Raw genomic sequence first — 143944 nt, forward strand, 5'->3', positions numbered from 1 at the left:
TTCCCTCCCTGGTGGGAATACCCGTTCCTCTAGCTAGCCCTGATATTTCTGCAGTCAGCCACACTTTTGTCTATCTTCTGAAGCTGCCAGGTCACAGCTGAAGAAAAGGTGATGGCCTGAGATACAAGGTAATTTCAAGTATGCAAGGAAACACCATGAGGCAGGAACTGCTCTTGGTTATTCCCAGAGACCTTGACAGGAAAGAGTGAGCCAAAGGCGAATGGTTCTGCAGGGGATCAGTGTCCCTATAGCTTGGTGTCCCTTTTCTAAAGCTCCCACTTCTTTAATGGTGATTAAAGGTTACTCTTTCCTCAACTTTATGATTAAATATTTTAGAAAAATTAATATGCAAAACTGGAACATACTATAGCTCATTCCTTGGGGGTATATGTAATTACGCAGATATGAACCGAACATAAATTACACGTTTTGCATTTCCACAGAAAAAACATGGACTGAGAGCCAGATTTTCCTTGTTGTTCTAGTAACTAACCACTTTTAAGAATCTGGTCTAAAATATGTCATTTTTTCCCCTAAGCAAAATTTTAAAGCTTCAGTTAAACCAATTTTAATAGAAAATTAATTTATGCTATTTGAAATACTAACTGCAGATAGTTCTGTGCACAATATTTTTTTTCTTGTTGTCAGTTAACTGTTGCAACAGTACACCCCAAGGATTGTGTTCATGTGAGATAACGCTTCTGTCAGTTCATTAACAATTGGTTCATGAAAGAACTTATGAGGTTTGGGTTATCCCAGCATAAACTACAATTTCAAGGAATCTTACTGCTTAATTCTAATCCATTTTTAACCTAGAGATCATTTTCTTGAGCATGAAGTTTTAAATTTTAAAGCCTTACATATTACAAAATACAAAAACACAGCCAAGGCAATTCCAAGTTTATAAAACCATAGAATATCCTGAGTTGGCAGGGAAACTTAAGGACCAGCAAATCTAACTACTGTCCCTGCACAGGACAACCCCAGGAGTCACACCACGTGCCCAAAAGCATTGTTCAAACATTTCCTGAACTTTGTCAGGCTTAATACTGTGATCAGTTCTACTGGAGAGCCTCTTCCGTGCCCAGCCACCCTCTGGGTGAACTTTTTCCTAATATCCAACCTAAACCTCCTGACACAGCTTCCAGGCCATTCCCTTGGGTCCTGTCACTGGTCACCCCAGAGAACAGATCAGTGCCTGCCCTTCCTCTTCCCCTCACGAGGAAGCTGGAACTGCAATGACAGGATGGTCACAGTATTAAAATACCAGCAAGCCTGAGTTTTGTTCTGTCTCACTCACATACATACCAAAAATTGTCTAGAGTCTGAACTAATGTAAAAATGAAAAAATGGCTTTCCTTTAGCTTATTAGTTGTGATTGTTCTAAGTTTCTGAATTAAGACTAATTTTCAAAAAGGTGAAGGGAAAAATCTGCAGAAAAAAAATCCAAACTTAGAGATGTTTAGGGGAGAAAATTTCTTCTATAAAAGGCCATCACTTTGGGTCTCTCAGCATCAGAAATGGCATAAAATGCCATATAATTAATTTGTTAACATATTTTAATTGCTTCTTTTGTACCAATAAACAACATTTGTTCACATTCTATATGTGAGTTGTAGTTTCCATGAACCCTCCTGGATTCAGAGAGTCAGAGGGAAGAGCAACTCTTATCACTGGTAACATAATAGTCACCAATTCAAGATTTATGAATAACATCTTGTCAGTCTAAGCAGGCCCAGAAAGGCAGCTTGCAAAGCCAGGTGAAGAGATGTTTGGGATATTCTACTGAAACCCACTGTGGCACACTGGAAAAGAACATTTCTTTCTTTTTGCATAAATGAGGAAGGCAGAGAAACCGTTTCTACAGTATTGCACTGCCTGCCCAGCAGTTCTAAAGAACAAAGACTTCAGGTACTAAAGGGTATTAATGAGCCTAAAAATATAAAGATTAAAGAAAAGTGAAGCAACCCAAGCCTGTAATTAAACCTTTCCTTGAGCTAGCACAGTGTTTTTTGAAGTGTGAAGAGCTGCAAGAATCAGTGTCTCGGGCAGGTAGGAGGAAGAGCAGTGGCTGCACCAAGGCAGGCAGCAGTGCTGATGAGTGTGGTGGGAGGTGTGGGCACAGCTCCACCACACACCACAGGAGATGGCTGAAGTACTGACACAGCCTGTGAACAAAAGCTTTTTCCTCCTTAGAACATCACTGACTCAGGACAACATGCTCCAGTAAAATTTTTCAGTTCAAGTATAATTTTCCAAATTAATAAGAATCTAGGGTCTAAAATGCCAAGTCCTGCTCAGCTCTGCTGGGGGTTAGAAATACCCGTATGGAGTACTTAGGGAGAGGAATATTCTTTTCACTTTCCCTCTCCTCCATCAGAGATTCAGTAAGCACATGCTCTCCCCTCTGTGACATGAAAAGAGTAGCCTGGCTCTGTGAAGGTCTATTTTGAGTCAGGCTGTGCCAGTTCCCCAGGTGCATTGCACTGGATGATCAATTGTAAATGGTTGTATGAAGCTGAGGTGCCCTGATGCCTCACAGAGCTCTAAGAGCACTCCAGAGGCTTGCTTTCTAGCAGAATAATTAAATTTATCTTCTCAGAAACTATGAGCAAGGATAGACTACAAGAGCAAAGAGAAATAGAGTCACTTTAATCAGTGGCAGGTGGCTTTTAATACTTTCAGTAAGCACAGTTACAAAAATAAGAGTTCAGAGACAGAAACTGGGGAATCACACACAGTCTTTAGAGATGACAGCAAGCAGATAAAAGATCATTCTAGAGAAGATAGAAAAGAGCCATCCAAGTTACCAAAGAGGAGAGATTCTTAAGAATGTGGAGCTCTTCAGTCTTGAGACCAAACCACAATATATCCAAAGAATATGAATGGAAGACATAAGAGACCTGAAGGATAGAAAGTATGCTAAAATAATGATTAAATATTACTATTTATTTTGCTCCTTTCCACCTCATTCAGAAGAAAAAAATTAATGCCTTTTAGGACCACTGCTATTGGTATTGTCTGTTTCACTTCACTGTTTTGCTTATTGTCTGTGGAAAAATTGTCATGCTGTTTCCCCACCCCTGCCATAGGAAATGGGGGGGGGGGGGGGGGGGAGAAGAATAGGGAAATTTTCTCATTTCCCTATTCTGTATATGTTTTATGCAGCAATTGCATCACCAGTATTGCCTATGATGCTAATGAAAGTGAAGGAAAATTATTCTGGGTTCACTGTGGATGTTTGAGATTAGATGGGGAAATTAAGCTTCCTGTAGCATCAACAGAAAGAAATTGGTGCCTTGAAGAAGTCCTTCATCTCCTCTTAAGGTGGGTGTGTGGGGCACAGAGGATAACACCTTTTGAAGGTACCTTTCTACCCCCATGGACTGTAGGGAGCCCAGGCTCAGGCAGTGCTTTTGACAAGACATTTGAGGTTTAGATCCAATTAATGAATTCTCCCTTGATACGGCAAAAGCTTTATTGACTAATGAAAAAATGTAATGAAAAAAAGCCCTGTATACTGTGCCTATATATAGACTTATTACTCATTAGAGGAATATTGGTATGGAAATTTAGATTTTGGAGGACCTTTGGTCCATATAAAAACCTCAGTAGGGACAGAGCCCTGTTGATACACCTGCTAGGGAAAAAATATGCAGGGCCCAGGAAGAAAGATCACTGAACATGGTAGAGAAGAACATTTACCAATTACCCTTGGGAAACTGGCTTGTCAAGACCTTGCTGAAGGGGTCAGTGATGTGTGGGATATGATTGCAGAACCATGGTTTGGCTTATCATACAATGGTGTTTCATTCATTTCCTCTCAGAGAGACCTGGTTTGCCACAGAGGATCTGTTTCTCCAGTGAATTTTCCAAGACTAAAATTCACTGCTGCTTACTGTGAGGGTAGGACTGAGTAACACTGCATGCTTGTGTAGCTACCACACACTGCAGATAAGACTCTCGACTCTGAGATTTGGTCCTCTTAAGGACTGCTCACCCCTCTTGACAAAAATTATAACATTACTGGCCTAAGAAATATAACACAAATTGATAATGATGTGTTTTTCATATTAGCAGATAATAAATACAAACTTTAAACTTTTGGTTTTTTTTGTGTGGAACCTCCAAGTCATTAGATAAAAAAATAAATTAAAGCAGGAGTAGTGAGTTTAAATATAATCAAATGGCAAGGGAGGGGACTTAGCTACTGCATTCTACCTGGAAGTACAGATAAGTACATATTTCTTGTCTGGTCAAGTAGGATTTAAATACAAGAAGATATTTTCTGTAATATCTCCAAGTCAATAAATTAACCATTGTCCTCTGTATTTAGGGTGAATTACCTGGACAAATAGACAAAGTATCCCAAAGACAACAGAAAAATTACAAAGTTGTCAGAATTTTTTATTACTAAAAAAGAAATAATAAATTCTGCAGTAAATGCAAAATAATTCTGAAGAATCTTGTTATATAAATGTATACTGATGGCAGAGTTTTAGCATACAAAGGGTAGACATGGCTTTTGTTTTATTTCTACTTGAAAACACAATACTTCGCCTCTAACCTCCTTAAAATCCTTACAACTTCAAAATAACTTCAGACACAAATATATGAATTTAAAATACATTCATCTACTGCAGAAATTTTCATCTACATATAAACATCTGTATCATTCTATAAGAAAAATTTCCTCATGTAAAATAGGAGTGAGGAGAAGGGAAGAATAAAGTACTTCAGGACTGTGAGCTGCAAACCTTTAGATTTCAAGCACATACATAAGAAATATGTATGTGTAAGTAAAAGAAGAGTAGATATAAAGATAGCATCAAAATCTTATAGTTAAAACTAACCCAACCTATTTCTAGATCTGTACTAAACACAAATCACAAGGGACACATGCTCCCCTTTCAGAATATCAGATGATCCAACCATTATTCCAATCCCAAAGGAGATACCCACAAGATGGCCACTTGCGCTGTGCAACTTATATAAAGCAATATACATTTAGAGCAGACTAGTTCATTACTCATGGTTTTCATTAATAACCTTATTTCCTGACTTTACCTGACATCACTAAAAAAAATTCTGTTTCAGGTACCTGATGCCTGGGCTAGGTAAACTACATATGTTATTATTTTGTTTAAATAAAAGAGGGCAGAAGATAGTTGCCTTTATTTCTGTTTCTGTTTTTCTCAGTCAAAAACTGAGTTTGATGAAATTAGTATATAGAAAATACTGAGTTTAGTATAGCTTAAAAAAGAAGAAAATCTTGAAAATATTCTAGAACAAGCTTTAGCCTTTGAAAAAGAGAGCCATAAATGTCACAACCTTATATAAATCTTAGTGGCATATAAGCTGCTCAAAAATGAAATTTAATAACATATCTTCCTCAGCTGCACATGCCCATGGTAACGATAGATCCTGAAAGGTAGCAGAGGAACAATGCAAGAACTTCAGAAATTCACTGTTTTATCTTTCAGACACAGAAGCTCTTGAGAAAAATTCCAAATTCAGGCTACACTGTTGTTTTAACTCTCAGGCAGACAATAAATTAAGTGTGAGTCTCTGCCCTTCCCAAATGTCAGGCTTAATGGAACCCTTTCCCTGTGGGAAGGCCTTACAATTGCTCTCCTATCGATGCTAATGGGAAACCCTGAAAGGATTTCCTTCTCTCTGAGCAGAGTGTGGAGCCTCTGGGCTTCCACACAGGTCCATGAGTGTGGTTCTTCAACATGGGCTGTGGCTAGCACTAATGAAGGGGGGGCGGGGGGAAGAGAAAACTCGAGGTTTCAAGATGCTTTCCCATAGTTCCTTGTCCATCAATTCTCATCTACTATCCATGAGCTGGCCACTAGAGCTCCAGCTCTGTCTTTGCCTAGCCACAGAGAAATCCAGGGGCTTGTTACACTTCAGAAGAGCTTACATGTAGGGGTAAACTCTACCCCTACATCATTGTCCTCCAGAGTTAAAAAAGGTAAAAGAGAGATACAATTCTCTATATGAAATGGAATAAAATGCATGACCTCCACCTGATACATTCTTCCTGTTATTGGACAGGTTGAAGGACTAACAAGTACACCCCATAAATGTAGGCCTTTTCCTGCTGGAAGACAGGTTCGGAATTTCATGTCCACAATGACTAGAACCAGTATAAACTTACTAAGTTTCATCTTCTCAGAGAAGCATATTTCCCTCCTAATAATCATACAAGAACAAATACTGTTTCTCTAGAGTAGAATACCAGTCTGGGATAAACTAGAACAGTTGGGTTTGGTTTCCTTTTGTAATACGATTTCAGTAGAAAGGATTGGCCATCCTACTAACCCTTTCTTGCTCACTGGATTTCAACCTAGTAGATTGTTGAATGTGAACAGCCAGAACTGTACACAGATGAAATTACTGCAGCAGGAAGCACATTGCTGATATCTAACCTTACGCATATTAAGATTTCAATATTTTTTGACTTTTCCATTTCATAATATTTGTCATAAAGGACAAGAAGTGCAAATAAAAACAAAATGAGAGGCATGGGTCTTTTAGAAGTAATGAAGAAATGATAGAATTACTAGGTTTGATTATTAAAATTTTACAGATTTAAGTATTTTTATTTTTCATAATTTTGCTATCTTTATCTTCCCAGGACACTAAATATGTAAAACGAAATTTTGTCTTCTCTCCCCACACTGGCTAGAAGACTCACTGACTCCATATAGCTTTCTTTTAAAAGTAATTTATAACCATCTAAACTCTGAAACCAGAGGTTTTCTAAACAACAATCATTTCACTGACCACTAGCAAAGCCCAGTGTCACCCTGTGTTCATTTCCAGTTGATTATTTGTCAATTTCCTGGCCTGGTTAAACACAAATCCTCATCTTGGAATACAAAGGCTCCTTGGAATATTACCCAAACCATCAGACAGGTCCTGGGGAATGGAATCGGATAGAGCCTGAGGAGCTAGAGAACAGGAGACACCAATGTACAGATAAATCCCACAAAGCAGAATCCTCTCAACAGCAAAGATATTTTGCACCTCTGTCAGTATTTTTTCATTTCAGTTATTTAATAGTGCACTCTCGTCGCAGTAACCACAAAAGGTATTAGAATTTCTAAGGTTTTTCATGATCAGAGCAACTACTCTTTCCTTAGAAGTGTTAAATTATTACAGCTGTCACTCTACTTTCATGTGCATTGAACTCATCTCTGTAACAGGCATTAATTTTATTCAATATTGAACTCACTGTCATTTCCAGTTCTCATTCCAAAAGGAGGCTGTCAAAGTTATTCAAACTTATTCAAAGTTATCTCAATTACTCGAGATAATAAATCACTGTGTTTAGTCCCAAAGCCACTGAACTGGAAACCACAGAGAATGTGTTGCAGAACTGTCAAACAAAGCTCTGTACATAAAGAAATGTGCTCACCATTCTCTATGCTGCTCCCAACAAACTCTCTCTGCCCTCTGATATTCACAGAACAAAGTTACACTGCTCCTCTGAAACAGAACATCTCTTCCAGTGTATAGGACATGCAGCATTGCACTTGAGCTGCACTTGAGATGTTTAAATGATGCCCTGCTGCTGACTTGCTGTATCACTTTTAGCCATTTTCTCTTTGTGGAATTGAGGTCTCTGCAGTACAAGAGGCTGTGTGGGAGCCAGGGCCACTACAGCCAGTAGAATCCCAAGAACAAGACAGCTAAGCAGACTGAAATGTGACACAAACGACCTCTTCACTCTGATGGCAACTTTGACTTCAACTCCACTGAGTATAATGGGAGCTGTCACACTTCCAGGGAAAGCATGCACGATGTGGAAACCTAAACTTATGGGTCTAAATCTGGAGATGAGTTAGACCTTACTGTCAGATCAACAGGACATATAAATAAGCTAACAAGTTTACTTGGCTGGGATTTGTTATCTACCTGTGAAAATGGATGTATTGATAATTTCCTGACACTCAAGGACAAATATATGAGATAAAACGGAAAAAAAAAAATACTAATAGAAGTGAGGGAGAAAAAGGGCTGTGCAATATCTATGAGGAGCTTATCAAAGAGAATAGAGCTGGGCTTTTCACAATGCTGCATTTTGAGATGTCATGTCTATTCTACTACGGAAATTCAGAATTAATTTTCTGCATTCTTTCTCCACATGGGAAAGGCTTCAGCTGAGCAGCCTTGAAAGTCAAAAGTCCTAGAGTTACCTTCTCCTTTTCCGCTACTTTCTCTTTAAAAAAAAAAAAAAAAAGAAAGAAAGAAAAAAAAAGAAAAAAAGTGTGCTTCCAAGAAAGCACATCTTAGATGTCTTTGGACCTTTTATGTGTCAAAAGCCTGGGATGTTATCCCTGCTGCCAGCACAGAAAAGCAAGGCACCAGGTGGTACACAGTTAGGTTTATTGAAGGACAGATCACATTCTTCCCTGAAAAAGTACAAAGACAAACCATCTGCCCTTTTAAGCAGTGATTTCATATCAGCATTTTAATTTCCACTTGATACTGATCTCCATAAGCATTAAAGCATAACCTTTTTCAGATGCCTGTGTTTACCCACCACAATTTCATTATTAATATAATTTTATTTAATATGGAGCATTTGATGTATGAGTACAACTGGGACAAGTCCTTGTGGCTAATATTCATTTTAGCTATTATGTTGCTGAGGGCTATCTGCAGCTGCATCAAAGACAGTATGAATACACATAACAGTGCTGAGTCCACAGAGCCATGAGAGCATGAGCTGGCTTTTATTCTCTTCTCTTGCATCAGCAGCGTTTCCAAACCATGTTTTAATGAGCTCCAGCATGAGCAAAAACAATTGATTGGATAGTCAGCAAGCCCTCCATCTATATCCTGATTAGGCAGAAGTGGTAGGTAAAGAGCCATATTTTTACTCATATCCTGGGAAAATGTGTAAAAAACAATGTCATATGAGTTCTGCCCTACCAGTTCTACAGTGTTTCATAAAAATCATACTAGTGCATCTTCTCATGCACTTATCTGTCCTTCCCATTTCTGAGGCTGCAGAATCCATACCTGTATTGCTCAACAGATACTTACCCATGTTTCTCTTACTTAGGTGGCATCATACACAAAAGCCTTAATTAAAAATAATTTTTAAAAAGTATCAAAATTACGTATAAAACAAAACATCTGCACAAACCTGAATTTTCTTTTTACAGTTTTCTTAAACATACTTCCCCTCCAGTTCTGGAAGAGGATTGCTAATGACTCACTCTTTCAATATTATATCTATCATAGCTCTCATCACTTCTCATCTTGTTGCCACTAACAATATTTAACAGTCCAACTAAAACTACAAAAGGTTGAAGGTTAAAATAGAAAATACTTCCTTCCAAGCCCCAGTGGTGACTAATTGGTTTTTCTTTCTTTTGGACACCCATAGAAATATTTTCATGTTCATACTCTTACAACTAACATACTGTTTTCTTATACCATATACATTTTTACACCTGCTAATTGTTCAGGAAAAAGACTCAGAATATCTTCAGAAAGCTATGTTGAAATAGATTTACCTTTACAGGTAAGAAAAAGAAAAAAGTCACAGAAGAGCAGAAGGCAACATTCTCAGCTTCAGGACTTCTATTTATCAACCACCCATGCAGAAAGCTTGATTTTCAGATTAAAAGAGCTGAGCCCCTGGATTCCCATTTGTCACAATTACCATGAAAAACTGAAAAGGCTTAACCTGCCCTAGTAGCAACACAATTGAATCCAGGAGATCCTGAGCATGTAAACCATCAACAGCAGACATCTCTGACCCATAGTTTTTATCCAGAGGCATTCCAGGGCAAAACAGTGTTGTACAAGAGTCTGGAAAAAAAGTCATTTAAACCTCCTCTCTTCCTCTGAAGGATCTTTACTCCTAGTAGGGCTGGCATCAAGGCCAAAAGACTTAGAAGGTTTTACTTTGTATCTGGGCTTGGTTTTGTTTTTGGTTTTGTTTGTTTGTTTGTTTGTTTTTCCTTGCTATTATTTCCTCCCCCTCCCTCGCTGCTTTATTCTTCTCCTGGTTGTGTAAGCAGTTTTGAATGCTCTAACTCTCATGAGTAAAGGCTTCTGGAGAAGGGGAGATTACACAGATTATTTATTTAATGAGCATCAGGCTCATCCTCCCCATGTTCTCTCCTTCTAGCTTCACAATCCCTCATTCTTGGCAAGCTCCAAACAACAACCTATCCCTGCACCTCAACTACTGCATGTACTAGCTATCTTTGTTCTTGACCAGATCCCTTCTCTGAACAGATGTCACCAGTCCCAGATGCCTGCTCAGTTATTCTGTTCCCTGTTTCTGTTTTTTGCAGAAGGGAGGCAAACTTAGATCATTCAAACACCAAACCAGAAAACTCTGAGTCACAAACACACAAGTTTTCCTGCTATTTGACACTTTAACATGCTTTTTTGTTCCTCTTACTAGACATCAACTGATATGGCTGTGAGGGATTATTATTACCTTCATTTTTGCTGGCAGAGAAACTAAGGAAATGATGCTTCACATGATTTCTTCAAGCAGGCCTGGAAGTTCTGACACTCCCACCTGCTTCAATGGGAATATAGATTAGCTCAATACTGAGTGCTTTTGAAAACCCTACCCCACATTTCTGCCTCAGAGCAACTCAAAACCTAACTCCCAGGTTCCTTTTAGTCAGTAAACACTGCATCTGTTTCTAGGAAGCTATAAACACAGCATTTTGCAAAACAACTGTGCAAAATCTCTGGAAAGATAGAAAAAAGAAATATAAAAATGAGTAAAGCTACTGCACTTAGGTAATACCAATGTGGACTTTAAGCCATTTCCCATAAAATACATGAAAGGGCAAAAACACATAAACACTGCAGCTGCTGATCTGCTCAACACATCTAATGCAATATGCAGTCTTTTCCAGAAATGGAAATCAATTATGCCTAGAATTATTAATGCAGAGTCAATATGTAAATATGAAGAACTACCAGCCCTGGAGTGAAGAGAATACATGCTTCTCATTGGATTACTGCTGAGACGTTTTTACAGCATTGGTTCCTATGGAAGTTTGAGTAAATGTGTTTGCATAGTAATGTCAAAAAATGAAAAATGAAAAAAAAACATTTTAAGTTACTGCCATAGCCAAGATCAATGGTACAATGTTTAGTAGTGCCAGATGACCAAAAAATTGCAGTATGTGTCCCCCTTATATGTTAGAGCTGGAGCCTGGCACTACTTTGAAAATTCAAAACCTTCACTGAGGTTGCAGACAGCCACATCTCTGCTCTTGGTACTTTATAACACTTCAATTCCTGCAATGCTAATAAGCTTTCCCCTAAATAATGTCAAATGAACATTGCTATGGTTTACAACAACCCATTGCTATATTAGCAGTGCAATCAGAAAAAATAAATTAAAGATGAGTGACTTAGTTAATCATCTTACTGCACTTCAAAATGAGAAGAAGCTGCCCAAAAAACCTTGGACAAGCATTACCACCGATTCTGACAGTTTTAAAGTGCCTAAACAACTTGGGAGTGTAAGTCTCTAAAATTGCAGAAACCCTAGACTTCTTAGTCATTCAGGCACTCCTGAAAACTTTCTCAGGTCCTGGGTCAGTCCATTGAAACCTGTCACAGCCAACATCAAGTTCAACTTTAGCCTCTAATTGTTTCTAATAAAGTTACAGGATGCCATGGATTGGGTTGGTTTCATTTAATCTTCTAGGTTACAAAGATCAAAGCTACCAAATAACATTTTTGTTCATTGTGGTAGCAGATGGCACAAAGGATCAAACAGGCATGAAAATGTTATGAAAACTGCTGTGGAGACATTTTTGTCATCAGTTATGACAGAGATGGCTGTAACAGAATGGAGGCCACAGGTGACAGATCAAACATTGGAGCTCTGTGCAGCACCTCAAAATTAATGGAGTGTGTTAGCATACAGGTGACCAAGAACAAGTTCAAACCTGTCAGAGGCTGTGTGCACTGGTACATACAAAGCAAAAAAAATAGAAAACCCCTCTACACGCCATATCTACACATATGGTAGAGAATTTTACCATTAAATTTCCTACCTCTTTGAACTTCTGAGGATCAAGCCACCAAATTGGAGAAGGCACCAGACTGTATGTCAAATAAAGTTTATTGAAGAAGATATTGCCTTCTGCTTTTGGAAGACTCTGCTTATCCTTTTTTTTTTTTTTTTTTTTTTTTATTCTCCTGGCTTTGATAAGTATTGATGAAACCAAAATAACACTGGTAGATATGATTCACAGTTATGAGAAATATATACTTCTGGCATGTATGGCAGCAAAGCATCATACCTGTGGTTTCAAGGTACAGCAACACAACTGCTGTATCAGCCTTGGGCTCTGCAAAATATCTCCCAAGCTGTGTTGTGTGTCCCAAGGTTCAACACTGTGAAGATTGCTTACTGCTGAGGATTAATTTGCCCCTGGACTGCTTCTCAGTAACCACAGCTCCTAATTTTGTCCAACTGTCAGAAAGAGGTGCATTTTCTCAGCCTTTGAGATCCTGTGTTTGGGTCAGGCACAACTCCTCACCATTTTCCCTCAATGTTTACATACATATTTTGCTGTGAACTTATGAGGGCTAGAAATAATTTATTACCATAAAAATAACACCAAACAAACCCAAGCATAGAAAACTCAGTCCATTTTGTTTACAAGAGGAAAAACCATAGGGTAACTTAACTGCTGCGGTTGAATTTTCACATGAGAAGAAAATGCAGTTAGTGAAGGGCTCTTTAGCCTAGCTGGTGAAAGGAAAATTAAGGGACTTGAAATTAGAGTCAGATATATAGAAGTCAAAAATACAAGGATTCTAGAATCAACAGGGATCTAGCAGCACCCAAACATGGTTAAAGGCATTAGAAAGTCTGATAATTGCTTTTGACCTTAAAAATCAATGCATCTATAAGGATAACATCAGCTAAGGCCTCTGTACACTTTGACTCAATATTGAGCAAAAAACCTCATCACTTTTTGTTGCCAAAGCCTGAGCTTTTTAATTAACCATCTCCCACAACAAGCTTTCTAATTAACCATCTCCCACAAGTATTCTAACACACACTTATTTCAAATTATACACATAGGTTTCTTCTACAGCTGAAGTACAGTTTGAGACTGTTCATACAAAGTAACTTAAACTGTTCACTGGTGAAAAAAATGAAAAGCAGTCTGCTCAGCAGGATCCCACAAAGCATTTATTAAAGACAGAACAAATACAATTAAGACAATGAATTAAGCAAAAGAATAATCATGTTCTCTGAACAAAAAGCCACGATCCTGTTCAGCCCCTGCACAATGGGATCAGCCACAATAAGACTACCCACTCATTTCAGTCCAAGTGTTTACTGATGAGCAGTGGGAGGCTTTTTGTGCTTCCTTGACTTTCTATAGTGCCAAGAGATCTTTCCTTAGGAAAAATTAGGAGCCAAGCTCTTTATCAAAAAATGGAGGATTCTAGGCAGAAAATATCATCATCCCTGGATGCAGAGTATGGCAAAAATATTTGTAAAATATGTTCCTATCCTAAACTCTAATCATGAAATGCAGGCCCCATTTGATGGCTGTGTGAGATTCCATGAAGATTTCACTATCAGAAGATAGGGGCAGTCAATAAGGTTAGAAAAACAAAAATCTAGTGATAGCCTTTAATCTCTATCCATTTATAGATCAAGGGCAGATGTATTCATTACATTCAATACTGTAAAGGGCTTTTTTTTCTTTAGCTTTAATGTTACATTGAATTTTATACCATTACATTTAATGAATTTTTCAGTAATTTCAAGATGAATTACACAAAGAAATTCCTACAATCTCCTTGAGCATCCTTACAGGGATGATCACTCCTGTCACACCATACCAGGAAAACCAGCAAATGTTCTATTATTTTTCAGGCACTTCCAACCAACCTTGTGGAGGCTCTTCCCATTCCAAAGTATCCACAAGTTTCTCCAGATGGAGGAAATAACAAATTTAGATTAATATTGTGTTGTGCTAAAGACAATTCAGTACAGTATTGATACAATATTGACAGCATAGTCTTTATGACACTTTGTTTAATGAGTTTAAGTGTGATGGGTGTTGGGTTTTTTATACCTTTTTTTGTGGTTTTTTTTGTTTTTTTTTTTCTTTAGCTTTAAAAAAAATTGCTTCTCTCTTTACAACACAGCTATGAAAGGTTCTGGAAGTTTCATCTGAAAATACAAAAAAGGATTTTTCCACAGTTAAGTGCAGTCAGCATTTGCTTTAACACAAGTGGGAGTTACAGAGATCAGCAGTTTCCATATAGTAACCGGAGAATGATATTCAACAGCAGAACCCACTCGTACATCACTTACTTACTGCCCAGCTCAGTGATCTGGGAACATGAGCAGTGGTTATGCTATGAGTATCATGATGGCCTGAAGTCCAAGCACTAAAACAAGAAGCCATTTACAGAAAGTTTTGTGAGGTAAAATCTGGCAAACTGCAGCAGAGCTTTCTGCACTGATTACTTGCAGAAAAAAATAGGGCAGTCAGAGCCTGTTTGGTTTCTTTTCACCAGGTGATACAGGACAAGTGGCCAACGAAAGACTAAGAGCCATGTTTAAACTGGATGCAGGGAGATACTTTTAAAACTGGGTGTGCTCTGTTCAATACTAGTGTGTCAGTCCTGCCCCATGGGATATTTTTACGTGCTGGCCCTGGGCCAAGAACCCTGCAGTGTTACCCTGCTGACAAAGGAGCCTCTGCAGGGCCACATCATCCTTCCACTTCATTTGAAAGTTGTGAGCAATCACCAAATGACAAGAAAAGAGAGAGAGGAAGGAGTACAATGTCCAGCTAGCACTGCACAGGCATGTGTGGAAAATTGCATTTGTTCATGGGTGCTCAAGTGCCTACTGAAGACATGCCTTTATGATGCGACACACTCTGCTCTCCCCAGTACCTCTTTCATTCAGAGACATCACCTCCTGAAAGCTGCTACTGTTACCCAGAACAAAACAAAATTTTTTCCTCTAGCCAGCCTCCATGGAGTGTCTCAGGCAGCCCATACCTCTGTGCACATGACGTAGTTCAGCAACTGTCTTAAAATAAATCTGTACAAATACCTGCAAAAGTTCAAAGAGAGTAAGGAACACAGGCTCAGTCACAGCTCAGCAACATAACTGTCCAAGGAGAAAACATTTCCCTTTGACTTAAAAAGCTTCACTGACAAGTTTTTTTATTGAACTGTTAGACATCACTGCAGCACTCAGATGACTGCCCTGAATAGAAGTTTTCCACTGACTCTGACAGTGCAGCTTCTGCCTCCTATTTAACAGGTTAAAGATGAGAGAAAATACACTTTAGAAATGGTGGTAGAAAAAGACAAGCATAAATTTGAATGTGTGAGCAGCTTGTGAAAGTAAAACTCAGTTCAAGCTGGGACAGGACAAGGACAAAATGACCAAGATGAAAAAATGGCATTTAAATACCTGAACTCGGCAACAATTATCATACATAAACACTCTCCATATAGCTAGACTACACTGAAAAAAAAAAAAAGTCCTTGCTCAAATTTTCAATGAACAAGAGAAACACATTCAAACTGAAAAATTATAGCAAATTTTTCCCCTCTTTCCTGCATAAACCATACATGATTTGTAATATTAGAAGCACTTCATCTGCAATATAAGGAGCTACATCAGATTTGTTTCCACAGAACACTTATGTCATGAATATTAGAAAAGCACTTTCCATCATATTTTTATCCTCTCTGAATCAAGCTTTAAGTCAACATCAGTTAGCCTGATTTTTATAGCCAGGAAGAAAAAAAATCGTACATAAAATATTTGATAAACTAGTGCAAAGAGTCAAGCTTCACGTACAAGACTAGAGATGTTCTGAAAAGATAATTTCTTTTCTCTAAGTATCCTTGGATTACCAGATGTGAGAGCTAGGCAGCACAGCTGACAACCTTACATTGCAACTTTGCTAAATCCTGGTTACATTTCACAAAAAAATAATTGAACAAAGCTGTGTTGATGCAGTGATCATGCATGTTGCTGGTCTACATGTAAACCATGTAAAAATGAACCCAAGACCAAACACTTTGTTGGGCTGTGACCCTTTTGGAGAGCACTGGGGTTGGTTTTCCCTTCAAGCCCCAGACCAAGGATGCTGGTGCCCTCTTCTGGTCCTGTCCTTCGGAGACCATCAGGATACGGCGTCCTTCTGGTTCAACAAAAGTCTCAAGGTCTTTTCCTGCGCGGCTGAAGCCAGCTGTGCCTCCTCAGCAAACAGAGGTGACAGTGCCCCAGCACTGGGGCAGGTGTGCTGTTTGTAAGCGTGTGCTGTGCAAATGTGCTTCAGAGTGAACCTGCTTCTGCCACCTCATTGCCGCACTCCATTGTCACATGCAGTGCTGTTCCTCATCTGCACTCTGTTCTGCCGTCCATGTCATTAATGCCCAGATATTTATATCCTCTTTATGAGAGGAACAAAATAACCAAATGGATTATTCTATTCTGAGATACATGTCACTACAGTGTCTGCCTAAACAGGGACGAAGTTTACATTATTCTGCTGTAAGGAGCTCACGTCATCTGTTGAATGCTGCGGGGTCTAGCGCCCTCTCTTACTTTTTCAAGTTATTTACACATCAAAACACAAACAACAGTAAACAAGCAAAAAAGGCAGCTTGGCTGCAGATGGTGGAGGGAGGAGACTGTTTCTTGCCAGAACTCAATGCTTCATCATGAGCCTGGATTTTCAGCACTTGGCTCAGTGAGGCTCTTCTGTGTTCAAATAAAGAAGATCCGAAAAACTGGGACCGAGGACTCCTTTATGGTTTAACTAGGTATTTACTGGTATTAATAGCAGGGACACTTGGTCATTCTAGACACATTGCTAAGACAAAAGAGGGGCAGACTGCAAGCACAAGCTCTGAGCACAGACACCCGCACAGCCTTTTAGCTCACACTGAGTATTTTGTCCTTCTCCAAAAGCACTCTCCAAGACAAATCTACTTAAAAAACTAGCCAGCCCTAAGAATCATGGATACAAGCCAAATGGAGACAGACATTTGGCCAGGAACCAGTCCTTCCTCAGTCCACACTTCTTTTTCAGTACCAGCACAGCCTGACTAGGCAAGCACTGTACAAAACTCCAAGATAGAGCCATCATTTTAGCATCTTCAGAGGGATTAGGGCCAGGACTGCCTGGTCTTTCTTGGTCCATACACAAATTAATTTGATGCAGGTAGGCATGTACTTTAGGATTAACACTATCATGTGTTCAGTGTCTGTCTGTAGGCTGCCATGTAAGTTTGTCGGAAGTTTCTCTTCAATGTTTTAAGGGCTGCCATCTACAGTGACAAACTACAAAGATTGCACATAAGAGCTGTGACTGGCTATATTAGATACTTATCACACAGGTTTACGCCTAAACCACAGCTTCTCTACATCTCTGCAGAGTGCATTGTCCATAAACTTGTTGTCAGGGATGTTCATTATGGACATTTCATCACACAAAGCTTTGTCTTTTTGGCATTTTAAGTAGGTGCAATATAAATGAGCATGCAAAAGAAATTCAGAACATGCCATACAAGATAACTATGAAACAAATCACAGCTAAAAATAAGTATTCAGTGCATTTCTTGTCTTATGCAATGGAAAAATACACGCATCCACTATAAACCCAAGAAACTTCAGAAGAGTCAGCTTGACAGGGCTCTAGAACATCTGAGTAGTAGGGGATGGGTCTGTACTGCCTCTAGTTCGCATCTGCCTAGCACAGTCTGCACAGCTCTTCAGTATAGGAAGATGATCTTGCTCTGAGGAAGCAGGTGCTGGGGAAAATTGCAAGATAAAAAGCTTCAACCCAGGAAGCAATCACTGATGTTGCTGGCTTGCTTTTCATGTTTAAGAGCAGCCTCACAAGCTGCTTCAAGGCTACCAGCTAAAATAAGTACCCACCTCAGTGATCAGAGCCAATTTGAGTCATTTGAAGAACTGAGGACAAGCAGGTATGCACACAGACTAATCACACAGCCAGATTTCCCAGCAAGGCAGACAACCTTCTATTGCTTAACTGTTCTGAACACAATTAAAGCATTCTCTCTAAATACCTAATTACCTTTCAGATATCCTTAACTCACCCTAGAGAAAAGGAAAACAAAGGCAGACCATAGCTTTTAAACTAGTAGTTTCCCATAAAGTATCAAGTTGCACTTATTCCTTTTAATCTTAAGGGAACAGTGGATCCACAATACATCTCCAGCTATAAGGACAGCTTTCTCAAGACACCAGAGATGGCTAAAAAATTGTTAAAAAAAATTGGTTAAAAATGTTAACTACAACACAGAAAACCAGGATCATACAACCAAGTCTCTTGAAAGTCACAGCATGGTAATATGGAAATTGCTAGAATAAGATTAGGAATGTTTGTGTTTGTTGTAATACCAGTGTTAAAGACCTCTTGAACTGAACATCATGGGTCAAAGATAAAATCCTCAAACCTCTCAGTTCCAACCTACTCCAATACTAGTATTGAGTGATCCCTCAAAGCTCCTTGGATGTGCTCAGCCTGCTGTTTCACCAGTAAAATTTTAACTGGGGGAGGATGCTGTGACCTGCATAAAAGTCAATACTCAGCCTTTGAAATACACATGCTGACATTCAACAGACTGACCTTCACAGCGCAGCGAACTGAGCATGATCAGCCTTGGCATTTTCAAAACTGCTACAGTCAAAGTATTTCCTGAACAAACAACAACAACAATAAACCAAAAAAAAAAAAAAAAAACACCACAACAAAAAAACAAAAAAACACAGAAAAAAAAAGTGGCCAGGTCTTCAAGTCACTAAGGATGATGGTCAAGAATTGAAACTGTCTCAGTTTTGACTTTAATACTGATTACCATTTATTTCTTTTCCAGGATATGGCTGTTTCCAAAAGGCCTGCTTATGTTTCAAGCACCACAAAAGGCTGTGAGCTTTATATCTCTTAGTTTTTACATATAGCATAGGCAGTACATCAATGAAAACTTCAAGCTTCCTTTTGGGTTGCTTTCATCTCCCTCTTTATAAATCCATCTTCCCGTATGCCTGATTTTCAGTGCAACCTTTAGTACTCCTACATGTTTTTGCATCTGTATTCAAGTACTTCATCAATTAAAACAGCATCATTTCACCTTCATTACCACTTTATGCCCAACTGCACCATCTTTTATCCCTTTGTCTCAGGTATCATCTGCAGAGAACAGCCTACAAGGAGTAGGCCAGAGTAAAGTGTGATGACTCACATTGAAGGAGAGAGGAGATAGCACTCAGTTTTCACCTTGGAAGAGTCGAGGCTCACTCCTATAACAGCAGTAAGTCTTTTTTTTTTGCTCTGAATAAGACAAATCCAACAAAAGGAAGTGAGATTAGAGAAGGAACTTTCAAAATTACATTATTACAGATCTCAGATGAGATGGTCTCATCTCAGATGAGACCACTTCAAGATGAGTTTCTTGTGTCTCACAAATTAAAATTTAATCCATCTTGCCCAAACTCATTATTAGCACTCATGCTGCAGTATTATGTGATTCTTCATCTCAACTACTTATTTTCTTTTTACCCTTTTTAGCCTTGGACTGAAACAACATTTAAGTCAAAAGCTGATTTGGAAAATAATTGCAAAACAAGAAAGTAGATGAAGCACAGTCTTCACATATCATAGCTTTAAAAAAGCCAAAAAGACCCAGGTACATTTGTATACCAAAGAACTGAAGCTCTGAGAATGTGAAGTGAAACTGCTGCAATTGCCTTACAGTTTTAAGTTAAATTTAACAAAATACAACAGAACAAGTGTGGCTTCTAGAAAGACTCCAGATGTTAAAACACTTGGTAAATTCAGACTCCTACTTTGTTAGATGCACCAAATCTATTGGCCCAGGAACATGAGGCATGACTGTGGTTATAGACTGCTTATAAGAACAAAACTCATCTCTTCCCCATTACTACTGTAGCAAGACCACACAAATCTTTAGTCTCCTGTAACACAAGGAAACATTCCTGCACTTGAGACATTCATTTCTGCTTTGAAAATACCCAACACTACAGTTAGCTGTAGTTCAGTGAGCACTATTACTCACAGGTACAATCTTATTAACCTGGGGTTTCAGAAGATCTTATGTTCAGCCTGAAACACCCAACAAGCTGGTACTCATAAACTGGGAAGACTTAGCAACACTTGCTCAGGACACTCACCACTTCCTTGTGAAACAAGCAACCAAGAGTTGCCTGTTGTAGGTAGGTGCCACTGGCACAGCTTTGCACTGAGACACTCTTTAAAGAAGCTGACTGCAGGCAGGAGTGAAATTCATAGCCCAACTTTAGGACATATGTCCACAAGCCATGAAATTCAGTGCATGGACAAAATCCATGGATTGAGGCCCCCACCACAAAATGAATGCCACAGACACGAGCATGGGATATTTGGTCACTTCTATAATTATCAGTATATATCAAGACAAATTCACTTACCTGATTAAAAAGTGTTCGAAGCAAGAGACCAAGAACTAGACTGAAACAACAGCACAAGACTATGGTAGACTGAAATGGAATACTCCCCTCCCTTAAAGGATGCTTACCTTGACACAAGTGAAGCAGTTATCACCACTACCTCCACTTTGGAGAAATACAAGAGTTTGCATTACTACAAAGATCCACCAGGCTGCACAGGGAGGAATTAAGGAAAAAGAAGTCTTACATACATTGAGGGAATACCAAAGCTAAGAGCCTCATGCACACATATTGGCATAATCAGGTTTTAAAGTTAAAATAAGAGGCTAGCTAGACTTAATATTTCTGCTGAATTGCATACTGGTGTCAAGTGTTAAACCTATTCCTGCTTGGAAACTCAAAATGCACTGTACAGATCATTCTCTTAGGAAGCAGTAAGCCCTGGAAGTTTTAAACTCTTGCAGTACAAGCACACCTCAGACTTACCTTACCATTTAGATGAGTGGATTATAGCTTTCTACATGTTGACCAGTATGACCAATCGATTTTTAAACTACTTTGGACAGGGGTTGTGTTTGAGAGTACAAGGTGGTGTTCTGTTTGGATGTTTGGGGTTTTTTTAAAGCAATACCTAACAAATAACTGACAGTGGGAGACAAAGACTGTGTAGCAGCTCAGGCTAAGTTAGCTAAGAGCTCCCTCCCTTCCCAGGTGATCACCAGTGCTCTAGTGATATGAGAAGTCATCTCGGACAGGTTTGTTATAACAACATTCCACACTATAAAAATTACTCAGGAGCCATCCAGATTAACTCTACTGTTCCAGTACCTCATAGCTTTTAGCATTGCTCTCTAATGCAGTCTGTTCACCAGTGTATGAAAAGTTCCTAAAGCTCCGCCAGCCATAATCTTCCAATTCCCTGCAGAACCATCCCCTATTTTGTCTCCATAAAGGGAAGTCTGACTTTTACCTCAACACTGACGACCTTCTACAAACATGTTCAGAGTTCACAGACCAATTGTATGTGGATGTTCTTGGTCTGATATGCTAAACAAATCAGAGAAAATAGCTTCTGTTCATGCCCAGAGGATCTTTTCTCATTGAAGAAAGAACAAACAGGACTACAGCAAATCACCTGTGCTTACAGGGATGTCAGGTTGTGGCGGTTTAAAAGCTCTGCTTTATCCACTCCAGCCAGCTTATATGTGCTTACAGCTATTTAGTAAAAAACAAATCCCACCCAAAAAAACCAAACCAAACCAAACCAAACCAAACCAAACCAAACCAAACCAACAACAACAAAAAAAAAAAAAGCATTCAAAAATTCATTCCATTCACTGTTACTGCAGGTATTAACTGAAGTCAGAAGATTCACAGAAGTAGAGTGTAATAAAACGTTTATTAAAAGTGCTTTCAGTTATGTTAAGAGCTATAGTCTAATACCTATTTAAAAAAAGGCATCTTATTAAAAAATATTAGCTTAAAAACCATTCTGATCATTGTGATTACAGACAAGTGACCCGCAGTGCTCTATGAAATGTTAGACCACCTTTGTTGATTGGGACACAGTAATCTTCAAGTCCAGGATCCACAGTGTCTAGTGTAGAGGAAGAACTGCTGGGAGCTCCAGAAGAGACACCTGCAGGTACCTGGAATAGAAATGAAGTGACTACAGATATTGGTTTCAGATTTGTCAGCTGAACTATCACCTGATTGTGTAATACATTGGAGAAGAGAAGCATGATCCTGCAACACTGCAGACAAAGCTGTTATCCAATGCATCTGCATACTTATGGATTAATCACTTTTCTGGTCAGAAAAATATTCTCCTCAAGGGGCTGATGGCAGTTTCTGTTTCAGAACTAGAATCTGACAACTATGAGAGAGCCACAGCAGTCACAGCCCAAGCTGGAAAACCAGAGTCATCCTGTACTTACAGCTATCCAAGACACTGGCATACTGGTTACTTACTTTGGGTGCTTATACTTCTGCTTAATAGCTTGCAGCTGGCAATGGGATGCATCAAGGCATGCTTTGTGCACATCAGTCAGGCAAGGCGCAATCTCACTTAATGAATATCCAGTAAATGCAGCAAGTGTTTCTGGCTGGTCGGATGAGAAAAAACAGTGTTATTCCATTGTAGCCAGCAGTCATCTAGAAGATGGGTTTCCCACGGAAGCAGAAACTCTTTTCACTACATCAGAGCTCACTCCAGATTCTTTAAGCATGAAAAATATTCAATTATATTGTTCCATCAGACTCTAGGTCTTCCTTGGTGCCACAAAGTCTGACAAGCTCCTTCTGCTCTAAGCATATATATCCATTATATCTCTTTTGGATCTTACTCTATACTAAAACTATTCCTCCAACATACAGCTGGAAGGTCTACCAAGGCTTGTGGTAAAGCAGCCACAATTACATAGCAGTATAGTCACTCAAGTAGACAGATTCAGTTCTCCCCTTCCTCCCAGAAAGACCCTCAATTGTATCTGGGGGTGTAGTTTTGGACATTTGTGAGGCCTTTGGTACAGTCCTGATATAAGTGAGCAAGACAGTAACACCCCTTCCGTTTCAGAGAAGAGGCATGATATTTCAGGTTTACTTAACAGTAATTTATCACGTAGGCTCATTAACTCAAGAACAACTGCTCATCCTAGGATTTCAGCCTTCAGAACAATATACTTTGTAGCTGCTACTCCTCCTTCTCAGCCCAGTTCTAACAACAACAAAATACTTGAGCTATTTATTAATGCATAATTGTTGTTCTTACCCAGAAAGATCTGTACACTGTATAGTTTGCTAAACAGTAGGCTGCTGCAGCAATTTGTGAAGGAAGGTACTTCAGAAGAGGATCGACTTGAAGGAGACTCAGCTCTGCAAGATACTGAACAAGAAAATCCAAGCTTTTCAAAAAGAATCAATCTAGTTGGTACAATCAGTCCAATACAGCAAGTATTACAGTTTGGCAATGGTCTCAGTATGATGCACAAAAGCATAAACTATGTATTTAGTGAGAAGAATTAGCATTACAGTCCTGTTGATCTTACAGAAGATCCTTTATCATGTTTCAGTGGGGACAGAAAGACCACATTTTGCCAAAGCCTAACCCATCTACTCTAATCTGAAGTTCTGGTTCATCAGATCTGACTTGATTTTACAGGTAGAGACTCAGAAAAGTGAAGTTTCATAAAACTTACAGACACACTCTCCCCATCTGCTAAGGCTCTTGTTTATATAGGTAGACCCCACCTGGACATAAGGGATAAATGGACAGTTCTAAGAAGCACAATACGGGCTCTGTTGGACTAGAGTCATTGTACAATCCTATACCCTTTGCAGAGAAGCAGGTGGTCAGATGTTTTACTGTAATTTTGCTGTTTCTAAGCATGGCTGCCTACTCCAGGCAACTCCTATGCAGCTACGCAGCTATATTCTGTGTCACTGTGGAGCAATACGCAGTAGCACCAAATACAGGCCATACTTGCTATACAGGCACTGTTGGAAAAAACACCAGATTTTTACCACTAAATTGCCTGGTCAGTGAATTATCCCTGACCAGACAAGACAGACCAAACCTAGGATTTCCATGAGGCATCTATTCAAAAATCTCTGCACACAAGCCACCACTATGAAACAAGCACTTTTAGGCCTGTTGCAGAGACAGTTTCATGAAATGCAAGTAGTTCTCCTTTTAAAGATCACTTCTTCCCCCTCAGACCCAGAAGGCAGATAGTCCATACCCTTGCAAAGTTCTCTGTCCTCATACAGATTCCACACCTCTGAATATACTGAAGGAGAAACTGGTTGATGGTTGGGGCTGTTAGGTCAAAACCCAGCACTTTGAGAAGCAAGTGTTCCATTCTTAGCAGCTGCTTCTTTGTGTAGGTATCATCTGTTATATAGACAAATTCATCCACATCTGGTGGGTAGATCTCTTCATACTTCCTGAAAAAGGGATATAGAAGCTACATTTGTCAGCTTTGAAGTTATAGTAAAAGAAATCTTTGTGCTATACCCATATCAGGATGAGAACATGACATTACTAAAACTTGTGGAAAGCTCTAATTTTACTTGTTCCTCCAGGCTAGCTAACAATTTAGTTTCAAACTTGGGCAAATATGCTTAGAGGAACTCCGAGTCATCAGTCTAGACAGACATACACTCATGTTGTTAGCTCTTAACAGCAATTTTTCAGTGGGGAACAGTAATACAGCACACTCCAGACAAACACCCATGCACCCCTAAGCTATACTTCTTACTCTGTGTAGTTAGAGCAGTTAAAGGCTAACTGTACATTGCAACTGAGTCCATTACAGCCTTACAGGCTAGCAGTTTAACACTGTAATGCTGCTGCTTCTGCTCCTGTGTTAATGCTTACAAGTTTTCCCCACTACAGTTCTTCACATTCAACAGTAAATGTTTAATTTTAATAGTACCAAAGGAGCCTATCTTGAGACATCATGAAAAGCAACCTACTAATTCAAATTACACTACAAGACTAAGCCCAAAAATAGGCTTCAGATCACCAAGATTTCAGAAGATGAAACACTTACGCAGCCAGAAGAATTGCTGCTGTTCCTACAAGCTGTAACTTCCCTCGGAGAACAGACATGCAGGAAAGAAACCTGTCCAGGAAGTTCACTGCCAAGTACAAAGTCTCTGTCCGAAGTTTATACTCTTCCCCTACTTCCACCAGCCAGTCTACCAGGATAGCACGCATTCCTGTTGTAATATCTGGCTGCTTCTTCATGTAGAAGGGCTTGGGCCTAAATCTTAGCTGTTTGGAAAGAGTTGAAGAATCAGGATGATCACTCTGAAGAGAACCATGGATGGCTGAGCTGATGAATATTCTTTATACTTACACTAAAAGGAGCAGGGGTTGTCCCACTCTTAATAAATATAAGTACTAACTACAATTGTTGTGCTAGTGGCAATTATTCCCAGCTAGTGGCATCTCTAGAAAGTAGTATTTCTACACTGAAGAGACAGATTGAAACTCTGGTGTTAGCAGGAGAATAGTAAAGCACTTCCTGGACTGTGGACAGCCTTTGCCATCAGTTGAGCCATTCAGAAGGATCTGAAAATGAACCAATCAGATTTTCCCCCTTCTTCCCATCAGGAGACTGCACTTCAGTGCTCTGACACAGGAAGGTAAGAATAAGTACTGCTATAGCCAGAGAGCTATCAGTGAGATCACATCAAACTGCTTTAGCACTTTTTCAGCATTCTTCTCCCATTTGCAAGAAGTCTTCATACCTAACAGTCAAGAGATGCTCCCATCAGGAATTAACAGGGATGCATTAATCCTGAAAGAACTTATTACTGACTATATGCTGCCTTAAGAAATTACTTTTACTATTTCTCTTCTTTGTAGTTCAGTGGCAGCCTTGAATCTTTGCAATATTGCAGCTTACCACAGGTACCTAAAAGCTTCCCATAGCAACTTACTTCAGCCTCTCGGAGGTACTGATGAATGTCTTCTGCATACTCTCCCACAGCCAGAGTTACAACATCTTCCATGTGATCCTCTGGCTGGGATTGGAAGGATGTGTCCACTACCATAGGAGAGCCTAACAGGTAATAGGAAGCAGCAAGACATTTGTATAATTAATCTCTTGACTTTCTCTCGCTAATTTTAGCTCAGAAGTGTTGCCCTTCACAATCCAAGTTAGCTTCTAGTGTTATTTATTGTCACATAATCTACACACTAACTTACAATTCACAACTCATAACCACCCTACATGTGGTTGTGCTAAGGACACCATCTGAGCAGTAACAGGAGTTACCTGAACTCAGATCCAGCAGCCGGTGAATACTGGATGTCATTGCACTGGTATCCAGTTCACAGTGGCTTAATTCCAGCTCTTCAGACACTTGGCAGCTGTAGTTTTCTTTATCTTCTGGGTCATCTCTGTAGATAGCAAAACGTTGCTTTGATACAGCACTGACCATGCAGCTGGGCACTTCGTCTTTTCTAGAGGAGGGGATGATGTTTCCAAAGCCAGAGAAGCGCTTGATAACAGCAGCATCCTGAAGCAGAGCACACAGTAACACTGTGGGAGGGCAACTTACGAGGAAAACAGTGTGTCACGTGTTTGCAAAAAGAAAATCACTTTCTGTGTAACAGACACCAATGACAAAAGTTAATGGGAAAAGCCACCAACTACCTATGATGCTTCTGAAGTTGGTGCCACTTGTTGCTGTCTCGCTGTGACAGACTCCTCACAGAAAAACTTAAGAGTAGCAAAAGTCAGGAAACCAGGGGAGCAGCATCATATTCAGAGCCTCCCACCAAGGACAACGTGGGTGCTGCTCAGTTCCAAGGGGCTAGAAAGTCCAGTCTGCTATACATTCAGCTCTGGCAAGGAGCAGTTGCAAGTGCAGCAAGTTAACAAAAGTGCTCAAGCACTGCCACAGACTTAGGAAGGACTGCACCAGCAAGAAGGCATTTCAAGTAGAGTTTGAGTATTCAAACTGAAGTTTGAATTTTTGAGCTTAAGCATTGCAGCCCTTCAAACCATGTGTGACCAGGCTACAATCCTTCACACCATCTTCTGCTAGTAACACAGCCAAAACCAAGAAGAATTTGTGTACCCATACTTGCTGCTGTTTTAGGTCAGAAGAGTAACATTATCCCTGCCCCACCAGCAGACTCCAGGGGACTCAGGGGACAGAAAGGCAGAAAAACGACATGTCATTGACTTGAACTTCTTGAAGGCTCTGGCACCCTGAACTGAGCACGGCTAGCCACACACCAAGGAGAGCTTTGGGTCAGTGGACAGCCCTTCTTTAAACCACCCCCTACACTGAGGAGGGGAAGCTGTCGAGAAGCATATCCCTTCCTTCCAGGATGAATTATTTACGCAGAGTACTTCCACGGGGAAGCACCCGCAGGTTAGGACTGAGCGGTTACTAGCAGGGTTTCTCGGGAAACTCACGCTTAAGAACTGGAGTCCGAGTCACCTTCTGACCCCGCCACGCCGGGCCTCTGCCGGCAGCCTCGAGGCAGGTGCGTGCACCGCTCATGCCGGCGGCTGCTCGGCCGGGCTCTGCGGGCGGGGGGCGGCAGTGCTGCCGGCCGCGGGGCTCACCTGGCCGCCGGGCCGCCGCTGCTGCCCGTTCTCCGTCAGCACCGCCAGCACGGCCCGGCCGCCGCTGCTGCGCAGGGCGGCGGGGCAGGACTCCCGCCGCCCCGCACGGCTCTTCTCTCCAGTGCGATGCATCGCCCCGACGCCCGTACCTTTCGGAGGAGCGAAAAAACCCACAGAAATAAAACGAATTCGCGGAGGGGGGGGAAAAAAATAATAAAAAATCCTTCGAAAGACCACAAACGCGCCCCCGGCAACCCCTTCCTCCCGCCCGCCTCGCCGGATAAGGGGTGCCCCACCGCGCTGCCCGGCTCCGCTCGCCACCAGCCCACGGAAGGGACGGGCCGCCCTGCGCCGCCCAGGCCGCCCGCCGGCCCCGGTAGGCGCGGCCGCTGGAGGCGGCGGCTGTTGGCCGCGGCCGGTTGGCAGCCCGGCCGCTCAACCCCCGGCGCGCCGCCCCGCCGGCCGCGGGTCGCCATGGAGACCCCGGCGGCCCGGCCCGCGCAGCGCCCGCGGAGCGCCGCTGCCAGCGCCGCCCGGCCCGCCGCCCGGCCGCTCCGCCTGCGCTCCCAAGGATGGGATGCGCAGCAGCAGCGGCTCTGTGGGAACAGCTGGGCTCGGACTTCATAAAGCCTTTGATAAAGGATGCGCAAGAAAAAGGAGCTTTTAGTTTAAGGGTGGGTTTGACTCCCGTGATAAGTCCAAGCCGAGGGACAGCTAGGTGCCGACCTGGCGCGGCTATTGCATGGCTAAGCAGTGCTCAGCTGCCAGCACGGGAAACACAGCGGTTCATTCAAACCACCAAAGTTTGTCACCAGTGATGTGGTTAGTGATACAGGCAGCGCGTTTGCTCACTTTGTGGGAAGGCTGTGGCCATGCTGGGGAACACGATTAGATTTCTGAAACGATCTAAGGAAACTGGAGAAATGTTCGGGAAAATCAGGATGCTCCTGAAGCACAAGTGCAAGGTCAGAGCTAGTGGATGCAGAGCCAGGATGGGGAGCAGCCAGTAGCAGCTCCGTGAAGAGGATACAGGATGTTACAGTCAACCTCAGCCTGGGCATGATTCACCGGGGCATAGCTGGCCGAGCAGGAACAAACAGGAGTATATTGCATGTGTGGCACATGAGCCCTCTGAAAGTCCATAGTGAAGACAAAAGAGCAAGAGTTACTGCAGCTGAAACCTCAGCATGAGATTTATGTTACAGTCAACCTCAGCCTGGGCATGATTCACCGGGGCATAGCTGGCCGAGCAGGAACAAACAGGAGTATATAGCATGTGTGGCACATGAGCTCTCTGAAAGTCCATAGTGAAGACAAAAGAGCAAGAGTTACTGCAGCTGAAACCTCAGCATGAGATTTAGGTTAGATGACAGAATTGTGATGCCCCAGAAGAGACAGCACGGGAAATTTAAGAATTTCCCTTATTACAGATTTGTAAGAGCAAATTAAAGAGAATTTTGTCAAAACTGTCTGTGCCTTGGCAGTGATGATACTTCTTGAGATGCTCTCCAGGATTGAAATGCAGAAGTGATACTTCTTGAGATGCTCTCCAGGGATTGAAATGTAGAAGATATGATCCAAAATTTGGATATATCAAGCAGGATCTTTTGCCAGAATTGGTTTTTTTTGCAATTCTTCTGATCCAATCTGCATTAAAGGGCTACATTTTTTCTTCACAATTTTCTTACATTTATTTTTTAACCAATTCCCACTGAACCCCCAAAAAGGAATTTACCATAAGGGGCAAGTGGTATATCTGAAGGTGAAAAATATTACCTGTTCATGACAAGCAATTTTTCCTTTTGGATGGGAGGGGCTCTATATACTTGCAGCAATAGGGCTGTAAGTAGGTAGTTACTGTAGTGGATCTGTCATGGCTACAGGTGTACGCAAAGGCAAGTCAGGAAAACAGAAGATTATGCTGTATATCCATGTTCTTTTCTTTCTTTAATTTCTAACCCCCTGGTTTGCAGAAGGAACACTTCACTTGGGGGCAGTAATTTAAACATTTTTGTGCCAGGTTTTAATTTCTGAAAAGAAATTAGTTTAGTTGCCAGCCTTTGAAATCAAATATTAGCCTAAGTGGAACTTCAAACACTCCTTATCCTTTTGTTTTATGGAATTACCAAATTAATGTTCACTCTGTGAGCACTCTTTATATCCAAGTACCCATCATATCTTTATTCCATTTATATATAACTTAGGAACCTCAGCTAGCCAACAGATGATTTATTCATATTTTTATGTATGAGCAGCAGATGGCTATCCTCACTAGCCATATTGTGCATTAATGTAACTGAAACGCCTCTCAAATGCTTTTAATGAGGTTATCTAAGCACCAGTTTCTCAGGAACTCTTTGAAACAGCCCAGTATAGATTAGTACCTGAGGGAGGCCAGTGAGCTTTGCCAGCCACTATTTAATTGTAGCAGCAAATCAAATAAAGCTTTGGGCCATTAGTCATTTGCTTCCGAGCTTCCCTGTGTGTTTGAGAGGAAGCTGAAGCCTTCCTGAGTGGACTCCTAGGGCTTCTTGCAGTAATCACTGTCTTACTGATGTTTTCTAGGAAGACAGAGAAGTCAGAGCAATTCCTGACTTGGCAGGGGTGCTTCCCTCCTCTGTGCCTCCAGAAAAGATAGTGTTAAAGCACTTTTTTGTCTTGTCAGCCTTTCCTAGATCCTTAGTTCTTTCTCCTTTTTGTGGTCTTTGCTTCAAATGTTGTCCAGCTTTGGTGCTTTTTTCAGCTAAAGGGTCTTATTCCATGCTGTGGGAACAGGCACTGGTTTCTGCTTTTTTCTCTAAAAATCACAGTTAATTCCCAGTTTTTACACAGCAAGCTCTGTGCAGGCTTCAGTTCACAATCTGGGGCATGGACCCCTCTGCCCACAAATTAAACCACTGTCAGCTGTCCCCTTTTCTCTTCACCCTTTGAAGTATTTTTTGGTTCCTAGGGTGCTTTAATCCCTGGGCTTTCATCTTGGCCTAAATAGTTATTTGGTCTGCAGCCTGGGAGTAGCACCATTGCTGACAATAAAAGTCATAGTCTTACAATTAAGTGCAGGTGTAATATGAGAATCAGTTCATGGAAGAGTGTTGCAACTTTCCAGCCTTGCTCCTCCAAGTCTCACATTGAATTACAACATGGCACTCATATTGGAAAACACATTCAGGAAGGTTAGACACTTATAATTACTTTGGCCAGGTCACATTCAGTATTTGACAAGTCTTTCCAGGCCAATGCATTGAGAAACCACACAGCAGGTCCATGTGTGGCATAGACTCTTCTGAGGTCAGCTTTATGGCAAAGCGACAATGGAAATCCCCCTGAATAGCAAATCTGATGCACAGCTGCATAACACCCTGGAAAATGTGCTGTAGGAGCAGTCTTAGAGTCAGAAAGTTTCTAAAAAGAATTATGAAGTCTTCTTGACATTGAGAGCAGTGTCTGAACTCAGTGATGTGCAAGGTCCTATCAGGACCTTGTTTTATGGTCTTAAAGTAGCAAAGCAGTGGAGAACATTACTTCTTTCACACGGCTATGATTCCTTGGGTTGTGGATAGTCCCCTGGCTGAAGTGTGTTATAATTATCCTACTAGTAAATTAATTTCACATTACTTAAGCATACATAGACTGTATCTTGAGTTTTGCTGTTTTTCTGAACCACCAAAATTGGAAAAATGGTCAAGAAGTAGGACATAAGTACAGGGCTCAGGAGTTGTTGGCCAAGGCATACAAACAAGACCAAGACATAGTCTTGAGCCACCAGCTCTTCACATACAGGGTGATAGATCACTTTGCACTGTCTGTACTAGGCATTTGAACTATGTCCCAGATAGAGCCATGAGCATCTTGTTCCCTCTACATCAGGACTCTTGCTTCTGTCTTCTGTGCTTGCAGCTGTGTTGTACATAGTGTGGTTGATGCTGTGAGAAGCCTGATGCACTCTGCATCTTTATTATCCTAGTAGGTTGCCTAAGCTGGAAGCACAGTCTGCCTGCAAATCCCATTGCCCTCATGCTGGATAATACAGGGATGCTTCAGAAACAATCCTTTGCCACTCTGTCTCATGTGTGATAAGAGGCAGAGCTCACTTCAGGGAGCAGAGGAACCTACCAGTGTGACACAGCACCAGCTGATGCCCACAGCAGGGAAGCAAAGCCTAAAGCCTTGAACAGCTGCAAGGTTTTCCCTTTTGGGGTTGTGACAGTCCTAACCAGAAGACTATTTTGCACCACAGAGTTAGCAATCCATGAGTGTCAGCCCGAGCAGGCTGTGCTGCCCTGTGCTGCATGTACAGCTTGTCCTTCAGGATAAACTCAGCAGGGTGATGGTAACAGAGGAGCCCACAAGCAGCTCCCACTCTGTGTTTTCTAATACACCACCCGTGTGGCCTTGGCATTATCTTAAAGAAGAGCAGCAAGTTCTCATGTGAACATAGTTGTTTGACAACAGATATGATGAATACATTATTTTTTGTCTAAGAAAATTCTATAAGAGGTCTCAAAACCAAAATGTTAGGGAACCTTTCTACAGGATGGGACCTATACCATATGCCCTGAGTAGAGGTCTGTGAGGTGCTGCATGGCTCAGGGCTCTCACATCTGAAGGGATGTAAAATTACATATATTCTTTCTGTCCTTGTGTTAGGTCCAGAAAATGGTGTTTTTAGCAGTAGCTTGTGAAGTCTGAGTGCCTTTCATACTGGATCCTAAGGTACACTGAAGTAGCCTTGGTGCTTTGTACTACAGCTTAGCAGCAGAATAGCCTAAAGTTGACCCCAAATACAAATATTGATAAATATTGTTTTTGAATCAAGTGTTGTAAAAGGTAACAAATAAAATTCCAAAAAGTTACGGCTTTGGGGTTGCTTCTCCACAGCAGTCTGCTCCTGCTAGCTTTGTGACTATGTAGGATGCCCAATGCCACTGCACTTAGTTCCATTTCACTCAGAAGTACAAGAAAATGAACTTTTCCAGTATCAAAACGATAATAGAACATAAACTATGCCCTTTAGTGCTGCATCAGTGAAGAGAAAACATCAAACTTAAAATGAAACATTTCTGCTAACCATATTTTATTCCCTTACAAGCTTCTCTGTATTGTAAAACAGACGATAGCAAGATTTAGCACTATGCATGTTTTAAATTAATGTCCTGCACAGAACATTAATATCTCAGCTCTGTTTTTCATTTCAGAACTACACAGGAAAACACCCATAACTTTGACAGAACCTTGAAATGATACTGCATAATTCAGAAACAGCCATTTCTGAATTCTTCAAATCACTCTCTTTAATAACCATCTAGCTCCACTGCTAGGTTTTTCTGCCAGATATTGCTGAAGTGAATGCCGAAATGCCCTTGCTGTATAATGTCTTTTCTCAGTCAGGCCCCTAATTTATGGTCCCTATACTTATGGCATCTGTTACTCAGCTGGTATTGACAGGTACTGCTTATTTCTACTTAGAAGCTGACAGTTGAAAACTTTCAAAAGAAACTCGTGTTCGGACTTGGTGATCCTGTAGAAGCTGACCCCTGGGGACAGTTTCTCGGGTTACAAAGCACAAACAAGTTCTCAGACTGCAGCATCTGGACAGAGAGCCAACCGTATCCTGGGCTGCATCCAAAGCAGGGTGGCCACTGGGGTGAGGGAGGAACTCCACTCCTCTCCTCTGCTCTGGTGAGACCCCACCTGCAGTGCTGCATTCAGCTCTGGGATGAAACACCTCTCCTATGAAGAAAGGCTGAGTGAATTTGGATTGTTCAGCCTGGAAAAGAGAAGGTGTGATCTAATTGTGACCTTCCAGTACCTGAAGGGAAGTTACAGGAAAGATGGAGAGACATTATTTATGAGAGTACATAGTGACAGGAGAAAGGGAAATGGGTTCAAACGGAAAGAGAGTAGGTTTAGATTAGATATTAGAAAAAAGTTCTTTACTGTGAGGGTGGTGAGACATGGGCACAAACTACCCAAAGAAGTTGTGAATGTCCCCTCCCTGGAGGTGTTCAAGGCCAGGTTGAATCGGGCAGCCTGGTCTGGTGGAAGTGTCCCTTCTCATGGCAGGGGAATTGGAACTAGATGATCTTCAAGATCCTCTTCCAATACAAACCACTCTAAGATTAAAAGAACAATTAATTTGTTGCTATCTGTTCTATTTCTTTGTGTTAATAATTCAAACATAGTGGTGTGTATATATATAGCATATGAGTTGTGCATGACTAGTTGAAGATCAACTATCTGTAACAAAAATTTTTAGTAATAAAACAAAATTTATAGTAAGAGCAACAATAATTCTGGAAAATAGTTTTTGTATTTGTTGTTTGGAAAAATAGGTGCAGTGATCAGCATCTATAGTGTTATGAAGGCAAAGGCTATTCATAAAGGCTGCAGCTCAGCAAAACAAAATCTCAGAACAAAAACAATTCATGTTTTGGTTTTGGAGGAAATTATCAAAATTACAACTATTTATCAGAATGAATCATGGCTAGTAACTGTTGCTTTGCATGCAAGACTTGACATTGCTGGAATCTGGCAGTGTTTTAACTAAACTGGAAGAGTGGTTGCCTTCTGAACTCTTTGCCTGACATATTAAGTACATGACTACATGCCACCATGCATGGGTGAAAGGAGAGATTAGACAGAGGATGGTTTAACAGAGCCATTGCCAGGCTTCATGTCCCTGGCACTCTTTCCCCTGCTTTCCCTAGAAGTCAGTGATTAAACTCATTAAAACTATTGGATGAGCCCCAAGATGAGACATCAGACCATCCCTGTAGATTCCATAACATGTGAAGCAAATAGGCTGTACTATACTGATCATATCTGGAGCACTGCAGTCTTGCTGTTTTCAAACTAAAGAAAAAGAACAGTGCACTTGTCACAATATATATAATCCTGACCAATATACCAGTATTATTAGCCCTATGGCCAGCACAGTGTGTTGAAAGAGGAAACTGATATAGCCAAACTCTTCCATTACTTGACAAGTTCCCCTGCCTTTTTTCTTTGGTTTAATTGGAATACCTTGTGATTTCTCCACAGTGTAATGGAGAAATTTTAGTTGGCTCTTGATTATCTGAGTAGATTAGTTAATGATGCTTGCTCACTGCAATTACACTTTGCCATTGCAATTATCTGAACTCTGCTGTTTCAAGTCACCTATTATGTGTCTGTGTTCATAATTGCAGCGTATTGTTTGTAGTAGATGTATGGCACAGCACTGCCTATGTGCATACACAGCAGCTGCTATTTAAAGTAGCTGAGCTCCCACGTTCTTATTGCTTGCTGCATGCTTTGCTAGTGATAAATGATAGCCATTTTTCTCTACCACAGCAAGAACAGAGATTAAAACTCCAGATACCAATCTGATCTCACAGGTCACAGCTTGTCTGTGTAACCCATTTCATGTTATAGCTGATAGCAGTAAAAGGTCTTTCATCAGTCTTGTTTATTTATGTCTGTGATTCACAGTGATGATGACTTATAGAACTCCTGTAATTGCAAATGTATACCTCTCACAAAAATGCAATGCAGAGCTGCAAAAAAAAAAAAAGACTTTGTAGGAGGGATATTAAAAGTCTAGTGTGAATAAAGAAATCCACACAATAGGATAATCCAATTACTAAATATAGAGCAAATCTATATATAAACAGTGGAGATGAATAATTAGTAGGGGAAAATAGAGCACATCTATTTTACATTGCTTAAAATTTAAAAAGCCTATTCAGGTTTGCTCTTTAGCTTGATAACATTAATCTTGGTTATATCTTGGAAAACTGGGAAGCTCTGAGATCACTGAGTTTGAATTTCCAAATTCAATACAGTGGAGAATAACTCCAAAATGTAGAAAACACAATGATTTTAATAGGGAAAAACCAGTGCCTGTATATTAAAAAGGGGTTAAAAATGTAGCAAGGGATGAAGAGCAGGATAAATGCTAGGAAAAAATATGGAGGTTTTTTGTATAAAAAATTTAAAAGGGCCTTATAGGAAGAGATTTAAATATCTTAACATCTTATTAAGCAGAAGACAGAAAGATGACAGGATTGCATTAGGATTCCCCTGGGAAGAAGATACCAAGCCTGCAAAGCCCATTTATTCTAGCAGATATTGAGATAATAAGATTCAGTGACAGGTACCTGAAAACAGTCAGATTCCAATTAGACATAAAGCAAACGTTTGTAACATGACCTATTACAGTAAGCCCCCAGGGGAAAGCAGGATGTCTTTCAAGGTTTTCAATATGCCTTTAGTTAAGATGTATGTCATCCAAAAACATTCCTGCTACTGGACTGTATTCTGGATTAAGCGAGGAAAAAATAATTTTGTTATGCTAATAGGAAGCTCTGTGAGATGATGTAATAGACCTTTGACCTTTAAGATGAAAACAAGTCATCTCTGAAAATTAGCTCCTGCAGAGCTGTGTTTGGGCTATAGCATCAATGACTAATTGGCCCCATAAGCTTTTACCTGCATGTTTCTTTACCTAATTCCTTATGCTGGAAGCAGTTCTTCTCTCAGAAAACATAGTAACAAACTCTTTCGTCCCTTCTTACTCTGAACAGTGAAAAGGTTGGTGTCTGTTCTGTCCTCCAGTTGCTGCCTTTTCCCTGCTTTCATCCTTTCCTACTTTCCACCCCAGAAGCCGACACATGTCATATTCTCAGGTAGTTAATAGCCTATGTATTGGTTGTCTCTAAAGACTGGGAAAACTTTATCTCTGATACCCTCCTGAAAAGAGATAGACATTTGAGAGGTGAGCAAACTGTAGCCATTTTAGAATACTGTAAGAATTCATTTGTTAGCCACAAAAAAAAAAAAATCATTTTATCTCTAGCTCACAGACTACCACTGGAGTACTGATAAGACAGTGAGAAATAAATGCCTTTCTTGAAAAAGAATATACTATCAGAGACAGTACTTACAGACGTCTCATTCCCTGAATTTAGGTTTCTTTTCCTTTTAGTGTCTAGTATTCAGATTGCTTTTTAATATTTTTATATGTGCTTAGTGCCAAGAGAGTAAAGAGCTTTTATTTTTTAATAAACTTTTCAGGATTTCAGATCTTATTTTCTGGCAGCAATGCATGGTGGCCCTCCTCCAGCATGTATTTGGTGCACTGCAGAGGCCTTTATACCTGATTCTTGCAATGATCTCAACAGCAGGGTGAAGGAGATATAGAATCCCACTTCTTTAGGGTGAATAAGGAAGCCTTTGGAGCTAGATACCCCAAAACAAGGCATAATTGTCACTGTTTTCCTCTTCTCCTGTTAGTAGTGTCTCCTTCTTGTTCATTTAATATCAGTATTCCTTTTATCATGAAGATGAGTTACTTCTTTGTGATTGTACAGAATACCTTTTCTAGATTCTCTGTGCACTGAACTTAATCAACCTGAGATACAATATTTAAAAAGCTATTTCAATCAGTAAAATGTATTAAATCCTTTACTGAGTCTAAAAATTAGGTGTTCAATCTATCTTTCAGCACTACTACTGCTTATCTGTTATAATACACTTAATAAATAAAAATGCATAAATTCAAATAGGAAGGAGTTTCAAAGCTTTCTGAAATGAAAATATTCCAAAATTAAATACAAGGAGAACTGTACATATGAATTTTCACTGAAATAATATGATTCTTTCTTGTGATCAGGTGGAATCTCCTGTCTTTCAGTTTATGCCTGCTGCCTCTTGTCCTGTTATTGAAGAGGAGCCTGGCTCCTTCTTCTTTGTTCTCTCCCATCAAATTTTTATACTCATAGGTGAGATTCCCCCAAGGTTTTTCTTCCCAAGTCTGAACATTCACAGTTCTCTCAGCCTTTCTTCATCTGTCAGATGTTCCAGTCCCTTTGTAGCTCTGTGTTGGACTCACTCCAGAAATCTGTACCTTGTACTGAGGATCCCAGAACTGGTCCAAGTGTGGCATGTCCAATGCTAAGTGAAGAGGACAGATCACCTTCCTCAACCTGCTGGCAATGTTCTATCTAATGCAGCCCAGGCAGCAACTGGCCACCCTGGCAACAAGAGCACATGGTTGCTTTGGGGTAACCCTGCTGTCTATCAGGACCCCAAGATTGTTCCCTGTCAAGCTGTCCCTGTGCTGTCCCCAGCACATGCTTGTTTCCTCCCATGTGCGGGATTTGGCATTTCCCTGCACTAAACTTTATGAGGCTTTTGTTAGCCCATTTCTTCATCCTGATGAGGTCCTTCTGAAGGGCAACACACCAATTCTCTGTATCAGTCACTTCTTCCTAGTTTGTATTTTGCAAACTTGCTAAGGGTGTACTCTTCCCATCATCCAGGTTATTAATGAGGATGTTAAAACAGGGTTGGCCTCAGTACTGACCTCTGGTAGTGATTTGCCTCCATCTGGACTTTGTGACAGTGACCACAGTCCTTTAAGCCTGCCATTTCAGCCAGTTTTCAATCTATCTCCTTGTAATAGAGTTGCCATTTCTTATTTCTTCAGTCCTGATGGCTGCATGGATGTGGCACATGAGAACAACCCTCTCCCAGGCTCACATTTTTAAGTACACCTGTGATTGCTGTCCTAAGGCATTGTAATAAACTTATCTATTTAACTTTTTGGGTACTAAAGTGATTCTTAGAACCTGGATGCCTTCAAATCGAATTATATAAAAATGTTACAGTACAAAGTGCTAAAGAGTTTGTAAGCACTGAGCAGGGTACTTCATAGCAGAGAATAGTATGATTCTTGAGAGCCAATAAAAATATTTTTCATTCAGTGTCTGCATAAATACAACTTCAGAAAGTCAGGTCAAGGTTTTAAAATGTAATATAAAGCTCTTACAAGAATATGAAAATAGGTAATAATAATAAGATATTAATAAGTACATGACAGTCTTCCTAGCAGATCATTGGTTCATGTAGTTGAACAGCCTACCTCAGGCAAGGACCAACACTTCAGAAAAATACAAAGTTTCTTTCAAGTGCCCATTGTGTGGCTACAGAAATTACTGCATCCTCATTATATTCCATATTTCTGGTCATGATAGTGATCAGTGGCATATAAATCAGACAAAATGTTCTTGTAGTCCAGATATGAAAAGTACAGTATGTCTTACTTGAAAAGCTATTGTCTCTTAATGACAATATAAGTTTATGTTCTCTTGCAAGTAAAGGGAACATCTCATTTTAAACTTGAAGCCTAAAGACTGAAAACCTGAGTCACCTTCAGGAGGTGCCTTTCTCCCTCCTTTGGCTATAGACAGAGTCTCTCAACAGGTTATGTGAGATGAATACAATCTCTTGTGGTTATTTTTATTTTGTATCTGGAAGCATATGAATGTCTAATTTTCTGAAACTCTCAGACTGTGATAGCTGATGGTAATAAGTAATATGTATTCAGTGTTTAAAAATTATACTATTATTATTTTCCCATATGGGAATGCTATTTCTGCTTATATTGACATCTAGTGTTGTCTTTGACTTCAGCAAGCTTTTCATGCCCTTTATACTTTTCAACAGGTCAAAGACGATTACTACGTTCTTCTAAAATAGGAAAAGGGCACTAATAGCTTGCCCTGTGTACCCAGAAAGTCCAGTGTCTCTGGATTTTTACACTGTGAAAGATTTGACAGTATTTGGCCAAACTTCTCCCTCTAACATGTTAATGGAGTCTCATGTTGCTTGTTAAAAATATCCCACTGACTTCCTTTAACATTCACATGTAGCCATCCAAGGCTTTTGCAGAACTCCAAGTAATGTCAGAGTCATGCTGAGAGTGCAATTAACTATTCTTTATTTTCATTTATTGCCATTGAAAAGTTGTGCTCAAGATGTGCTCAGACAGAAGGGAAAAAACACCCTTTCAAAGTATTAATTACAGATTTTTTTAAAAGCATACAAGAGACTTGAAGCATAACCAAACAATCACTGTTCTCTCACCCTAGGAGAAGGGAGAAGAAAGAATTCCAGTGGCAAGGAGCTTAGTTGCTTTTGACAAGAAGGGAAACACAGGCCTCCTAATTAACAGTGCAGTTTAAGAAGGGTGAGCAGGTTGCCAAATGTAACCCCAGGGAAGACTGCAACTGCTGTAATCAAGGGAGTTATTTACCCAGTCAATAAAAACAGGCTGAAACAAATGACATGACACCCTGAATAACTGTGGTCTGAGAACAGGGAGTTACTAAGGAACGTGGTTCTCCCTCAGTCCTGAGGAGCTCGGGTACTGCAGCAGGTACTGGAAGGAGGGTGTGCAGTGTTGCATGGGCAGTGCTGGGCACGGAGCTTGGATCTCATTCCTGTGACATAAGAGAAACACCAAACTGAACATGTCTAAACACTGTGAATATCTAAAGGGAAACAATGGGCTAAAAACTCCTCAGGTATTGATCTGTGTCAATTTTCATGCTACCAGGTGTTGAACTGAGCTGCACCATTTTAGATTTTGTAATGGATTTCAGGAGATTTGTGTCTTCATCTAACCATACCTGGAGAAAAATGAGGTTTCTCAGCTGTTTATTTATTTATTATTAATTTATTGTGATTTTATTGAATCAGGACTTCATTGAAGAGCTAGTGGGCCTTTTTCACAACATTGTCAGCATCTTTCAGAGTGTCCAAAAAAAGGAAAGAAAATCACTTTCACAAATCTCAATCCAAAAGTGATTTGGCATGCCTCAAAAAGGCAAAATTTTACTGCCTGTGCCTTGGCTGGCATTTAGAAGGATACCAGAAAATGTCCCAGATTTAGAGTTTGCCTGGCTTACCCTGGGTCACTCAGTGTTAAGTAACTCAATGTCGATGTTGAGTCCAGTCCTGTGTGCACTGTACAGTGAGAGACATTGAGCTGACACTGATAATGGTTAGATAAATATGGGTTTGCTTTTTTCTTCTCCATCCATATTAGATTATCCAGAAAATCAGCCATAGCCTCATATAGGCTTATAGGCTCATTCTTACATTCTTGATGTCTTGATATCAGATGGATCAGCGACAAAAGGCAGTTAAAATAAAGCTTCATATTCTCAATATTTGAAGAATACTGAATACTATTGGTTGAGGTACCGATTAAAATCTTAGTGCTTATAAACAATTTCTTTCTTTGCTTCAGAAATATTATTGCGTTGAACCTTAGAGCCAGCTCCAGGTAATATGTTACCAGATTTTGGATTCTTTGGTACTCCTTCAGATAAAGAGGGCTCTAGTAATGAGAAGATGGTTGTGTGAGTAAGATTACCAGGATCAACAAGGATTTTAAGGACCTGGAGTGGCATTCCTCTAAAACTGCCTTTTTGATTAGCTTTGATGTAGTCTTCTCAAACTCTGCTATCAAGAAATCCAGCCAATACTTTTTGTGTGATGGCAGCCAAAGTAACAAGTAACATAAAGGTGAATCTGGAATTGAAACGGTTTCCTGTTTTTGGTTGTCTGTGTTTATGCTGAAGTCTCTTTGTGGACACAAAAGATCAGTTTCCAAGCAGAATCCCCACCACGAAAGACACTTCTGAGATTAGGTGCACGCCCACCAGGTGTGAGTCATTGTGCTGAGATCTACTCATCCCTCTCTTGTTTTCACAGGTGTAGCAACTATCTGGTTACACCAATGCAAATGAGTAGAGGATGACACCCAGTAGATGTGACTGACCTAATTTTCTCATCCACACAAGTGGAAAGCAATCAGTGGAAACAACTAGATTTATAGTTGTGAAAAAAAGCATTGAAGGCAAATGAAAGATCTGACCTCGCTGAAAAATCTGCCTGTAAATCCATCAGTAAACTCTTTGGGTTTTTCTCTTCCCTAGAAAATAACTAGAAGCAAAGTTGCTAGGTATCAGGGGCAATGATAGAGCAATTTAAATGCCAGAAATGTTAACAGTATCTAGTGCTTGCCATAAAGGCTGTCCCCATGAGGTCCAGATGCTTATGGGTCTTTGTTCACAGGGCTGGGGGATCCACAGGCTCCAGGCAGGGCAGTAGTCTTTATCATACACCTTTGGCTACTGACTCATAATAAGCTTCACCTCCACATGCCACAGGCATTGAGAAGATGTGGAGATCAGAGGGAAATGGGGCAAACATCAGATCAGCGTAAAACCATAGAAATGGCTAGCAGCAGACAGTTCTAGCTGAGCTGGGTGTTCAGTTACTGTTATTTAGGCTTTCTGTGAAGCAAATACTTGGTAAGAGACAAAATCAACATCATATAACCCACACAGCTTTTAACTGAAGCATGGTGGCAATGACACCTGCTCACCTCACACATCAATCTCATCTATAAGTACTTTCATCATTGCAGAACACAGTTACAGCTGTCTCCTAAAATAATATTATTTTGTTGAGTGATGAATGACATTGTGAAATATTACCTATAATCAACATCCATTATGGCAAAGCTCATTAAATTTCTGACAAATCTAGTGTTGACAGCACTTTAATTTTGTTTTATTGCCTTCTTTTATCTACACAATTTCTATCTCTGGTTTACTGGTTTAATGAAAGACAGCAGAACTGCACTGTGCTTGAGAATCAGAAAAATAAGTAATCATCTTTTTAAAAGTCCCTGATTTAGGCCATAGGAACAGCGGGTACTAAACAACGCAGTCATTGAAAAGGTGATTAAACTTTAATAAAACTGTCAAGTGAAATAAACCAATTTCCTTGCAAAATATTCTGTTTGCCAGGTGCCTGGACTTCAGCTGTTAAAAAACTCTCTTTCCACAGTCTGCTTAAATGGGTAGCAGACTAATGTTGTGACTGCCAAGGCACAGTTCATTTTTTTTTGCATGATCTGTTGAGACTTGCTAATAAGGCTGCTAAAACAACATATTCAGAAGCCACTGTAACAAGTACTATGTAGGATAAATGCACTTTTACTTAATTAATTGCTAAAAACATTCTTATTTCTCACTCTTCAAGTTAGACACTGAAGCCTGGTCTTTCATCCCAGGCTTCACTGAAGATGCGATTCTCCATCTATCCTGTCATCTGCAAATGTCCAAACTATGTTGCTATCTGTCTGAATTGATCGAGCTTTGCAGCACTTTTACCATATGCATATGATTATACAAAATCCAAGGTAGTAAGAAATCAAACACATGCATATGGATATAAAATCTATAGTCTCTAAAATCAGTAGTCCCCACAACCATCTGAAACAACTTCATATCACAAGACTCTATTAAATTAGAATATTAGTAGATTGCTAATTATTAATTGACTTGCATGCAGTACCTGAGGTAACATTTTATGATTTTTTTTTACAGGTTGTATTCTCTGTAGAGCTGTAGGTGAGTTAATAGAGAATGATTCATCAGTGACATATTCCCGTGATTCTGCCCAACATGTCAGTGTGTGCCCTGCACGTCAGACCTTTCCTCCACATTATCCAGTGACCTGTTTGAAGAAAACAGCTCAAACAACAAACTGAGTTTCTTGAAGGTCAGGATGTTCCTGAGGGATTAACAGTTACGAGAACATCATCATGTTCTTTAATGAGAACATCACCTTGCCTCTCACAAGGTTTTGTGAGTAGCCCTGATCAACAGGAGCAAGAGACCTCAAATAATGAGGCAACAATAACACCCTGGCACTGCCCTGAGTTGGAAAGGCAATCTGGCTCTCAGGAAGACAAGCTTTTATGGGGGCACTCTGGAAATATGATGTGGCCTTGAGAGGGGCCTGTCTATTCATCTCCCAGCAAAGCAGGCTTTGCTCTGATTTTAGAGGCAGCCAGAAATACCCAGCCAGCCAAATGCCAACTACATAGGAAATTAAAAGAACTGCTAAATCTATAATGGCTTCTGTGTCTTGGTGCTATTTGAGATATCCTGTCCTCTCCCCACATTCTTCCCAATGATTATTCCTTTTGCTTGCAACTGCCTTTAAATTGTATTGCAAGGTTCCTGGGAAGAGGGTGGGTGTCTCTGTGTGTCTGTATTAGGTCAGCTTCACGTGTGAATTTTGTGTTCCACACACAAGTACTGCTACTATGGCTGAAATATACACATAAAAGAGTTCTCTTGATGGGACAGCATTAATTTCCCCTGCAAAAGTTCAAAGCAAAGATAGCAAAACCTGCAAAATTGAAAGATTGTATGAATGTCTTGAATTTTTAATTTCCCTATATTTTCTCTGTGCTTATGACAGATGTGCGAATTTACACAAAGCTTTAATTATTACTAGATAGTAAGAACTGGAAAGCTTTATGAAGATACACCCATATGCAATTTTATCTGGAGACTCCTAAAGATAATGAGATAAACTTCATATTTTTTCTTCCCTTGTGCTTGGCTTTTCAATAATACTGCCAATATATATTGCATAATGTACAGCATTATCTGTACAAACCCACCACAAAGTAAGGCCATAAGAAAAATAAGATATGCTACATTTAAGAAAAAATAATTTTGTTTCTTTATGCTTTTTGTTTCTTTATGCTTTTTTTTAATCGTTTTGAAAAAAGTGTGCATAGCTTCTTAGTAAGGAACATGCATGAATTTTTCAGCATACAGAAATCAGGCTTTGTAGCAAGATCCTTATTAGCTGATAATGCCTGGCATTCCACTGAATGCACTGCTAAAGCATCACAGCCCTGCTACCTGGAGCAGGGCTACCAGTGAGGTTAATTCCTCCACTCTCACACTGATAAATATCCAAGATTTGAATCTGCTGCCTGGTAGTTTAGATCAAGATTACAGAGTTAGGCTTTCTCCCTTTCTGGCATAACCAAAAAAATCCACCAAAAAGCCAAGAAGGGATACTAAGATAAAAACAAGTATTTCCAGAGGGTTGCATTTATTTTATTCTGTAACAAAGGAATTTTTTTTTATGAGGACTCATTTTAAGACTGTCAAAAAGTATAGGAAACAACAGCTTAGGTTCATAAAATTCTTAGTGCTGGTGGTGACAATGCTGATGTAATAAGCAGGAGAAGGAACTTTAGTTTAATAACCTGGGCCACCAAGGTCTCTATGCTCATTTTGATTTCTGTATGTTAAACATGTCTTTCTGAAAAAGCTGTATTTCGCAAAAGTTGAGATTTTTATGCTCAGAGTGTTGTCTAGACAAGGAATGGTCACCCTTTAATTCTTGATCTGCACTGTCTCAGTGGCCTAGAACAGTCCTCAGGCCTCCATAGGGCTGAGAGTGATACTGAGATTTTTTGAATTTTTTATGGTGGGAAAAATCAAACCACCATGTACTGCTAAGACTGCCATTGCTAACTTGCCCAGTGAAATCCTACCCTGCAAAATGAAGTTCTAGAATGCTGGGGGAGCTGTTGCCTACAAATTGGTCCCAAAGCTTACAGGAGATTCTGCAGCTTGCAGGGTCAGGATCTTTTGGTTACCCATGTTCTTGAACATTTTGTTTCTGCTTTTCTTCCTGTTAGGAGATAGATCTTTTGGATAGACATGTACAGGAATTGTTGCACAGTATTTTTCTCCTGCAAATCTTTCACTGCTGGATTTCCAGGAGGATGAAGCAAACTGACCTGGCCTTATGTTGGCTCAATACACCTCCTCAATCCACAAACTAACATGTATGGCATTCTCTCAGACCACCTTTTGCTGATTTGAAGGAAGACGAAGGATACCATCTTTCTTTCTTGTGCTTTTATCACTGTTGGAACAAAGAGGTTTATTCTTGTTATCTCCCTCTGGTGAGCAAAAAAAGATAAACCATAGGACTTAGAAACTCACAGAAAAGCTCAGAAATGTAGCTAAAAAGAAAAACAAAGAGCTGGCTGCTGCAAGGCACTGCAGGAAGGCAAAGCTAGTGGGGTGCCCATGCACAGCACCCTCTTTGGGTCTAATGGATGAAGCTAATGTGAGAAGAAAGTAGCAAAAATATGATAAGGATTTTTGCCTCCAGTGCTCTTTGTTCTCTGTTTTAGCATTTACCAGGCACCTTCTCTGCTGCTCAAATCTGTAACTTGATTTTTTAAAAATATCTATAGCTTTTTTGTTATTACTAAAAAATAATAGATTTGCTCAGTCTATTTCAAAGAAATTGTTACTGCACCTGAAGGTCTGCGCAGATTTTAGCCCTACTGCTGTAAGAATCAAAATATCTGGTCTTCTAATCTGCAGTGTGTTTTACTAATAGACTGCAACACGTTTGTAATCCAAGACCAAAGTACAGCAGTGACAGCCACATGTTTCTTCAGTTCCACAGTACGTTGTAGCACTGCTGATGTTAGCTGCTGAGAATGCTTCCAGCTGATGTGCAATCCTGCTAATTAGGACTAGTGTACACATCAACTAGCCTTTGACTTGTAGACACCCATACCAAAACCAAATACATGGGGGGCCTCTCCCACTGGTAACAGCTTCTCTAAGAAGCCTTTCATAAATGGCTCTTTAAAAACTGCCTTCTCTATGTGCCTATTGACATTTGTGTATTGATCAACACAGAATATTTATATGCAGCTTCCAGCTGATACTAGTCTCAGAAGAAATGAGTCAATGAGTGATGCATGTTGCTTGTTTACTTACTGTCTCCAAGTCACAAACCGAATGTTTTTCCAGCTTTAGCTAGAAAACAGTGAAGTGATAGGATTTATTTCATTTATGAGAACACGGGACACTATTTCTCAGTATAAATTTAATTTATAAAGGTGGTGTAAAGGTGGTGTACACCAGGAGTACTAAGGCATTACTAATGATTTTCTGGCTTAGAATTTGCTTGAAGGACATACAAACAAATTCAAGGTGATGGCTAAGTGTAATTTAAGCTGTAATGCAGTCTCCCAATGAGAGTTTATGTCTACTCTGTGCAATGATGACTGCTGAAACAGATAACACTGACACATCTAGAAAACTAAAGCAATAGAAAAGATGGTATCACAACATTATTCATTATTTTTATGCCTTTTTCCAAAGGAACCAAACTAGGAAAAAAATACGGAGATAAGCAGGGTTTCAAAATCATTTTGGCAATGATAACATACTTATTTAGGACACTTCATTGAAAAAAGTTTTGCACCCAGAGATTTTAATTAACTGCATATACCAGACAAAGGAATCGCAGAAACTCAGCCATTTCTGAGGAAGAGCTCAAGCGATCCTACAGATAAAGGATGAGCTGTGAAAATCAGCTTCTCTAGCTGATACAGAGGACTAGCTGCTTACATCAAAGCTGCAGGGTCAGTGTAGGCAGCTCCCCCCCAGGCCAGTGGGATGCACCATGGAGACAGGCTGGGAAACACAACAACTTTTTAGCTCTTTAGGTCTTGGCAGGGGTGAAGCAAGATGCAGTCCATCAGTTTTCAAGCAACTGCTTTTTGGAGGAGCTCCCACAGCACATGCCTTCCCCAGATTTCACACACAGCCTTATGTGCCTTTACACTCCAAGCTGTCCCTCTCCCTGTCCTTGGCTGCCTGTCTGGTGCTCCTCCGTTACCCCTCAATGTCCCCAGCACTCTCACAGCTGCCACCACTGCCTGACACCTCAGCGACTCCCAGCACAGCTGGCACCCCGCATCACCTGGGCCTCATTCCTGCAGATTTGCAGCTCTTACAGCAGACACCCCTTCCTGCAGTTTTCCATATTATTGATCCTGACTGTCACTTGTGCAAGAAATGCAGCTACTTTGACAAAGGGAGAGCAGTGCTGGAGTGCCTGCCTGAACCTCCCCACTACTCCTGGACTTTCTCAGGAGCCAGTGTGACAATACAGCTCGGTGGCCCTGCATACCTTCTTCTTTCTGTCTGGAGACTGAAAACACTTCAGTTTTCAAGTGCTTCAGCAAAAATCTCTGTATTGTACCTGTCTCACAGGGAGACACTTCTGGGCTCTGTAGAAAGTGAATCACAAGACATGAACAAGACATAAATCCTTTTTCTGCTTCCAGCTTCAGAGCTCTCGGACCTCACCAACTGCAGCCACCACTGCTGCTCCTCAGACAGGGGCTACGCACACAGTGGGTAATTTGTCTGGCTAGCACTGCCAGCAGTAAACCCTGCACAGTGCTTTGTACTCCAGGAACACACATGGCAACAGCCTTTACAGCAGTAAGTGTCTAAGAGCGAGACAGTGGTGGGATGATCTGCTGATTCTGAGGACTGCATTCAATTATTTTACTAACAAATGTTTTATTCATAAAGTTCTATGTCCTTTATATCAAAGTAGAATATTTGTTTTAAGAATGTGTCCACTAAGTAAATTGATCAATTATGGGTTCAGGCTTAAACAGTGTATATTTTAAGATGATTAGCTAGGTTTTCCTGCAGTTAATGACAGAATTTGTTCAAGGAATTTCTGAATCAACTTTGGTTTGATGTATTTTCAGCACAATTGCCAAGTTTGATTTAACTATGCCACATGGCTGCCTGAGGTGCTTTAGATTAACCCAGATTGAAAATGAACATTTGTTGGTCCATTACTCTTAATTATATAAACCTTCCCATTACCTAATCAAGTATTTCTGCTTTACAGTCAGAAAGAGTACATAAGCACTAGGCTGGAGTGGGCTCTTTTCCCCTCCAGAGCCCTTACATTAACAAAGGTAGTGCAATGTCCTGATTATCACTGAACTGTTAGTAAAACTTCAGTTCTCCATACATAAATGGTGTTCCTTCAGTCATACACTGTCTTTTGTTTCTTCCTTTCATATGATGTCAGCCTGCTAGCAGGTTCATGTTAATTTCTTTTGGTCCGTCAGTCTCTTTAAAAATTTGGTTCAAGACTTTATGGTAGTGTCAGTCTTGTTACATCTCTATTTGAGTGCATTTAACGTAGACTAACAACTGGGATCATGCACTGATCTTAACATCAAGGGCTACTAAAGAGGGTAGCGTAGTCAGTGCTGGCTACAAGTAAATAGAATTATTTTCAGTAAGGTTACAAGAGTCAAGTATGTTTTTTAGGAGGGAGCAGTCCATTTCCATATTTAGGGAAATGCGGTATCTGCCATACTTGCTGCTTTACATGAGGTTTCTTTTTGTTATTACTCATGTTTAATTTCTGAGATCTTTTTGTCTATAATCTTTTCTGGAAGGCAAAATTAACTGCACAGCAATAGTTAATTTGTAGAAATGCTGATTTTACCGTAAATGCAAAAGCTGAGAGAGAAAGATCTAATACAAGAAAAAGAGAGTGCTATATTTCGGAGGGGCTATAAGTCCTCTTTAAGTATTTCAAATTAGACAAAAAACTAGAAGTTGTCTCACCTCTAATGTGTATAGTCCTGTTAAAACAGAATTCAGTTCAGTAAGGATTAACTCAAATTTAGGTTGCAATTGACTCCTTAATTTAATTCCAGAAGTATTTTTCATGTACTGACTTTTTCATGCCTACCAGACAAAAAAAGTATACAATATAACCTTTTTTTTTTTTTTTTTCCTAATAAATGCTTTAAAAAACCAAGGAAACTGTATGAACAACTTAACTACACATCCTTAAAGTCAGGAGAACAATGTTCTGCTCTTGAATATCTATTTTTTTACGCAGGCAGCTCTTGAAAATACTTACAAAATATATGCAGTTGACAAGAACAGTGGAACACTTGAGTAAATATGTATTGAATTTAAAGCACTTTACAAGTAAAAACAAATCATAGAGAATGAGTATCTTCAAAAGCATATTTCCTTTAAGTTAGAACAAAGTAAGCATTTGAACAGTCCAAGAGGAACATGGCATATTGTGAGGAAAGCTAATTCACCTTTCATTGTGAGGTGCTGTACAGGTACTATGCAGAAGAGTTCTTTTCCTGGATGATGCAAGCCACCATGCCCAAATGCAGGTGCCTCCCTGTGCACAGAGGTGTGCCCTTCTCACAGCCCCTTAGTTTTGCAGAGATATTCACGTCCTATTGCTATTGTTAGCTTATGCAAACAAAAGAAATGAACTAACTGCTGCACACCACAGAAACAGCCTAGAGGGTATATTTTAGATCATTAGGGTGCTACTGGTGCTGCATGTTCTCTGGCAGCAGAACTGTTTCAACAAGTTTCTCAACTCTATGCTCAGTTTGCCATCCCATAAGGTCTGCAGATGATGGAAACCTGCCTTAAATGGCATAAAAGGCATTCAAACTGTCAAATCAAAGAGAAAGAAACAGTTCTTCATGTGTTGTTTTTGTTTGGCTGATTTTTAAACTGAGATGATTTGATTGTTAAGGTCATTATGCCTTTGGCCTTTTTGCAATTCACTAGTATGCAAACAGCATGAATTCCCGAGTATTCAAAGGGTGAAGTGACTATCAGTTCGTTTGGTCTGCAAGAGGGAAAGTGAAAGGATGTTTTGGTCCTACAGATATACAGACTTCAAGCCAGGTTAATTCCTTAATAACATTCTCTGAGATTATGCACATAAAAAAAAAAAAAACCCTAGCTTTAATTAAGCTGCATATTATGTTTTCTTAAATATTTTATTAAATAAATAATATTTGAGGTAATAAAAAGAATCATTCTGGAATAGAATAATGTCTCAGGCACTGAGGGAATAGAGTATGAAACTCATTAAAATGTAATAATTGAGATATTACCTTGTTACTTGCATTTCAATATCATGCACATACTTTATCTTGTAGGATAAACAGTTCTCAGGTATAGTTATTGGGACTTGTTTGTTTTAAATTAGTCCCAGAAGAGTTTTCCTTGTATTCCCTTTATAAAAAAAAGGTGGATATTAAATAATTAAAATATGATAATTCTGAAGTTTAATATCAATTCAAGAAAGTTAAAAAATATTAATTTAATTTTAGGAAAGTTTCATGTCCACTAAATTTAGTACATATTTCTTTTTCATTCAAGAAGATTGAATTAAGAAAACAGTAATTTTATCTGTAGCTTATTTACACAGCAGAACAAATTGCCAACATTTGTACTGGCAGTTTACCTAAGGAGATACATAAAGACAATAACAAAGCTTTTGTTTGAAGTTCAGTTTTTTATATATGCTTCAGGTATTTAAATATTGTAATGTCCAAGCTGGAATAACCATGAGGTGTGTCTGGGTAAAGGATGCAGCCTCCTAACCTAGGAAAGAGGAGTTAGCATAAACAGAAAGGTTAAGAGGTCACAAATTCTCTAGACCCTTGGACAAAATCCTACAGATGTAGGTCCATTTACAGCAGATCAGTCCATTACATTTTAGAAGTACTTAGGTGTGTGTATCATTGTGGTCTCATTTTTCTTTACATTTCAGCAAATTTAAAAATAAATTCAATCATACTACAAACTAACATATTACCTAGCATGTTTACCTGTATATTCAAGGTCAAGGCTCCCCACTGAGTTTCCTATCTAAGTATTAATTACTGTGAACTTTCAGGTGGCTTTTTCATTCAACTTTTACCTCTTCTGAAGATTAGATTGAATGAACTATTGACCATTGTTACATATTATACAGCTTTTTAGTATGAGATTTACTGACCTTTACTTGATATTATCCATCTTAAGAAACTTTGGAGCTTTATGTCAGTTTCTGATGGCAGTTTTTGTCTATCAAACTAGTAAATATTAAAACTTTCTCATAAAATAAAAAGCATAGGCATTGGATTTACAAAAATGAATAAAATTCAGGAAGTTTTTAGTCTATGGGTTAACAAGTAATGCAGTCAAAACAAGGCTGCAAATCCAGAATTACTGAATTGAACCCTAATGGTGCATTTTAACTAATAAAATCATGCTTACATTTTACATTATGACTTCAAGTAGATATGGCCACAGTACAACCTTCAGTGTTACACAGAAATATTGAAAATAGGTGTAAGCATCTCTCTGCTATCCTATAATCTGCAGTACAGATGCTGAACAAAGCCTTATTTTTCACTTCAGTATTACTTCATTTCAGGCTCACTCCTCTGTACATTACACAGCTATCCTGCTTTCTTTTCTGCAGTTTAGTTCACAAACAAGAGATAAAAATGTACAGAGAGCAGCAGAAAAGGTTCTTTCAATCTTTCAATAGCTTCTCCAAGGACAGTTAGCTGAAATACATAAATAATTGAACTGTGGTAGCTGAGATAAACTCAATCCTGTTTTGATTTCTGAGGCCACAGCAACAGCTTTACCAGAAAAGACAATGCCGGGATCTCATTGTGCCTCCAGATCAGGTCAGCACAATCCTAAAGGTTCCTTCTTACAACTTGGGATTGTTGTGACCCAAGTGCAGCGCCCAGCTCTTTGCCTTGTTGAACCTCACACAATTGACCTCAGCTCTTTGGACCCAGCCTGTCCAGATCCCTCTGCAGAGCCTTCCTGCCCTCCAGCAGGTCCACAGCCCCACCTGATTTGGTGTCATCTGCAAAATGAGTGAGGGGCACTGGATCCCCTTGTCCAAATCATTGATGAAGTCCTGAGCCCTGGGGAACACCATTACATCCGGCTGCCAGCTGGATGTAGCTCCACTCACCGCCACTTTCTGGGCCCAAGCAGATGGCCAGTTTTTTACCCAGTGTCCAAACCTTGATCAGCCAGTTTCTCCAGGAGAATGCTGTGGGCAATGGTGTCAAAGCCTTTACTTTGGTTTACAAAGTACTGTCTGTGCTGCACAGAACCATTGCCCATGCCTATTTGTCTCCTTCTTACCACCCTAACACCCATCTCCCTGCTCTCACTCCTCTGTGTTTTTTGTCCACTCAGCCCTTTGCAACTCACTCTGGTCTTCAGCTAGAGCATTGGACACCCAAAGCTGCATAGAATTGCAAAGCAGGCTTTTAGCAAATGAGCCCCAGGGCTCAGGTCATCCTGAAGAAAGCTGAAAGGACAAGGTGGGGACAGCCAAAACTTTGCTCACAGTAGAGTGTTCTGTGTATGTCTCAGATTGTGTGAGCCAGGGGGACCCAAGCTCCCTGTCCTGGGTCTTCCAAGGCTCACCTTCAGGTGGGCTGACGGGACATGATGCTTGTCTGTGTAGTAGCCTGGACTGGACAAATAAACATCTTCAACAGGTAGGGAGAAAAAAGGGCTAATGTTCTGAAAGGTGTCCTTGTCCCTTCACAGGGCAAGGAAAGAAGTGGTGGGGTTATACTTGAGAAGATTGGTAAGGCTGGGAATAGATGATAGGAGGAGCATGTTGAACATTCATAAAGACTTTGTTGAATAAGTGTTTTGTTCTGTAACAGAAGGGAAGTCATTTTGTCTATCATCCAAACAAGCTTGTAGGTTGTTTAATGAAACAAAAGTCTCACATAAATGGAATCTTGTAAAAGATAAAAAAGAAGCCTGATTTCAGGCTAAATAAGCTAAACACTACCCTACTTTAAAAGATGTATGCACATAATCAGATTTTTATCCTTTTAGATAAATGGGTAAGTACTATATTTCTTAGTCATTATCTGTAGGGCCAAAGTATAAACCTCCAAGTTAGACACCTAAATGAAATGGTCATATTTCAAATGTGTTAGTTATTCAGACATTCTCAGGCAGCACATTTCAGAATAGGACCATGCCATTTAACTGTAACAGAACAGCCCAGTCGTACAAATAGGTACAGTTTTTCCTCAAAACAATGTGAATGCTGCCATCTAGCTATACAGTATCAGCATGTCTCTAGTCCAGCTCTGCTACACACAAACCCAGTTCAGTTTCAGTTTGGAATACAGCAGAATAGATATACAAAATTTCCAACTGCACTTCTGTCAATTAAAAAAGTTTACTGCAGCATTCATTATTAAAAAGAAATTATAGTAGTATAAAATACTGTTTTGACAGTAAACTGAAAGGATAAGAACAAGGTTAAAATTATTGCATCTGGTTTTGAACAGCCCTTGTGAATGATGTATTTTACAAATGCAGGGTTTCATTTTTCAAAGGTTTATACATGCCTTCAGATAAATGGACTTAATAATAAAGTTAAAAACACACATATGTAAACTGAAGTCCAGATCTGTTTTCCAGTTCAAGATTTATTTACCAAAGATCAGCATTTCTACAAAACACTTTGTTTAAGAAATATCCATTTTGGTATGTTGGATCCATAAACTGTTTGGAAGTGTTTATGTAGTGTCAGCTGAACCCTCAGTATTCTCACAGCACTGTTGGAGTCCTGCCGTGGGCATATGGAGGCACTTTGGGATGAATATCATTGCACTCTCAAGATGTTGCTCCACCAAGCATCCCACTGAACCCCTCTTTGGATAAACAAAGGACCAAGAGACAGCAGCACATGTGCAAAGGACTTGTCCTGATACTGAGAAGACCATGGGTGGTCTCAGCACCTAGACTTGGGAACTAGAGAAATTGTCACATTTCATCCAGAGCATTATGTACAGAGTTGGGCAGAGCCAGACTGCTGTCTGATGGCAGCATTCATTTGAGTATACTCAGTGGAGAACTACAATCACTCTGGTTGAACTCCTGCCCATCAATTTGAGGAGCTTGTATTTCAAAACAAATAGAGATATATGACTCCTTCAATTTTTTTTTCCTAGGTGGGGAAAACAGATGGAATTACAGGACAGATATGCCACCTAGTTAAACAGACAGCTGTTGGGAAAGCTTCCCACTTCCCACCTGAGGGAAAAAAATCTACTTCATCTAGCACACACATAGTGAGACTCCAAATAGATTGTGAAATTTATCCAAACATACCTTAAACATAAGAGGTTTACATCTACATAAGCAGATATCTTTAATCTAGTATTTAATATAACCATGCCAAATAGGACACAAATGTGACAAATATCCCTGCATAGGATCAGTTAATAGAATTCTCTAGTCTAAAAACTGGCCAATACCAGGTTCATCAAAGGAAGACACAAGAAAACATACTGTTATTTACAAAATAACAGCCCTCAGTCCCATTCTAATTTATGCAATGTAGATAGGTCTGAATTTCAAATTGTGAAGAGTTGAGACTACAAGAAGATTACCCTGAACTCCCATTGGCAGGGTTGCAGACTGGCTCATCTAAATAATTAGGAAAATAGGTGTTCCTCCAGATCATCTGTAGCAAATTCTTGATGAAATTTATTCTTCCATTCAATATATCACAAGGCCCTAATTCTTCCAATATAATTCTGTAAAGTTTGGGTTTATGTGCTTTTGTACACACACTCACACACAGAGCTAATTAAAATTATAGCTTCTTATTAAAAGATGAAGAGACTACATGCAATTAAATTACTAACTCGATTTATCACAAAGGCAAAGCCACTTGAACATTGAATAACATGGAAAAAAACAACACTTGATTTTACTGGTGCTATTACATTAGTTTTCAGTTTGACATATTAGTGCTTGATGGTGGTGTGAGCCACAGAAACCAGAAGACAGAAGAGAAGTTACTGTTGCAGAGGATAGATAGATATGATTGTTATCTTAGCTAGCCGAATGTCACTTCTACCCTTGGATGAATCCTGGAGTGAAATGGACTGTTCCATCCCTCCCCGCAAGAGATTGTGGTTCATCCCGCACCTCTGTACCTGCCCCTAAAACAGAGTCTGTAACCCCATTGGCCCATGCCTTGTCCCAGCCCACCTGGGAGCCCCTGATAAGGGGGCTCCGAGCGGCCATTCGGTCTCTTGGCCCTCTCCTCCCCTCTTGGATTTCCTCCCTCTCTTGGCCCTCTCCTCTCTTGGACTTCCTCCCTCTCTTGGACTTCCTCCCTCTCTTGGACTTCCTCCCTCTCTTGGACTCCCTTCCTCCCTGGGGCTTCCCCTCTCCTAAACCCTCCGTTTCTCTCTCCCCTCCCCCATCCTCCTAAGCCCAGCCACGTGCTACGCCTGAGAGCACGAGGCTTGGGCATTCCTGAATTCTCCAATAAATCTCTTCCCCCAAGAGCAAGCTTCAGAGATCTCTGCCTCCCTACACCCCAACCGTGCAGAGGAGAATACTCATCCCACAAGTTACCTTTCATGTTCTCAAAGAAAATAATTTATGGTGAAGTGCTATCAATATGTAGACCTCTATTTCTCCTAAGCATTAAGAGTATTAAAAAATATATTTAATTATGTATTAAGTATGAGATGCACTGCTTTCTAACTCTGCACTTTCAATCTTGCATTTTTAATCTCCTCTGTAGCCCTCCACTCCCTTCAAAACACCTGTAAAACAACAAACAAGAAACTCAGGATAAATGTCATAATTCAGTATTATTTATTAGCTGTATACAGTTTCACTCCTGCATTTACGAAGTGCAAAGTGCCCCTCAATAGTCTCTCTTTTTTGACAGCAGCATACTTCTCCAACTTTGGTGCTGAAAGAAATACATTTCAACACGTGTGCTGCTTTCTGCAGTGTGACTGTATGTCACATAATTCTGGAAAACGTGGCTGCTATCTAATAAACTATCCACTATCCCAAGTGCCACAAAGGGGGCATGATGAAATAGTCACTCCATCAGCATTTGAATTTATTCTTCCTCTGAGATGAACAATATTGTATCAACATGTGTGAATAACTTGAGTTTTGTGGTGCCCAGCTTTGCTGTGGTCTGTCACAGCACCTATATTCCATCCAAGAGAAGAGCTTTGTGACCACTCATCACAGAGACTACAGAGACAGATATTTCCCTAGTATTTCCTCTTCTGACCATTTTCCTGTGAGAACCCCGGGCTTGGTCTGGGGTCTCGTGTGGTGGTAAAGTCTCTCCTCCAACCCGTGCTTCCAAAGAAAAACTCCGCAGGCTCTTGTTGTTCAGTCTCAAGGCAGTTTATTGTTAGTTATCTAAAAGATTGTCTTCTCGGGCTGCAGCTGCTTGGTCAGCGGCCCAGGCAGAGACACACACACACCCTGACACCCTCTCTGTCTGCTGTCTGCTTCTTCTCTCCCCCGCCCAGGGCTGCTGCTATATTTTATATGATATATTACGTATTATATGTTTATAGTTTTCCCCCAATACCTACTACCTATGTTACAAGGTGCTTTTCTACTCTAAACCAATCCATAAGTGCCAGCATCACCAAGAACATGGAGGCAAGGAAGAAGAAGGAGGAAGAACAGGATCAGCCCACCTTCCTCCATCTTAGAACTTCTGACCCCCATGTACAAAGTAAAAACCCCCCTGTACAATACTAAAAAAATTTCCCCTCTGTTTTGTAACTACTTTTACTATACTATCTAAACTTTTGTGACGGCTTGCTCCACCTTCAAAGTTGGTAACTCATTCCATGGCTCAAACTCAAAATCACAGCTGTTTCCAGCTGCCTGTCAGGGTCTAAAATGCTTCTGACCAAGGCCTGGAACCTCTAAAAATGTCTGAGAGACATTTTGATTTCCAACATTTTCCTCAACTCATTTATGTATTGCTGAATAAACAAACTGAACTCCCAGTCAACTTAAGATGGTCTCTCTTGTTCTCCCATTGCTGTCCCCATTAGCAGACCCTCCAAGAGCACATTGATCCCTTTCCAGAAACCTTTGCCTTAGACTGAACTTGAGAACCATGTTTCTAGTATCTCTGACTGTCAGAGATGTTAAATCTGGAGTCCTATAAAATGATCTTGGTTTTCTGTGCTTGCTCTGTAGGTAAAACACAAGAATACGGTAGACTGGGGAGACAGCATTTAGTGATTACACATATACAAATAATTGCTTCCAGCAAAAGGCAGGGAAAAACCTTGCACAAGATGACAGCAGCCTGACACAGGGCCAAATGCAGTGCACAGATGCTGTCTGGACCTGGATCTGTTTCTCTGAACTAGAGCATCCTTCTTCCCAAGGCTGTACTGGTAACAGCCAGGTTATTCCACCACCCTTTGGGACTGGCTATCCCAGATGGGATCATCTCAGGAAGCAAATGCCTTTCCAGATGCTTCAAACTCATCTGCTCTAAGTGCATTATCCTTGCTCGTAGCTCAAGGCTGTCAACGCTGAAGAGATGCTGAATATGTGTTCTTGCACCTTAAAAAAGTGCCAGTTCAGTCTGAGGTCAGTGGCTGGCATAATTCTAAAAATATGCAGTATTACCTTTGTCAGACAGCTGTTATTGCTGTTTCCTCACTTGGCCTCAGGATAATTATTCTACAAATGATTATGGAGTTTGAAGTCAAAAAAAGGTCGACCACAGAAGGTTTTATTATTGTTAGGAGCTGTGGAATAATTATATATTCAGTTGTACCCACACAACAGTGATTTATTGTGCTTCCATCAGTGATTCAGGGGCTGCTGACTTAAAGAACTTTGCCTATGCAGCCTGATTCCCACTGGATATTTAACCAGGTTACAGTTGTACTGGCATTTAGTGTGAGTCAATGAAATTTATTTGCATATGACTAAGTGATTTGGAAGAATTCTCACATCATTTTTACTCACAGCCTCACTCCCCCAGGTTTGTTAGCATTTACAGGTAAGTTTGAGATCCCTCAATGATTTTACCGTTTGTGATGTTTAAATAGCTTAGAAATAGATATACATTCCTATATACCTTAATACAGATATATTCACAGATATTGCCTAGCTTGCATAGAACTTTATGTTATTGAAGTATAAAAAGGAGATATTTGGGGGAAATTATTTTTATGAAAGTATTTTATTATTTTTAAGCAAGCCCACAGTGAATGTTAAGATTGAAATCACTAAAGATATAGCTTACCATAAGCAGAATTAGCATTTACAAATGAGGCTGAAGACTTGCAGAAAAAACAGACAGCTTAAATATGCAGAGTCAGGTGAGGCAAAAGCAGCTTATTTCTATAGTTGTAGGAGGGAACATGTCGTGATAGCAATTCGCCCCTCAGTCTAATTATGACTTAAAGCAAAAGTACTGGGGCTTATATAAATGCAGATATAAGCTGCCCTGTGTGTGTGTGTGGGGGGGGGGGTTTATATAGCAGAGCAGTGTCTGGTGGAAGGAAAGCTTGACAGGGCACACGTGTCCATGTGTTCCTGTAACAGCTCAGAGCACAGCCTTGCTACTCACCTCCAGTTCATCCCTCCCTCGCTTCTGACACTGCTGTGCCTCTCATCAACTTCTGGATCTCTCAAGGTCTGCTCTCACAAAACAGTGTTGGCAAAGGTACCGCCTGCATGGTTAAAAACCTTTAAAAGTCCTTCTATTGTCTTGCAGTCCTGCTTCAAAAGGGAGCGTCACTTTCTGTTATAAAAATGTTTATTTCCTTGTAATGTTTGCATATACCTGCATACATAATCTAGTGACATCTGGTTACCTGAGCGCAACCTGCCATCTTCTTAAACAAATGTTTAGGGCCCTCTCCACCAGTCCAAACCCTCATCTGTCCACACACTGCTTCATAAACAAATATTGTCCTCACTGCTGTTCAGAAAGAGGAACTCTCCCTGATGTGTGGACAACTTTTTCAGGTTGCTCCCTGTTTCTGGTCAGTAGGAAAAAGGATTGCAGAGTGGGCATGTGAGAAGTTTGGAACACAGAATTATGACAAAAATGTTATGCAAGAAACCAAAATGTGTGACAAATTTCCAGAGATACTTTGGAGGTAAATGAAGTTTGGAGGTAAACCCATCTGCCAAAGGGCTGGACAGGGCTGCCACTGCATAAAGTCAGTATTTACAATTCATTTCTTATGGTCCTGAGTGTTTTAAATGTTGATTCACAGTTGGTATACACACATAGTACATGCAAAACCAAGTTAGTGAGCCATAACAGAGCTGGAACCCAGCAAGTTCTGGAAGAGCTAGCACAGGTGAAAAGTCATGCACCATGCAATGCACCTTTGCTAGATTTAACCAGGCTAGAAACTTTCCACTTGGAAGTGAAGCTGCAGAAGAATTTTAGCATTGATTACCAAAGCTGCAAATCAGTAATATACTGTCAGATTATATCCAGTAATTTGAGCAACTGTTTCACTGAGACTGGAAGTTTGACTGACAACGTGAGTGTTCATGTTCTAAGGCAAGTGCTGGATGTTCAGTGAGATAATTTTTCGTTTGTTTTTTCACATCATTAGTGCACAAATGCAGATCCCCCTTCCCACAGCACTTATGGCAGCAACCAGCTCCAGCTTGCCCAGGCCAGTCTCACCTGGAAACAGCCACCTTTGGAAATACTACCTTGCTCAGTAGTCTGCCTCTGGCACAATTAGAGTCAAAATTAAATGAGAAAACAGGACATGAAAGGGAAGACTTCAGAATGACAGCTTTTAGGCCTTATTTTTCCATTTTTTAGGTATTCATACCAACTCCATAACTAGAATTTAGGTATACGTACTTTTGTACATATATATACAGCTAATTAGTTACAGATTCTTATTAAAGGATGAAAAGATGTCTGGATTTAAATTGCTAACTCAATTCCTTACAAATGGCAAAGCCACTCGACTACTGAAAAACAATAGGGAAAAAAAATCCCTATGCTATCACTGGGGCTATACATTATTTTTAAGTTTGATGTGTTGCTCTTAGATGGTGGTGAGAGCCACACAAACCATTAGACAAAAGAGAATCGATCTTCCACGTTGCCAGAGAAATTAATTTATGGTGAAGTGAAATTAACATGCAGACCTCTGCTCCTCCCAAACATCAGAAGCATCAAAAAAAAAAAAAAGAAAGTTTAATTAGGGACGCGCTGCTTTCTAAATCTGCATTTCCAATTTTGCATTTTTAATCTTCTGTGTAGCCTTCCAACCCTCCCCCTTAAAAAAAAAAAACAAAACAAAAAAAAAAAAAAAAAAACAAGAATCCAACTCACAAAAACAAGCGAGCGACTCTCCAAAATAAAAACAGACAAACGAACAGAAACTAAAAAACGAACACCGCGCCCAGGGCAGGCGGCCCCGCTCAGCCGCATTAATGAGCCGCAGTCTCCGCCCCGCTCCGGCCGGCCCGCGCCGGGTGACGCCGGAGCCGCGGCCCCGCGGGCTCAGCGCGGCGGAGACTCCGGCTCGGTGAGGCGGCCGCGGGCCGGGCCCTGCCGGGCTGTCGGGGTCCCTGCCGGGCTGCCGGGGTCCCTGCCGGGCTGCCGGGGTCCCTGCCGGGCTGCCGGGGTCCCTGCCGGGCTGCCGGGGCCGCTGCCTGTAGCGGGCGGGCAGGGGGAGGCACCGGAGCGGGCGCGGCCGCCGCAGAGCCGGTTGCCCCCGCGGGCCGGGGGGGAGGGAGAGGCGGGGAGGGCCGTGGTGTGGGCAGGTTGAGGTGAGCCTGGTGGTAAATAATGTATTGAATGTCTTGAGAGGTTATTTGGCCGAGTACTTCGGAAGGAGTTTCCTTTTATTTTGTCTTGTTTTGTTTCTAAAGGATTCGTGTCTGGCAGTTTTGAGTTTCTTGTATCTGGTAAAACGTCGGTAGTGATCAGAAACCCGCAGGCACACATAGCTAATGAAATAGTATTAAATAGCAGTCTTACATAACACTGAATTTTCCATGACGATCTTGCAATGTTTTGGAATGGTAGTGCAATGTCTTTGTATTTCGGTGCTGCGAAAAGCGTCAGTGCAGCGCAGCTGCGAGACCAAGGGATTATCTGCACTCGTGTTTTTCTGCTTTCTCTTTTAGAGAAGTGACAAGTCGGCACCCGGGGCCTGAAAGCTCTGGTGACAGCATGTGATGGAGGTGCAGAGCTAGGAGTCAACAAGGAAGCTCTTTTATTTGGACAGAAATAATCTTAAAGTAGCAGTAGAAGAGGAAAATCAGATATGCTGGCTGAATGAATGTGGGTGCTAGGATACCAGCCTGAAAAGAAGGTGTAAATTGAAGTGTCAGAGGATGGCAGTTTACTAAAGTATTTGGTGATTTTGAGAGGGAAGAATAACTTTAATAGCACTTTTTCTGTTGTCTAGTCTGTGATATTATCTAGCCAGGCAAAGTTTTTTGCTTTGCTTGAAAACTAGGAGTAGGCCACCACTTAATGAAAAATTTATAGGCTTCTTTAAAAATTTAAATAAGCTAAAAGCATAAAAAGGTAAATTTCTTAGCTAGTACCTGGCTTGTATTAGTTTATATTCTAGATACCGTTTAATTTTTTCAATTCTTGAAAGTTACTAATACTTCCTTACTTGCTGTTTTCATACAGAAATAAGGCTTAAACAATTGTGTTTGCATGGTACTTCTTAATGGGTGGCTGACAGAAAAACAGTTGACAAATTAGAAGAACTCTTGGATTTAGGGTGTTTTAGTTCGGGTTTGTTTTTTTTTTTTAAATTTGATTTGCATTTTCCTCCCCTATTCTCCTTCAAAAATAGTGAGTTGGCAAGTGTATCTTACCTCTGTTAATCAGGCTGTTTAATCCTCTTAATAAGCCGTAGACTTCATGTTTACAGTCTAGCAATGAGATCCACCATTGACCTGTATTTTTGTTAATATAATTACTTTTTAATGAAGTGGGGTTTGCTGCTTCAGTGGAAGGATGTGTGAGATGTTAGCTTACGATGTCAAATTCAAGTTTCATTGTTGCACTGTAGCCTCCTTTGGTCAAGTCACTTTAAACCAGAGTATATCTGTACTGATAGAAGAAAAAGGGCTCAAGTGCTTGACTGATCTGTGATTATCTACAGTGTCCTTTAGCTCTTGCCTCGGTTTCAGCCTGGCTTTCTCTGAGACAAGTTCCTCTAAATTTCAGTCTTAACACTAAATGGTACAGATCTGGGCTGATCTGAACAGGCCATAGGACCAAAGTGGCTTGCAGTGCTCTCAGTATACAGTAATACACATTTCCCCCTTCATTATAGCTTTAAAACAGAGGAAATAGGATTCAGTATTGTACAGGAGTGGATCACTCCTGTACAATATTAAAACATGTAGGACACTTAAATGCTGTATTAAGATTGTACACTGAAAATAATAGTGAATGAGGATATTCCTTGGATATGATCACATTGCTATTTAAATGTTCTCTTTCAGATAACATTTATTCTTGTGCTGTGAGAGAGCAATTAGATAAGCTTATTTAATACCATCCATTCTTTTGTATTAGTTGTAATCAATTACTAAGAATGAATGAAATTTTTTGGGCTGACTTAGTTCTCACATATTTAGCTTGAAATCCACTGTGGTGTCCTTCCTCTTGTGATTTCCAAGTGCTCTGCTAGCCAACCAAATGCATTATTTGGAGGTGGCTATGCTGCACATGTACTGCAAACTTGGGATGTTTCAGACAATCAGAATTCCTGAGCCAGCTTTTGTAGCTCTGCTGTGTACCAGTGCTGTGTGGACACTGATGGTGCTGACATCTCCATTTCCTTACAGACTTTTTCTAGTGTCATGAAAGACTGAGCTTTAGCAAAAACAGTGCTGTTGTGAGCATGAGTAGGAGTAAATCAATTAAATATTAAGTTGAAATGTAGTTAGGATTTTACTTGATGTCTCTTCTTGTTATATGCTAACAATCACTAGCAAAATAATCACCTGAAAGCTGTAAAATATCTTTTCATTAGCCTCACCCAGGAAAAAAACAAATCAATAAACATGGGTCAAAGGGGACTGTTGTACTGTAGTTGTGTTCACGCAAATGAATCATTTACTTCAAGCCTTGAGAAAGGACTTTATATGAGCTTGGTGATACAGGTGCTAAAAATCTTAAACCAGTAAATTTTGCACAACAGAGAAGTTAATAGTGATGATAGATTAATTTTTTTGTGTTCCTATCAGTCTTCTAAATATTTTCTGTGTTTTAAGAAACTACAATTCTCAAATCAGTATTTACTGTTAAGTTGGCTTTCATCTTCATACCCTAATTAAAAGGAAAAGTGGGTTTCTTAGTAGTAAATACAAGTGTTGTTGACATACAGTGATGTGGTTTGGCTGTCAGCAGTTTGGTTTTTTTGTTTGTTTGTTTGTTTGGGGTTTTGTTTTTTTTCTGTTTGTTTTTTTTTTTTTCTGTAAGGATTCAATTTTATTTTTTTGCTGTAACCAGCTATATAACCTTATAAGGAGTTCTTTCCAAATGCTTTTACTCTAATTGTTTGCTGTTGTGCTGGTCAGGAGCATAGTTTTAAACTTCTAAAGGTGATATCCTTGATGATTAGTAAATACACACTTACGCCAGTGTTGTTCTTTAGCTTAAAGATGCTAAGCCTCTTGGCAACAAGTGACTGTAGTCAATCAGAAAAATCTCCTCTAGACCAAAATTTGCTACATGGTGGGCAGTGAACCTGGTGGCTTGAGTTGCTGACCCATTCCACTGGGCTGCCTTCTCAAGCAGCCCTGTTACATTCCGAGCTACGTATCTGTTATTGTACTGAAACCACGCATCCGGACTTTTAGGTGAAGTTGGATTCTGTAGCGTCATAAAAACAGATGCCTCCTAGATTACATGGCACTTCTGTTGTGTGACTGCAGATGCATCAGTCACCTAAATGTTGTCTACATTTTGATTATAAAGAGTGTGGGAGTAGAACAAAGCATTCTTTGCCTCTTTAAAATATTTTCATGACCTGCACTTGCTATGTTTCTCTGGTTTTTGTTGGAGTAGAGGAAGGATATTTCCAGATTATTTTTTTAGTTTGTTGATAGTCTAAAACAAGAAGAGATTTTAAGTAAACTTAAATGTAGGTACTATTTCAGGATCTTATTACAAGTTTGGATTAGCCTCTACAAATACAATGAGTGAAAAGAAGAAAGTAAATCAGTAAATAAAAAATAATTACTGGGAAAGAAAAAAGAATTAAATCCAATCTCTTAGCCTTTATTATATTTCCTTGGTAAGCCAAACCTACACCTTTCTAGGGAAGAGTGATTAATTAATCAGGAAAAAACCTGCCCACCTCTTCCTCTTCTGGCACAGCTTCCTTTAGTGTAGCTCAGTATTTGAATTTCCACTAATGCCCTGTACAGTGGTGTCAATGCTTCTGTCCATGTAGTGGAAGTAGTTTTATTTTTGCCCTTGGATTTTGCTTACCCCCATATTTTCTGTGGTTTAATATCATTAGAATTGACAGATGTCTCCTTTCTTTCATCTCCCTTACAGCAGAGAATCGTAGGTTTGCTTGAAAATATCTGCTCTTTAATTTAATATAGTATCCCATTTTTGTTATCCACAATCATTATTCTGTTTTAGTATAATTGCCTGATTTTCCTGAATTAACAATGCCTCTCAAGGCTGCCAGCAAAAAAGCCCAAACCAAACCCAAATTCTTTGGAATTAATTATTTGTATTTCCTATATTTGGCCAAGACCAACAATCTATGTACAGTTAAAACAGTGAGTTAACACATTTTAGAATTCAGACAAACCTACTGGATTCTTTTCCGCTCTTCAATTGAAATACATCACATATTTTGAGGAGTACATTCCAAAAGAGACGAAGAACCTGCAAACTTCTGTACATGTTGGTACTTTAAGTTTTTGTTACCAGGGGAACAAGGATTGTAAAACACCAATTGCCTTTTCTCACTCTATAAACACTGTAAAGGAAATAAGTAATTCTGTGTTTTTATTTTGTAATGCATAACTTTAACTGTTCAAAGTATTTCACAGTTTTGTTTGTTGATGTCAGTTGATCAAGATCTAAAAATCTGTTGAGTGTTTTCTCTTAAATTATTCAAATGGAAATGTACTGTGTTTCTAAGTTCAGCCTTTATTTAAATAGACAATATGGTAACTGAATTTTTAATGCCTTAGAGATGTTTTTGGAAAAGTTAGATTTTTTAAAGTTATTTGTTTATTCCTCTGGTTTGCTTCTGATCTCGAAGATGAAATATTTAGTATCAGGCATGTCCATGTTCTTCTGATGTTTAACTTTTAAGAAATAAATATCTCTGATGTAATGAGATTTGATGGTTACAGATTCCTTGCTGTCTCGGAGTTGTGTCAGCTGAATCTGAATTGTTATTAGGAGATAATTATAACATCAGACACCGTTCCAAGCAACTAGATAGATTTCAACTAATCCATGCAGTAGGGTCATCATTAAGAAGACATTTTATTCTAAAGTAAACATTGTTTGGCTATCTCTCTGTATATTCTTACTGATTTTTATTCCAATTTGCAGTAATGGAACAACTGCAGGATCCGGTTATGCAAGAAGATGCAAATATTAAAACCATTAATGAAGAGTACAGGAATGCCTTTGTTTTTATCAATAAAGGACTGAATACAGATGAATTGGGTCAGAAGGAAGAGGCAAGAAGTTACTATGAGCAAGGGCTTGACCACTTGCTCCGAGGAATTAGCATTCCATCAGAGGGTCCTGCGTGTGTAGGGCCCCAGTGGGAGTCTGCCAGGCAAATGCAACAGAAGATGAGAGAGACCCTGCAAAATGTTAGAGCTCGACTCAGCAGTCTAGAGCAAAACACTCCACCAGTACAGGCATCTCCTGCTATGATGGATGCCCCTCCTGGGGTGCCCAAGTTATACCCCTCCATTCCTTCCAAAGAAAAGCCAGAAAGACCCCCTCCCCCTAATTCTCTATTTGTACCAAGTCGGCCACCTTCAGCAGATGGAAGTGGTGCAGCTGTGAGTCAGGGGCAGATTCCAGCTATGAGTCCATCTTCTGCAAAACCTCTCTGTCTGCCAAATGAAGCACCTCCTGCCTATACTCCTCAAGCTACCAATGGCCACTTTACTGTGTCCTATGGCACAGACTCTGGGGAGTTTTCTTCCGTTGGTGAGGACTACTACAACAACAAATGTACTCAGCCACCTCCCCTGGAAAACCTGGGAGTGGATGCAGATGAGCTGATCTTGATTCCCCAGGGAGTACAGATATTCTTTGTGACTCCTGATGGGCAGGTTAGTGCTCCTTCATATCCTGGATATCTGCGCATTGTGAAGTTCTTGGATACAGATAGTGAAGCTGCTCGGAATCGTCCACCAGCGTTTCTTCAGGTAACAGGAAAATAATTTTCTCCTTTAATTAAAATTTCAAGAACTGTCATAAAGCTCTAACAGACAATCTTAGGTTCTTGCTCTTCTGAGCCTAAATATCCCTGTGATAATATAAAGATGTAACAGGTGTTGCAGAACTGGTTTTCTGCAAGTACACACTTCTGCAACTCTTTCTGTGAAAAGCACCTCTGTGTTTTCCCAAGGTTTTCAGGTGCTCACTGTTCTGGTGAATTCCAGTATGTAAAGGACTTGACTTAACATGTCTTTCCATTTCATAAAATTGACTTATTTTGTCACATGGAGAAGACATTTTGATTCACCTATTGTAACAAATCAGGATAAAATGGAGTTGGGTGTACATACTTCATTCTCAATTAGTGAAAAGGTATTGCAGTTATGATAATTCATAATTAGAAATTTGAGGGTTCATGCTAATACAGACTCAGAATTGCAAATAAAAAAGATGCATTATTTGTATTTTTTCAGTCCTTACTTGCTTCATATGGCCATGTTCTGTAATGAACATAGTGTTTCTGGTCTGGGTTCTGACTCTGGATCTCCTTGTTAGTGCTAAGATTGGCTGGTTTGGGGTGTGCTGGATCCTGATTTGGGGTCTGCTGTTTCAGCTCTGCACATGTTAGGCGTCCTTAATAGTAGGCCAGTGACAGCCATGCATTTCTATTTGTCCTGCCATATAAACCTGTCCTGAGATCTCCAGAGTGGTACAGGCACTGTGAATCCTGACTTGTTTGGCAGTTCTTTTCATTTGGGCTTCAAGCTGAGACTTCAGTTAAGAGGGTACAAGCCTGAATTCTTGTCCAGTGGAAATTATTATTTTCTCTATATTAGACTATCAGAACTAATCAAGAATGATAGTTCCAGAATCACATGGGGATTGTTTTTTCTTTTTTTCAAGGTGGTATATGGCTTTTTATTTTTCATCAGAGAATAATGAAACAGTTTGAGTTAGAAAGGACCATAAAGATAATTTAATTTCACCCATTCTGTCATCAGAAGGGAACCTTTCACTAGAAGGTTCCACTAGAAACTTTATGCAAAATCAAGTTTATGGCATGCATCATTATGTTCTGCCTATCTTTCTTTTTAAAAGCATCCTTTGATTCTATGTACTTGTTTTTCGTAGGTTTGTGACTGGTTGTATCCTCTGATGTGTACCCAGTCTCCTGTTCTGTGCTGCAATACTGGGGTCTACATGTTCCCTGACACAGTGTCCCAGATACCAGGGTCCTATGTGGGAGTAGTGCTGTCTTCAGAACTTCCAGCAGCTGACAGAGAGCTGTTTGAGGATCTGTTAAAACAGATGTCTGATCTACGAATCCAGGTAAATTTCTGGGCAGTCTGTTATAAGCCAATAAGAAACGGTGTAAATCATCATTATATTCTCTAGTTGTGTAAAATGACAGATTTTTGTCTTGGCTGGTAAGCTCATCTGTGAGAAATGGATAAAGTAGCCATAATAAAGCAGCATAATGAAACTGTAGGTCCTATGAGATGAGACAGCAGAAATTTTAAAATACTAAATTGTAAGTAGAGAGTTGAGTTTGAGACCATTTTTTTTGTTTTCTCTATTTTTCCAAAAGAGAATAGAGGGCCCAAAATGAAATTATGTATTCAGGAGAAAACATGCTTTTCCTTACATGTACATGCACACACCTCTCTGTGTAGTTTTGGTGATAGCATTCTCAGAATATCATGCCCAAACATGTTTACAGTTCAAAAATACTAAGCCACTTTAGAGGAGATCTGTGAAAGTAGTATGTACCTCAGAAATCTGCCTAAATCTTTTCATGCAAGAATTTTGTTGAATCACCAAAAGCTGAATTCATTGATGATAAAGGACCATTTTGGAGCATCCCATGAGAACAGAGTTCTGTTATGGTATAAGTCCTGGTGAGCTCAGCAGGGAATTGCACTAGCACAGGAGGCCACTAATTTTTACTTAAAAGAGGAAAGTACTACAGAATTACGTGATATTGGCTTACTGGATAAAATTCTGTCATTTTTCCTGCGTAGAAGTAGTTCAGATTGAGTATCTTATTAGTTCCATATTTTCCTAAAACTTTGTGTTTTTGTTAATGTTCCCTGATACCATGTCGCAGGTGCCAGGACCCCATGAGAGAGTAGGGTTACCTTCAGAGCTCCCAGCAACTAAGAGAGCACATTTTGAAGATAAATTTAAACAGAGGTCTGGCCACAAAGTCCAGGTAAATCCCAGGACATTCCAAAATCCTATCGTTAAAAAAAAAAAAAAAAAAAAGTAACAGAAATGCATGTTAGAAATGCTGATTTGATTGACAGCAGCTGTGTATGCTGTGTCCTGTGGTTATTTTTTTGTTGGGTGGCTTTTTTGTGGTGTTGTTGTTTGGTTTCTTTTTAGACACCAATTCTGTTACTGCAGCCTGCCACATTTTTCAAATCAGCACATTTCTGAAGTTTTAAAAACTGTGATACAGCACAAGTATTCCAAAGCCTAGTCTGATGGCCATTTAATGTGTTTCTTTTACACAGTAATCATGAGGATATAATTGACAACTATATTTAATAAAATTACAGTACTGAATCCCTTGTCTTATTAGAAAATTCATTTTTGCTCTGTAGGGTAGATCTTAGAAGTCTTGTTGACTGGTTTTCTATATAGTGGCATAACCTGTGGCATAACTAATTTACATCTGGAACATAGTTTGGCTTTTATAATAGTGGGGTGGTTTTTTTTGTTTTGTTTTTTTGGGGTTTTTTTTGTTTTGGTTTTTTTTTTTTTTTTTTTTTTTTTTTTTTTTTTTTTTTTTTTGTTGCTTTTTACATGTAGCTGCTTGTTGAGGTAATTTCTCCTGCCCAGCCCTCAAAGCATTTTGGTCACATGCTGAAGACATTTCTTGAACACCAGATTTCACATTGCTGTCAAGCAGTAAATGATGATGTAGTACATATTAGTGATATTTTGTTAACCTTTTGGGTAGCAACCTCATAAGGTTTCATCTACTCTACTCTAAATCCTGTTAATGTTGATTTTACTACAGCATTCATCTATGTGCAATACCCTGCTTTTATATCCAGTAAATATTTCAGGGGAATTTAAGAATTCCCTGTAATAGCAAATATTATTCTGTGTATTTAGAATACTGGATTGCATATTCTGACCTGCCTGTGGGTTTAATCTATAAATGCTCTCATTTTAGACTCTTCTAAATTAAACAAAATTTCTTTATGTCATTAACTAGCAGTGTTTTCAATCTTTGAAATGTTTGAGGGGTTTATTTAATTTTACATTGGTACAATTTTTTTAGGTTTCTGTAATTAAAGTTTAATTATACATTGTATGTGAATGGTGTAAAATGACGTTACACATTTTTGAAGCACTAAGAAGCCTGTGGTAGTGGTTGCTGTGTTTGAATGATTAATATCTGCTCCAGAAACAGTAGAGTTTGACATGAAGTAACAAAGAACCTGCCTACCCAGCCTTAAATAGGGGTCAGTATTGTGCACAGCTTGATGTTTTCCTTGGCTGTGCCAGCCTGAAAAAGCAGCAACAGCACACAGCATGAATAATCTCCTTTATTTTTTAATTTGGGAGGAAAGAATGAGGAACAAAACAACCTCAACAGCTGTATTCCTTTGGTGTAGCTGGATTCTCTAACCAAAGACTGCAGTTCCCATGCTGAATGACAACAGAGTTGACTTCTGTCTGAGAAGATAAAAATGAGAGATGGACAGTCTCTTATCCGTTGTGCTGGTGAACTAATAGTGTAAATTTTCCCTGCTTGGTTATTTGGCCATATGGCTGCATTGGCAAGAAAACCTTTTCATTGTAGCTGGAAGAAAAAAGCGTACAAAAAAGCTGATAAACTTTTTTGGATGTCTAGGATTTTTGTGGAAAAAGTAATTGAATGTTAAATTTAGCTTGAATTTCTGTACGTTCAGCCAAAGCACGCACAACTTTAGTATTATATGAAAATGGATGTGTATGATCTAAACCAGAAATACTGATGCAACATTGCAAAGGAGATGCTCAGATGTTTGCTTTCACTTGTCAGCCTTCTGAAGCCTCTAGTGATGCAATTAACTTGCCTCAGACTGTACATATCCAGCCACAACCTGAACAAGCAGAAGATCAGAAAGAGTTACCAGAATGGAGTGAGAAAGTTGCCCATGGAATCTTGTCAGGTACAGCTGTAATAAGGGGACTTGTGTTGAATTGAAACCAATGTGAGTGACATTTAAACAGTATTTTCACCTAAATGTATAGGTGCTGATAAAAGTGGAGTGATCAGAAGTAGTTGTTCACTAGCTCCTGTGCTGATCCTCTCAAGGATGCCTTGATGAGCTTTATGGCAACCATGCCATCTATTGCCAACAGTTTGTTCATTGTAAATGAGTTTGGCTCCTCCTTTGACTTTATTAGAATATCACCTGCTGGGACTCAAATCACTGTGACAGAACAACTTTACCCCTGTATGAACACATATTACAGCAGGCATCTGTTGTAATTTCTGCAGATAAACATGTGGGTTTTTTTTCTCTTAAGAGCCTTGGGAATATACTGATGACCACCAGCTGATTGTATATGAATATGCAAGGAGGGCTAGAGGGTTGGGTTTGTATGTTTTCCTGAGTGCTAATAGCATTGAGATGTGCAGTTCTATCAAATCTAACTCAGCTGGTGCTTGCATATCCATTAAAAAACTGAGTATCTGTATTAGGCTGACATTTGGATGTGGGCTGGCAGTATTAAATAAAATTAATGTAAAAAGTGGTGGTATAGGTGCAGAAATTACTGCAAGACTTCTGTGCTGGCCCATTTAGGGGAGAATATAATTGCAGACTCTAATCAGGAATGTTTCTAAGCATTCCTGTTTTGCAGAGGCAGAGGAGGGCTAGCTGAAGGAATCACATTCCATAAAATTGTACATACTAAGAAAAACAATTTTTGTCTTGAAGGTGCATCTTGGGTAAGCTGGGGCCTAATGAAAGGAGCCGAATACACGGGTAAAGCTATTCACAAAGGAGCTTCTAAACTGCGAGAGCACATTCAACCAGAAGAAAAGCCTGTGGAAGTCAGCCCAGCTGTAGCAAAGGGACTTCATGTAGCAAAACAGGCTACTGGAGGAGCTGTGAAAGTCAGCCAATTCTTAGGTAAAAGTTTCTATCTCATAGAATAGAATATTTTTGCCTTAAATAATTACAACTTTGAAAAATGCAAGTTGGTTTCTCTAGTCAGTAAACTAGAGGAATTACTAGCTTGATAAAATTCAGAGATCAGTAGTTTGTGCCTAGTTGTCTCCTGCAAGAGATGTGCTATAAGACTAATGCATATTACTTGGCCTTGAGACATCCTTTTCTTTCCTAAAAGAATAATCTGTATAGTCTTAAGTTTGACATGCTTTTGAAAGTTTTAGACAGTTAATTCAAAATGTTGTCTCTTTTTTTTTTTAACGTTGACAACCATACATTTTAAACCTCTACTCTCACTGGTTACTAACATACAGTACCACAAGAAGAATGTGTGTGTGTATTTTTAAACACACACAACTGAAAACAAGTCTATCTGACTACATATAAATATCAAAATAGAAATGGCCTGGTATTCAGAAGTGCCTGGAAACCCTAACAGCTCACAGTAACTTAATTTTGTTACTTATTTGCATATAATGTTTATATTTACTGTCGAGTGACTCACCCAAGTTTAAAAGAAAATTGTGCTGATTTTATAAAACTACTTTGAAGAACTGGAATGCTTGTAAGAAAGACTTCTACAGAAGACAAGTCAGGAAAGCAGCAACTTGTTCTCCATCTAAAAATTAGAGATAGCAAAGCAGTGAAAACAGTTTCTTGAAATTTGAGTGTGAGATGTGTATATATATCTTTTAAGGCACTTTTTGTTCACAAGGCCAACCTTACTTGTTTTTTAGGATTTGCAGCTGTGTAGAACCAGAAAAATAAGGTTGCTTTGTATCAGTTTGGCACCTGCATGTGGATTAAAGTTTGTCTTTCATATAGGTGTATTTAAATGGAAGCATCACTTAGGACTTCACTGAATCTTCCTGTTAATTATGATGAAAGATTTTTAAAGAAGGATGTTCTGTGTTTTCACTAAATAACCTGCATACTATTGTTTTATGGTAGTTGAAGGGGTGTGTTCTATAGCAAGCTGTGTTGGAAAGGAGCTGGCTCCACACGTGAAGAAGCATGGCAGCAAATTAGTTCCAGAATCCCTAAAGAAAGATAAAGATGGCAAATCTACTTTTGATGGTGCTCTGGTTGTAGCAGCAAGTGGAGTTCAAGGTAATAAAAATTCCTTACACTTTTTCTAGTGGCATATTTTTAATGGTATGAACTCAAATAAGCTGATTGTTTCTACAGGGTTTTCAACAGTGTGGCAAGGTTTAGAAAATGCAGCGAAGTGCATTGCTAAAAGTGTTTCAACTGAGACTGTAAAAACAGTCAAATACAAGTAAGTTACGTTTTTATTGTTTTCATCTTCTACAGCACACTGTCATTGTCTCTGAATACTGGCAAACAAAAGCTTATGAAAGTGCAGGGAAGCTAACTGAAATGGCTCCTTTGTTGTAATTATGTAGCATGTGATAAGGTGGTAAGTGCACAGTAATGATCATCTCTTGTATGCAAAAATTTGAAATGAGTAAATGATTGTAGGAAGTATTTTTTTAGTTCTTTGTTAGAAGTATTACAGCTTCAGGCTGTGTTACAAATAATGTTCAGATTTATATCTTTGCTCTATTGTACAATATCATTATGAAAAAAATTACTGGTTTAAACCTCTCAGCTCTAATCCTGAATTTATGCAAACTTAGCTAAATTTATGAAAAATAAAAGAACCTCATCTATCAGCAGTTTTGGCTAAAGCGAGGCAGTATAAAAAAAGAAAATTTTGTAAGGAAATCTAAGGCATATATAGCAATAATAGAACAGCCTCACTTGCAGAATACAGATGTTCTTAGAAATAGATAGTGGGGGAAGAGGACAATAATATTTGGGATTAAGATGATGTTACTAAATTGATGGAAGGATGAAAGCTGTACGCATGTACTAGAATATGATGTGGAGAATAAAGGAATATATTGAAATAACTGTGAAACATGAAATGCACCCCTCACAAAAAGGCCAGTAGATGTAATAGAAAGTGAAGAGTAAGCAAAAGCAAGCAGTTGAAATGGAATTGGTGATAAGTGTAGCAAAAGAGATATTTAAAAGGATTGCTGAAAAGTGCATACAGGCTACAAGCCAATGGTAACAAGATAAACATCGGCATACAGTATTAAGCAGATTGGCATTCAGGGTTGTGTTGTGAAGCATTTCAAATAGGAGGACAAATAGCAAAGTTCTAGTCAGTTGTGGTTTACTGCTAATGTTTGTTTGCAGTAGGAATGTCAGGAGAAATTATACTGGTACTCATTTCACATAAATTCACATTAATGTTTTTGTTTTAGATACAAATATAGGAAATATGGAGATCAGCAGAAAACAGACACTAAGATTGCAAAACAATAAGTAACTACCTGTTGTAGCTAACTGCAAGATGATTGAAAATATTCTATATGGAATCTTTAAAATCTATCCTTATAATTAGATTAAAATTTTACATAATCTCCCTTTTGTAAGCTGTTTTTTTATTTCAGTGACAAAGATGTCTGCCACTCAAAATACCAGTGAATAAGCTAAATTCCACTTAATGCAAACAAAGCTAAAGGAACACTATCAGTGTCCCTAAATTTTAAAAAATGGCTAAAACTTCGTTGCAGTACCCTTGTGGATGGAATTTTAAAGAGATGCTCATCATATGCATGTTGATTTGAACTGGAGGGAAATGTAGCTTCAGAACTAATGTGTCTGCCAAAGTCCCATGCTACTACGTTTTTTTAAAACTATTTAAATAGATGCAGTGTATATATCTGCACAATTTTTTTAAAAAATAGTTAAAAATTATGTACTTCAGGCAGGCAAACTAAAAATTTAGTTATGAGACATTAGGAAGTTGTTACTCTTACTGTACTGGATAAGCTACAATCCTACTTTAAATGAGGTTACTTATTTTATTGATGCTATACTGGCTTGTGATGTTCCTGAGGTGAAAATAATTGAATTGACAGACTAATCAAACTGACAACTACTTCTGTTGTGATATTAATTTTCTGACCTGCAAATCCAATGTTGATGATTCAAGGCTGTTGCTCTATCAGAGAATTAAAGGCAAAACAAAAAACCCACAAATTCTTTTTATTCAGTCTCATTGTTAGTTCCAGCCACATGCTCTGGCTGCTGTACTGATATATTATAGATTTTTGGATTCTTTGATATTCTTTGCTTCTCTCTAGTCTTATTTTGAGGTCCTCCAAGAACCTCTGGTCATAACAAGCACTGGGAAAAAGTAACTCTGCTGACTGCTGGGATTCTGATGCTGCCAGGAATACTTCCCTTTGCCCTAGTTTGTTTGACTGCAGTGCTCTCTGGAGAAATGTCTGGCTACCCAGAACACTTGGAGTTACTGCTCTCAGTGTACTCTTTTCCTCCTTCATTGTGCTTTCTGTGCACAATTGAGTCCTTAGTCTGAGACTGCCAACTTGCCCACTAAAGCACAAAGAAGCTGGACTCACAGCCCATGGGAGAGACCAAAGGTTTTTATCACTTCATAATTTTCATTGTGTCCTCATGGAGGTTTTGGAAGAGAAGAGTAGAGGGGCAGAATCACCTGCTGGCCGTGCTGCTTTGGATGCAGCCCAGGATACAGATGGCTTTCTATATAGAGAGTGTAGGAATTTTACCTAAGAAGTAAGGTGAAAAAGAACCTTTAGTGATTGCATAAAACCTCTCTCCCCTCCCTTCTTAACATTCTATAGGTTTTTTTTAGATAGGTTTTTTACTCCTCAAAATTGGAGGGGAAAAATGGGAGGGAGACTGGAAGTGTTCTTGAAGAAAAAGAGTAGAAACATATTGGAATTTTCAAAGAGCAATTGATCTGATAGAGGACCAGCCTTTATTCAAATGGCTTCATAAATTCTAATTTTATTCTTTAGACATTTAGGCACTGTGCTTATTATTTTTTCTTGGTAATGTCTGAATTTCGGCTCTCAAAAGAATTCAGTGAAGATTAAAATATTAATAATAGAAATCTACAAAACTGCTCTCTTTCCTTAGGTATGGAGAGGATGCTGGTCATGCTACAGACAATGCTATGAATTCTGCAATCAATGTTGGTGTTACAGCATTTAACATTGAAAATATTGGTATCAAAGCTGTTGTAAAGAGAACTGCAAAGGAAACCGGCCATGCTGTGCTAGATGAATATAAAGTATTGGATAATGAGAAGAAGGGTAAAAAATGAAAGCAATTAAATATTTCTCAGAGCCTTACATTAGAGTTGAAACTTCCTATTTAGAAGTAACTACACTGCTCATCTGAAATTGAACATAAGTCACACTATTTTTCAAGCAACTGTTATTTAATTTGACAGGCAAATGTAAAAGTAGGAAGAGCATTTGTAGAAGGAAAAAATGAAAGTTGTCACCTCCTTGTTCAGTACAGAACAAGAGGTTTAAACAACTGGATCAGGGCTTTAGGCAATTGGAAGGATATGAGTTTGCAGTTCATATACTTGCATCTTTAAGTACATTTTCAAAATAATATATGGAATAATAGATTAATATAGAAATACTATTGTGAATATTTTTGTAAAACTATATTTTTTAAGAAGGTAGTGATACAGAAAGAGAGGGATTGCTAATTCTGGAATAAATAAAATTACCAGTTTTGGCTTTATAACTATCCTTAAGAATTAGTTTTACTAATCGAGTCTTGTCTTATTTAATATGCATTACTAAATAAGCATTGTGTTTCATTTTTTAATAGAGAATTTCTCTTTTCACGTACAAAAAAGCTGATCTTACCCAAAGTTCATGTTAGGAGAAATTAAAGATAAACCTCAGGTAATTAGGTAGTCATTCTCTTTCAGACTTTTCTTTTCATCCAGCATATAAGTAAACCAAAGATACCAACCATTACTTCTAAAAGAGTTATTTACAGGACTAGAAAAATGCATTTTCCAGTTGACTTCATAAGGAATATACAAGGATTCTTTGAAATTCAGGTTTTTATGTAGAGAGAATAAGTATGGTTTTGCATAAATTATTTTTCTGTGAAAATATTAGAGGGCACTGGGAAAGTCTATGCACTCTGTATTTTTCAGCTGATTCAGATAATATATCATGACCTCCTGATGGAAGACTCCTAATGTTTGAACAAATAGTTGTAATGGTCATCATCTTTAATCCATTAAATTGATAATTGCACAAGGGTGTGAAGTGGTGAAAAAGACAATGAAGACAAACCCTTTTAATGAAGTGTTGTGTAGAATAGACACTTCTGTGTAGATTTGTAATCCCATTTGTAGCCCAGTGTAAAATAACGCAAGATGTTAAATCCTTGAGATGCTTTGACCCTGCTGCTTATTTAACACTTTACTGTTGAATCTTAAAGCTGCTACACATTCTGATACTGGCTGGACCTGCAACAGACAGAATGCCAACAACTTAAAACTTATCTCCATTTCATGTATATGGAGAAAATAACTATAATTGGCAAGTGATATTTTTAGAAGATTGAAAAAATGCAGTAACAACTACAGTCTGTTAGAATGGTAATAGGTGCATATTTTGTGGTAGCTACTGAAGGTGTATGCTTAAGGCAAAAAATGTGAAAGAAAGGATCTAACCACTTGAAGTGTAACTTTGATTTATGGAAATAAAGATAAAATCTGTGCTTGACCTTTTTATGATATGAAACTTCCATATGGATCCATAAGTGGAAGAACTAGGACTTCAGAAGTAATAAAATAGCAGTATGGGGTTATATATACAGTATAAACAAGCTCATCAACTAAAGCTTAAAGATTTCAAACTAATAAGTTCATCCAAAGTACTGTGCAACAATTTCTGTTACTATAGTCTACCACTTGCCAGCTTGTGTAACCAGTTAAGGATTGCTGAAGACTTAACACTAGCAAAAGCATTTTTTGTTGCTATGGCCTGTATTTACAATAGGGATATAGGTATTTGTATCTTCTTTCTCCCTCCCATTTTGAGGTTTTGCATATAGCATGTCCTTCAGTTTCCTCTATAAATCATCAAAACAAAGAGTTGTATTAAAACAACAGTTAGATCAAGGTATTACAGTCTTCAAGAGACCACATTGGAGTACACTGAGGAATAACAACATTTAAATGCCATCAGTATCAGGTAGTGGTGTTCTGCTCAACCGGCTGTTCTCTTCATGTGTATGTCTTTCAAAATGGATTAAAACTATTTTTTAAATGATGCCTACCCCATTTTACAGCTTGTAATGTGATATATCCATGATCTTCCCTTTTACATTGCTCCAAAGTTTAGTTAATTTTCCCAGCTGATGGCATGATGCTTGAACTTACCTCACTTCACCTGCCATTCCTTAAGCCCATTCCTTAGCAACTCCATAGGCTTCTCCATTCTTCACAACAGCCTTCTCATATTTACTGCCTTATCTCAGCTCTCCCTTTTATATATTAAGCTCTCCAGGTAAGGTTGGCTTTCTATTCACAGCTGGTTTGGTTTCTTTGAACACTGAACATCTTTTGATACATTGCATTCCTAGAAATTTTACTAAGCCATGTAATGTATGAACTATGTGATTTTCTGAGGCATTCTTACTTCCAAATTTATTCAAAGACTTTTCTGCTACAATATTGGTCTCAAATCTTATCTTGAGAGGATTACTTTCAATGATCTCCAAGTCATTCTAAGCTCTAGCCATCTCTGGCATTTTCATCATTGTGTAGATACAAACCATGGTTCTTATCTCAAATCTAAACCCATGTATTTGAATTGATTCCTCTAGATTCCAGTGGTTGTTTGGTTTGTTTAATGCTGTTTTAAAACCAACTTGGAATAGCCTATTTTTAATGTTCCCTGAATAAATCCATAATCCATTAAAAATAATTGGTAAACCTACCTTCTGCTACAAAAAACATGCTGACCAGCTTACGATGGAAGGGTGAGGGTTGAACAGAGTCCCTGGTCTGTAATCCACTTCCTGCTCAAAACAGGTCCAGCCTGGAGTACAGTCCTCTGCCCCAATTCTGTTCATGTTGTGATTATCTCCAAGCATTGAGACTTTTCAGCCCTTCTGGGCAACTTTTACCCAACTTGACTCTGCCCATTATTCCCCCTTACACTGAGCCAAACATTTTAAAATGCAGGTGCATTTTATTGCATATCCTTCCATCATGCACACTGGAGGAAACTTAAACTTTGGCTTCTCCATCTTAGACTTTTATATTGCATAGCTGATTACAGTGCTAAGCTCCCCTTATGCCTTCTCTTCTCCAGCCTGAACAAAGGCAAGTTCCTGACCTAATGCAGCCCTTGAGACTTGTTTGGGAGTCAAAAGCTAAGCACTTCAGCACCTGCTGAATAGAGTGGAAGAACCATCTCCCTCAGGCTCCTGGCCATGCCCTTGCTATGGCAGCCCAGGAGTCCTTCAGTCTTGTTTGCTGTAAGCTGTTGGTGGCTCATGGCAGCTTCTTCACCAGGAAGACTGTGTCTTCTACAACATGGCATTACTCCAGTTAACCCATGCCAGATACTGGGCTTTGCACTTGACTTTTGTTGCATTGCATTAGGTTTCTCCAGGCTGTACACCTACCCATGAATAGTCACCCTTTTCATCCTGCATACTAACTGCTCCTCTCAACTCATTGCCATCATCAAATTTGCTGAGCTCATACTTAAGTCTTCCAGGTTATCAATCAGGAATTAAGGGTATTGGCTCAGGTATTGATCCCAGAGTCAAACAGTCATACTGATGATCTCCACACTTCAAGCCTGATGGCCCAGCCAATTTTCCAGGAGCCTTATGAAGCAGTTATCCAATCTAGAACTCACCAATTCAGCTATAAAAGTACTGTGGGAGACTACATCAAAGTCTTTGGTAAAGTCAAAATATACAACGGCCACAAGTTTCCCCTTGCCCACACAGCCATTCATCATACCTTAGTTACTGGTGCTACAGAAATAACTTTGTAAAAATTAATTTATGCTTTCAGCAATTAGTCTGCCTTACTTTTAAGTAACCCCAGGTGTTTAGTGCCTTTATGTATCATAAATACATATTTAAGTATAAAATTCTGTTTTCAAAACATTGTGTTGTGATCAAGTTTTCTAACTTCTTACTAAAATTTTTGAACTCAACCCATTAAAAGCCTTAAAACAATGATAATGCCTTTAGCAGTGTCTATATAGCCAATTTTAACCAATTTATTTGGAATAAAGAAATGGAGGAAAATTCTTCAGTTACGAGTGTCACTGTGTTACTGCTGTGATTGTTAAACATGTTGATGATTTGAAGTTTTACACACTGACCTGGTTTAGGGCAAATTTGGAAGAAAACCTCCAAAGGGGTTCCTCTAAAAAGCAGATTCAAGTGGCCCCTTCCCCAGCTGGTTTGGGAAAAGATTTCCTTGGAGGAAAGTGGAAAAAAAACTTTATTTAACAGGCAAAGCATTCACCAGCACAAAAAGTGAACAATATTAAACAATGAAACCTCTCGCCTCTCCAAAGAGATGACAAACTCAGAAAGTCTCCTTGGTGGGCTGTAGCTTGGCTCACCCAGCCTGTTACCAGTCCCTCCGGCACTGGAAATGCCACGGCCCAGGCCTGGTCTAGTGGGCCACAGGTGTGAGCTGCCGGTGTTCTGGGTGTTCAGCCCAGAGCAGGTTCAAACAGTTCCAAGAAAAATAAAACCCACAGTCCAGGGAACTTCTCTGCCTCAACTAGCTAGAAACTAACAAAAAAAGCAAAGGAAAGCCCTCTCCTGCCAGCTGTCCATGCTGCAGACAACACAGTCCAGGAGAGGATGCGGGGGAGCAACTGCAGTCCCAGATAACAAACTCTGCGCTTCTTCTCTCCCCACCTTCACTAAGAACCAGTCTTAAAGGTGAAAATTTATTTCTGGGCTAAACAGATGAATGGGTATAACAATTCAGCATCATAAAGTCACCCCAGACCATATGCTCACACAAGACCTCAGTCCACAGGCCACTTCTTTTCTCTCACTCCAGTTCCCAAACCATCAAGCGAAGCAACTGCAGTTAGACTTGCTGTGCTGTGCCAACCCAGCCAGTGTTCTCTGGGCTCATCCTTATGTGCACAGTGACCTGGTTCAGACATCTAGTAATCCCTGGGTGAGGGGGGACCTGAAAGTTCCCTGGAGAGGAGGTCAAATTAAAGTCTCCTGGGGCAGGAAGAGTATGCCATGAGTGGGGATGCAGCCCTCAGTTCACCTGTGCCCTCTGTTCTCAGACTTGTAATTCCAGGCCTCTTCCTGAGCTTTCTAAATGTGCCCACCCACTAAGAACAATTCATCAGGTTGGTTACATTAATCTTGAAATAGTTGTTCACAAAAACTTGTAACAAGAAAAATGGTTACTCATTAAATCCTTTGCTGTTAATATTCAGTATACAGTGAGTTATGAATGCTGACCTAGGTCCAAGTCATTATTTAAATTACTGGTTTCTTATGAAATGTGTTTTCAAAATGAATGTTAAAAAGGTAGCTTTCAGTAATACATGAAGGCAAAATAAGAAGCTAAATTTAAATGCAGTTACAGTGCAGCACTCTTCTAAATTCGTTTCTTGATTAAATTGTATCAGAAAATTCTGAATTCAACCCACACCAAAGATGATAATTCAGTGATTAGCTGATAGCATCAGTTATAACTTGAGACTCAAAAATCATCTCCTGCTCTAATATATATCAGAGAAGTGAAATTAAAATTACGTTTTCTTCTAAGAATTACTCTCCATCCTACCATTGTACTTCCCACTCTTCCATCCTACCGTTGTCCTCCATCCATTAGGCACACTGGATTAGTGCCCTGCTATTGCAGTATCAGTGAGGCATTAGATCAGGAAATTCCACTACCCCTTTAGGATTACAATTCACAACACTTCAGGACGGGCTTATGGCAATACTGGTTTTTATGCTGTGTTAAAGTAATGGTAATACATAACCCATGTTTTAAACTTTTAAAGCAGTGCCTGTGTTGCCCAGCAGGTGGTAGGGCTATGGCATTTGGCTTGCTACTCGTGCAACAGAATTACTTGAACTGAGGAAACCATACCCTTTCTCATAATATATCAGTAAAGGAAAATTAAAGTCCACCCCCTTCCTGGGAAAGTGATCAGATAGTTCCTTTAGTGAGCATTAAGTCCTGTGAAATGGTGAGTTGAGCTAAGAGTGCACTAATTGCTCCCAGTTTCACCCTGTCTCTTGCATCAAGTCTGGTGCTTTCCTGTGCAGCTGGTAAGTCACTTAGATCACCAGCCAGCAGAAACTGAAAACATTAAACATTTTCCCTTATGTAAGTTTTCAGTGTTTCAGAAGCTGTACTGGCTCACTGAAGAGTCACACAAATGTCAAGAGCTAGAACTGAAGCAGCCAGAGAAGGTGACAGGAAGAACCTGACAGAGGTGATACCACACAACAATAATCTGATTAACTCACCCCATAAAGATGTTCCTTGAGAAATCCATGAACTGATCTGAAATTCCTTGTTTGAAAAATGCAACATCAAACATTTTTAAGCATCGATTGAGATCATGTAAGATAATTCTTTTCCAATGTATATTGACTAACACCATTGATTTGATCAGTGATGATTCTGAACTCTCCCGTCTCAAGTTAGGGTCTTACACACTGATTTGCAAATAGCACAGATCACAATTATCGAGCGTGCTAAAAGATGGGCTGGTCACACCGTAGGGCAGGTTCCACTGCACTGTGCCTGCCTTCACATGTGGGTCATAGCATCTACTTAAAGTCGTGCTACTTGCCATCCAGAAGAAATATTTTTAAAAATCTGCACACATTTGTGTTTCCCTAGGTCATGAAAAGCTCAGCACACTGTTCAAGTTACATGATCAAAACTCTTAAGTGGGCCAGAGCTGTACCCTATTTCCCCATCCGTTTCTGGTGCTGCCCGAGCCACATGCAGGGCGTTTCGCCGGACAGAGCACAGAACAGCCCGGCACACGCGGCGGACGGGACGGGCGGACGGCACGGGGCGGCGCTCGCCGGGGCCGGGCAGGTGCCGGCGGTAGCGACTGCCGGTGGCGCCCGGCCCCGTCTCCCTTCTCGGCTTTGCCAGGGTAGTGGGAGAGCCACGGGGACCGCGGCTTTGCCTGGGTAGTGGGAGAGCCGCGGGGACCGCGGCTTTGCCAGGGTAGTGGGAGAGCCACGGGGACCGCGGCTTTGCCAGGGTAGTGGGAGAGCCGCGGGGACCGCGGCGGGGCCGGCAGGGCGGCGGCGCCGGGAGCGGTCCCGCAGCGCCGCCCGCGGGCAGCTCCCGCCGCCTCCCTGCGGCAAAATGGCGGCTGCCTCCGGGCGGGCCCGCGGCATGGCCGGGGCTCCTCAGCGCGGCCCGGCTGCGCTGGGAGCGCCGCTAGCCTTGCAGGGCACCGGGAAGGGCCGGCCCGAGGGATGCAAGGTGTCAGGAGGAGCCCGAAGAAGCGGGATAAATCATGTGAGGCGAAAAGGAAGATAGGGCCGGCTGCCGCGGCAGGCAGCTCAACACCACACAGCCTGCTCGCTCCGTCTTCTCCCAGTGGGATGGGGGAAAGAAGGAAGGAAGGGGGAAAGAGAGAAAATTCTGTTGATACAAACAGAATTTAATAACTAAAAAGGAATAACAACAACAAAAAGGAAACCCAAGAAAAGCAACCGATGCAAAAACCTCCAGTGCTCACCACCAGCGGGACATTGCCTTTCTCGAGGCAAAGCAGCCCCAGCAAGTCCCAACGCCCTAGTTTTTATTTCTGAATGTGACATGATACGGTATGGGATATCACTTTGGTCAGTGGGATCAGCTGTCCCAGCCATGTCCCCTCCCAGCTCCTTGTGCACCTCCAGCCCTCTCACTCGTGGGGTGAGGAGCAGAAAAGGCCCTGACCCAGTGTAAACAATGCTCAACAGTAACTAAAACATCACTGTGCTATCAGCACAGTTTTCATTACAAATCTGAAACAGTCCCATACCACCTAGTATGCAGAGAATTATGTGTCCAAGGCAAGCACAGTACACTGGGCTGGGATGTCACTTTGGGCGAAAAACAGAGAAGACTTACATGGGTGCATCCCTTGCTGGGGGAAAACAAAAAAAATGGAGAATGATATGCTCTTTATGCATACTTCTTTCTACAATTTTGAATAAAAGTGGAAAGCTGGATTTCTAGGGTCAGTAAATATCTCTGAGACCTCTAAGTAAAGTATGGCATCTCTGCATGCAGTTTGCAGGATGAGGACTTGTTCCTATTAGCAGTCAGTCCCCTTGCTGAAGTAGCAGTAGTTTCAGTGCTGTGATAATTGTTGATGCTCATGCCTGGTGGGATTGTTTTTGTCCTAAGTTTGAGCAGGAAGCTACATGTTTTTCCCTGTGTTGAACAACATGATTGCCTTTTGAGTGCTAATAAATGGAAACAGGAAATGTCAGAAGCTCCTGTGCTGCCTTAATTCAGTCCCTTGAAATTTACATTTACATACCATTTTCAAGCATTCTGTTCATACTGATTTTTTGCCTGAACAGTGTTTCTTTCAGTGTCTGAGCTGCAGACCTCTTCAAACTAGTCCTGGAGTCATGGATTTTATAAAATGTTCATTCATAAATGGAAAAGGAAAACCCAGTACTAACATAGTCAAAATGGCACCTTATGTATTCAAAATGGCAGAAAAAGTAGCTTGGACATACTTGCACCAACATGTAAGCAAATGACCTTTAATAAATCTCCTGACTTAGTAGTGTCTCTAGATAAATAGATCAGTTGTTCTCTGCATGCACCAGTTCTTTTACCTGACACATGATGATGATCAGGTAAAATGGTAATCAGGTAAAAAGTTGAGTTGTGGTGATTTACTTATAAAAGCAAACTATATATTTAGTAAAAACCTTTATGGTGATGGCATGCCAGTAAAAGACTTTCAGCTCCAAGTGGGTTCTACAACTATTTTCTTTGTGTGCAAATAGACGTTATTGTCTGTTTCCCAGGAATAATTTATTCAGATTAATTGCCAATGACCAGGCTTGTTAGACAACTCCATCTAAGCCAGAGACATGTGTAGTCAATGAATAGAGAAAGCTTTTTGAAGGTGTGATTCATCTGACCTACTTTGCCTGGCTGTTCTAGCATGAGATGACTCACACCCTAGGAGGTGCCAGTTTCTCTCCCTTGGGTAGAAAGCAAGCTGAGGATGAGTGGCTTGTAGATAGATGCCTGCATTCCTTTACTGCCATCTCACCCTTGTCATCTTTTTACTGGTGTATCTGATTGTTGTGCCAATTAGGCAGTTTGCTGACAGCCCACCAACCACTCTCATTTAGCAGTCATGAAGAAGAGATTTTTACTTTACAGAGTAAATTGAATCATCCATGTCCATAAGGGGTCTGTTCCTAATATACCTACTGATTCTCAATGATTGTGGATGTAGGACTGTGAAATCTTTCAAATTTTTTTTTCTGACTGTAATGACAGTCAGCTCAAATCTGACTCTATATTGTTTGGATCAAGATTCAGTACACATTTTGGTCGGGAAATGTCATGCAAATGTTTCTGGGAGAGAGAGAGAAGACATATAATACCGCAGTGTATTTCTTATTAGACAAAGAGGTCTTAAAGACATATTTATGCATGTCAGCTACTTAGTAATGTTGATAGAATTGTATGTTACTTCAGCTTGTGAGATTTCATTTCCTGTGGCTTTCCTTGCCAGGAAAGCTGCAGCATTTTCCCAGCACACTGCTGACTGCAAGTGTCAGGAGTCTGGAGATTTCAATACTGTTCGTGCTCTTCCATGTGGTGCCCCTTCACTATGCAATATTGTTTCTGCTTTGTTCATAGATTCTAAAGGCATCTGTCCATTTTAACTTCTACAGGACTGAGTAAAGATCTGCCATACTATAGAGCTGATGCCCTAGAGCTGATTCTTGCCCTGAGCTTCTCCTGAGTTTCTCTCTTGACTATAGAAAATTGTTTCAGGCAGCCTTTTGCCTGATACATGTTCCAGATATCCAGACCTGGGTAGCAAAACATGCAGGAAAATGGTTTTCATCCTAAGTGGCTGCTATTGTCAAGTAAAATAACACCTGCAGACAGCCTTAAAAAGAAATTTAGTGGGTTTTTTTTATTTTGTAGTTTCAATCAGAGCCTTCTTATCTGAACTGCATATTTTTTTTTTTCGCATTTTCTTCACAAGAGCTTTTTCCTTATGCTTAGTATGCTAGGATGTGGTTAGGTTCTCATGATAACTTAAATGTGAGGTTTCAGAATTTACAGGCTTTCTTCTGTGATGACTGTAAATTGTCCATTGACATGGAGAACATTTATAGGCCTTGAATAGTCTATTTATGCCTAACACATATGAGGTTGCAGGTAAAAAGTGCAGTGCAGTCCCTCCAAGCAAAGACCAAGTCTCTGGGCAGGTAGCTAGCTATACATAGCTGCATTAAATTCACACTAACAGATACGTGGCATGACCTTCACTTCTTATCACAATTAGAAATAACTCCAGAAATGCAAAATACTCGGATACATTAAGCCCTAGCAATACTTACCAAGCCACTTGAAGTGATTTATTTCTACATCCCTTCTCTGTCTGGGCAGGGATTGCATTTTCCTGAATATATATTGCCTAAAATGGAGTGGCTTCACTCTGGATGCATTCTGGGTGCTACTGGACTATTAAATGCTTAACAACAATTATATTTTTTAAAAAAACTGTTTTTTGTTGCTGCATGGAAGAAAGACTTTCTGTCAGTGTAGCAATTACAGTGTGACACTTGACAATTTACCATTTCTGTACATGTATTCGTCAGAACAAAATATAATTGGAATTTGGCTTCTAGTTTTGTTAATGGTGCAGAAAAAAAAATCTAATGAAAGAAATTTTGTATATAGTCTTGAAATGGTAACAGGAATTGAAGACTGGAAACACTGGATTTAAAGAGCTTATTCTTCCTGTGTTTTCCCTCTGCATCTGAGCACTTAGTTAAGATTTCTTTGAAAACAAAACCAATTTCATTTTGATACAGCTCAGCTCTGGTTACAGGTTTGCCTGTTTCTAATTTTCAGTGTTATTTCCTTTAAAAAAATCCCTTCTTAGTGCTCACTGTCATCATAATTTCCTCTTTTCCAAGCTCTGAGAAGTTAATAGAAATCTGCTTTGCAGAAACCTTATCTATTTGTGTTGAAATGATAGCAGCAGTGTAGTAAGATTTTATCTTTCTTCTTCCTAGCCATCTGCCTCCTTTATTTGGAGTGGGAGAAAACAGGCAACAGCAATCAGATTTCCTTTAGTTTTCCTACATCTAAAGCTTTTTGAGTCATGCTTCAAGGGTATCTTTGGCTGGGTTTCACCTTATCCTTTTTGTCTCTTGTACTGTCATTAAGCTACCAGTACTGTCATTATTTTTTTGCTAATGTGCCCCGTGTCTAATTTAATGTTGGTAAAGAGCAATGGAGCAAGAAGGGCTTGGAAGCCCCACCTCTCCCCCACTATTCAAGATGTCTGCCTAGTGTTCTCCAGTGTGTCGCTTTCACTGAAAACAAACTTGGCTTACCTTAAATTACTCTTCTTTATATTTCTTGACTATTTCAGCTCTTCAGCCCTCCTTATTCCAAGTTTACCTGTTCAACTCCCTGTGAGTGGTTGGTTTGCTTCTGCAGTTTGCAGTTGAAATCTGTTGCTTCAAGCTATGAAAAAGAAGTGTCACCAGCTGATTGTGAGCACAAGGAGTGCCAGAGGTGATGTAATCAATATCTGTCATCAGAGCTTTGATTTCTCAGATGTTAGATAATTATTTCTTGAAGAGCATTTCTCATGTATATGTTCAGAGAATTTGTATCTGTGTTGACAATGGCAACTCTCCTTTAAACACCCCTCCCCCCCAAATATTACAGCCTAATAATTTTCTCTTTTGTATGTCTTAATGAATTAGACTAAGTTTTCAAAGACACCAGTCATCATATTGGTATTATAAAGCATTTCCCAAAGGGCCTCCTTTGTAGAGTTTGTGCTCTCAGTTCTTTTGGAATATCTTATTTTGGGCAATAAAACATTGTGGTACCCAAGAACCATTGACTATTTTTTTGAAATGCTTGCTTTCCAAACTTAGCTTTAAAAGACAAAACCACAAACTGCCTCTGCATTTTCATGCATTGTGTTTTTTGCTTACACATATCCTGGTGTGTGTCACAGGCACATTCTTCTTTCTTTCAGAATTTTTCATAGAGAAGCACAGAGGGAAGAAAGAGAAAACAATTTCTATTTCTGCTCCTTGTTTTCCCATGTGGAATGTGCTTGGAGAATTGTTTACCTGGGGTGATTGCTTGATTGGATTCTGGTGAGGATTGTTTGAGCCTGATGGCCAATCCAATCCACCTGTGGCTGGACTCTTGCCAGAAGGTCACGAGTTGTAAGTTAGTTAGATAAGGTAGTTAGAAAAAGTAGGTAGGTCATTTTAGTATCTCCTTTAAATAGTATATTAATGTACTATAGTATAGTTATAATAAAGAAATCATTCAGCCTTCTGAACTGGAGTCAGACATCATCATTTATTCCCACCGGGTTCACCTGGATTTACAATAGGTGTGGTATGACTTCCTGAGACCACACAGGCAGGAGCATTTCTCTGTAGACATTTCCTCAGAGAACCAGGCTGTTAGCATGAATATGGTCAATAATTTATCAGTAATGTCCTCTTGATGTGATCAAGATCATAGGGTTCATTTTAAGACATTAAACTACCATCTGGCCACTTTAAGGGATGAGAGTTGCCCAGCACCTTGTCTGAAGCATGCCAGGTGGGTTGTGCTCTTGTCAAAATCCCCTGCTACCTTCTGCTTCTGATCATACCTTTCAAGGCAGAAAAAAACTAGTTTTTATCATACCTTTCAGCTTTATGGCTGACCAGTACACAGGTTGGGCAAAAATATATTTTCCTAAACATGATAGCTAGAGGGCCTGTATTTTTTTAACACTTATCTTACTTTAATTAGTCACTTTCTTTTCTGATAGTCATAAAACATAATTTATTTTGATCAGATTTTATATGGGTGCAATTTAGGAAATGACTATTAATCATTGAGAAGTAAGTCAAAATGAACTAATTCAGAATTTCAAATAGCACATCTCTCAAATATACTCATTGGGTATCTTCTTTTAGATTAAAAAACTAGGGTCAATGTCCTCTCTACATTTTTTTAATTCTGATGGACAACTAGAAAATTATTATATTTAAGGAAATGTCTGTCTTGGGTTTTTGTGGAAGTAGTTTTATTTGCAAAGTATTAATGCTTCATTGTTTTCAAGGCAGTAGTCGTAACCACTGTTGTAACCATTTTTCAACACATTTAAGAAAGGACAAGATAATGTAACTACATAGAAATGACCAATAGATCTGTAGCTTCTGAATCAATCTTCTGAATTTTTTCTGCTTTTAATAATAGGGCTAGTACAAGAGCTTGTGTAGTAATTGACTTCTTTTAATACTGCAGGCAGATGCTTGAAAGCTCAATATCTGAACTGAGAAACACTGTAACAGAACTGGAAAAAAGTCTTAACAGTGTTGAAAATGAAGGTAAGTGAATTACAACAGTCTTTCTAATTGATTAGCAAACACGATAAATAATTATTTTAGGAAGGACCTACAGGGCTCAGATTTTTATTTAGAAATTTAAATTTTCTCTTTTCAAACATGGCTATTATATCTGTGGTGCTTCAGATGTGAAATTAAGAAATACTATGTGTGGCCATGCTAGCTTTTTTTGGTTAATTATTAATGAAACTATGAATAACATAAATTCACAGAGTTGGTTAATATTCTGACCACAGTAAGCTTAGTGAAAATATCCCTTGATTTATATTTTCAAGCTCTTTTATATGCAAAGATGCTTATTATGAGGATTGCTAGGTGAAGACTTTCTCAGTCTCTGGTTAGTCATAAGGAACAGTTTTTAAAAATGCTCTTGCTTAAAATGACATGAACTAATCTGGGAAATATAATAATTCTGTTTTTAAGATCATGAATGGAAAACCAGATATGAGACACAAGTAGAATTGAAAAACACCTGGAAAGGCAGATTAATATTCTGTGACATAAGGTGGAGCTTATTCATGGAAATCCAGCAGGTAGAAATTGATATTAATAACTTTTAAAATAGAATTAGTGATTATTAGAGATGTTGAAATCATATCAAAAGGTCACAATTTTCTGCTTATTTATAGATAAACTGTTGATTGTTCACACCTTTGATAAAATGCCTGTGGTAAGTACTGTGACATTTAGTTGGCTTAACAACAAATCACAGTCTAGTTGGAAAACTCATATTTCTTTTTTCATTAAAGAAATAGCAGTAGCCTGTTCCAGAAGGAAAACAAAATCACTTCTGCTTATATTTTTATTGTTTCATATATGCAATTGCTTATAAAATATTCAGTAAAATCCTTATGTAGGAAGTACATAAAACCTGAATATTGGGAAGAGTTATGTAGTGAAATATTTTCCTGAGAGAAGGTTTTGTAATTGAATCTGCAGTCAGGCTTGTGAGATGGAATACCTGGACTAGATCTATGAATAAATGGGAAGACATTAAACTTCATGGAGGCATTTAGTCTTTGAGCAATCTCATAGTAAAAAATGGCTTCAGTTGTGAGCAAGTGGAATTCCAGATGTTTGTCTTCCTGTCCTATCACTGGGCACTGTTGAGAAGAGCCTGGCTGCCTCTTCTTTATTCCTTCCCATCACAAATTTATACACCTTGATAAGAACCCCTGGGCTGAACAGTTGTGGATCTCTCAGCCTTTCCTCATCCTTCAGGTGCTCTGGTCTCTTAATCGTCTTCATAGCCCCGTGCTGGATGTTGGACTTGTTCCAAGAGTTCCATATCATTCTTGTACTGAAGAGTCAAGAACTGAACCCAGCATGGCTGCTGCATCTCACAAGTGCTAATATAAGGCTTGGGTTACCTCCCTTGACCTGCTGGCAGCTCAGGAACCACAGGCCACCCTTGCTGTGAGAGTGCATTGATTTCATGGGGTCACCTTGCTCACCAGGACCTCAAAGTCATCATCTCCCAGGCTGCTTCCCAGCCAGTCAGCTCCAGCATATACTGGTGCCTAGGATTATTTGCCTCCAGAGGCAGGACTGCATTTATACTCTACATGATTCCTCTCTGCCTGTTTCTGCAGCTTCTTGAGGCCCCTCTGCATGGCAACACAATCCTCTGTTGTATCAATCAATAATCCCAGTTTTGTATCAACTGTGATAACCTAGATGAATAGTTGGAGTAACATTTTACATAATATAGTCACAGTCACTTCATTTTACAGTAAATTTTTGCATTATTGAAGGAAGTATCTGTTTTCATTTTTTAAATTTTATTCCTTAATGCACTCATGCTTCATGTCCTTTATTTCAACACAGGTAAAATATTTTTTCTGCAATCTTGAGGAGAAAATGCCAAGGAAAAACCCCAGCAAATATTGTGGAGATTCTGTCTTCTAAGGTCATAAATGAAGTAAAAAGATCATTGTAGATTCAGAACTGCTTTTTCATTAGCCTGTCATCTGCTGAAATATTGGACAACTTTTCTGCTTCTTATCCACCTTTAGGAATACGGAAGGTAGATAAAGATGTGATAATGCCTTGTAACACATTGTGATAATGAACATTATGAAGCAGGGCTGTTGTGATTTTTATTCCTGTTGCTTATACTTACAGAAGTGCTACCATCTGACTTTTTTGGTGCTTCAGAATCTGAAGATTGTTGGGACTTTAGTGACCCTAGAAGAGGCTGCATGCTCTGTTAATAGGAAGGATAATTATCTGCTGTAAGCAGGGTGTGAATAACAAATTGTTTTTTCTGATCTGACTTTCAAACAGTCAACATTTTTGCCAGTTTTAATGTTGTCCTAGAGACCATGGTGTTTTGTAGGTAGGCAAGACTTTTTTTCTTTAGCAGCCAGTTAAAAAGAGAACAAAATCTTCCTCATCCCACTTTCCTGTTTCACTGAGTTCATCTGAAAATACAGCTGGGATTATGTTCAAAGAAAAATCTCGAAGACAGAACACTGATCTAGAATGTTTACAGCAAAGTCTGGTTTGGATGATTATTCCTGTCAGTCTGTAAAGCACAGACTGGCGTGCATAGCTACAGTATCACAAGTATTTATTTCCATCCAATTGCCAGTACTCTCCTAACCAATCTAATTACACCTTGCCAGGCACTCCAGGAGGCATTACCAGCGAGATAATCTCCTTTGCCACCAACCCAGTACATTTCTAATCCCTGCTATGCACTGCACTGCCTGCTCACCAATTAGCTGTGGTTCTGAGAGGTTTGACTGACTGTTCCCACAAAGGGAAGAATGTCAGCCCGACTGAAAGGTTCATCCTGCCAGAAGGAGTCTACAAGAGAGCTTGAGGACTCCTAGGCTCATTTAGTGAAGCCTGGGAAAGTCTGGAGCCCATGTTCTAGGCCATGCAATTTCAAGTCCTTACTTCATTCTTCCACCTTAGAGTTAACAAATCCTGTTTGCTAATCAGAAAGGGAAGAGCTTTAAGGATTTAATGAAATGTTATTTTCTTGTTTTGGTTTTGGGAGATGGAAAGAGCAGAAAAATATTAAGGTATTATGTGGGCTTTGCTGTTCTTTTTTTTTTTTTTAGCTGAAGCCATTAGAAAAGTGTTTATTTACAGATACTCTTGGAGAATGAAGAGCTGCTTTACTTTATATATATATAATTTTAGAGGATAAAATGGTAAAAATACACAAAATTTTTGTGGTGTTCAAGCATTTAGATTTGTTAAATATCTTTTGGGGTTTTTGAGAGTTGTTCGGGGGACTAGGGGAGAATATTTAACTTCTTCACAGATGAGAATAAAGAGCAGATGAGAGTGATAGAAAAACAAAGAGTTTTCAGCCAGTCATCAGTATACATTTGCTCAAAGTAAAAATGATGAGAGTGGGTATATAAAGCATGGAGTGTGTGCTGTAAAATCAAAAGTACACTGTGATATTCAGCTTTCAACTTGCAGTTGCATATGAATAGGAAATATATTCCTATATAAAAATATACTTCCTAAGTGTATTGCATAGGAAAGATTTCTTCACTGAAAGGCTTGTCAAACACTGTTCCCCGGCTGCCCAGGGAAGTGATTGAGTCACTGTCTCTGCAGGTATTTAAAAGAGAAGTATTGTGGTGCTTGGCAACATGGATTAGTGGTAGATATGGGACTGCTGGGTTCATGGTTGGACTTGATGATCCCAAAAAGGTTGATTCTGTGATTGTGTGAAGCTCTATGAAAAGACTAAAAAGTGGTTCTTTCAGCAAGAGGATAGAATTCCTACAATGTGGCAACAGTAGACAGTAGATTTGCAGTAGATTTTGTTTTGAGCAATGTATTTAGAAAATTAAATATTATTTTCAAGTATTTATTACCTGTCTTTCCAAGAAACTTAGAATTATAATTAGGGTTATTAGAAGGACCTCTAACAATTCAGCTATATTTAACAGAGTTATCTCAAAGATGCTAAAGAGATTTAGCTCACTCAATCTAGTTATTTAAGGTCCTGCTATAGTGAATAGAGGGAGAAAAACATCTCTATAGAGTAATTCAACCTATTTACATATAGGTAGCATAAAATATTTTCTTAATATCAAGCACTACAGGCAAAATAAAAAAAAAAAAATAGATATTAGTCATCAGGGACCTGGCAGTCAGCAAGCTAAAAAAACCTGAATGAAAGAGAAGAATACAAATGCAAATTTTGGAGTGATGAACAAGGAAGCACAGAGGATTTTCTGTGTTGAAAAAATTGCAGTAATTGTTGCAGATGGCTTGCACTATTTTTGCTTTAGAATTAGAATTGAACTGAAGAATAATTTCTTTCTATTAAAAACACCCCTACACCATTTATATATACAGTTATTCTGAAGTCCTTATACTGATATGAGAATCCTTTTTTTTTTTTTAATTCAGAAAAATTAGGTAGATATCACATAGCAATAAATGCAGAACCAATACCCAATACCTTGAACACAGAAATTCTTACTGCCAGGGTCTAGAAAATAATTTTTGTGTACTGAGGGCAGATTAAAAATAACAATGACAAGCACAAGGGAGTTCCAACAGTGAAAACTGTTTAGTCAGTAATTTCCTTTATGTCCCAATGAAAAATACAAATGTCATACAGGACTTCAGAAATAATTACAGAAGGAATGCATTCTCTCTAAAGTATAACAAGATGTGAATTTTGCTTGGGTCTTTTAAACATGCTGCTTTCATTTGTTTGCATTTTTTCATAAAATGAGTTTTGGTAAAATACATATTCTCTGCTAAGCATAATTTCCCATATAAGCAGAAAGAAAACTATTCCTTTCTTTCTCACCATTTCTGCAAGAACGAATCCCTAGATAGCAGCTTTAGTATGCAAATACTGAAAAGCACACTGTGAAATCAGTTCAGAAGAGCACAGTCCTGATAGCATTGCCTTAGCAACGCTCTAGTTAAGATTAGCCCAGGAACCAGGGCTTCTGTGATAAATCACCATTTTTTTCATAATGTCGAGCACCACAGAGGAGAAAATTCTGACATAAGGGGCCAGATACTTGCTTTGCAAAGCTGCCTTTCTATAAGGACAGTGACCACAGCACTGATAGCTTTATTGCTACTGATATTGCTACAGCTATTGCAACTGATACTGCTGTCAGTTTTAAACTATAAGCAGAATGTGTGGCAGTGTCACAGTGGAGACATACGTGATTGCAATATGACAGGAAGGGAATCTTGGGTTTGTGAAAACATGCAGTGAAGACTTTGTATTTCAGTAGGCGTTGATAGCTGCCTATAGGGAACTTTCGCGCTTATAGTGTCATAGGAAATGTTGACAATTCTCCTAGCAAGTGACTCTTAATGAACCTTGTTGCTCTTCCTGGGTTAATCCAGTGGCTCAATGGATAGAAGAAATCTGGTATCCTAGCTTTTCATGAAACTTGGAAATATTTTGGAGAAAGTTCTGTCACTGTCTCTGCCCTAAGCTGTTATCCTGCCTCCTCACAGACTTCCCCTTCCTACTCCTTTCATTTGACCTCAAATAAATACTTTGAATACCTCCAAGAGATCTTTTTTCTTTTCCTTGTAAAGTTGGCATTAGTTGTTCCTCCTTGTGGCCTTTCTCAAACCAGGAGACTGTTTTACTCAAATCACTTTATGGTGTGCCCAGAGGCAGAATACACTTTGTGTTTCAAAGAAAACAATCAGAGAAAAATCTCGGAGTCAAATGACATATCTATTTGTCTGTTCTCAAGAATTCCCTAGTTCATTGTTCTATCAATCTGAACCGCAGTACTGGAGGGTCTCCGTTTTAACTTCCCCTGCCCAAGCCAGCGCATAACCCCTATGAGCATTGTGTGGAGACCACTGAAATAAGGATTTTGTTATTAGGGGAGTGAGCATCCCACCCCTGAAGCACTAGTAAGCTCACTAAAGCAGTTCCACTCCGGGTCTGGTTTGGAGTCTAAGGATGATGCTGACCACAAGAGGGCACTTGGCATTTAGGCAAGTGCATGGAGCCTTTCCTCGCCGGTGCTGACGCTTTTACGCGATCCAAGTGCATGTCGCATCGAGAAATACGCTGTGCTAATAATATTGAGGTATAATTTTTTATGCGATGTATAACTCGTGAATTTATTGATACAAATCTAAAATTAATTTCCATTTCAGTAAAACTAAAGATGTATAATTTGGTTTTGCTACTAATATGTTTAAAATTATATGTTAAAGGATTTAGTTATGTCACCTGATGAATGTCAACTCCTCGTGTTGGAGGGAGCGGAGCTTGTTTTCTAAACAAAACTTAATTTAATTAAAAACGTCAAGTAGATTGGCTTGCAAAAGGATTCTTGTGTTGCTTTGTTTTTTTAGCAAAACTGACGCATATCCTGCTTCTGTTCTAAATCTTTGAGAAAAATTAAAGAGGAAGAAAATTGCCATAAGGATCATTAGTCTGCATGAGCAGGGCTCTGATGAAAACAGGTTTGAACTGCTTGTTAATGCCACGGATTTGGCACCTTGTCTGTTGTGAAATGATTGTTAGAAATTGTCACCTCTCTTGCCACTGAGAGCAGGGCAAGGAAAAATCCAGAATGAGAGCAACTTGTGTGGGTGGCATTAAAATTCACTTGCAGTGTCTTTCCGTATAATTTCATTTTCTTGCAATATTATGTGTAACTTCAGTCAAGTGAAAAGAAAATAGTGGGGAAAAAGGAACTGTAGAATGGGTGTTCCCTTTGTAAAACTCTGGGCTTCATCATTGCTGGACACAAGGTTAATGTGTCTTTGCTCTGAGAGTGAATCATGATAAGCACCACAAAACTCTGTTAAGTAAAGGAAGTATTCATTTAAAATCTCAGTGTGTCTTTTAGCTCTTTACCAGCTTGCTCAGAGTGGTTTGACATGGATGATGTATTAAAAACTAAGGATCTTAAATTCAGGTTAAATGACTTAGTCAGCTTGTGTCTTCTTTTCAGGCATACAATGTCCCACTATGTAAGTCTTAGTAGAAGAACCTGTAATGAATCTATCTTTTAAAAAAGATCAGGATTCAGTTAAACTACTTCTAAAATGATTTTCTAGAACTTATGCTGGTTCATCCCGGAGTTTTATAGACAATTTTCAATTCTGGGGGAAATCTGCATAGCTGGGAAGCTCCTTCTGGTTTGCTTGAGCTCTCACTTGTTCTTGCTTTATTTTCAGTCTTTTTCATGATGTAAGAACTCTGCTAGAAGTCAGTCTTACTGTATACCTTAAGTTCTGTTTTCTGTGAACTTTTGTGTTGTTTTACAGTATTAAGTAGTAAGCTGATTATACAACCATGATCATAGATAATTGAATCTGTTTTGGTGAAGTTTCTTTCTGCATGCTTCCCACAGAATTCAGGAAAGGCAAATCCAGCTCTTAATGATTTGGCTGAGTTGATGTGCTGTTTCTCACTTCTTGATTTGTATTGATGTACAGCAGGTAAAACCTTCAGATAAACTGCTAGTTCCCCAGTAACTGCCTTGAAAGTAGGAGTGGGAGATAACTCATAATCAGTCCTGGCTAAAGTAGACCTCTAGAACCTCTCTGAAGTTTTATCCTTTAAAGTTTCTTAGTGTCTGATTTTGAAATTGAATTCTATATTGTTTGGGGATTTGGAGAAGTCTTTTAGTTGAGTAGGAACATCTGTGTGATGAGATTTCCACAAGAACTTCAGTACTGACTTACTGAGCTCTGTGTCTTCAATTAGATTAATGGATGCAGGAATAGAAGTTCTCAGGCTGGGTTAGCTGAGTAAATTTCGTAGGTATTAGCTGTGAGAAATGCACCTAGATTGGGATTCAAACAGACTGCATATTAGAGATGGAAAACCAATAGGAAGTTGGTAAGAAAAACCCAAGAAATATACCTGAAATCCTGACTTTGCTCCAGAAATAGACATGACCTTTCAGCCTTTCTCACTTTTTCCATCTCCCTCCATGCAAATATTTGTATTTCTGACTCATTGACAGCCTGGCTTCAAAAACTGTGTCAGAACTAGTTAAGTATGATGGTGGCAAGGGCATTCTCAGGCTATGAGATATGAGAATTCAAGCTCTCGGGGAAGCAGAGGACTAAAATGTAACTCAACTACTTTATTTCTGGGTTAAATTTTAGGCTGTTAGATAGAAGAGGCTTTCTTCCCCAACTAATATGTGTAGAACATCCTTGCCAGGTTGTGCCCTGTTAGAGGGATGACCTCTAACATGGTCAAAATGTATTGAGACTCCATGAAGGCTTTCAGCAGCAAGCCAAGCATCTCAATTCAGCTTGGTCTTATGGGCAATCACAACAGCAACAGCTCAGATGCCTCCCTGTTATTTACAAAAGCAGATGTGAAGAATGTAAGACATTGCATAGACTGCTTTATTAGCACTAAGATGTTAAATTCTGCCTGAAGTGCAATTGCAACTCCAGTCCTGCTTTGATTTTGGGCTTCACTTCCCAATCTGTAAATTTAGAGTATTTTATAGCTTTCTTATTTCACAAGGATTTTGTAATCATGGGTTTATTACAATTTGAGGTAGGTTTATTCCAGTTTATGAGGTAACTGTGTACTTTTAGTCACATTATCAACCCATTTCCGTCTGCTTGCTCATCAAAAGCAGTGTAGTGCACAGTTTGTTTGCTTGTATTTGGATAACATCCTTGCTCCAGAGCTGACTGAATGCCCAGGCATCTGCAGTGGACCAGCTGCATTGGCAGCAAAAAATAGACAGTGTTTCTGAAAGGACTAATGAAAAAAAGATCTAAAAGTAGTCTACTTTGTAAGTGAAAGAACTCAAAGAAATTAGATGAGTACCATCACTGAGGAGATACCAAATTGTTGCAGCAACAGCTGCAACACAAGTCTTGCTGTCTTATATAACAATAATGGACAATCTAGTAAAGAAAATAACAGTGTGTTGTGGATTTACAAAGAAGAAATCTGGAGAACAGCATGAACTCTTGTATTTACTGTATTTGAGTTTACTGTGGTGATAGGTGGTACAAAAGATTTTGTACAAAATATATTGTCACATGTTTATAATCTTTAATGTACACTGAGGTCAAGAAGGCAAAAAAATTTTGTTTCCTAGTTCAACAGTGTTGAAGTCTTCTCTGTCTTGTTTAATTCTGTAAAGACACTGATGTTGAAATGAAACAGCACATGACCTTAGTGGAATTAAGCCAAACCTTCTCTTTAATCTGCAGCTTACTTTTTTCTCCTTGAATTGGCCAACATTGCCTGAATTGACTGTAGGAGCCTTCTGTATTTGGATAAAGATTTTATCTGCATCCAAGGTACTTCTGCTTTAGTTAGGAAAAAAAACCCTGCAACTACTCCTCAATTCTTTTAATGACTCCAGTATGCCCGTTGGTATGGTTCAATCAGGGGCAAAATACTCCTCAAAGATACAGCACTTCTCTATCTCCTTTTTTCCTTTTGAACAGTGGGAGGGGTTATTCTCTCTTGCAGCATGTTTTAAAAGTACTGTACCTTTCACCATACTCCCACAAATCTTGATTTTAACAGAAATTATCCCTATGGAAATATTCCTGAAACTCAGATTTTTTAAAATTAAAAATAAAATTTGGAGCCAGGTAAGTAACATGTTATGTAGAAAATTATGTGAAAGAATAAAAGTTGCATTAATCTTCAGATGGCAGAAAAGACTGTAGACTTAAAACAGGCAGATGTAATTTTTTTACCAGCAGCAAACATTAATAAACTCTCTGAGAAATAAACCAGATATGGATACTGGCCTTCTGGATCTGAGACTAGCATGATAAATATGGAAAAATTTTAAAATTCCCATAGAAAAAAGAAGGGGAAAATATTTGGAGAATTTTTATCTTGCTTCACTGTTTACCAGGAAAATCTGGTAAGCAAAGCATTAAGGTCATGAGAAGAAATTACTGATTAGTAAGGGAATGGTCACGTAATCAACATAGAAAGGAAAGGATTCATCTGTTTTGACTAAGGAGTTGTTTGTGTTAGAAATAAAAAAATAAATTAAAAAAAAAAAAAACAACCCAAAAAAAACTAAAACAGATAGTTATTTTGCCCAGGAGACCTGAGCAAACAAATGGAAGGACCTGACTGACCAGGAATGTAATAGTATTGATAGCAGAACCATGAAGGGATAACAAGTATTAAAGGTACACACTTGCCAGGAAAGAACAAAACAGAGATAGATGTGTTATGTAGCAGATGTGAGAGACTTTGACGATAATGTTGTTGATATTTTCTTCATCAGTTGTTTGGATGAATCAATCTTGAGGATGGATTGGAAAACAAAATTTAGTCACAATAGTACTGGGAAATAATATTGAAATGTACATTGAACAATATGATTTTCTTAAATATTAGGACACAAATATTTATTTTTCTATATGTAGCTGTCTACCTCTTAGGTCTTTTAATTCCTACTATAGGCAGTTAGATCTTATTAATAGTCAGTTGAGTAAAGACATTTGTATCTAGATTTATTTGGTTGGCATCTTCAGTGGAATAATTGTGTAAGCAATGAGTCTTGAAGATGTCTCAGTACACAGTCGCCTGTAACTGCTCCAGAAGGATGTCTTATGTAACCCCTGTGTCATATCTGCCACATATGAATGTCTTGGACTCTCTAAAAGAACTCAGATGGAACTGAGCTGAGCTCTTTAGCTACTTAGCTGAATGAATCACTGCACATTATTGATTATCTTCACTATGACTCTTAGTAGGAGTTCAGCTCACATTTGGACTCTCAAATGTAGATACCCTCACCTCAGACTGAATCCAGTCAAATATGCATATAAATATCATATTTAGATGGATGAATTTGGATATAATATTATCAGACTATTCACAGAAATTGTATTGTGTGTTAGACTTGTAAATAAAGACTAAAAGTCAAGTGCTAATATTGATGAGGCACAAAACTCAATGGATAATTAACACATTTTATCAGAAAATAATAGATAAAATTATTATCTATGGGACACAATACTATTTTAGATTTTTAAGATCTACAAGAACATTGCAGAAAATCCAGTCAAAAAACCTGTCAGATTAAGTGATCATTAATTCATTCACTTTAAACTAAATATGTATATATTTCCTAAGTTTTAAGTAAAGGCAGAAACAATGACATGCAAGAGAAAGGAAAAAATAGCTATTGTCAGCAAGGCAGGTGTAAAAAGAAATGACAATAACTAAATCCTAAGGAAAACTCAAAGAGCTGAATGTGCTTAAAATGAGGAAAATGGGTAATCCATATCTCAGGATTCTGAAAGAACTGGTTTGTCACATCACTGATATGATAGCAAGTGGTTCTAATAAACATGTGCACATTTTGTGCACTGGAGTATAGCCCTTTTTTCAGTGAAGAGATAAAGAGAGGGATAGTTGTTGCAAAATGAAATTGAAATATGGATATATTAAAAGGGCTCATGGTGCATAAACCTGTTGATATTCTGTGATAAAACAATACATTTGTTGTCACAATAAATACAGTGTCTCATTCACTGTGACCTCTGATAAAGATATCATGTTGCATGGGAAGTGACTGATTAATTTGGAGAAAATGAAAATTAATATATTTGTTAGAGGAATAAAGAACTGGCAAATGGAACATGATAGCAGTGATTAGTGAAGGAGTCTGCTGGGAGAGTACAAGCAGAGGTCTTCCAGGACCAGGTTTAAGATGAACCTTCATATTTAATGCATGACCTTGATACACACAGTAGAATTAGATTGTGATATCTCTCTCCTGAAACCAATTATATAATATAATTGGGACTTGGATGTGGTTTAGAAAAAGAAAGACAGTGAAGAGTAGATTATTAAAACTGTGAGTAAAATTTAGTAGTGTAGACCGAAAGATTTAGAAAAGAGTAAAGAAATTATGTTATGAGAGAACTGATACAACTGCAGGGGAGTATCTGGGTATTCTAGCTGATGCCTTGTCGACTGCGAACCATTATTGTGCAGCTGTGCAAAAGGAAAATGCAATCCTAAAATTTATATAGGTAAAGAAGTATCACTGATTGTTCAAGGCAGTGAGATGGCTTTTGGAGTACTGCATACTGTAGGCCAGTTCTGTTCTCTAGCCATAAGAAGGTTGAGCTCCATCCTGCTGCACAAAGGGATTACTAGGATGGTAAAATGAAAAGACAGCCTGGTGCGTGAAAGATAATTTCTGCAAGTTCAGCTTAATCATCCTAGTAAAATGAATGCAGAAAAAAGATGCTCATGTCTTCAGTCTATACATGCTGGAGACAAACAGCAGGGAGGAAGAAGAACAGTAATTTAAGTACAAGAACAAACTTGACTGACCTTGAATTGTAATAGAATCATGGAATGGTTTCGGTTGGAAGGGACCTTAAAGACCATGTATTTCCAACCTCCTGCCATGGAGAGAGACACCTTACACTAGATTGTCTTGCTCAGAGTCCCATCCAACCCCGAAGACCTCCAGGGATGGGCCTTAAATAACTTCTCTGGGCAACCTGTACCTGTGCTTCACCACCCTCACAGTAAAAAATTTCTTCCTAATATCTAATGTAAACCTGTTCTCTTGCAGTTTAAAGCCATTACCCTTTGTGCTATCACTATGTACCTTTGTAAAAAGTCCCTCTCCAGTTCTCTTGTAGGCCCTCTTCAGGTACTGGAAGATGCTATAAGGTCTCCCTAGAGCCTTCTCTTCTCCAGGCTGAGCAACCCTAGCAGTCTTGGCCTGTCTTCAGAGGAAAGCTGCTCCAGGCCTATGATTTTTGTTCCCAGAGTTGGTGCAGTTCTCCAGGTGGGGTCTCAGGAGAGCAGAGCAGAGGAGGTCAATCGCTTCCCTTGGCCTCTTCACCATACTTCTGATGCAGCCCAGGAAACTGTTGACTTTCTGGACTGCAAGCCACATGGCCAGATCATGCCAAGATTTTCGTCTACCAACATCCCCAAGTCCTCCTTCTAAAGAGTGCTCTCAATCCATTCTCTGGAAAGGATGCACATTCTCCTTAGACTTCCTATTATCACTAATGTACCCATAGAAGCTTTTCTTGTTGTCCTTGGCATCCCTGGCTCTGTTTAATTCTGTCAGGGCTGTAGCTTTCCTAAACTGATCCCTAGCTGTTCAAACAATCCCTTTATTCCTCCCAGGCTACCGGTCAATATTTCTACCCTCTCTTACCATTGCTAGGCTTCCTTCATGTGTTTGAATTTGTTCAGGACCTACTTGTTCATTCACACAGGCCTCCTGGCATGTTTGCCTAAATTCATCCTTGTTGTAATGCAGTGTTCCTGAACTTGGAGAGCAACTCTGTGTTAGAGATTTAATAATAATGTCTCTATGGGATGGAATGGGTCAAATTATGAATGAGATTATGAAAAACAGTTCCCTGTGTTAGTAGTAGAGGAGGACCTGCTTGGGTCCTCCAAGAGTGTGGGTGTGTTTTAATTCCATTACACAACAAGAAAAGATTTGGCCAGTGCCAGTAACCAAAAATGGACTCTGCTGCTGTTGCTCATTCCTATTGTAGACAGCATAGATGGCTGCACACCTAAGACAGTCTGTCCACAAAGTATTGCTTTCTAGCCAAATTGGTATAAGTTGCCTTTGATGTCCCATGTGGCTCTTCAACTAGCTCAGAAGCTCTTTCAGCAAGTAGTTTGAAAATGGATGTGCTGGTAAGATGTGAAATCTTCTTCCTGCTAAAGAAGAGCCATCATAAGGAATTTTGGTTAGAACAAAGGAGCAACATCTGACTGGTCAACACAAGGTGACCTTGCTTAAGATGCCAAGGAGCAGCAGTATGGAAAACTGTACCTGTGTCATTTTAACACAATGGAAATGTGCAATGCATAACTGGTAACTGTAGCATGTGGTTAATTGCTTTTGCCTTTGCTGTGCACCAGCTAGAACCATGAAAACAAAAAATGCACAGAATGACAAACATCATAATGCTTGAAGAATAAGCACTATAGTGCTAACATCTTTATAGAGAATGGAAATAGTTGTAAAACACTATTTTATTTACCTTAACCACAGGGTTCCTTAAAGAAGTTTCTTAAACAGTTAGAAGAAGAGAACAAAAGTCTCCAGAACCAGCTAAAGTACTATGAACTTAGAGTGGAACAAGAAGCAAAGGTTTGTAATCACTCTATCCCTCTAGACTATAAAAGCTGTTATGTTGTGTGGCAAACAGATTGTTTGTGAAGCACACAATAGAATAGTTCCAAAAAATGTGCCACTGGAAAAAGGCTCTGCTGTATATCTGACTCTTCTGTATGATTCAGATTTGAAAATTTGTGCTTAATGATAGCCTATATCTCATTTAACTGTAGGCTTACCACAAAATTAATGACGAACGGTGCTTGTACCTCTCGGAGATCTTACAGGTAAGAAGCATGTGTGACTCAGTAACTTTTAATGCTTTTTCGATATAACAATGGTATCTTTAATACCATTAGATCAGGGTGTTTTATTACTTCATTTGTATACCAAATATCTTACAAAAGCTGCTTTTGAAAAATTTTAAGAGCTGTAAATTGAAAGATCGTACAGTTTATTTATTTGAAATACTTTTTTTGCTTTTGTATCAATTGGAGTTTCAGTGTTCCCTAGCACAGTAAAGTGCCCATAACTGAGAAAACTGAAGCAATTTTCAGATGCTTGGCCATCCGTTAGTCACAAGACTGCTATGCAGTTGAACAGAACAGAAGCAAATTGTCAGCAGTAGTAACAGCCACCTTAAGTAGTAATTCCTCCTTTTTATATCTCCTTTTTTATTTTAAAGATAAACTATCCAACCAGCTCAGAATTAAATACAACATATATTTCCATTAACTTTATAAAGCAGGTATAAAACACCTTGTTTTGGTGAAATCACAAGTTAAATTTTATTGATGCAAATTATATAATACATTAAATTTTATACTACAAACTGGAGAAACCTGTAAAGAAATCTGTAAAGATTTATAGTACTTCTTATTCTGGAAAAGCTCTAAATTCCTAAATAATGTACAAGTAATAGCTTAGTGTGATATTCAATAATTGCTGCCACTAAGTCCCTTTCATAGCTAACTGGGGTAAAAGCCTGTAATTAGCATGTGTTTGCACAGTGGGCAACTGATTCCCTTACATGGTTCATTGCTACTTTGGGAAATCTAAAAGAATTGCTTAAATGAACTTTCCAGCATGAAACCAAGAAAAAGCCTGGGAAATGCTCATGATAACTGTTAATATCTTTACATTAGCAGTGAAACTGAGAACTTCTGGAGGAAGAAAGGAAATAAAAGCAGATTTTATTACTGAACATGCTAGCAAGAGGAGTGCTGATATTCAGTTCCCTATAAAAACACTTAAATATGCATAGGATATAATTTGAAGTGAGGTATATGCACTGGCATGTTGCATAGTGAGGCACTGGGGTCTAGGATTTTGCCATCAACACTCAAGGTAGTTAGTACATTATATTTTCAGCAATTAATTATTTACTCTCATGATTTAAGTTTCATATGAGAGCAAAATAGTCATCCTCAGATTAATATTCCTATATTTAGTTCTCTAAACATCAAATAACCATTCTAAAATAGTTGTAGAGGAATCCTCTGTAATCTATGAAGAAAGAATCATGTACAAAGTATCACATCTGTTTTAGGTCAAGATAAAATTAATTTCCCTAGGGACTTTTCTGTCTCTTCTCCTGAGCTCTAAGCAGAGCAGAAGTGAGTAGTTTAGATTAAACATCTACCTTGCATATTGCTGATCTGAGCAGGGCAGTCACCCCCACATCCCAGTTGCTGTGTGCAGTTTTGAGCACCTCAGTCTAAGAAGGGCATCCAACTACGCAAGTGTGTCCCAGGGAGAGTGAACAGTGTGGTCTGGCCTCAAGGGCAGATTTATGAGAAGCAGCTGAGGTCACTTGGTTGGTTCAGCTGGGATGAGAGAAGGCTGAGGGGTGACCCCATTGCTGAGCAGTGACCTCACTCCACACTACACCTTCCTCCACGGGCCATAGGAGGGGCAGGTGCTGATCTCTTCTCCATGGTGACCAGTGATAGCACATGAGGAAAGGGAATCAAGCTGTGTCAGGGGAAGTGTAGATTGAAGGTTAGGAAAAGGGTCTTCATTGAAAGGGTGGTCAGCCACTGGATCATGATCCCCAGGGAATTGGTCATAGCACTAAACCTGTCAGACTTCAAGGAGCAATTGGATGACACTCTAATTTTAGGTAGTCCTGCGAAGAGCAAGAAGGTGGAATTGATGATCTTTATGGATGCCTTCCGACTTGATATGGAACTTGAATCATAGTAAACCACTATGATTCTGTGGTTTACTGTTGATTTCAAAAGGATCAGTGGTTTATCTTTTATCAGTGGTTTATCTGTTCCCTTCAGGTCTTTTTTTGCCATGACTTTGATTTGACTTTTATATTATTTTAAAATCTGGGTATGTTAAAATCTGCCTTCTCTTTTAACAGTTCACTTTAACAACAGAGGCAGAAGTAGCCGTACATTCAGTACAGACTCTTTCAATGGTACTAAAATATCAATGTTCTAGAGTCTGCGCAGTGATATTGGCTGCTGTTGAGTTAGAAGGATTTACCATAGGCTAACAATTTGTATATATTGCACATATATATATACATATATATATACCACAGGGTACTGCTGTCCTGTGACAACAGTGTATCCTAGTGACACTCTCTTATGAATACAGTGTTCTTTTTAGGCTTTGTTTTCTGTCATTATGTTGGTGATTTTCTTATAGCTGACAATAAGGGAAAAAAATCATAGCATGGAAGTTTTCTACAGGTAGGTATTAAAAAATACTGGGTATGTTAGGTTTTTCCTGCTTTGGTTTGGATCCCTCCTGAAGCCTGTGGCAGAAGCAGAAGACAAAGATGCTTCTGAGCAGCCATTAGTTTTAATTACCTTTTTATTACAGAGTGCCTTTCTGCTTTTTTTGTTGTATTTACAAAATATATTTTTCTTTTGAGAGCTTTTGAAGATTGTCTTGTCTGGTCCATAAGGACGTAGTCAGTTTTAAATTATAGTTTTAAAATAAATTAAAAATTTCACAGAACTCATGCTAGAGGCACCAATGGTTTCTGGTGTATTATTGTTTGGGGTTTTTTTTTGTTTTGATTTCAATCTGGCAAACATTGGTTTGGGATTTGGAGTTCACAGATCTTAAAGGCACTCTCTGGGGATGTTCAGAAATCAGTTTGAGAGGCAAGCAAATAAGAACTACAGTGGTTCTTTAAAAAGGCCATTCTTTCAGGCCAGATTTTTGCTACAAACTGTTGATAGCATAGTGGAATCTGACTTGCGACTGGGATTTCTTTGCAAAAAAGGCCCAGGGTTATAGATTGCTACATCTGGAAAGCTGCTTGTACAACAATGGGTAATTTTTGTTGGGATAGGCCTGGAGTAAACTGTACCAGCAAAAACAGTGCTATGGATAATAATAATATATACTGGTACTCTATATTCATATAAATTACAAAACCAGTGACGGCAACCTTGGCATTGCTCCTTCCTCATATGTCACAGAATCACATCTCCTCAGATATGATAAGATGATAAATTATACTAGCCATCATCTTCAATACTGGAGTTCCTCAGTTACAAAAATTTCTTGCCTTCAGTAAAGTAAATCTGTGCAAATCCTGTTTACTTCTGTAACTGTGATTTGTGTTAGTATTTAACTTGTTTTGTAAAAATTTGGCTATTGCAGATCTCAGTTAAACCTAAAACTGTTGAAAGGAAAAAAACAGATGCTCTGACCGGCAAGGGAGAAAAACAGATACTGAGGTAAATTTCCTTTATATTCCCTGTTTTCTGGTTGATTATTTTTTGCTAAGTACTGTTTTGAACATTGCGACTTTCTCTTCATGATAAATATCACAGCATAAACCCACTGACAAAGCATTACTCAACATAAATCTTGATATTGCTTTTCATCAGTTTTATTTAATGCAAATGTTGAAAATACATATGTTTAAATCACTGTTTAACAGACTTCTGTTTAGTTATATGGGTTAGAAATACAAATTTGAAAAAAGTCTACCTGCTCTGAGATACATAGAAATAAAATTAATTTCTGATTGTAATACTTGTGGATAAGCTTGAAATTTAAGGAGATTTATTTTTTTAACTGAATTGAATATGTTAAGAATAGGAAGTGTGAAGAAGATAGGAAGCATATGTGAAAAGTTTGTTGGACCCAGTCACCTGCCTCCAGTGGCCATAAACAGATGCCTACAAAAGTGTGGAAGCAAGCAGATATAATACTTAATTTTGAAACTTTCCCAGATAATTTATATTTGAAAACTTCCTAAGATAGTATGGTTTCTATCTATTTAGTGTCTCACATTAAATACTCTTCCACAAACCCACTTACCAATATTATTAAAATGAGCATATACAATATATATTGGAATCATCTAAAAATGTAATGAGTATATTATAAACATGATATTATGTAGACCTATTTGCTTACCAGCCTTTTCCTTTTGTTCAGTGTAAGCACAGAATCACAGGATTTCATAAATTGGAATAGTGAATCTTGATGTTCCAAGAGAGTATATTAGTAGAATATGAATTAATGCAGTACAATATGAATTCAGTTCTATAACTGAAGTTTCTCAATACATAAAAAGAACTGTGTGGGTTTGAAGTGCCCCATATGCCACTGCATCACTTTTGACCCCAGTGATATTTAGCGTGGTTCCTAAGGAGAAGGTCAGAAAACTAGAACCAGGAGAATTCACTGCCTCTGCAGTGAGATTAAATATCATTAGCCAGACATGGAGGTTTGCTGAGGGTTAGCACTGATCTGTGATTATCAGATATTATTATTTTTACAATATATTTTAGTAGACCATTACTTACCCTGACAGTATGTTTTTGTAATTTTCTTTATATCAAACAAAAGAAAATAAAGTGTCCTGTAACTGCTGAAGATGTGTGGGTATAACAAAATATCCCCTTTCAATCCATTTTCCCTAAGAGAACTTTTTTTTACTTTTCAATGTTCTTTAAACATGAAGATCATTTTTCATCCTTTAAATTATCCTTAGTATATAAGGACCTAGTTCTCAGATGATTGACTTTTATACCAAATTACTCAGAACTTTAAGGACAAACTTCAATCTTTGCTGGCAACATGGATGTAAGAGTGGGGATTTGGCATAGTTTGTGTTTTAAGAAAATACTAGAATATAAGTATGTACCTCATGAACATCACAAGGTAATTACAGCCATTGTTATAGTATTCCTTTTTAATTATGTTTTGATTTATAGTCTGGGGTTTGTTTGTTCAAGCTGATATTAATGAGATATAATTTAATTAAAATAAAAGAAGACATGGATGTTCTTGAGAGTAATTTGAAAACTTTCTGTCTAGAGTTCTTACCTCACCTTTGTTGCCCTTTTACAAAATACCTACATTAGAATTCAAATTATACTAAGTAGTTGTTTTATGCTTGTTTTAACTACAGGAACAGGTACAGAAACCCAACCTGTGTATTAAATGAACACTGAAAACAATTTTGGGTAGTAGTTGTGAAGACTAATGTGGATTCTTTGCTCTTTTTTTGCTAAGGTTGGTATTAAATGTGCGAGTTGGTATAGAGATCAGTGTCTGTCAGCACAGAAAGTCTATAATTCTCAGTAACCAGAGTTCCAACAACTAATTGTTGATGCATTCAGTTTCCTGGCCATCCAAAACACAAGCAAGTTCAGCAGAGGTTCTTTGTGTGGTTATTACAGGACAAGAAGATAGGCTAGCTGACAGTTGGGAACAACATGGATGTCTTGATGGCCCATATCTCTGATGCAATTTGAGCAGCCAATTTATTGTCATTCTGACCCCGCTGTTACACTGAGACTTATAATGGGGCTAATTAGCTCAGTTTCAACACTGCATTGCTGCAGCTACCTGGCTTCTAAGTCTGTAAGACTAACTGATTTTGAGTGGAAGAGGTTTTGCTGCCCGCAGAATTCCACACTGGCATTTTCTAATTTGTTCACCTGTATCTACAGTTTAATCAATTGATTATGAGTAATCAACTGATTTGAATTTGAATAATTGATTATCGAGCACACTGGGGCCTTGGATTGTGAGCTTCCAACTCTGAGTAGAAGTACCTCCATATCTGCATGGGCACAGTTCTCACTTCAAGACCAAGACTGCTTGTAAGAGCTGGAACAAAGGATGTGTCAATCCCAAGAAGACTAGTGAGCCCTAGGTTGACTTTGTTGCCTCTTTCCCCACAAATTTGCAACTTGCACAGATACCATCATCATATCTTCTGTCACGTCTGGGTATCATGACAAATATAACAATGTCATGCTGTGAACAGGAAGAGAAACAGAGGGACATTGCATAGGAGCAGAAAGGCAGGCTTGGTCAGGAGAATGACCCTCCCAGCTTGTGGAAGCACCATTTTTCCTCTGGAGATTTCTTTGCATTCCCACAGATTTCGTAGAAGATCAAGATAAAGCTATAGCTGGTTTCATATAGATGGTGTATGTATCCATGATGAGTACCACTTCAAAAGTCTGCTGGCAGCATCTCCTGCAGGCATTTCTAGTGATCATGGGGTTCAAGAGCCTGGCTTTCCAGAGTGGAATACCTGTAACTACATCTACATGAAGTGTTTTCCCCTTTTCTTGTGGGAATTCTTTAACTGATAAAAATGTTTCTGTAGCCAGTTATCACTCTCCTAGTGCCCATACTTAGTATTCTGTTTGTGTTCTTCAAATGACATCACTTAGGTAACAGGAATCATCAGATGAAAACTGAGTTTGTAGAATAATTAGATGCTCTGCTAACCTGCGAACCTAGAAATATACTTGTTTTTTTCCTTTCTCAGGTTTATTAATTCACAGTAGTAATCAGATATGCAAATATAGAAAGCATGCACATTTTTAGCCATCAAAATGTACAGACAATGTGACATTTGCTGACTAACTTCATCCATTTTATTTCAGAGGAAGACACAGTGTTCCAGGAAACCTGAAGATGGTTAATCCTCAAAAACGATAAATTAAAAAGACTGTAGGAGTGAGCCAGCTTCCACAGCTAAAGCACTGATTTAATATTAATGCCAAGAACTTCCAGTCACTTTTTAAAAAATTTAATTTGACTGAAAGTTTCTAAATTGAAAATGAAAGTATTTGTGTCTTATTGCAATGCCAGATCCAGATTGGAATGTCTTCTTGGATGCCTTAGTGTAAGTGTTCCTCTGCCTAATGGAATTGCTCTTCTAGTTGCCATCTTTGTACTGATGATCTCCGACCCTTTCCATTCTGCTTCACATCAGTGATTCTGAGTGTGAGGGAGTTGGAAAATTTGGAAAATATTTAATGTATTATACACTGTGTAGATCTTTGAACTATGCAGCCATGGAAAACAAACAAACCTCTAGCATTTTTGACCACTCAATCCAAGAAGAAGGCAGACTGATGTAACCTGAAGCATTGTCTAAGTATAACATTTTTAAAAGCTGGTTTGGCACAGATCCCATGTTGATTAACACTTTCTGTCTGCATGGTTTAGAAGCACATCACCATTTCCAGCTGCTTTAAGCACTAGTAATGGATAGAAATAACAGAAAAATTGAGCACTTTTTATTAAGGAATCTTCAGAGCCTATCTTGTGGAATGTTGTTCCTTGTGAAACGATATATGTTCTATAGAGAAACACATATCCTGGTATGTTGCTCTTTGAAATTTGAATTCTCAGAGCAAGCCTTTGTATCCACAGTCTTGGGGTCATAAAAATCTCTGTCTTCTTCAGTGGCATTGATCCTTGTACTTTTAGGGCCCAAAATAGTGCCAGTCCTAAAAGTCATCTCTTCAGTAGAAGTAGAACTACTTTGTCTCTTCATTCTTAAGCATGCAATTATTGTTGCAGTTTTATTACCTACATTTTAGTAATTAAATTTGGCAAAATTTTTTCAAGTGGCAACAGGAAAAATGTTTTGGTAATGAAGCTTCAATCATCTAGGTTACATCTTAAAAGCTCCTGGCAGAGCAAATGTGGTTGCTTGACTGCCCTTTATTATTTTAAGAGCATTCCTAACTCTTTGCAATAAAGTTTTTTTCCCTTTTTAAAAGCAGTACTAATAGTTCCTTATTACTGGCAGCATTAGAGTGACACTGTAATTAAACTCACAGTGAAAGACAAACCAATGGTGTCATTCTAAAATGCAGAGAGCAAAGACCTGCAGTATGGTAGAACATATTCAGTATGGAAATCCCTTTTTTTTCTCTTACATAGTATGAAATTCATTACAGATGTTACCATGATGCACGAGGTATCCTTCTTTCATTAGCAGGATAGTCTGCCTGGTTGTTTTTTCCTCATATAGCACAGCTGGTTAGGTTAGCACACTTCTGTTTGTGTTTTTCACATGAAAAATTTCCAAATGTTCATTGTGCTGGCATTTGTCATTGTGGTGAAGCAGAGGAGAAAAATCACCATAATGGCTCTATTGGCATAAAAGACAAAGGGACATCTGCAGTAGTAAAGAAGTTCCAGTTCTTGGATTCATGCAGCAAGCTTTTCCTACTGCTGTCTCTTAATCAAATGTTAGTGCACTCAAGTCTGGTCCATGTAGCACCTCAGAATAACTGGAAAAACTGCACAAATAGAACATTTTTTCACAACAGAAGACTTGATACTTCCTTCAAGGATATTCCTCATTGAGGACTTGAAAAGAGACTTTTTTTTGAAGCCTTAAAAGAGGCATTTATTGGTACAGGAATGACGTGGGAGAAGAGCAGACTATAACCTATTTAGTCCCTGTTTCACCTTGCCAAGAACAATTTAATTTGGGATTTGAAATGCAGTAGTATGATAATTAATTGCTAAAATGTGCTGTTTAACCATTCTGATTGTATGTCCAGTTGTAATCTTTGTTGTGCAAAATGGTTATAATTCAGTACTCATACTCTTTGAACTACTTGACATTTAATTTTCTTCCTGGTTTTCTGAAAATAAGGATGAACAAGTTAACTAAATTTGATGGCTCCAATTTCTTTGCAACAGCAAAAAAGAGAGGTTTTGGTTTCAAAACGTAGATCTCTTTGGATCTAAATAAAACTTTTACACTTTTAGCTTTCCCAAAACATGTAGGAATTTTTTTGTTTGATTTGGTGGCATTAGGTGAATGAGTGTTTTGAAATTCCTGGATTTATCTAGTGTGGGCTTTTCTTACTGTTTTGTTGTCCTGTGAAATGCGGTTTTTTGACATTTGCAGCAATGAACAGTTAGATGGCTTTATGTAAGACCTTCGATATGAATATTTCTGCACATTTAGGATTAACTAATCATTAAAATCCTTTATAGTATGCAGTATTATTTTAGGCCTAGAAGACAGAATCAGGTTTATTTAAAGTAGATATGGGAGTGTAGTGATGTCTGGTTTTCCCCTGATTTCACAACAGGGTGATCTTTTGTAATGCTGCCAACTATTTCAAGATAAAGTAGGCCTCCTTTTAAGTCTCTGTGCATCATACATGACACTGAAGGAATCTGAAATAAAAAATGGGAAACTGTATTGCTGACAGCTGTGGTCAGTGATGGAATGGAGCTAAACATCAGAGGAAGACAGGATCAGAGGTGAAGGTTTGAGTCTGGCCAAACTTCTTTCAGTGACTTCTTTTACTTGGGATTCCAGATATACAGATTGTAGTGTGTAAGTGTCTTTAATTGATAGACTGGGAAATTTGATATCCTAACTTGACACTTGAGAGTGTGCTGCCTTTACATGGTTACTCATGTAATTCCATTAATTTCAGATGAGTCATGATTTTGAGGTAAATAAGGCATTTTAAGTATTTACCCATAGTGTTTCTGGAAAATATAAATTTAAAATCTCAAATGCTGGTAAGCACACATTTCTTATTTCGAAAAAAATCCCTTTCTTGTTTTTTTCTTTTAGAGTCTCATGATTAAAGATGGTATCGTGTAATGATATTTGTTTTTAATTAATCAGTTTAGCAGCAGTGCGTGCTTCTATGATGGAATAAAATTAAAATGTTTATTGGACAGGAATTGACTGTGTGGCTGATTATTATGTAATTATGCAACATAACCACAGGCTGCAGAGAACTGGGGTGATAGGCTTCCTCCTGTTCAGGATATCATTAATAATAAGCAAGGTATTTTATTGCTTAAATACTTTGTTTAATGGGTTCTCTGTATTTAAACTGACTAGGTGGTACAGCTGACAGTTTCCCTGATTCCTATGATATGCTATCTCTGCTGGTAAAGATGAAGTGCATAATTTAGCCTTAATACATTTCCAGTAGAGGAGGATGCTGTGCAGGCGATTTTACAAATGTAATGCAGACACAGTAGCAAAAAAATAAATAAATTAATAAATAAGCAAGCGAACCTCTGTGCTATTAAGCTTCTGCTGTTTTTGCTAGACTGGTCTCAAACATAAACTAACTCTAGTTGGAAGCAGATATAATGTGCAGGGATTAAAATGATAGCTAATTGCCACAGTTTTATCATTTTACACAGAGGTGTCACACTAATGGCAGACAGCTCTAGACTGGATAATGAGGCTTTTTAGAGGTGGCAGGACCTTATTTACTTGGCAGATGAGTTTAACTCTCTCTTCCAAAAATAGAAACATTGGATTTACTTCCTTATAGGTTACATCTTAGAATCCAGTTTTCCTTCCCTTCACTAATCTGTGCCATAAGCTACCAACTAAGAACCATGTAGAGCTCAAATGAGTCTCTCATGTCTATGGGAGGAGCATGCAGGTGGGGCCAGGCTTTGCCTGTGGTTCTGGGAACAACTCAGTGCACCACCCCAGAGAAAGGGCTCTCACCATTTCTAGGCTGATAAAGTTCCTATGCTCTGGTTCCCATGTAACTTCTAACCCCTCCCTTTGATGCCTGGGAGAAGATGAATTCTGCTTCAGAATCCCATCTGTAATTTGGGGAGAACAGTGCGTTTCTGGTGCTGAGAAGTGACACAAAGATACATACACCGGTGCTGGAGGGAAGCCAGCTGGTAACACCACAATTAATCTGTCTGACCTAAATCAAATGAGTTTTCTTTTGTCTTACAATGAAAATGGATAATATTGGTGCTCTGTTGGTGCAGAAACAGCTGCTGCATCTTACTGAACAGATTTACCAGTCAAGACTGATGTCAGGGTATTTCCTGATGAACACAACCCAGTGTGACACAGCAGTGACACCAGTTGCTGTTCATGTCTTGTCACAGGGAAAAATGTCAGCTCTGAAAAGAGAAGGACCCCATGTGAGATCCAGGACAGGCCTCACTCCCACACCACCCTACAACAGGCACTTCCTCCTGCATCTGTCTGATCCCTCCACACAAAAAGCAAGTGTCCCGTGGGGAATCTGCTCAGGAATGATGTGGTATAGTAGCGCAATGCAGACTGGGGACAAAATTGGGCACAGCTGAAAGGTTATTTTAGGGGAAGGATGAAGCAACAAGGCTGTGCACTCTTGACTCACCCTGTTCTGATTAGGAATAGGATACTGAGAAATCTTTTAAAAATATGAAAATAAGGAAAATTAGCCTGGGAATCATCTGTCCCAGTTTGCAGCTTAAAAGTCATGCATCTAAGTCTGAGCTAATCACTGTATACTCAATGAGTAGTCAATAGGAAAAAAAAACAAAACAGACACCTTCAGAGTGCAGCTCCTCTCATTCTAACAGAGATGCTTAAAATGGATCAGGTGACACATCAATTGGATTTCTTTCCCCTGACTAGAAAGAGAATATAGGATGGCAAATTCAGAATAACCTGTCCACCATGTAGAAAGGTAAGCTGAACCCTGTTCTTGTGAATTTCTTTATTTTTCTTGCTCTGGCTAGGGACAATGACACCCAAGATTAGTAGAGGATCTCAGCCAAGAAGTAACACTGAGCTGCAATTTGACTCTCCTTTGGGTTGATCTTTCTGTCTCACAGCAGCCCAGCATTCAACAGAGGACCTGTTCTTTAGGCATTGAATTTACAGGACCCACAGATCTATTCTCATGTTGCACCAGTACTTACAAGGACAAATTACCTTGGTTTTTTTTCTTCCCTTTGTGTACATTTGGCAAGCTCCATGTTCTTTTGAAATCAAACCAATAAGCTGCTGCATTATGCTAAAAAGCCCTCCTAAAGCCTGTATACCTCCAATATACAGGTGGGAAAATACGGCCCATAGATCTATTTGCTACAAACTTTAGAAGAAAATTTGGTGCAATTGTGATAGGAATCAATAACCCAGGGATCAATCCCTTTTTGTGTGTTCCTGTCTCTTAAAAAGCTGAGCTAAGAATTAACTGATGACAAGTCAAATTATTGCCTGGGCAAATGTGTTCTTGGAGGATTAAAATAGTTTGCAATTCCTGCCAGGCCCGCAATGGCTGACAGTATAATTTTATTAGTATAATATATTCTGAGGGCAAGAATAATTTGTCCAAATACACTTAAAATGTTTGGATGAAATAATCTACCTTGCCTGAGGCTGCCATCAGAAACACTTATCAGGCCAGACCTTCAGTCTCATTGACATATGCAGAAGGCTGCTCCTGTGCCACAGCTCAGAGAGGTGTGAGAGCCCCATGTCCTTCACTGGCTGGAGAGGAGAGGAATGGAGGACCATTCTGAGGTCTATGCTGAATTTTCTACTCCAGACATCTGGAGCAAAGCACCAATCCTGGAAATATACTGTGTTGTGCTGTGCTCATTGAAGGAAATAAAAGAAATCTCTCTTTCCAGCCTAATCAAAATTAGAAAACAACGAACGATATGGTAAAACCACACTCAGTTCCTTGGCTCTACGTTGATGCTTCAGTCATCCTGGACTGGGTCTGACCCCGGTTCCCTGATCCACAGCTCCACTTGCAGACTGATGTCCTGCCCCAGCCTTGGCTGTCCCAGTCCCCAGGGAGAGGCCCCTGGTACTCTGTCCCAGTTTGTACTGCTCCTGGTGGGGTCAGTGAGATGTGCCCTGCCCTGCCCTGCCCTGCCCTGCCCTGCTTGCCCAGGGGATCCCCTGCAGCTCCCAGCCCCCAGTTTCAGGGGTCAGTGCCTGCCACCCATCCTGTCAGATTTGTGCTCTTTGGTGGTGCTGACAAAAATAACAATTTACTGACTGCAGGAGTGATTTACTTTAAGCACTTTAGCACCTGCTGTTGCTCCTTACAGGATTATCATGCCCCAGATTGTTCCTGGCAGCTCGGGGTTTACAGTGTTAGCACATGGCACATGTGTAAGAGTTACCTTACAGGGGAGCTGGGTTCATGCACTTGCTCTGTCCTCTCCATGACCCTGCTTCATGCTAAGATCTCTAGTGTAACTGGAAGCCACAGGTTTTAGGCATGTGACAATCAGAAAAAATTCAACAATTAAATCGACATGAAGGTTTTTAATGGTAGATATCAGCATCTGACAGTTCAGGACAACAGCACATTCTCCACCATTGGCTCATTTTGTCACTATGTGGATATCATTGCTATTAGCCTTTCCTGAGAAGGATAAGAAGGATACAAAGATGGAGCTTGTGCTAAAGGGTCTGCAGACATCTGGCATTTCACACTGCTCTCCTGGGCTGGCATTCAGTGGGGGAAGTTATAATAGTTTTTAGGGCATGTATTCTAAAACTCTTGGCAAAAATAGCTGTCTCACTCCTCCTGGTAATCTCCCCTGCCTACTTAATTGCTTAAATTGCTGGTTCTTCTGTTTTCTGATGTCTGCAGCACATCCTTTCTCACTGTAGCATTTCACAGGGCTGCAGACTTAGAGCTTCAACTTGTTTTATTGAAGATTGCAGCCTGAGCCATAGAAGACTTCCATTATTATTTTCTGGCCTGGTAACCATCTGTTTCCTAGTGCCAGCACCAGCCACAGTGGTGGCTGCTATGTCCTCTCTGAGCTGTCTGTCTTCTCACCTCTCACCATCAAAACTTTCACTGGAAATTACTTGAATTGCACTGCTTAGGATGGCTCTATGGACAACTATCACTTAGGAACAGTGCCCATGGCATTTCCAAGTAGGAAAGATGCCCAAAGATACAGAAAATGGGGAAAAGGACATGCTAACACTACAGAGAGCAAAGCACTCTGCAGCTTTCTCAGCCACTGTTCTGATGAGGTGCAACAATAAAATAACCCCACAAGCACCAGGAAATCCCCAACCCAAAATAACCCCCCTAAAATCTAAATATAAGGTTTATGCAATGAAAGACAGAAATGGTCTACACAAGTTTTGAGTTGTTCTGAGGAAAAGTTCAGCATGACTCTAAAAATATTGTAGAATTTCAATTCGTATAAACTTCAATTTTAAATAGCATTGGTACAAAGCAAGGGAGAGGAGGAAGTTTACCCTATAAAAGCCTTTGAAAGGTTTACTTAAGAAATACTTTTGAGGAATTCTTAAATCTAAAATGATGCTTGGAGATAAGGAATATACTTCTGCTACAGAAAAAAAAGAGGTTTGCTGAGGCCGTAATTTCTTTACTTGTAAAGATAAAGTTTAACAAGTTTAATGGACTAGTAATGTTCTTATATAAAGAAGAAGAAAAAAATAGATATTCTAAACTAAGCATTCATGCTTTTGGCATTTTTTAAGCCGTGGAGTGTAAGCATAGCTGAGATATTTGTCCCATATAACAGTGTGAAGATGGCCTAAGAGGATCTAGCAGATTTCTGGACCCCTGAAAAATGGTCCAAATAATATAAAATGTGTTTTATGCTAGAGTAGGTTAAAAAAAGGCCTGAATTATATAGGACTGACAAGTTATTTTCCAGAAGGGGAATGTACTGCTGACACTGTATGTTGCATGGGAAAAGTTAAAAATTGTAGTACTCAGATGCAGATTAAGGGATGTACTCAGATGGGAAAAGTTAAAATTTGCAGTACTCAGATGCAGAATGGGAGGAAGCATAAGCCAGCCAGCCAGTAGTCCAGGGTGACAACAAGGAATGGTGGAGAGCTCCTGTCAATCCTGCTTTATTTTATCCAACCCAAGTGGGTTTCCATTTCAGTTATTGCCAACTTCACAATGAAATGCAACTTAACCAGAATATTCTGCACTGTGCTCCATTTCAGAACTCTCAAATGTTCTTGGAACAGTTTAGCCTTTAGAGGGTTTCTTTTTGCTAGAGTTTTCTACAGAGCAGAAATGAATGCATCACTGATGTCATTGGGTGTACATTGCATCACACATTCAGTCATTCAGAAGTCTCTGATGTTTGACAAACAGAAAACACTCTGCTGAAATGGTTAAATAAAATAGGTCATTAGTTGCGTTTTTTTTAAAATACCAGTTCATATTTTGAAATGTATGTATATAAAAACACCGAGAGTAATCTTAATCAAAGGAAAAAAAAAGGTTTCCTTATTTAGGAATGCTAAAGAGCTTTTGTGTGACCTTTTCACCCACTCAAATCAACAAGCAAATCAACATTTTGATTACGCACATCTCTGTGAGCAATGCTCTTACCAGTTTAGTTATTTCACTTTGTTGCTGCCCAATAATCATTCTTTTAAATATAATGGGTCAGTCTCCTTCTTCTATTTCTTCACTGACCTTCAACATAACTGATATTTAAGAGCCTTAAATTGTAATTTTGGCAATTTTAACAAAGCAGTGATATCAAAAGTCTTTTGTCTATAAGTTGATTAGTCAGACTGGTGACTCTTGATAAGTTCAGACTTCTTCAGTGTGAGTGGAAAGACCAGCAGGTTTTCTCTCTAGGTATGATACTGTTATCAAATAAACATTTTCTATTTGTATACATTTGTCCTACATTTTTAAACCAAGGCTGTGCTGGAAGCTTTAAAGGTGACAATATCTAAAGTTATTTTGTGGCATCTGACTCTTATCTGTGTAGAAGAAACCAAAGAAATGCAAATAATTTTCACAGAAAATTGCTTGGTTTTTCTGCTTGATTTTTTGACTTGGTTTTGGGTAGAAAAGGTAGGAAATTGAAGTCAGTCTAGACAACATGTGCATGCAGCTTTTTTGGAATAAAGACACTGTTTAATATAAAAAAAAAGAAAATATACTACCAGATGTTGATGCTTATGTTTCTAAAATACGTATTTTATTTTCAATTCAAAAAATGGACACATCTGTGGAAAGTACTTCATACCAAAGGTTTTTAATGACTTAAAATGACTCATATTTATGAGTCTTGGTTTTGTCTGAATTTTTGGGTAGGAGGCACCATTTCAGCTGCTGGAAGCAGAGGTTTTGTCATGGAGAAATCCAGGTATTGCTTTCTGGGATTAACTATTGCCATCACTATTACCAGTGGAATCGTGCTCGGTAGGGAGTGAGTGTACAGCCTGTCTGCCTGCTTGGACGAGATGTGCATTCCACAAGAAAACTTGAAGCTAGTGTATGAAAAACCACAGAAATCTGTGAGACCTGTAGTTTTGTTCTCAGGTGACAGTTGCCTAAATGGAAGAGGATTTTCTTGGGTTCATAAAAAGAGGGGTTTCATTCCTGTTGCTTTATTGTACATTTAACTATTGGGTACCCTCTTCAGGTTGGTGGGTAGAAATTGCTGGCAAGCTGTACAGCTCCATGGATGACATCCCATTCATCTGCGCTGGGCTCTTGGGAAAACATTTTTACAAGAAGAAATGGTTGAGCTAAGAATAGATGATTACTTCTAAATTTGCTCTCTAAGGGCCATTAAGTAATCAAATGAGCTCCTCTGATTGGGAGGAAAGCTCAGTAAACCAACATAGTGCTGGGTCAGCATGTGTACTGGTGAGCACACAGGAGGGAGCTTCGCATGGCTGAGTGGAAAGTTCCCAGTGATGGCTGTGACCTGTTCTCTTCAGGATAAAGCACTTGATTAGGTGAATATTAAACAGACCTTACTTTGGTCTGCATCACCTCCCAAGGTGACCCTGCAGGTGGTGACCCAGCCTAGGTGTCTGCAATTCAAATGCGAGACAGCAAGACAGCCCAGTATATGGAGGTACTTACCTTTAAGGCTTCATTTTATTTAGACAGTTCTGAATATGGAATGATGTTATAATTAGGACACTCGACTGGGCTGTGGGAGATGATGATGATACAGTGACTCAATTTCTCACTTGTCTATGGGATAACAACTGTTTCCTGTGGGTGTTGTAAGCACTATAATTCTGACATATTCTAGAGGTGTTTCCAGCTCAGCATGACAAGCATTACCAGTTAAATCCTGCAAGAGTCCTCTAACTCAGAAAAATGAAACAAGAAAATTTAATGAATGGTGGAAATTGTGCCTGTTATATTTTTCATACAGCAAAAAAAAAAAGGATTATTTGAGTTTATTGGCTGGCCACCCAGAAAGATGTAATACACAGATTTCTGCAGCGCCTAGTTTCCTGCAGGCTGCTCAGACCATGGGCTGCTTCTGCAGCATAGCAGAGCCCTGATCCTGATTCTTTGTGACAGCCACTTCCACCAGTCTAGACCAAGTGAGTGTGAGAAATCATGGCAAGTTAATAATGTTTTTCATCCTCTCTTCCTGAAGGCTAAATGTCTTCTCTGTAGGGACAAAGATCCTCCAAAGGGTGAAACAGAGCAGTCCACATTTGCAGGCAAAAGGACAGCCACAAGTAGAAATCTGCAGAGTGCCGTGGCCATTACTTTGAATTGATGGTTTCAAAATCTGTCACATTCTACTTCAGAAACGGATGGAGGAAAGGGCCCTTTAATCTTCCTTTCTTTACTGGCTTTAGAACTGGACAAAATCTGCTATTTTTTTCCTAGCTGAGATTTGTACAGAACATCCCTTATGACCTTGCCAAACACCCTTGGGTTAGAGATATGAGCCTGAATGAAACTGTCAACTGTACTGGGAATATTTTCACTTCACTCCTCATCTCTGGATCCCATGCTCTGACTTTCTCCATACCTTTTCAAGGAAAGATAGGGTATTTGGCTTAGAATTTGGGTTTTGTCCAGGTAGATGTAGAGATGGAAACCTCTTCTTACCACCAAAATGAGAGAAAAGCATGCAAAAATACTGAGAACATTTGTTAGTTAAAACTGATTGGGAGCAAATGGAAAATGGTAATAATAATATGTAAAGTGACTTGACTCTGTAAGTTTTTCTTCCCATAAATAACTTTTAAAGGGTGAGTTTATGGCTGATAACTTAGCTGTAGCTGATTTCAGTTTGAATTCTTCAGGCTTCTCAATTTAAGCACAGAGATCCACCCACAAGAAACAGCTTGCAGACTCAGACCTTTAGCTGGAAGAGTTGTCTGACTTATGTCAATCAGCCTGCCAGCATATTCTCTCCCTATTCTCTTCCTAAAATAGTAGTAGCTAGTTGAAAATTTGTTTTTGTGGGGGTGGGGAGGTGATAGGAATAATAAGATGAATTCATAAGCCTGGCTGTGCATCATCCTATGTATATTAGCCATTCACATGTGGTGTATGGCTCCAGAGTTCACAGTAATGCCATTCAAAGAGATTTTGACATTTAAAGATCAAGTAGCACCTCTTTCATTTGGAGAGCATAACCAAAAAAAAAAAAAAAGAAAATATTTAAAGTGATCCCCAGAAAGAAAAAATACTGTAACAATGGTGTGGTAGCTTGCCATTTTGCTTGCACATAGTTTTGAAGATCAGTCAGTAGTTTCTCTTGCCATTCACTGTGAAATACAGTTCTAAAAGGGGTATATAAAAACAAGTCTCTGGTGTAAAAATGGCTACAGTGCCTCACTGCTAGAGATTAAATAGCCAAGGTGCTTTGAAAATCAGAGGAAATAACAAAAAATTATGTAACAAAGTTCTGCTTGCTGCCTTCTCCTTCCTTCTTCAAAGAGCTGGAAACTGAACTAGCCTTGCCTCTGGTCCATGCTTTCCTCCATTTCTTTCCTTCTCTCTTTTTTTTTTTTTTTCCCTTTGAATTATTTTTATTAGAAAAAAAAATGGCAAGTTTAGGAAAATGTAGTCATTAAGGAAGGAGAACGAACTGAGTTGTAAAGGCCCTCTTATTCATCTTAAAAGTCACTGAGTCATGCTGGCAGAGGGCACATAGTGCTGCTATTTGCACAACCTAAGGGCAAGAAGCATTTTTTTAAGCTCTTGTTGTTACAACACTTTTATAATAGGCACAGTCAGAGCAAAAACCTTCAGGAAAAAAGTAAACATTTTTATAAATTTGTTCTCTTGCATAAGAACTGAAAGGTGAAGCCAGCTTTTTCCCCATTCCAAAGCAAAAATAGATCAGAACAACAAAGAGCAGTTTAAATTCTCAACTTTCCTTTAACTCCCTTTAAGATTAACACAGAAATTGTGGTTTCTCAGCTGGACACTCTCCATGTCTGTAAATCACTGTTTGTTGTCTACTTTTCCACACCATCCAGCTCACCTGAGAATCTGCCTTTGATGTGTGCATTGAAATGAGTATTTAAAAGGTTGACATTTATCTAGATGGGAAATAAATACCACATGACTGTAATGATAGCACATACTCTTTCTCCCCCAGCTTTTGGAAGCTTGAAAGCAGAGGTCTGTCTTCTTTCAAGGTATTTTCAAACTTCCAGTAATGAGTTAGCAGATATTTATTGTTGGAAACAAAACACCATGACTACCACTGCAGAGTTCCCTACAGAACTGCCATGCACATCAACCTGGCTGGTTTGAAACTACCACGTGTTGGCAGGGAAACGATGCAACACACTTAAATCACTTCCAACATGCAAGATTTCTAGAAAAAAACAAACAAACAAACAAAAAAACCAACAAAAAGAACAGAGTGAAAGGTCTCCCACTATCAGATTATGATTTGTCACTGCCATATGGAGCACTTAAAATGAAGGTTAAAGAATCTTCAAATTCATCATTTATTTGGCTTTCTTTTTACCAAGTTTCTGAGTGCTGGTTTTACCATCTCATAATTTAATAATGAAAATAGTAAAGAGCAAACACTCCATAAGAGTGTCTGTAAAGGACATAGAAGACTAAGCAATATATTTAAGTTGACTTAACTGGAAAATTGTAACTGGATTGTGCTGAGATGTCATAATGTGCAACTTCTATGAACATTACTTTTCAAGGAGTGCAATAGTTTTGCCTCTGAGTTCCTCCACTGTGGTACAAAACAAGGACACATGTAGTGGGATTATTTTCCTTGGGAAGAACTTGAGCTGTTTTCTCCCCACCAGAAGAAGCCAAGATGGTGAGTGTTGTTAATTCATTAAGCAACTACTACAACGCAGCTTGCTTTCAAGGAGAATATAAACTTTTCCGATTATTTTAACTAGAAAATAAATGAAGTTATTAGTATTCCAACTATAACCAAATGAAGGTATTACTATGAAGTTATTACTTTGATCTCCTGAAGCAAATAAAGAGGGGGAGAAATTATGTTTTTTTAATTCTTCAAGTACTGTATGGTTATACAAAGTATATCCAAAATAGGATTTTTCAGGCATTCAGAACTCCTTCCAAATATTTTACAGTATTGTAGAACCTGCCTAAAAATATTTCTCAGTGCCTAACTCATTTTTCTTCCTATCATTACTGTGCAAAAACACTTCAAAACAATGAAAGGACTCGGGCATCTGATACCTGGGCTTCCATCACCACCAGCGTGTGTCATGTCACAGAGATATTCCTGACAGATGTGGGCCCTTCAGGATCTGTATTGAATTATGCTTCTTCACTGCTGGGTGTCAATACACCAGGTCTATTCATCATGCACAAGAAGACAGTCTAAGAGAAAGAGTTGGGGTTGTTCAGCCTGGACAAGAGAAGGCTCTGGGGACACCTTGTCGCAGCCTTCCAGGACATAAAAGGCACCTGCAAGAGAGCAAGAGACTTTTCAAAAGTGGATATAGTGATAGAAGAGAAGAGGTAATGGTTTTAAACTGTCAGAGGGTATATTCAGGTATTAGGAGGAAATTTTTTACTTTGAGAGTAGTGAGACACTGCCACTGGTTGCACATAGAAGCTGTGGGTGCCCCATCCCTGGAAGTCTTCAAGCCCAGATTGGATCAACTTGGCTTTGATGAACCTGGTCTAGAGAAGCTGTCCCTGCCCATGGCAGGGGCGTTGGAACGAGATGATCTTTAAGGTCCCTTCCAACCCAAGGCATTCTAGGATTCTATGATCCCATGATGTTGGCAAGTGTATAACCTGTCCCTTGTCAGGAGTAGTTTTTCTTAATCTTAAAATAGCCTGGGTCATTGTTCTTCTGAGACCTGTTTGTGTGGCTGAACATGTGATCAAGGTCTGTCATAGATGCTGCCTCAGACCAAGTCCTTTGGCACCCTGCTGTGATTTACCTGGAAGCATTCCCACAAGCAGCTCTGACAGTTTTATATTTATGTTGTGCAGTGATTTGGGCTCCAGAAACCAGGGCCAGACTTCTGTCCTAGGATTATCTATCACCTTCTCTAATGAGCTGGAAAACACACCAGAATACAGCGCTCAGAAACTCAGTAGAAACAACCACACAACAGCCACTGAGGGAGAATTTTCACTCATCCCAGCTGCTAAAGGGGCTTTGTGCCAACGAGAGAGGCAATGCAAGACTGCAGCAAGCCACTATCAATACCCTTGTCAAAGACATGTTGATAGCTTGCATTGCTACTTCACGAGTCTCAAACCAGAATTGAGTCACCTTCAGGTTTCCATTCACACACAAAATGAAATATTAAAATTTAAAGATGCTTTGAGCATGGGTTTGGCTTTCAGTTGTCCTGAGGATCTTTCTGAAGACCTTAGCTGGGCTGGTTTACAGGCAGTGTGTCACTGTGATTTATATTTTTTTTACACAAGTGCCCATCTTCCCCTTCTTGTCAGGTCAGCCAGCCCGTCTGCAGCTGAGATCCATGGAGATACAGAAAAAGGAGTAAAGCAGCTGCAGTTTAAAAGACCATAATTACTTCTTTCTCTGATGGTGTGTGAGGTTGCACTTGTTTTTCATGCCAGCATCCCACTTTCTTTAATGATTGTCTTAACTTCAGCCCTCACCACTGTCTTTCAGGCAATTTTAAAAGCATGCAGAAGTACCAAGCAGAACCTTGTCATTTATCCATATTTGCAAGATGTGCTTTGCTAAGACAGGTTTTCATGAGTGAAAGCACTTTGTGCATGTAGGAGGCTATAGTTGTCAAGGATGACAAAATCTGACTGGTCAGGACTCTTTTTTTTTTTTTATGTTATTACATGAAATCATGTTTTTAGTATTACTTCAGTGAGCTCAAGAAACCTTAGAAAGACAATCTGTTGGGGGAGGATTTGGTGTGGGATTTGTTTTTCCTGATGTTCAAGAAATTATCCAATGATAAGCCTACAGGACTTACGACCTGTCTTTCAGTCAGGAAAATGTTACTAAGATCCCCTCTCATGACCAAGACAGAAAGAAAATTATTCAATTTTTGAGGCAAGTGCATTCTTACTGACATTTGCCCTCTCATCCTTGAGAAAACTCAGCTGAGTGCCTGAAATTAACAGTCATAAATGTACGTAAGGATGTGTGGAATGAAAAATTATATGGAAGGTAAATTACTCCTGAAAAGTAAAGGCCATCTAGCTAACAGGAATAGAAAGGCAATTGTCCACTAGATTCAGCTTCCATCTATTCATCACAGCCCAGATGTCCACAGCCAGGACAGCCACAGGAATGGATTTATTCAACTCAGGTTCTTAGGAGAAGGTGGGATGATGTTCTGTATGGGTTAGACCATTTCCACCAGAGTTCCTTCTTTGCTGTGGTATGCACAGGATGGACTACAGACATTATTTCTAGCACAGTGTGTATAGTTTGCTCTAGATTACTTAACAGGAAATCAGTAAAAGTGAAATAACAAACAAAACATAATAACCAAAGCATGCAATCTCTGTCCTGAGTATTGATCTAGGCACAAAAAAAAGTGTAAGCATTAATAAAAGGTTACAAGACCACTTATTTCTGCTTGTTCTGGTGCTGCCAACAGTTCTTGTCATTTGAAAATACCTTAGCAGTGTCTTTCAAAGACCTTCCTTATCCTTTTGTTCTCCTCAGGGATTTTATCTATCACTAACCTTTAAAGAGTGTTTTATTTTCCCAGTTAGTGTTTGGAAGCACTGCAGAATAGTTTGAAATATGCATATGTAAGTAGAGAGAGTTTATCAGGGTACAGAAAATTTTGAAATTTGTCACATTAAATTCCTAACACATCATATAAATATGCCATGTTAAATGTCTGGTTATCTGGGGAGGGTAAAATGTGATTTTTTTTTTTTTTACCCAATTTAGATATGGCCAACAGAATTATAACCAACATAAATATAAACTGAGACCCAGATTAAAAAATGGCTACTATATGCCTGATATAATCTTAAGTGTAAATTACTATTCAGGTGCCTTTTTTTCAGTTGAATTTCATATAATTTAAGGAGCTCAGGACTTGCCACTTCACATCTTTTAATATATTGAGTGAGAATCAAGTCTGTGGGTTTCCATCACCTTGATTATTCTTGCCATCAGCAGAAGAAACTGTGCTGCAAGAAATAATAGCAATAATAAGATACTTCCCTTTATTTTTTTATTCCAGGCAGAGCACTGTCAGTTTCCAGAGAAGTATAATTTTTGCTAATAAGAAGATTAAAGGCTGTTTAGACTACCATCATTTGTGGTCTATGGAGTACCTAAAAGCAAAATATTTTACCAGTAATACCTGCATAAGCATGATAAAGATACCAGTAACATTTTTCCTAAAACTAAAATGGTTGTAGCTGCCCATACCTACAGGCTGTACATAAAGTTAAATCTCACAAAGAAGAGTTATCAGTATCATAAGTAAGAATGTCTGCTTTCAGTGTGAAAATGTTTGATCTAAGAAGCCTGAAGCTTGAACAAAAAAAAATTGAGATTCGTTCAGCCCTACATTTCCTCCTAAAATGAAATCTTTATGCTGCTGTTCTATCAAAGAAAACTGGTGGGTCTAAAGATGAACTAAAGTATAGTGTCTGAGCTACTGACCTTTTCTGTTTCTTGAAAATAATTCTCTAACCAAGGGTTATTTGCTAGGATCACCAGTTGCATTCAGATATTGCTCAGTAGTTAGCTGAATGCAGCCTTGCAGATTTGCAATGCTTCCAAGAACCACAGAATTATAGAACAATGGAACTTTTTAGGCTGGATAAGATCTTTGTTAACAGCACTGCCAAGACCACCACTAAACTACATGCCATATCCACATATTTTTTAAATACCTGCAGAGATGGTGGCTCAACGACTTCCATGGGCAGCCTGTCCCTATGCTTGACAAGCCTTTCAGTGAAGAAATGTTTCCATCTGAAGGAAAATACCTTTTAATTGCTTTTATTTTTAACTTATTTTTTTAATCTATAAAAATTTCAGTTACTTTAGGGTTGAATATAGGCTGACTTATGGATTTTTAAGAACCTCAGAAACCTCAAAAAGTTAAAAAAAATCCCAAACATAACACCAACCAACCAACCAACCAAAAACCCAAAACAACACCTAAAAAACAAATTCAGACTTGATCTTCTGGAATAGAAAACCTCCAGGCACCAACACAGGCTGGGGACCAACAGCTGAACAACAGCTTTCCAGAGAAGGACGTGGTGGCCTTAGTGGACAAGATGACCAAAAGCCAACAGTTCACCCCTGTGTCACAGAAGGCCACTTCTAACAGCTGCTGTCCCATTTCCTTGATTAACTTCTGTTCTGGACTTGCTCTTCAAATTCTTTAAATTGGGGTAGTACCATTTGGTTACAAACCTATGTGATTACAGTGAAGGCAGACTAGCCAGGCTTTTTCTTCTCTTTTCCTTTAAATGCTGAAGACTTTCACACACCAGTTGCTTGTGTGAAGACTCTGACATTTCCATGAGCTGATCAGAATATGCATAAGAAGATCAGAGGATTTTTTTCCCTTTCAAAAAGTTTAAGTGACACAGTCACATTGGGGTGTTTTAGTCTAGGAAACAGACAAGAGTACCTGAAGTAGTAATTTATTGCTCATACTCTGAATATTGTTATAATTACTTTCTGTTTGAAAATAGTCAGATGAATGCTTGCTGTTGTTAGGTGAAGCCAGTCGTTAATTATCTACATTTTCTTCTTTTTTCAGTTATTCTTCCTAGATAATTAAAAATTCTTCCCCACCCAAAGGGAAGTTTGCATTCCAGCTGAGTTTGAGTCTCTTAGAGGGAAACTTTTTTCTCTTATTGCTGATTTTTAGTCATCCCCTGCTGATATCCTGCTGTCCAGTCAAAACAGAATGAATTTGCAAGAGGCTTTCAGCAGCAAAAAAGTCCTTGAAACTTTGCTGTAAAATAATACATGCAATGTACTGGAAAACAATTGAGCTCACAGTGCTGGAATATAAAATCGTAGTAGCAACCACTAATCAGTTTGACACACCAAGCCCAGTATTAATTTGAAACATTTTCATGTAGTTCTTGGGGATTGTCAAAATGGGAAGTGGACATAATAAAGACACTAACAAAATTAACTTATAAAAGTGTATTAAGTGAAGCAAACAATCACATAGAAGTTTTAACTGACTGGTAAATACAAGGTCAGATTTCATCTCACAGTGCTGAAAATCTTGTCTCTTTTGTCTGAGAATATTGTGACATGCCTAAGAGCAATCAGGCATGATGCCTAAGAGCATCCAAAATGCCTTAGTATCCAAATGAAGAATTTAAAAACACCCCCAAACATTTCCTAATTAATTCAGCTCACTAGATTGCCTTTGGACTGTCAGTGCTGATGTGAGGAATTGGCAGATTCATGCACAGTTGGAGACAGATTCTTCTAGAAGCCACCAAAATGGAATCTGAAGATTATTACAAATACACAATCTGAAGATTATTACAAATACACAGTGTTGTCACTAAGGATTCCTATGGGAATCATCATGTACATCAGAAGAGCACAGAAGACAATCTAGATTCTGTCTGGAATACAGGATGGAAGGCTAATCTGAGTATTATCTGTTTTAAAATCAGCTTAATTAAATTCATTAACCCGGTAGAATGGACACATTTTTCATTTTTTTTTTTAGTATATAGTATATATAGTATATATAGCATATATACTATATATAATATATATAGTATATATACTATATATACTATATATAGTATATACTATATAGTGTTTCTCATACTTTTAAAAAATATTTGTGTGAAGAAAATGAGACATACAATCACTGTTGTGCTGAAATAATTATTAAAATATTAAGATTTTGGTAATTTATGGCCAATTCAGACAATTAACCTGTTGCACTAAACATGAAATTTAGAAAGTACAAATGCTTTCCAAATATTAATTAGTTATCCAGATATTTTTCTGTGCCTGTTACACTGTGAACATGAATGTGCAGAGCCCAACATATACGGGGTATTAGACAAAAGCAATGGCCAAATTCAGACTGGTGAAGCTCAGCCAGATTGTTGTGCATGATTCAGTAAGCTTTTACTGTATCATACTTAAAATAAATAATGCAACAATGCTATACTGCTCGCTGTTTAAAAATCTTCCTTTACAAAGTTCTTTTCTCTATGAGGGTCCCATCATCACTGTTCAGAGTTGCTGAGAACAAAGCTGATCTCTTGCTAAGGAACGCTGCAGTGGAGGAACACGAGAAACTGCTAATCAAAAGTACAATCTAATCTGCTATCCAAGCCTAGTATTAGTCACCTGAGAAACTGTAACTTGAGCCATCTAATTTGCTCTGCCTTTTGCAATTCCAGATTAATCTGGAATACAGGTATTTTGCTGGTGTCACATCTGGTCACAAGGTTGGAGGTTGAACACTATCATAAACCATGTAACTCCTTATTATTCCATTTTGTTCCTGACCCATTCTTGATTTTTGGACTGCAAAAGCCCTTGAATATGTTGCATAACCTAGTAAAGATTTTTTTTTTCCTATGGCGATCTGACATGTACAACTAACTCTTCAAATGATTTTCTAATTTGTTGAAGAACAGCTTCATTTATCTGAGATTTAATTGATGGAAAACACAATTTTCAAACAGTGCTTAACAGCATGGAGTTTCCCAAGGTGCTGTATAAGATGTAATGATTTTTGCAATGAAAAAGATTTCTGTTGATGTTGTTTTCTATGAATATGGCTTGATCTAATGGAACTTATTTTAGAGCTCTACTGAAACACATCAATTACCTCTTGAAACTTTTCCCAATATCATCTAGCTTTTTAATCCCATACATTTTAGTTTCTAAATACAATAATTTATGTAGTGCTCTACTAGTTTTTGATGATTTCTGGAGTAACTACAGTAGAACTTGCCTATATAAAACAAGTGATTTTTACTCTCTGTTGAGGCCTTGTTCTGCTGAAAAAGTCAATTTTATAATAAGAGCTTCCATTAGGAAATAAATTTTAAGTAACTTTGAAATATGTGCCTTAAATTTCCTCTTAATTCACAAAACCTAATTTGTAAAAGATGTACTTTTAATAAGATCCCAGTTCTACAGGAAATATTAATATTTAAATTCACTTGAGCCTTAAGACTTGTTGTTTAATTTCATTTTTTTACATAATGGTGAAAGAGAGTATTGAAGAATACAGTGTTCCTGCACCTGTGTTACACAGTTAAAGGCATCTTAGTGCATTTTATTTTGTAGTGTGCCTGGTAGATTGAAATCTGCTGTATTCTGTTGCAATCTGCTGCTCATTTTCTCACAGATAACAATGATTTTTTTAGTTAATTTTCTCGTCTCATTAAATATATGGAGGACAGCAATAAACTCATGTCAGCAACTCCCTATACAGCTCTCTAATATCAATGGAGGCTCCTGAAGTTGACTGATATAATTTCTTTATGGCATGAAGTGCTGTCGGTGCATATTCCTGATACCCTGTGTCACTGCACATTGGGGAGCATCGGTCTTCATAGGTGAAACGCTCTGCAGCACTCACCCCTAAAACCTACTGAGATCTAGAAACTTGGGACAACATTCATTTCACCCAGCTTTGCTGTTTTGATATTCCTTGTTCTCCACGTGTACTTTATGGGAAGCACAGGCCCATGTGAAATGGTTCCAATGCCTTGAGCACAACCAACTTTTTTCAACTTCCCTTTCCCAAGACTGTTTTTGGGTCTCCTACAGCTTTGAATTAAGCCAAGGGTAGATCTCCTAGTACTCAGCTCACACCTTTCTGTGCTCCTTATACATACTTGTATGATTAATTAAATTTTTTTTACTTCACAAAACAGGAGATAAAACACTGCCTTTCATAATTACAGAACTGGTGAAGCTTAAACCTGTAACACACCTGCCATTTAAGTGGTTGATTCTAGTGATCTGAGCGGTGCTAATGGAAAGTTGCAAACACTTGTAATTAATTTACAGCAAGGCACTGAGTTTGATTTCTTTGAAATTATATTTCTTGTTAAATATCAGCCTGACCCTCCAATAAGAGATGGCAAAATAATTTAAAAATGCATTTATTTTTAATACTAAGAGAGAGATTGCCAAACAAAAACCATTTTATATGGCAGCAGTTGAATGAGGAAAAGTAATAAGATTCATATTGTCATTTTTCACAGGTGACTTGTATATATATTTTCAGAGAGCTATTAGGCTCTCTGAATGGTTAATAGGGAATTGTGTATTCATAACCTTTTCTCAAGGGGTACCTCAGAACTACCAAATATCTTACTCCTCTAGTTGTCTTCTGGGTCGTGGCTCCCTGATCATCTATATTGTATATACTGGTTCAGCATTCCTTTGAATTAAAACATTTAGTTCCCCACAAAATAAAGTCTAGGTGCAGTTCTGGGGATAATCCAGTCCAAAAAGTGTTCTCCAAAGATGATATGACCCTACACAAACTATTAAATCGTGCCTTACATTCTTACAACCCACTCTCAGTGGGCTTTGCAGCCTCAAGCAGCCTTATATGTTTCCCCAAAAGATGTAATAGATTATTTCTGTTTCATGTTATAAAAATACAGATCTTGATAGGCTGAAACAATTTATTTCAATTTCTACCAGAATATGAAAGCTATAAAAAACCAATTACGTTTCTCAGCAACCTCATGTAGGTCCCCAAGGAGGGAGCCCTGGAGTAGTTTGGATGCAGCCAGCTTGTTCAGGCAGGAGGACACTGTGGACAGTGAACCATCCTGCATCTGGGAGTGCAGGGCTGTCCCTGTAGGAAATGCATTTAGCAGTGCAGTTACAGCCAATGATACTGAGCTTTGCCAGTTATTGAGGCAACTGATGGCAAATTCACAATTGTGTTATTGTCAACAAGCTACCTACAGAAGAACTTCCCCTGCACTGCTCCTACCCTACTGCAGAAAATATGTATGCTTTGGTCCCACAGAGCCTGTTTCATAGATTTTGTACTTTGATGAGGTATCCACACACTTCAGTGTGTATCATTCCACAGAAAGTATTTGTCTTTGGCATAGATGTCTTCAATAATGTTACTTTACTAATGCAAGTAGCTCCATTGGGTCTCAGTGATTAGTTGTGTACTCAGGTGTTTTTTGCACTGGGTCCCAAACTGTGTTCAGATTAAAAGTGGTATAGGTTTGTTCCACCACAAACTCTAAATAAAAACATCTGCAGTCCAGTGACTTCAAAGTCCCCTGGGTTCATAGCATTCTACCTATAATTAAATTGATGCTTTTTTTTTATCTGGGGAAACAGATATCCATCCCCAGCTTTCATTTATATGGTCCTGCAACCCTTGAAATTTTATTAACAATTCTGCTGCTGTTAGCAATGTGCTGAATCAGGGTGGGATTTTCTTTAATATAAATGTGCAAACCCAAGATGAACAGCTCAACACAGCTTTTCAGCTCTGCAAACTTGGCTATGCTTTAGAGAAGTTGAGTTATTCACCAGAGCTGTTCTCACAGTTTTGAGTGGCACATATAATCTTTCCTTATATAATTTCCCTTTTTTCTTCAATCCCTAGCACTTTCTTAAAGCTACTAGGCATACATGCTATTTTATGTTATTTCTAAACAAAGTAAAATTCTGTGTACAGTTTAATTAAAGGCAAAGATTTAAGTAAATAATTAGGTTTACTGATTTCTAGCAGGCTTAAATATACCTTCACATGCATCAAACAGCAAATGCTTCAATCAGCATACAGGTAAATGTTCTGCTAAGTCATAATTCTGGTTTGTTTTTAATAATTGCATTATCTGTTCTTTATCTCACCCATGCTCAGCTCTACTTCTGGATGTCTTCTTCATCTTATCCCTCTAATATTTGTTCTCTATTTGTCTTTTTCATTATTTAGAAACAGCTTCTTTGTTTATTTTTAGAAAACAAACCTTTTTCTTTTACAGATTCCTCACCTAAGCAGTCTTTCTATCATTTGCTACACATCAAAGTTCAGTTTCTGTAACTGCTAAGGAAGATGCTTCAAATCTAAGGAGAATTGACTTGGTTTTATTTTACAATTAATGTGATCAGCAGAAATATTACTTTCCAAACATTTTCAGTCTGATGATGCCTTTTTGTTGCTGCAGTCAAGATAAAACATGAAACATAACAGAAAATGTATCTCCTCACCTCTTTTTCAAATCCAATCTTATAAAGAAAGCATTCAACAAAGATCTTCTGAAAACACTTCAGGGAAATCTGGAATGCAATTGCAGACACGCATCCAGCCCTTGAAATTTTATAACCAAGGACTGTAACAACAACCCTTAGGAGAGGAGTGGAAACTTTCATTTCCTATTTAGTTTTCATTTGTCCCTTTTGGGGAAAGTAATACAATATTCAGAGGTCATCATCACAGTTCTTCATTTTAGTATATTTTATTGCAAATTTGTGTCCGCAAAGAAGGCAGCAGAGACTCTGAGCCTGCCATCAAGGATACATAGAAATGCTTCATGAATATATTCTACCAGGATAATAGAAGCAAAAGAGACAATTAGACATTATCTGATGACCACAGAGGTGCACCAGGCTGAAGGACAAGCTTTAGGATTAAAGCTTTAGGAGGATCTAGGGTAGAGACTAAGCTGGGAAGATGCTTGCTGTCTGTCATTGCTTGAGGCAGACCTGGTATTGTCATTTTCTACTGAGCCCTTCAGCTCAGAACTGTGCAGCCAGAAGGGTAAAGGGTTTGCCTTGTGCCGGTCATGGCAAGGCACAGCCGTGTTCCCTCTGCTAAAAGCCAGCCATTCAGTGGCAATAGGCTTTCCAGAGTGCTTAGGAGGGAGAGGCAGAGACCAATGTGCACACATAGCCCCCTCTCCCATTATCACACAGTTCTCATTTCCACAGGCTACTGGTCTGATTAACAACTGATGCCAGTTTGCATTAGTTGGTATAATAGAACTGTTAATTTTATAAATGCCTTAACACTCGACACATAACCTAATTCTTGTGAGAATAAGAACTCCCCAAATACAGCATAAACTGGGACTAAGAAGATAAAAGAATATTTTATACCAGCGGCCCATTACAACCCCCCGCTGCTTTTAGGGGCTATTTATATGCCATTTGTATTACCAGTCACATGCAAAGGGCCTCCACTGCAATATACTGAATCATGAAATAAATGGCAGTATTTTCTTTAGCACTCTTAATATAGGAAACATATGCTTGTGAGTACTGCACAAATCACACCGTGGCAAACATTTCCAAATGAAAGCCTGAGAAACCAATGGGCTGTACCTCTCAAACAGCAGGTATGTTACATATATTATATATGTTATAGGTTTGACCTTGGCTCTCTGAGGGGTGGATTTATGGTTGCTTGGGATAGACAAAATTCCTTTTAAGTCTGCTGTATTGTATTTCATTTTAAAAACAAAACAAAGCAAAACAAAACAAAACAAAAAACTAAACAAGACAATTTACTTTCCTTTGAATTTTAGGTCATTCTTGTATCCAAGGGAAAAAAAATACATATAAGAAACTTACAATAAAAAGGATGGAGAGGCTAGGATGTAAAACATAAGAGATCTATACAAATACTAAACAGTTAACCTCCCTTGTCTTATTTTGCGTTGTGTCTGATGTGTGTACATGAGCATACACATCCTTTCCCTTTCCTGTTTAGGTCTCATTATCACTGATTCTTCCCAAATTATATCTTCTTATATCAGGCTTGTAGGCAGTACCTTGTCTTTCATCTTTATATAACCACTCTCCCCCTCAGTTTTTAACACAGCAGCCTGCTTCTTCCTCTCAGCCCCCACATGGCAATCACCCCCTCTTTGCCATATAACTATGCAGTCCCTCAGTTCTCAGCATATACCCATGCCTAAATTTTCATAAATTCAGGAATATATACCTGTTCTGCTTTTGTCTGCTAGATCCTATTTGTGGGAAAACATGTCACAACTCCTTATGTACCTAAAGGAGAGTATTTTAATTCTATATTATCTTGTAGCAAAACCAATCATACATGATTTATTCAGAATATCATCTAATAAATTTGCTTTACTTAAGTTTGGTAGACACACTGCACCTCTTTGTTTTAAGTTGGCACACTGTGAAATATAGATGGGGCTGACAAGTTTCATTTTAACTTTTGTCTCTGAGGGCATGGGATATTAGATATACATAAAAGCACACATTCCTACTGATTTGACCAGTGGCTTTTCACAGGCATATTATCATCACACATAGTTATAATTCTAAAACATGCATCATACGTTTTAAAGCCTATCTTTACTTTGTTTCCTCTTTTTTCTTCATCCAGCTTTGTGCCTGTTTTATCCTTTCCCACCCTGAAGCTTTGTGTTTCCTCTCTAGCTAGAGAATGAAAAAGTATGAACACCAAAAACTCTGCAGGGAGTTCAGGAGAATCGCTATTACAACATTTCTTTCTGCAGTTTTCATGGCTTCTTACACAGACAGAAGGGCAGAAAAGGTGCAGAATCTAGGGCAATTCTTCCAGCTTTGCACTATACAGTATGTGGCCGAGGGGAAACTGAAGGATTCACTGTGTATGCCCAGCAGCAAAAAAGCAATCCCTGTTTAATGAGAAAGGAAGAAAAAGCATTTTTTCAAACCAGATTTTCAAGGATTCATCTTAATATGGATTTCAGCCTTAGTTTGTAAAGAGTCACTTCAGTTCCCTTGCAAATTAAAGCTATCAACTTCTAACAGTATAATTTTTGTCTCATAAGCCTGACAAACGCACAGCTTTTGCTATAGGTACATTTTTCAAATCTATTCACACAACTGAAAAGTAATAATTAATCTGATTTTTTTTCTTTCTTTATAATCCACCTTTGCCCTTTCATTCTTTCTCCCTCTTGCTCCCTATTATTGTTTACCAGTGGAAAGGGAGAAAACAGAAAGCAACATAAGAAATCTTGGTTTCAGAGATCCACCTGGTATCTGCTGGACTATTTCTGTATCCAGCATCATCAGAGATTATCAAAATGATGGCATCCCTGGAAACCACAGCCCAGGAATTACATGTTTGAGTGAATAGGCATAGTATGGTTATGCTCCTGCATGTTATCTGTGTGCAAATGTAACAGAACTTAAATGAGCCAGAGGGGAGTGTTGATTATTCTGTAGTTCTACTTTAATTCTGGAATATGAAGTAGCATAGGAAGGCAATTTTCTTACCAAGATTATGGATGCTTGGGGAATATGCTGAGCTGCCCAAGGAACATGCAGGGATTGCATAAATGTATCTGTCTGAGAGACATTTGCTGAGAAAGAGATTTTCTGTACTGGTTTAGCTAAAGATATGAAACTCATAAAATTGATCCTCAATTAAAAATTAGTTTGCTCTAAATTAAAGAGCAAACGCTGTCAAACTGAGCACCTACCTGAACTTTCACCATATCTTTGGCAGTGATGAGGTATGAACCATCCATTCTTCCACAGAGATTCTTCCCAATTTCTAGAGGATCACTGCCAGCTTGCTGCCCTTGTTGAACAAGTTTTATCCATCAACTGCCTCCTGATCATCTGCAGGCACTGGAAAATGTAATCAAATTGGAGAAGAGGAGAGAACTAAACTATTTTGAATTCCTGAAAATGTTATGAAATGACACCTGGCTAGAGAGAAAGGGTATTTTTGTCTGTACTGAGGAAAAGATTAAGAAACTCTCTCACCATTGGGCATCCAAGAAACAATAAAGGCAAGATGTGCAACTGGCTAAACTCCATTGGCTCTTCTGCTCTGAGAATAATTATTTCAGCATCTGTCTTAAGAGCCAGGGAGCTTTCTGCATCTGATGGTAAATTTGCATTATTGGTGACTTTCATCTAGTGAAGTGATTATCATTTTATTGTGCAATTATCACTTCTGGAGTTATTCCCTTTTGCAGGTTTAACACAGTGTTTTACTAAAAAAAGTCCAGGTTCTTTACTAAGAATGCAAAGTTAAACAATTTCAGGGTGATACTTTTATTTTGCTTTTAAGCAATATTTTTTTTGCATCTTTTCTTCCTCAAAACATTTAAGTACCTCAACTAACATAAGATAGAGGTAAAAATGTTGAAATTCTTTAATAGCATCTATCTCCCAACTTTTGTTGTGTACCAGCTTATATAATACTCAAATCTATGCTAAAATAGTAACTAATACTTCTCATAACATATGTAAGGTATTTTAAATTATAAAAAACATTATTTATATTTAAGCACTTAAAAATAAAGAAAGGTGCATTTTCTGAAAGATCAGTTGTCAAACTTTACATTAGTTCAATCTTCAGTGAAAAGCTTTAGGCCACTGTCAGGCAGCAGTGGAAAGCTATGTTGACATTAAGAAGGCAGCTAGAACAGGGGAAATATTCACAGTAACATAAAAGAATCCCCATTAAACCATCTGAGGCTTATACACATATAGGATATTGAGGTTTCATGTATTTCTCTGCTATGTGCAAGAAATAATACTTTATATTAAGTTACTTGCTGTCTTAAAATGATTGTGTCTCATGTTTTCTGAATGGTTTAGTACTTAAAAAGTGGGACAAGTAATTATCTCTTACATAATAAACCATCTGCATGGATATAATTAAACATTTGCTCAGTTGTATTTGATATTAAACCAGAAAAAGAATGTGGTTAAGTAGCATTTATCATGCAAAAGATGTCAAAATCAGCTGAAAATCCATCTATAATATCCTGGTTAGTTGCTAAGCTTTTGAAGGGGTCTTGAATAGAACTCAAATGTGATGCTGCATAACTCAGGTTGACATGGTAACATGCATAGTAAGGAAAATCTCAGCTTTATGATCAACTTCATTTTAATTCCCTCTTCTTCTCATATGCTCCCCTCAGTTTCTGGAGTAAATGTACCTTAAGAGTCTCTGATTGCAACTCATAATTATTTGGTGTAATTAAGATGGCGTGCTAGTCTTTTATTTTGTAGGCTGCAGAATAGTAGCAGGTCTATGAAATGAATCCTTAGCAGCATTTTTTAATGACCATGTTAAATTTAGTGCTGTTCCAAGAGAGATTATGTGTTTTTCCTGGTTAATGGGATGTTTGCTATATTCAGACATCTGGCAGCTCTGTGCCTGAGGAAATAAGCAGAAAAGAAATTCAGTATAGCTACTCTTACAGACATATAAGCTGTTAAGGGTCAGTTAATAGCTCCGGAAGACCCTTCCTGAGAAGGCAAGGCCAGAAGAGTCGTAGCTTAAGAACACAGGCTGAAAGAATGATAGCAGGGCAGAAAAAGGACCTTGCAAGCCAGAGGCAAGAACAAAACTGAGACATAGTCAACATTTCTTGATATATTTGGATAAGACTGAGGCTTCATGGATGACTATCACAAAATTTTTTGTCTTAAAGTAATGTAAACATATCTTTAGAGTGTTAAAAAAAATAATCTTTCTAAGAGCTTTATTTCTTCTGCAAAATAAGTCATATTTTGTTTTTAACAGGGATTCACATCTTTGTACATTTCTTAAGTATTTTCTCCTGTGCATGAGAGAGCAGTACAGACTGGGGTATGGTGTGGGATGTGTCTGGCACCTTATAGCATGTGATTGAGCAGAGGGAGGAAGGGAGGGAAGAGAGGAACTGCAGAGCTAAGATATCCTCTGGGGAACATGATAGTCAGACTAGGAAAGCAAAGTGCTGCACTGCACAAATGCATGAGGGACAGACAGAGATAAAGAGAGAGGCAGGACCTGTTTCACTGTGTGACACTTCACAGGTTACTGACTCAAACTCCCCCAATCCTTTTGGGTATATCATAAATGAAAAAGAGCTTCAGCTCCAAGAGTGCTTGAGGGATAGCAGAACTGGGAGCTTCCACAGAGGACAAATGAAGGCAGACTCAGAGTGACCAAAAGAAAAGTGTAGCTGAATCTTCCTCTGCAACCTTGACATTGGTTACTCTTCAGCTCTCAAAATAACTTGCCACTTAGAGAAGTGAGGTGTTGCCATCACAGCAGACAGCAGTGTTGCAGACAGAGAAACGAGTGTTTGTCTCCTGGCTTTACAGAGAAACCTTGATTTATCATGGAAATTTTGACATCACCATGAGACATCTCTTACAAAGGAAATTTAATTAAAGAATTAGATATACTTTAAAAGGAAGCTGACAAATGTAAGAGAAGATCTTCCTCTTCTGGGATAATTGTGGAATTAAAAAGATTGAAATATGGTTGAAACTTTCTGTGACAGCTTCTGGGTCCACGGAAGCTTCACATATCTTCTTTATTTCTGATTCCTTCCACAGTGGCACTCCAGAGCATTAAAAAAAAAGCCTTTTTTAAAAAATTAGAAGTGTGTTTTCTGTTGTTTAGATAATTCTTAATGTAATAACCCTGTCAAATTAAACTGAGGAAAGAAAACAAGAATTGTTTGGAGGCAGTTTCACCTAGGCCTACACCATCCAAAAAAGAGGAAAGAAAAGACAAGTTTTAATATCACTATCTACTACAATATCATAAATTAATTTTTAACCCTAAAGAAATGCTATTTTTCCACAATAACTTCCTTTATTGAAGCTTTACAAACTTCAACTATGCATGATTTACAGTTCTTTAAAGCTTTAATGAGGTATAATTCTGTTTATGTAAAACATTCTTTCTCATAAATTTTCAAGGGATATTTTACACTAAACTTCTATGTACTAAAGAAAAATTAATTAGTTCTTCAAAACAGAGGACTCTGAATTTCACTTTCATGGCAAATTAGATTTTGCTTTGTTACTAAGAGCATGTGGATTAACTTTCTTAATACCAATTTCCTTTCTATCAACAATGATTTGAATGTAATCTTAAGATTTCTCTTTGACTTCTTTATGGCTATTAGTGGCAACAGCATCTTCTTATCAAATTTTGTCTGCAAAGCTATACATGAATCTATTTCACATTGACTGAACCTAAACCTTCAAAATGTAACTACATACATGGACAAGCAGGAAAAGAGTTTTTGGCCAGCTATCCTATTTCTCTTCTAGACCTCATAATTTCCTTCCACAAACTTGGTTACCCTATAGATTACAATGGCTCTATTTATTATCAAAGGACTGAACTGACAAGCCAGAGAGTTTTAAAATTACAGAAAACATCAATCTACATCAGCCCAGAGCTTTTGCCTTACATTTTTTAACAAGTAATTCTAAAATAGCAGCTGTTAAAGATATTTAATTTTGAATCATCCCAGATAATTCTAAAGTCTAAATCCAGTTTTAAGCATTTAAATTCTTTCTCTGGGAGAAGATGAGAAGACTGCCAGCTACATTTAGATGCCATCTCCATTTAGTGGATGTTTGGTTTCTCTCAGAGAGTCTTCAGTTTCCATTCTTTTTCCTCTGTGTGTGCTGATTTAGTTGTCTGTGCATCCCTGACATAATCTGTGATGACTGTGGAATATTATACTTTGATCTGATTTTACCTTAAGCCATGTTGCCACAAGAGTCACAATTATTCCATTAAAAAACTGCTAATTAAAACAGTCTGCTCTATCAGACACAAAACTTTCACTGCCTGTATATTACCTTAGGCTTTCTTAGCAATATTTAGGATGATATCTGTGATTATTTTTTGTCTTTTACCTGATGAACCTTATAGCAGTGCCCAAACTTATGCCAAATTAGCATAACCAGAGATATTATTAAAGAGCATTTCTCTAGACCTTATGTTTTAAATAATTTGGAAATAAAAGTATTTCCTGTTCAGCGTCTTAAAATAATACTTACTTTTTATGCATACACTGATAGTATTAGATAGTTAGGCTGAAATCTCTAGGATTACCATGTCAGGTTAAGGGTTGAATCTCCTCTAAATTAATCAGAATTTTACTCTCAGCAATAATGTAGATAAATATTTAATTAAACACTATGGAATTAGCTCTACCTGCTGCAGCTCTTTGTCCTGGGGTGGTTGAGTGGCAGGACCATCCGTGTAGACAATGTAAGGAGTAGCAGTTGTTACAGCAATAGCTTTGCCTCACACCCTTAACCTGGGAATGGACTGTGAGAGAGGCTGGCATCCATTTCCTCACTCAGAAAAATGCCCAAAGGATCTGATCTGGGTAAACTGGAGCTGTGGAACCCAGCAGACATTGCTTGACAACCTTGCATAGCCAGTGCACCACAAAAAATAGTATCTAGAAGGTGAAAACACTGTTCCTGTGCACTTAAAATTACACAATTCCCATGTCACTAAATTCTTCCCACTTCATTTCTCTTTGAATTGCCTGAGGTTTACCCTGGTGTTTCCTGTTAATGTCCCTCACACATCCCTTAGGGACTTGGGACACGCACTGGCTGATTTCTTACCTGAGGATGAGCTTATGCCTATCCCTCCCTCTCCTCCTGCCTGAACTGCTGTGATATTCCAGCCCTCTTCTGATTGACAAAACCCACTTGGCAAAAATATATTGTTTGGGGCTTTAATTCAAAAGTGCCAATAGTTAGTGAAGAATTTCACACTTTAAATTCTTTGGGGAAGCATCTCCTTTTTAAAAGTAATGTTTGCAAAAATTTTATCCCAACTCTAGCCCCTCTAACTAATTTTTATAATGTTGGTAAACAGAATTACCACATATGCTGTTCTTAGGTAATTAAAAATAAAAAAACAAACAAACAAACAAAAAAACCCCAAAAAACAAGGACAAAAAACCCCAAAATAATTGGTGCGTTTACATTCATAAAACATTCCAGCTGTCTCTCCAAATGAAAAAACCAGTCCTGAAATCTTCAGCCTAGAGCATATGAATACCACTGAGATTGAGTTGAGGTTATTGTTAACATACATATTCTAAATTATTTAAATTGCTTCTGCTAAAGGTAAACAGTCAGAAAAGAATATCAATTCCATTTAACTAGTTTAAAGCAAAGACCAGCAAAAATTCAGATCCTACACTTCAGAATTATATTAATTCAGCTTCTTGGCAACATGGAAAGGAGAAAAATTATAGGAAGAGTTTATTCAAATGTATATCTTTCTCTATTACATGATGATGGAAAATATTTGGAGATGGATAGAGTTGTTTCACATGTAGGATTTGATCCACCACATGGATGCTTCATTTATAATTTCTAAACCCAAAAGACAGTGCTTTAGGTTTAATTGTGTAACCATTACAGGCAAATCAAATCAGCAAAACAGCTCTTTAAACATGTCCTTGCTCATACCTGAAAGAAAAATAAGAGACATAAGTCTGACAAGCCATGCTGGAGGTCTTTCTTTGACATAGTTAAAGCATTTATATAATATCAGAAAGTGAAATAAGATAACTTTCTGATTCTGAATGTGTTCCCTTTACAATGAGACCTCTTTCCAGTGGACAAAGGCGTAGAAATAACTTTAAGGAATTTTATCCAATGACCAGCAGGTAATTATATCTGCTCTCTGCAAAGAGAATTAACTCCTGGTCTGCAGTTTAAAAACACAAATTTCTTGGAGAAGTCACTTATAAGAAAACAAATGAGGAAAAGAGTCTGTAACAGTCAATAATTTTACCAGATTCAAAAATCCAGTTGTGCATCTAGAGAGAGTATTATTTTTTTTAAACTCTTCAATGAAGAGAAATACAGGACAGATAATGTAGCAAAAACTTTTCTTTTGCCCATTATTTTAAGCCTGTGATAAGTGAAGTATAAATGACATACATATGAGAAATTAACACTGAGAAATTTTATAATAACAATGCAGAACAGACAAATATTCAACTAATAGTTCTTCATAATATGGTCCCATCCCAGTCATGAATGCCATATCCTTTTGCCTAAAATAATATAGATATACTTTTTAGTACATGAGAATTTAAAAAGAAATTATTACTAGTCTGCCTGAACAATTAATGTTGCTATTCAAGAAATTTTAGGATTCTAAGGATGTAAAATATGGATAAAGCCAAGGTTACATTTGGACAACACAAAAAATATGACCTTGATTTTATAATTCTATCTGTGCTGAAATCACTAGCAGGTAAAACAAATGGAGTCCTGGTACGTGATGTAACCAATACCAAAAATGATTGTGTAACTAGTGGCAATGAGCATGTCAAATTGGGCAACTTTCTGGGTGAAATTGTTGGATATGATTGATGAAGATGACTGCGCTGACATACGCTTCTGTAAAGTGACAGACCTCCAGCAGTATATCAACCTAATTAAGTGACTGGCATTGTACAAAATCAGTGCAACACACAACAATTAATTGTGAAACAGCTAAATGGCAGATCTACAAATGCCAGTATGAACAGCTAACCACCATCCCTTGGGTAATGCCTGAGGAATTTGTAGAGTTCTGCTGTTTCTCAGAAGTGAGTTTTTCCCGACGTGTGGCTGGAGCCAGGACTCCCAGCCCAGCCTGGGCTGGCGCAGGGCTCTGCAGTGCCCAGCTGGCTGGTGCCACTCCAGTTGCTCAGATCCCTGCTGGGAGCTGGCACAGGCTGTTTGCTGAGCTGGGCATATGCAGCAATGTTAGCACCAGTTCCCCTGGCCTGGTGTGGCATCCTGAGAGCTGAGTGCCTCTCTGATGAGAAGTGGAGCGGGCTGTAAACGCACCCTTGACACCACTGCCACGGGGCATTGAGCCCCGCATTTCAGAAAATGCTGTCCTCTGCTGCTGCATAAACTTATGAGGGATCTGAAGAAATATTTAACAACGTTAATGGTAAAATTTTCAGATGACACGAAATGCACAAAGCACTAAATAATGCAAAGAAAAACCGGTTTTTCCATAGGGAAATTGACATCCTT

At 38.8% G+C, this 143944-nt stretch overlaps 3 protein-coding genes across 7 annotated transcripts; 2 read left to right on the plus strand and 1 right to left on the minus strand.

The window, feature by feature from the left end:
* Window positions 1-21865: 21865 nt before the first annotated feature.
* On the minus strand, window positions 21866-58582 carry CCNA1 (cyclin A1). 3 transcript variants are annotated; one of them, XM_031506479.3, is made up of 9 exons: window positions 27873-27995; window positions 27577-27725; window positions 26272-26515; window positions 25934-26055; window positions 25039-25262; window positions 24226-24430; window positions 23256-23369; window positions 22457-22590; window positions 21866-22134 (listed from the first exon to the last, which is right to left on the minus strand). In XM_031506479.3, exons 2-9 carry the CDS (start codon window positions 27706-27708, stop codon window positions 22083-22085), a joined length of 1227 nt encoding a protein of 408 aa, XP_031362339.1. In that variant the 5' UTR covers window positions 27709-27725; window positions 27873-27995; the 3' UTR covers window positions 21866-22082. The 3 variants fall into 3 exon arrangements, with proteins under 3 accessions (XP_031362339.1, XP_085435167.1, XP_085435159.1); XM_085579041.1 differs by lacking the exons at window positions 27577-27725; window positions 27873-27995 and adding an exon at window positions 58348-58582; XM_085579033.1 differs by lacking the exons at window positions 27577-27725; window positions 27873-27995 and adding an exon at window positions 27424-27551.
* Window positions 58583-60180: 1598 nt separating this feature from the next.
* Window positions 60181-79442, plus strand: SPART (spartin). Of its 3 annotated transcripts, XM_085579023.1 has the most exons (10): window positions 60181-60289; window positions 65326-66161; window positions 67306-67503; window positions 68282-68386; window positions 70214-70343; window positions 71118-71312; window positions 72303-72461; window positions 72540-72630; window positions 73628-73688; window positions 75333-75544. In XM_085579023.1, the coding sequence occupies exons 2-9, from the start codon at window positions 65328-65330 to the stop codon at window positions 73686-73688; spliced, it is 1773 nt and encodes a 590-aa protein (XP_085435149.1). In that variant the 5' UTR covers window positions 60181-60289; window positions 65326-65327; the 3' UTR covers window positions 75333-75544. The 3 variants fall into 3 exon arrangements, with proteins under 3 accessions (XP_085435149.1, XP_077637557.2, XP_077637558.2); XM_077781431.2 differs by lacking the exon at window positions 73628-73688 and having other exon boundaries at window positions 75333-79442; XM_077781432.2 differs by lacking the exons at window positions 68282-68386; window positions 73628-73688 and having other exon boundaries at window positions 75333-79442.
* Window positions 79443-82616: 3174 nt separating this feature from the next.
* CCDC169 (coiled-coil domain containing 169) lies at window positions 82617-121371 on the plus strand. Its single transcript, XM_085579044.1, is given in 8 exon segments — window positions 82617-88850; window positions 89292-89330; window positions 89333-89401; window positions 89498-89538; window positions 102863-102961; window positions 103159-103212; window positions 106556-106632; window positions 109816-121371. Coding segments are annotated over 8 exon segments (561 nt in total). The 5' UTR covers window positions 82617-88771; the 3' UTR covers window positions 109919-121371.
* The last annotated feature ends 22573 nt before the right edge of the window (window positions 121372-143944 follow it).

The sequence above is a fragment of the Lonchura striata genome, chromosome 1, assembly GCF_050655825.1.
Source record: "Lonchura striata isolate lonStrDom1 chromosome 1, ASM5065582v1, whole genome shotgun sequence".
Lineage (NCBI taxonomy): Eukaryota > Metazoa > Chordata > Aves > Passeriformes > Estrildidae > Lonchura > Lonchura striata.

What these genes read in the sequence shown, in the direction of transcription:
- SPART (XM_077781431.2), top strand. Translation starts at nt 65,328, where the DNA reads ATGGAACAACTGCAGGATCCGGTTATGCAAGAAGATGCAAATATTAAA. An exon ending in GTCCACCAGCGTTTCTTCAG is followed by an intron (nt 66,162 to 67,305) that starts GTAACAGGAAAA and finishes TGTTTTTCGTAG; the next exon opens with GTTTGTGACTGGTTGTATCC. An exon ending in TGTCTGATCTACGAATCCAG is followed by an intron (nt 67,504 to 68,281) that starts GTAAATTTCTGG and finishes ACCATGTCGCAG; the next exon opens with GTGCCAGGACCCCATGAGAG.
- CCNA1 (XM_031506479.3), bottom strand. Translation starts at nt 27,708, where the DNA reads ATGCATCGCACTGGAGAGAAGAGCCGTGCGGGGCGGCGGGAGTCCTGC. An exon ending in AGCGGCGGCCCGGCGGCCAG is followed by an intron (nt 26,516 to 27,576) that starts GTGAGCCCCGCG and finishes GCTCTGCTTCAG; the next exon opens with GATGCTGCTGTTATCAAGCG. An exon ending in AGTACCTCCGAGAGGCTGAA is followed by an intron (nt 25,263 to 25,933) that starts GTAAGTTGCTAT and finishes CTTTCCAAACAG; the next exon opens with CTAAGATTTAGGCCCAAGCC.